We start from the raw sequence: 132521 nt of genomic DNA, 5'->3' as shown, positions 1-132521 counted from the left end.
GTTGTGTGTAAAGATCAGGGGATCTGCAATCTGCATAGTTACCAACCTCTCTGGTTTTCTGAGACTTAGTGTGTGTTGTTTTTCTCCTCAGTGACCCATTCATAACACTGCATTCTGAAGAAACACAGCTTATGAGACCTGTGTCACAACTGATAGAGCTGTATCGTAAGTACCACTATGAACTGAGGAGAAGGGCTGTGACATGAGAATAAATAAAGCCTTTCGATTGAGCACAAGTATTTTTTCTCCAGCCTCAGTCCTCTGAGTGTACACAGCCAAGAAGATTTAATTCTTCTCCTATCACATCCCTTCTCTTGTACTTTAGATCCAATAGGTGTGCTTAAAATACAACCTCTGTCATTTGAGACACCTCTCTCGGGAGTTGCATTTCTTCATACTACAGTCCATCCTGAGACGTGAGTAGGACGGGCAGCAATTTGAATGACATGACCGGGCATTTCATTAAATTATTGGAGAACCTCTTTAAGAAACGGAGCCAAATGAACTAAGTGTAAGCTGTTAAAGAGTATACAACAGCTGCAGGATTATACCACAAGGGACTTTGTGTATAGCAGATGGTGCTGTATTCATTGTTAGAGCATGTCAATACTGTAGTTTATGATTTGTTTAGTTTCTTTCTGCTATCATCCAACTTGATGATGTGTGTCCTAAGTAAAACAGTTCATTCTGACACAGAATGCTGATAAATCTGCTGAAATCTGCAACAAAAGATACATAAAAAGCTGATTGTTTCTAACATACTATCATAATCAGTAGTCAAGAACACATGGCCCAATGTGATGATCTGTTTTTATAGTCCAATGTCCCCGCCATGCTAATTGAATACCCATGGTTCCTTCTAATTGACCCCTACAGTACTAACTGTTTAAAGCTTAAGGGATCAGAGAGAGATTAGTGTACCTTTTAAAAGCCTGGATCAAAGAGCGGGTCTGTCCTGCAGAACAGGATGTTCCTAGCAGTGTGAATATCCTAAGAATGTCCACAAAATACTATAACAATGCACTGCTTGGGAAGTGTCTAGCAATTGCCTAGGGACACCTTTTCACAGAATTCTCTGTTTTTGGAATATGTTTGATAACATAGATTAAAATTCAGAAAATATTTGATGAGTGCACCAAAGTGACATATAATTAGTTCATGGCTGATTGTCTAGAAAACATGTCTAACATATCTGTGCATGTGGCCTAAAAAGACCTAACCTTTCAGAAATGTGCTATGTTCTAAATTCTTTTCAGAAAGGCTGAAACTGTTCTAATGTGCCCTCCCTTATAACAGGTGGCTCACCTTAGGGCGTCATTACAAAGAGGGTCGAAGGCTAGTAGTAGTGTTGCCAAAATACTGCATTTCTAAAATCTCTAATAAGTCAGTATCAGTAATAAATCATAGGGACAGTATTTATCAATTTACGTCATCTTACAAAGTGACAGGCCTGTTAACCAGTGATGCAGAATGTTTAGGGCTTCATATGTGATAACCCCTTTAAAGGAAGACTGTTGTCTGTACTACTCATAAAACACTGCAGTCCCTCTGAGTGCAGACTTCTGAGTCCTTATGTTGTGCGCGCCGCACGCTGTCAGGATTCTCCTGTGTTGCTGGTGACAGTGAACGATTTGTGTACATGTAGTCACAAGCCGACTAGACATGCTTTGTCTCATTCAGTACAAATGGATTGAGCAAAGTTGAGAGCACATCTAGTCGGAATGTGGACACCTGCTCTCATTGCTGGCACTGGAGAATCTTGACAGTGTGCAGTGCGCGCAATGTAAGGAATCAGGTCTGCAGTCGCATACAGCAACTGCAGACTTTTATCAGAAGACCGGACAACCCTTTTAAGTGTGGGTTCAGTTTGATGTCCAATTTTCCTACATACAGTTACATTACAATGAACCCTCTTTACGAAGCCCACCGCTTTATCCACACCAGATTCTCTGCTTGACTATACATATTGCGCACACCGGACATGTTCTTCGAAAAGACCCAAACACATTTTTGTTTAGCTTTCTCAAAAGAGGTTTTCTTGCAGTAACTCTAGAAGTGATGCATGTGACTATTTCCCATTGATATTTTAAAAGAACTGAATTTAGCTTTTTTTTTTACGAGACTAAAAAAAGACTAAATAAAAAGAATTCAACGCTGCATACTTCCTGTGCTCTGGTATTTGACATGTCACATCTCAAATGCCAGAGGCGAATCAGACAATTTTCTCACAGCAAGGATTCTGAATCATGGAAACATAGACTCTGTACCTTATAAGATGTGCTAAAGTGGAACTTTTATTATTTTAAAATTAACACACAACTATAACAAATTAGAATCACCAAATGTTTGTTGATGGTTCTAATTTTCTACGGTTGTGTGTTAATTTTGAATAATAAAAGTTACATTTTAGCATATTTTATAAGATACAGAATCTTTGCTGTGAGAAAATTATGTGGCAATATGGCCAGTACAGCAAGATGTCTGAAGTCTTTAGGTAAAAATTACACCTTGAAATGTCTTGTATAGCATTAGAGTGACAGAAATATTCAACCTAATTAAAAAAAACAAGTTAATTCTGCGTAGTACACATGCCTTTGGCCACCCCACAGACATAGGGACCATGAATATTATACCTTCAACAAACAAAAGTTCTGACATTTTTGCATTCAAAAATTGAAGCGCTGAGCCCTTCTGTCTTTCTTTTCAGCTATCAGTGGGTGTCGTAGTAGTTAGATTTTTTTTGTAAAACTATGACATGTCAAAAGATTTTCTTCTTTTAAAAGAAGGCTAGTCTTTATTATAGACTTTTTATTTTTCTATAACATTAATCAGCTTTTCTTTTTTGCTTGAAAAAGAGTTTTGCCCCCCCCCCCATTCACCTCCCTGGTTTTACTAATCTCTGTAAAGGCCCAATTATTAAACAGGCCAACATTCCAAACCATTAGACCACCACTGATCGGCCCATGTACTGGAGTGTTTACACAAGACAACGCAGCAGTGATGGGGACAGAAAGAGCACGAATACAATGGTTCTGTCCCTAAACAGTGTCATATTAGCAGCACGTACACTGCTTACACTGGCTGATGTGCTGCTGCTGATAATGATGATGTTTTTTGCATGCGTATCACAGCCAAGAAGCAAGTATTTGTCTTTTTGTCGGGTTTATGCCAGCCTGTGTACACAAGCCGATAATCGTTCTCATGAACACTCGTTCTCTAATTATTGGCCCATCTAAATTAGTCATTAATGTATACTGAAATATTCTTGTTGCCTGTTACTTATGACTTATGCATCTCCTGAGTTAGAAGTCATGTGAACTTCGAAACGCGTTGAGGGATTAGTGAATAAAATACCATCTTTTTTATCCATATACTGGGATTGTTATTCTACAGCAGCACGGTCAATATCCACGTCTCCTTTAATCTGCTACTTGTTGCCTGTTATTAATATAGTTACTAAGTCAGTGTTAATAATTGCAGACTGTGCATATCTAATTATCGTTGTTATGGATGAGTCACCGTAGGAGGCAAAAGCAGAAATACAAGCTAAGTCCAGAAAATCAGAGAAGTTGGCAACTATCAGATTGCAGACCCCTGAACCTATCAACACAACTAGCAGTAGCCGTGGGGGGTTCCTACGATGCCCTAGACCCCTCGATCACAGCCGGAGAAATACATAGGCCTAAAGAAAGAAAGGGGAAATCTAAACTGCCCCAGAGCAGACCCCAAAGCAATAGGCAGCCCCCAACATATAATGACGGTGAAGCAAGATGAAAATACTAACACAGACAGAAAAATAGACTGAGCAAAGACGGGGCCCCAAAACTACCTAGATAGGAAAGGACAGGAAGGCTGCTGTCTGCAATCTGCCAAAACCCTATCAAAGACATAAGCCAACCAGCTGATATGAAAAAGGCCCTGAAGCAGCTAGGCTTCAAAAACTGAATCAGCACTCAGGTATTTTCAGAAGGCAGAGCTAAATGAATTCAGCACACCCCAGCAGGGAATGGCAGAAATCCAGAAAAACAAAGCAAAAACAAAGTCAAAGCACAAAAGCAAAAGGCCGAGCAGCAAACTTAGCTTTGGAGAAGCAGGAATTCAGACTGGTCTCCAAGGATCCCACAGAGAAGTCACCCGCAGGGCAGAAGGGCGTCAGCAGCACTACATCCAGTCCGCAACTCCACCCAGCCAGTCACAATCATCAGCCTCAGGTGTTTGACAATCAGGCTCACTACCTTTCTTTACCAGAAGAGGGAGTTCCTCGGGCCTCAGTAATGAAGGGGAAAATGAACTCACAACAGTACCTCCCCCTTGAGGAGGGGTCACCGAACCCTCAACTATGCCACCAGGGCGATCAGGGTGAGCCCGATGAAAGGCACGCACCAATCGTTTGGCATGAATATCAGAGGCGGAGACCCAGGAATTATCCTCCTGACCATAACCCTTCCACTTAACCAAATACTGGAGTCTCCATCTAGCTAGACGGGAATCCAGTACTTTCTCTACCTCATACTCCATGTTACCTTCAACCAATACAGGGTCTGGAGGTGCCACCCCCGGAACAACAGGTTCAACAAACCTCTTCAACAAAGATTTATGGAACACATTATGGATTTTAAATGTGACAGGAAGAGCCAAACAAAAAGAGACCGGATTAATAATCTCCACAATCTTGTAAGGTCCAATAAATCTAGGCTTAAACTTAGGAGAAGCCACCCTCATAGCAATATTTTTTGATGATAACCACACCATATCACCAAACTTAAACTGGGGACCTATGGTCCTATGTCGGTTGGAAAACCGCTGGGCCTTCTCCTGGGAGAGAGATAACTTATCCACCACTTGGTCCCAGATCTGGTGCATTCTCTCCACCACAGTGTCAACACCTGGGCAGGCAGAGGGCTCCACCTGCCCTGAAGAAAATCGAGGATGAAACCCAAAGTTACAAAAAAAAGGTGACATCAAAGTGGCAGAACTAGCTCTATTATTCAAAGCAAATTCGGCCAATGGCAAAAATTAAACCCAATCATCCTGATCAGCAGAAATAAAACATCTCAAATATGACTCCAAGGTCTGGTTTGTTCTCTCTGTCTGCCCATTGGTCTGAGGGTGAAAAGCAGAGGAGAAGGACAACTGAATTCCCAGCCTGGAACAGAAAGTTCTGCAAAATCTAGACACAAACTGCACTCCTCTGTCAGATACAATGTTCTCAGGAATCCCGTGCAAACGAACCACCTGTTGTAAAAACAGGGGCACCAACTCAGAGGAAGACGGCAACTTAGGGAGTGGATTCCTCTACCTGGATTATGAATCTGTAACCAGGGAAACCCCAAAACAACAGTATCATGCAGATTATGCAACACCAGAAATCTGCAATTTTCTTGATGGTCTGGGGCGACCCGCATCACCACCTGGGTCCAAAACTGGGGTTTATTTTTAGCCAAAGGAGTAGCATCAATTCCCCTCAAAGGGATAGGCATCTGCAGAGGTGTCATCGGAAATCCACAACGTTTAGCTAAATCCAAGTCCATTAGGTTTAGGGCTGCTCCCGAATCCACAAACGCCTTGGCGGAAAATGTGGACAGGGAGCAGATCAGAGTAATAGCCAGAAGAAACTTAGGTTGAACACCCCTAACAGAAAACGTGTGTGCAAAGCGTTTCTCTCGTTTGGGACAGACAGAAATAATATGCGAGGCATCTCCACAGAAAAAACACAACTTATTACGCCTTCTGAACTCCTGACGCTGCTCTCTGGAAAAAACTCTATCACATTGCATAGGTTCAGACATTTGTTCAACAGGTGGCAACACCTCTCGTGCAGCTTTGCGTTCGCGCAAACGCCAATCAACCTGAATGGCTAATGACATAGAATCGTCAAGACCAGAGGGAACAGGAAATCCCACCATAGTATCTTTTATGGCTTCTGACAACCCCTTCCGAAAGAGAGCAGCCAAGGCATTATCATTCCAGGTAGTAAGTACTGCCCACTTTCGGAATTTTTGACCGTACAATTCTGCAGAATCACGACCCTGGCTCAATGCCAGCAGGGTCTTTTCAGCCTGATCAATGGCATTAGGTTCGTCATACAACAACCCCAAAGCTTGAAAGCATGCGTTCACATTAGTCAGAATAGGATCATCTGGTTTCAAAGAAAACGCCCAATCCTGGGGATCGCCACGCAGCAAAGAGATGACAATTTTAACCTGCTGCGCGGAGCTCCCTGACGAGTTAGGCTTCAAGGCACAAAATAATTTACAATTATTTTTGAAATTCAAAAATTTAGACCGATCCCCAAAAAATACATCAGGTGTAGGAATCTTTGGTTCAGCAGCATGTGAATGAGCAAGGTAGGCGGAAATTCCCCGCACTTCCGCAGCGAGCTGCTCCACACGATCAGACAATTGCTTTATCTCCATTGAGAGAAAAAAAATTCCCCCTACGGCCTCAGAGATATAGAGGAAAAAATATACACACTTTTTTTTTTTTTTACAATTCTTTCCTGCTATTGAGTACCCTAGAATCTGCGGTATGGCGGGTGATTCTGTTATGAATTAGTCACCGTAGGAGGCAAAAGCAGAAATACAAGCTAAGTCCAGAAAATCAGAGAAGTTGGCAACTATCAGATTGCAGACCCCTGAACCTATCAACACAACTAGCAGTAGCCGTGAGGGGTTCATACGATGCCCTAGACCCCTCGATCACAGCCGGAGAAATACATAGGCCTAAAGAAAGAAAGGGGAAATCTAAACTGCCCCAGAGCAGACCCCAAAGCAATAGGCAGCCCCCAACATATAATGACGGTGAAGCAAGATGAAAATACTAACACAGACAGAAAGATAGACTGACCAAAGACGGGGCCCCAAAACTACCTAGATAGGAAAGGACAGGAAGGCTGCTGTCTGCAATCTGCCAAAACCCTATCAAAGACATAAGCCAACCAGCTGATATGAAAAAGGCCCTGAAGCAGCTAGGCTTCAAAAACTGAATCAGCACTCAGGTATTTTCAGAAGACAGAGCTAAATGAATTCAGCACACCCCAGCAGGGAATGGCAGAAATCCAGAAAAACAAAGCAAAAACAAAGTCAAAGCACAAAAGCAAAAGGCCGAGCAGCAAACTTAGCTTTGGAGGAGCAGGAATTCAGACTGGTCTCCAAGGATCCCACAGAGAAGTCACCCGCAGGGCAGAAGGGCGTCAGCAGCACTACATCCAGTCCGCAACTCCACCCAGCCAGTCACAATCATCAGCCTCAGGTGTTTGACAATCAGGCTCACTACCTTTCTTTACCAGAAGAGGGAGTTCCTCGGGCCTCTTTAATGAAGGGGAAAATGAACTCACAACATATCGTGTATTGATCAAATGCTCTGTAAATCATTCGAGATCCATGAGCTTCCATTGTAACTATCACTTTAATTTTATTTCATAAATAGTCCACATAAATTTAATATGAAATCTTGTAATATATTTCATCAGAGAAGTCTGCTTCTTTCTCCTCCTGAACTGATCCATTCATTCTCGGTTCAAAGGTAAATTCTGCAATCGGTAAAGACACATTCCCATTACTGACATAGGAGATGACAGTTAGTGCTGATAAGATTCTCTGTAGAGGGAGGAGCTAGGAGAAGGGAGGAGCTCTGCCTCTAGCTCCTCCCTCATCCACCCACTTAGGAAATCACAGTTGGTGCTCATTAGATTCTATCTCAGTAATGTAACAATCTGTCTTCACTGAACACAGATTTTACCTGTGAATTGAGAATTTTGAGAATGAAAGATCAGTTCTGGGAAGTAATTTGCCAACTTTCTTTCATGTGTATTATTGGTTTATGAAGTACAAATTTAAACAATAGTTACTCTTTAAACCGCATTGATTCCCAAACTAAAATGACAACACTGTACAGAAAGTTCTTACCTTTTCAGGCCACCATCACAATCTACTTCATGACATCATATAGCACATGCATCTGGCAGCTCGATGTCTGACAGTGGCCACCGTCTATATGGGTGCTGTGGCATTCATCTACCATAGGGACCTTTTACTCCAAAGTAATGCTTCCACACTTTCTTTTTTTTATCTTTGCAGATGGCCAAAAGGATGCTAATTGGGCCTTGGTTTAGTGAAAGCGGGCCTATGGGAGTGTTAACGTATATGGCAGTGTATACGATGGGCTAAGTGCAGGAACCCAGGGGCCATCTGGGCCTCTCATTGTTTTGCTGGAACAAACTAAACCATGTACAGTCATGGCCAAAAGTATTGACACCCCTGCAATTCTGTCAGATAATATTCAGTTTCTTCCTGAAAATGATTGCAAACACAAATTCTTTGGAATTATTATCTTCATTTAATTTGTCTTAAATGAAAAAACACAAAAGAGATTGAAGCAAAAAGCAAAACATTGATCATTTCACACAAAACTCCAAAAATGGGCCGGACAAAAGTATTGGCACCCTCAGCCTAATACTTGGTTGCACAACCTTTAGCCAAAATAACTGCGACCAACCGCTTCCGGTAACCATCAATGAGTTTCTTACAATGCTCTGCTGGAATTTTAGACCATTCTTCTTTGGCAAACAACTCCAGGTCCCTGATATTTGAAGGGTGCCTTCTCCAAACTGCCATTTTTAGATCTCTCCACAGGTGTTCTATGGGATTCAGGTCTGGACTCATTCAGCTTCGGATTGGAACACCTTGGGCCCACCAGAGAAAATCATTCTTGGGGCCCACTATGTAGCTGCATAGAGTTAAATACCAGACCACCAATTATGCGGTAAAACACGCTAATATCCGGGTATAATATAAGGTTGTACATGTCTTAATTATGTAGCAGGAGTTGGGGTAGCCCCCTCATAGAATATAAAGCAGCCCCCTCACATAGTATAATGCAGCCATCTCATAGAATATAATGCAGCCATCTCATAGAATATAATACTGCCCCCCTCATAGGGTATAATACTGCCCCCCTCATAGGGAATAATGCACCCCCTCATAGGGTATAATGCACCCCCTCATAGGGTATAATGCACCCCCTCATAGGGTATAATACTGCCCCCCTCATAGGGTATATTACTGCCCCCCTCATAGGTCATAGGGTATAATGCACCCCCTCATAGGGAATAATGCACCCCCTCATAGGGAATAATGCTTCCCCCTCATAGGGTATAATGCTGCCCCCCTCATAGGGTATAATACTGCCCCCCTCATAGGGAATAATGCACCCCCTCATAGGGAATAATGCTGCCCTCCTCATAGGGTATAATGCTGCCTCCTCATAGGGTATAATGCTGCCCCCTCATAGGGTATAATGCTGCCCTCCTCATAGGGTATAATGCTGCCCACCTCATAGGGTATAATGCTGCCCCCTCATAGGGTATAATGCTGCCCTCCTCATAGGGTATAATGCTGCCCTCCTCATAGGGTATAATGCTGCCCTCCTCATAGGGTATAATGCTGCCCTCCTCATAGGGTATAATGCTGCCCCCTCATAGGGTATAATGCTGCCCCCTCATAGGGTATAATACTGCCCCCCTCATAGGGTATAACGCTGCCCCCCTCATAGGGTATAACGCTGCCCCATCATAGGGTATAATGCTATATAGATATATAGATATAGAGTTAGATAGATATAGATAGAAAGATAGATGTAGAAATAGATAGATATAGAGATAGATAGTAGATAATGGATAGAAAGTAGATAATGGATAGATATAGATAGATAGAGATAGATATAAAGATAGATATAGAAAGAAATATAGATAGATAGATAGATAGATCGATAGGTAGATAGATATAGAGATAGATAGAAAATAGATAATGGATAGATAGATAGATATAGAGATAGATAGCTATAGATAGAAAGATATAGAGATAGATATATATATAGATAGAGATAGATAATAGATAGAGATATACAGATATAATAATAATAATAATAATAATAATAATAATAATAATAATAATAATAATATAGACATATAGATAGATAGAGATAAATATATATAGATAGATGGCTATAAATAAAAATAGATATAGAGATATATATAGAGATAGATAGATATAGAGATAATAGATATAGAGATAGATAGATATAGAGATAGATATAGAGACAGATAGATATAGAAAGATAGATATAGAGATAGATATAGAGATAATAGCTAGATATAGAGATATGTATAGAGATAGATATAGAGTTAGAAAGATAGATAGATAGAGATAGCTAGATAGATAGATAGATGGATAGATAGATATAGATAATAGATTATAGAGTTAATAGATAGATATGATAGATATAGAGATAGATGGATAGATCAATAGATAGATAGATAAAGAGAGAGAGATGGAGATAGAGATAGAGATAGATAATGAGATATAGAGATAGATATAGAGATATAGTGTTAGATAGAAAGATAGATATAGAGATAGATAGATATATAGATAGATATGGATATAGAGATAACAGATATAGAGATAGATAGATAGATATAGAGATAATATATAGATAGATAGATATAGAGATAATATATAGATAGCTATAGAGAGAGAGATATATAGAGATAGATATAGAGAGAAACAGATATAGATATAGAGATAGATATAGAGATAGATAGGTAGATATAGAGATAATAGATAGATATAGAGATAGATAGATATAGATATAAAGATAGATAGAGACAGAGAGAGCGGTAGATAGAGAGAGATAGATACAGAGATCGATAAATAGATAGAGAGATAGATATAGATAATAGATAGAGATAGATAGATAAAGATAGATAATAAATATAGAGATAACAGATAGATATAGAGATAGAGTAAGATAGACAGATATAGAGATAGGTAGATATAGATAATAGAGATAGCTAGATAGATAGACATAATAGATAGATATAGATAGATATAGAGATAGATAGAAAGATAGATGTAGAGATAGAAAGATAGATATAGAGATAGAGCGATAGATAGATAGAGATAGATATATATAATAGATAGAGATAAATAGATAGATAAAGATAGATAGATATAGAGATAGAAAGATAGATATACAGAGAGATAGAGATAGAGATAAATAGATAGATAGATATAGAGAGAGATATAGAGAGAAATAGATATAGAGATAATAGATATATATAGAGATAGATAGATATAGATATAGAGAGAGATAGATACAGAGAAAAGATATAGAGATAAATAGATAGAGAAAGATAGATAGATATATAGATATAGAGCTAGAAAGATAGATAGATATACAGAGAGATAGATATAGAGATAGATAGAGATATATAGATAGATAGCTATAGAGATAGATATAGAGAGAAATAGATATAGATATAGAGATAGAGATAGATATATAGATATAGATATAAAGATAGATATAGAGATAGATATAGATATAGAGATAGAGCGATAGATAGCGAGATATATAGATATAGAGATAGATAGATACAGAGAAAAGATATAGATATAGATAACGGATAGATAAATCGATAGATAGGTATAGAGATAGATAGATATAGATATTAGATAGAGATATATATAGATAAAGATAGATAGATATAGATGGTAGCTAGATAGATAATAAATATAGAGATAATAGATATAGAGATAGATAAAGATAGATAGACATAATAGATAGATAGAGATACTGTATATATAGAAAGATATAGATAGATAGATATAGAGATAGATGTAGAGATAGAAAGATAGATATAAAGATAGAGCGATAGATAGAGATAGATATAGAAATAGATAGATATAGATAATAGATAGAGATAGATATAGAGATAGATATAGATAATAGATAGAGATAGAAAGATAGATATGAGAGATAGAGAGAGAGATATATAGAGATATATAGAGACAGATAGAGAGAGCGAGAGAGATATAAAAAAGAAACAAAACACAATACTCACCTCTCCTCCTCGCTCCCACGCTGATCCCGGCTTCAGTGTCAGGAGCTGCCCCCTCTGCCAGACACACAGCGGGTGCGCGATGTAGTGACGTCATCGCGCACTGGCTGTGAGCCAGGAGCAGAGAGGACTGAGGGCGGCGCCGGCCCTGATTTACAGCTGTAGTCTGCAGAGCAGCTTACTGGGCTGGGGGCGGGGCCTCTGGGGGTGTGGAGACCTGAAATGATATTCACTGCTTCGCAGTGAATATTCATTTCTCTTTAGCAGCGGGGACAGGGGCTCCTGCCTCCTGACACCCGCTGCTGCTCCGCTGGCAGGGGCCCCCATAGCAGCTGCATGGTGTGCGACCCACCACTGGCTGGGGGCCCCTGGAGCAGCGGGGGCCCTAGGCAACTGCTGGCCCTGTATGCCAGCAGGTGCCAGGGCCCACCAGATGCCAGGGCCCACCGGAGAATCCACCGGTTCTCCGGTGGGCCAGTCAGACGCTGGACTCATTGCTGGCCACCTTAGAAGTCTCCAGTGCTTTCTCTCAAACCATTTTCTAGTGCTTTTTGAAGTGTGTTTTGGGTTATTGTCCTGCTGGAAGACCCATGACCTCTGAGGTAGACCCAGCTTTCTCACACTGGGCCCTAAATTATGCTGCAAAATTTGTTGGTAGTCTTCTGACTTCATAATGCCATGCACACGGTCAAGCAGTCCAGTGCCAGAGGCAGCAAAGCAACCCCAAAACATCAGGGAACCTCCACCATGTTTGACTGTAGGGACCGTGTACTTTTCTTTGAATACCTCTTTTTTCTCCTGTAAACTCTATGTTGATGCTTTTGCCCTAAAAGCTCTACTTTTGTCTCATCTGACCAGAGAACATTCTTCCAAAATGATTTAGGCTTTTTCAGGTAAGTTTTGACAAACTCCAGCCTGGCTTTTTTGTCTCGGGGTAAGAAGTGGAGTCTTCCTGGGTCTGCTACCATACAGTCCCTTTTCATTCAGACACCGACGGATAGTACGGGTTGACACCGTTGTACCCTCGGACTGCAGGGCTGCTTGAACTTGTTTGGATGTTAGTGGAGGTTCTTTAGCCAACATCCGCACAATCTTGCGTTGAAATCTCTTGTCTTTTTCTTTTCCGGCCACATCTAGGGAGGTTAGCCACATTGCCATGGGCTTTAAACTTCTTGATGACACTGTGCACGGTAGACACAGGAACATTCAGGTCTTTGGAGATGGACTTGTAGCCTTGAGATTGCTCATGCTTCCTCACAATTTGGTTTCTCAAGTCCTCAGACAGTTCTTTGGTCTTCTTTCTTTTCTCCATGCTCAATGTGGTACACACAAGGACACAGGACAGAGGTTGAGTCAACTTTAATCCATGTCAACTGGCTGCAAGTGTGATTTAGTTATTGCCAACACCTGTTAGGTGCCACAGGTAAGTTATAGGTGCTGTTAATTACACAAATTAGAGAAGCATCACATGATTTTTCGAACAGTGCCAATACTTTTGTCCACCCTCTTTTTTATGTTTGGTGTGGAATTATATCCAATTTGGCTTTAGGACAATTCTTTTTGTGTTTTTTCATTTAAGACAAATTAAATGAAGATAATAATACCAAAGAATTTGTGTTTGCAATCATTTTCAGGAAGAAACTGAGTATTATCTGACAGAATTGCAGGGGTGTCAATACTTTTGGCCATGACTGTATGTGAACCCAGCCTTGAGGTATAATCTTAGGTTGAGGTCATATTATGGTTTTTGCGGATATAGTTAGGCAGGGACTAGTCTGAATATGTTGTTGCATGATCCATAGGGTGTGTGCCCTGAATTTGGAAAAATTTAAAGACAACATTTTGCTAAATCCGCTCCTTCATTTGGCTTAAAAAAACGAATGTGTGAATCAGGTCTTGTTGTGACAGTCCTCGCCAGAATGTTCTTTGAGAACATTGTAGATCTTTACAACCTTTTTTTTTAAAAAAAAAAAAAAAAAGGAGTCAGCACTGAAAGTTCAAAGGTTGGCCATTTTCTCTGTAGATATTGTTAGGAATCTGGGTTCTATGCTGCCTATGCGGGAATCCAGGTTCTCACATTTTGTCTCCAGAGGCTGTCCTTTTTTCCAACTTCTGAGCATGCCCACGGGACGAGCTCCAATTGGAGTTCAGGAGTCAGGTGCTCAGGTCCTGCTCCTGATTCCATTGGCTTAGCTCAGGGCTCTGGAGATTTCTGGCAGGTCCCGTATGCTATAAAAAGTGCGCATGGCCGCTATGCCATGCGCTAGTATTTTCATACTGCTGCTGTATGTATGGTGACGGATGCTTGGACTGGTGACTGACTTATTAAGAAACCCCTTCCCTCTGATAATACGATTGTGTGAGTGATTGGGCAGCCGCCAGTAGCAGCGCGCTCCAGCTATTTCTGTCTCAGCAGCTAGCGTCCTGCATCGCGCCAGCAATATCGCGGTGTCTCTGCTGAGGCTCCGTTCACACCGCGCTGCGATTGCAGTTCCTCGAGCATTCGCAGTTGCGACGTCTCGCACCTCTTTTCACGGTAGGTCTTGTCGGAGTAGTTCTGACATTTAAGGCTGCTCCAGTGACCCTTTATTACCGTGTCGCTGTTGTTCTGTGGCTTAAACACACACAGCGTTTTTGTGTACTTTAAGGTTGCGGCTCTGTGTCCTTAACAGAGCTTGCTTCAGTGCACTCCGGGTGCAGTTAACCCCGTGCACTTTAATGCCATAGTGCTCTGCCTCTCTAGCAGCGGTCATATCACCTGCCGCACGGTGGACCCCGAGTGGCGAAGGCACTTTAATTATTTTTTTTTTTTTAGTGCCTTCCGCCACTCCTAACAGATATATACAGAATATTTCGAAATAATCCTGGAAAACTGACACTTGTTAGATGAGATGCATGAAAAAAGGAACTTACTTACTGGAAATGCATTAATTAGAACTACTTCATTTACAGCATTGTATGTGGAATTTGGATCCGTGAACGCTACCAAGAGGAGGCATATGCAGTGAGCTGGATGATCTGTTGTGAAGGATGGGTTAGGTGCCGCCCTCACGTGTAGGGGACATGTGTCTATTGAAAAGGGAGCAAAGGTTTCTCCATTCCTTATAGGTATGGTGCTTGTGATGACTGTTTAACCTCTTAAGAAACTTAGTGACCTGCTCCTCGCCCTTGAGGCCAGGAATCCATCTTGGGTATGTACATCTGATCTGATCAGCATAGAGGGTGGCCCTCAATTTAGGAAGCCCCGCTAGTGTTCTTAATGAAAATTGCCCTAAGTATATGTAAGAAGATGTACATACTGCCCACGTTCCCCCTTGAAGAAAATGTGAATTCTTATATTGAGTAATGTGAACTGTGATGTACAATGCTTGACAGTAGGGAGAGCTATGGTTAGTGGTTGGGACTAGCCCAGAGATGGGGTATAAACTGAAGGGACAGAGGTTATTTCCTATCAGAATGGGTGAAAGGGCTCAGCGCGCATAGTAAACAGACCTAAGGTCTAAGGAAAGCAGTGCAGCATGACGTGGTTGTCCATAACAAGAGGGAAGAAACAAAGGAAGAGGCAAACAGTCAAAAAGTCCCATAAAATTAGTACTTTATTAATAATTTATATAATAAACAGACATTAGGTACAAGGAAAAAGGGAGAGAAAATGGACAGGCGTGTACAATGGCAAGAATAGGCCGAATATGCCGTCTACATAGTCCAGGATGTAGACCCTATATAATGATATAGTATAATCAATATAGGGAGTCCAAAAACACATGTCAGTCACCGCACAATTTATATGAAGCCAATGCGTATTATCATAAGCGGGGACCAACGGGACTCCCTAGTAGGTGAGTAATCAAAGAACAAGTGTTCATAACGAATCCAGCATTTAAAGGGTCTGTAACATTACCTGAAGAGAGTGGAGGCAAGCACACAACGGCCTGACCCTGACGCGCGTTTCGGAGCGTACCGCTCCTTCCTCAGGGAGCGTGGCTAACAGCGCTACTAGGAAGCATTTATATCGCGCCAGCCAGAAAGCTATTGGGCGCACAATCTGCCCGTCATACCCGAGGGAGGCGGTACCTCCCCCAAGACTAGCCGGAAACATACGGGCCCCACGTGATCCGACACATCTGAAGGAGAAAACAACCATCGGGCCGGCTGGGCAGCGCTCTTGCGCATGACAGGAAGTACACTATCCACCATCTTGGAATGGGGCAAATTTAAGGGAAACATACACATATTCAAAAGAAAGGATCATGGTATTGTATTATATCTGGTCAAGTGCGCCTCATATCCAGAGATATACATAATACTACCCACAATACCTTCATAAAAATAGAACATATAAACGAAAAAAAATCACATCCAACCAAATGGACCCAAATGACATATAGATCAGCATGTTAAAATCAATAATGATAACATTAAGAATGGATAGTTATATCCAAAAGGATGGAACCCAAAACCGACATCAGTATACAGACATCAATAATGAAAACATTATAAATGAAAATTATCATGCAAAGAATCACTATATCAGAATTGGTGAACACCGTATTCAATAATCATGTGCCCATGCATACCATCCACACATAAATGGCATCATATGCACATAACTCAACATGCATAAATGCACCCACGTAAAATGCATAGGGGAGAATGAAGCATGATCAATGAAATAGGTATAGGATCACAATCACCCTATGCAAACATATATACAGCCAGAGATAAATATACCAAAACATACATAAAGGTACATATTCTCCGCAGCACAAATGCATGCAGTATGCATGACCATACATGATCATGCACAAATACATACATATGCGCATTTACATAATACACTAATGTCCTGGCCATATAATAAACACTAGTGGGTGCAAAAGTCTATTGCGACAAAATATATTTGTCGAACAACAAAAGGGCAAATTTGGCAAAACCAGCGTGAATCCAAACATATCTGAAGTCCTGGCCTTGTAGAGATGGACGCTAGTGGATACAAAAGCCATGAGGCTAGCTTCATTAATTCTTCTTCCAGCAGTTTCAAGAACATGTTCATATTACAGTATCCAATGGTTCACAGATCATACGCAAATACTACAAAAATAAAAGGTTAAAAATGAATATAAAATATATAAATAGCATAATAAGCCATAGTGATATCGCCAGTGTTCAGCAGGTGGGGACTACAAAAATGGGGCATATGATATATTCTCATTTAACCTGTCTGGAAACATTGTACCCAGCACCCATATCCACCTAGTTTCAAGTTGAGCCAGGCGGCCAGAAAGTTTACCACCTCTTATGTTTATATTGAGGGCATCAATGCCCCGAACTCTAAGTAGTGCAGCATTACATTGATGGAATTCCTTAAAATGTCTGGGCAGAGTTTTAAGGAGATAATCATCCGTGCAGGTAGATGCGGCCTGTATTCCTAGAACATGTTCCCTTGTGCGATCTTTCAACTGTCTCGTGGTCATACCCACGTAAATTAGACCACAGGGACATGTAGCGTGGTATATCATGTACCGAGTGGTACAGGATATCCGGTGCTTGATTTCAAATGCTTTAGTACCATCCTGGTTCGTAAACGAGGTACAGCGCTCAATGTTAGGACAGGCCACACATCTGCCGCGCGGTGCACATCCATGCCTGGCCGGAATGCCATCCAAAAAAGTTGGTACAGGACGGTTAACATAAAGACTGGCCACCAGCTGATCTCGTAAATTTCTGGCCCGCCTGAACGTGATGGAAGGGTAATCCGGGAGGAGTTTACTTAGAATTGGATCAACCTTGAGAATAGGCCAAGCCTTCCTCATTGCCCTGCGCATCATCTCATGTAACGGATGGAAAGAGGTAATAAACCTCACAGTATTTTCCTTTTTAGATTTATTCAATGTGGAATTCCTGTAGAGAAGGTCATTGCGGGCTGAATATTTAGCATGTTGGTAAGCTTTTTTGATACAGCACTTGCTGTAACCCCGTGCCAAAAAGCGTGCTTGTAGTTCTTTAGCTCTAATATGAAAGTCGGTATCTGTGGAACAAATTCGGTGTAACCGCAGAGACTGACCCACAGGAATAGCCTTAATGAGGTGATGCGGATGGCAAGAGGAGGCATGGAGTAGGGTATTGGTGGCTGTTTCCTTGCGGTAAATATCTGTCTGAATTACCCCATCAATATCTTTCTTGATGGTGACATCAAGAAAGTTGATCTTCAACGGATCCCATGCCAGGGTAAGTTTGATGTTGAGGTCATTGGTGTTCAAGGTAGACACAAATTGCAGAAGGTCGGTGGGACTCCGGTCTTTGGAGATGGACTTGTAGCCTTGAGATTGCTCATGCTTCCTCACAATTTGGTTTCTCAAGTCCTCAGACAGTTCTTTGGTCTTCTTTCTCCATGCTCAATGTGGTACACACAAGGACACAGGACAGAGGTTGAGTCAACTTTAATCCATGTCAATTGGCTGCAATTGTGATTTAGTTATTGCCAACACCTGTTAGGTGCCACAGGTAAGTTAGCGGTGCTGTTAATTACACAAATTAGAGAAGCATCACATGATTTTTCAAACAGTGCCAATACTTTTGTCCACCCTCTTTTTTATGTTTGGTGTGGAATTATATCCAATTTGGCTTTAGGACAATTCTTTTTGTGTTTTTTCATTTAAGACAAATTAAATGAAGATAATAATACCAAAGAATTTGTGTTTGCAATCTTTTTCAGGAAGAAACTGAGTATTATCTGACAGAATTGCAGGGGTGTCAATACTTTTGGCCACAACTGTATAGATGCGGGGTTGCGTTATAAAGGCCTATAGTTGGCCATACATGCGAAATAACTATTTCTCCCCGACTCCACCATAAACATCTGCACTTGGCTGGGGATGCATTTTTATTTTAAAGGCAAATAAGCAGCCACCAGAGCTCTCTGGGAACAGGTTATCTCCTGCGGTACAAGGATTGGGCATGTGAGAACAGATTTCAGTCTCAGGACACAATGTCACAGTACAGAGAGACTTGACAGCTGAATCTAGCGCCCATCATTATCACTGTGCAGATGCTGTATGCCTTGGTCTGGATTGTGTTGGTGTGTATATATGGTGCGCCTTATGCAACTGCCTGTAATAACAACCCAGAGCCACCAGGCGAAGCATAAATGTCTGACTTACATATTCTTGCGTGCACCCCTCGAAAGCTAAACCTTGATGTAGGTCAATTCTTTTGCATGGCCTACATTTATCTGGCGTTCTAAAACAGGTCTGCATGTACAGCCACAGCACATGTGCCCTGCGTGCAATTAACATATAGAGGGCAGTGATAAAGCAATGATAGGGAAGTTATGTGGGCCCCAATGCAGCATCGTCAAAGATCTCCGAACTATTACTACACTTTAAAGGGGATATCTGGTTTGTATGGGGCTCAGGACTTACTGGCAGGTAGTTGCTAACCTGCTTCCTTTCACCTAACGTGAACAGAGCAGCTCTTTCTCCTTCAGAGTTCTCTGTTGACGGGGCGTCACTGCTGACGTCATGTTGATGGATAGCTGGCTCTCCGCAGTTAGGCAGCGGGGAACGGAATGTCAATCAGCTTAACATCTGCAGGGACACCCCAGCAACAGAGCTGAACAGAGAAGAAGGAGCTGCTATTTCAATCTGATGTCACCCAAAGCAGGAAAATCGCTGGCAGAAGTGATCCGTGCCTGCTCTGAACCGGCGTAGATTGTTGCCGGACAGAACAGGCAGGTTGTTGGAAAACAACTTAGCCCCACAGAGAAAAATAAGCAAAGTTCCGGATAACCGCTTTAACCCCTTAACGACCAGGGGTATTTTTGGTTTTGCATTTTCAATTTTCGCTCCCCATAACTTTTTTATTTTTCCGTCAATATGGCCATGTGAGGGCTTATTTTTTGTGGGACGAGTTGTATTTTTGAACGACACCATTGGTTTTACCATGTCGTGTACTACAAAACGGGAAAAAAATTCCAAGTGCGGTGAAATTGCAAAAAAAAAAGTGCAATCCCACACTGTTATTTTGCTTGGCTTTTTTGCTAGATTCACTAAATGCTAAAAGTGACCTGCCATTATGATTCTCCAGGTCATTACGAGTTCATAGACACCAAACATGTCTAGGTTCTTTTTTATCTAAGGGGTGAAAAAAATTTCCAAAGTTTGTTAAAAAAAAAAATAAAATTGCACCATTTTCTGAGACCCGTAGCGTCTCCATTTTTCGTGATCTGGGGTTTGGTTGAGGGCTTATTTTTTGCGCACAGAGCTGTTGTTTTTAATGATACCATTTATGTGCAGATCCGATCTTTTGATCGCCCATTATTGCATTTTTTTCTCGCCACGCCGTTTAGCGATCAGGTTAATCCTTTTGTTATTGATAGATCTGGTGATTCTGAACGCGGCGATACCTAATATATGTATGTGGGATTTTTTTATTGTTTTATGTTGAATGGGGTGAAAGGGGGGTGATTTAAAAAATATGAAAAAAATATAAACGTTTAAAACTTTTTTTTAAAATTTTGGCACGCTTCAATAGCATCCATGGGAGCCTAGAAGCATCCCATACTTGATTGGCTCTGCTACATATAGGCGATGAGCAGATCGCCTATATGTAGCTAAATTACTGCATTGCTGTGAGCGCTGTCCACCGGGTGGCGCTTATAGCAATGCGGCATCAACAACCATAGAGGTCTCCAGGAGACCTCTGGTTGCTATGCAAACGCATCACTGCCCCCGATCACATGACGGGGGTCAGTGATGCGCGCATTTCCGGCCGCGCGTCAGGAAGCGCCAGTTAAATGCCGCTGTCAGCGTTTGACAGCGGCATTTAACTAGTTAATAGGTGCAGGTGCATCGCGATTCCATCTGCGCCTATTGCGGGCACATGTCAGCTGTTCAAAACAGACTATATTCGTCATTGGACGTTAAAGGGTTTATAATTTTGGTCTTTCATATGGGCTCAAGTACACGTCAAACTCTGGCCCACGGGACAAATCAGGATGCCAAAACAGTTGATCATGATGGAAGCAGGAGTCGTTTGCTTATGCTCTCTCTGCCATCATTCTTCCTCTGCGTTTGACATGTCAGTGCAGTGTGGTCGATTGCGTCACCACAACGCGCTTGCTGTGTTGGACAGTGCAGAGGTTCAGTGCGCTCACTGCTGGGACTTTAGCAGTGGGGGAATGGAAAGAGGTATTTATTCTTATTAATGTAGGGCCATTATACTGTATGGAGTGTGGTATTTGCAGGTACGTAGGATGCAGTGACGAGTCGCGAGACAATTTGGTGCTTTCTAGAATAAAGACCCCGTCACACATAGCGATCTCGCTAGCGAGATCGCTGCTGAGTCACAAGTTTTGTGACACAACAGCGATCTCACCAGTGAGATCGCTGTGTGTGACAGCGATCAGCGACCGGCCCCCCTGCCGGTATCGCTGATCGCTCTTGGAAACCTCTGGACATTTCTTCCTTCGCTGGTCTCCCGCTGGCCAGCACGCATCGCTGCGTGTGACAGGCGGGAGACCAGCGATCAGCTGGTAACTAATGTACACATCGGGTATCCAAGGGATGTGCGTCTCTAAACCGATATGTACGTTAGTTACCAGCGCGCTGATGCAGGGAGCCGGTAACTAACGTACACATCAGGTATCTAAGAGACACACGTCCCTTGGATACCCGATGTGTACGTTAGTTACCAGCTCCCTGCATCAGGGCGCTGGTAACTAACGTACACAGCGACGCCACGCGCTCGGCGTCGCTGTGCTGATCGCTGGTGAAGCTGCCTGTTTGACAGCTCACCAGCGATCATGTAGCGACTCACCAGCGATCCTGACACATTGATATCGTTCTCGGGATCGCTGGTGAGTCGCTATGTGTGACTCCAGCTTAACATTTATAAGGCTAGAGGGAACTTTCCTCAGTCACGTCCTGATCAACAAAAGGGGCAACAAGGGTTGCCCTCGCAGGGGCTCTATACAAGCAAACACAAACGGGTAGAACACGACTACTTCCGGCAATAGCCGGTCACTATAGGGCCGCGGTATGGCCGACTACGGGTCCTTAATTATATAGCCAACTTAGCCGTCCAGACGTCCATCGCCATTTGGGCTGGTGGTCTTTCAGCGTAGTAGTCGCTGGACCCAGTTGCTGAGACGTTGGCGAAGTCTTCGCACGCTCCGATGACACTGGAGCCTCACAGGCCCCGGCAGAGTCCTTGGATGGATGGGCCGCAACCCCCGGACTGAGGCAAGCAGCAGCGATGTGGGGTGGTGGATGACAGGCCACCTGCGCAGCTAACGACTTGGCCCCTGCTGCGGACCGGAGTGGCACAGTGGTGGCCGCCGACGGCACTGTACTTGCCGCGGCCACTGGTGAGAGCTAGGCGGCTGCTGGTGGCGAGGAGCGGGCCACAGCCGCGAGCTGGAATGAGACCGCAGTGGCCGTGGGCGACCGCGGGTAGGCCGCAGACGCGGGCTGAGGTGAGTCGGCAGCGGCCGCGGGTCGACCTGGGGCCACAGTGGCCGCGAGCTGGAGCGGGGCAGCAAGTCTCGGAGGATCACCTTGGCGCCGTCCCTCTGGAGTCCTCAGTGAGCGTCTTCCCTGGCACTGGTAAGTCGCTCTAGCTTTAAATCGCTCCCGCAGTCTCCTGCTGCCTCTGTCTCGGTCTGCTGACTCATCGTCCCGGGAATTCCCTGCCTCCTTTATACTGGTCCCTCCCCCAGCCCATCTGTGTGTCACAACGGTCCGTCCCCGAACTCTGTCCCCCGAGGACAGTTCCCCCCGGAACCCAGATGACGGCTCCCTTGGTTCCGGCCCGGACACTCGACAGGGGCCGTGCCTCCCACACTACCCCGCCCTGTATGCTCGCCAGTCCTCGGGCGAGGGTTTTCGTAGACTCGGGTTAGTTTTTTGGGACAACAGTCCTTGTCGCCATACGAACTGGTCCTGTTCATAACGTTCAGGGGGTTGGCCAGCTGTTGCCCGCTTGGAGCGTCGAAGCTCGGGTGTAGTGGAGTCTTCTGGGGTGGTGGAAGGTGGTCGAATAGTTGGTTCTGGTGGGATCCCCGAGTCTACTGTAGGGCCACTATTGGGGCTACTCGCAGATGCGACGGGGAAGTCCTCTTCTTCATCCAGGTCCCAGACCGTGGGTAGGGGGCCGGGTACCTGGAGGGTCGGCTCGAGCCACAGGGGATCGGTAGACGTACAAGGCATGTTACGGTGCACAACCCGAGTGAGAGGTGCGTTGTTTCCATCAGATTGTATTTCGTACACCGACCCGTCGGGGCTTATTCGACGCAGCACTTGGTACGGGCTCAGCTCCCACCGTGGTTCTAACTTGTTTTGGGGACGTTGATCAAGTATGAGTACCCGATCCCCTGTCTGAAAGTCAATGGGTAGGGGCAGGGTTCCCCCCTGGTGTTCTAGATCCTGGAGCTTCGTATGGACGACATGGTGGAGGGTCTACAGCCGATGCCAGTGGTTTCGGACCCACGAGGATACCCCGGTCCAGGGTTGGGGTTCCTCCCGGGTTCAATTCCACCTCCGTAATTCCTTTGCCATCCCGTCCGAACAGCAATGAGTAGGGGGTGTAACCAGTCACTCGATGCACCCGATTGTTATATACCCACACCAGCTCGGGGACATATTCAGGCCAGCGGGCCTTGCGTTCGCTCTCCAGGGTGCGCAGCATTTGGATTAGCGTACGATTGAATCGTTCACAGGCTTCGTTTCCTTGCGGGTGGTATGGCGTAGTCCGCGATTTATTGATACCGTAAAGATGATGTAGCTCTTCCATGACTTTTCCTAGGAAGCACGCTCCTTGATCCAAATGTATTCGTTGCGGACAGCCGTACACTTGAATAAAGTTCTTACAAATCGCATAGGCAGCCGACTCTGCAGTTTGGTCTCGGGTGGGGGTGACCACGGCGAACTTGGTGAAATGGTCCACCATAACGAGACAATGTTCATACCCCTGATTGACCGTAGGTCCGGCCTGATAGTCCACCGTAAGAAGCTCCAGAGGGGCTGATGTTACAATAGTTTGCACTGGGGCTCGTTGCGCGGGGGGGGGGGTTTAGCGAGCTCGCACGAGCGGCAGGTTCGACAAACTTCTTCTACAGCAGCGTGCAAACGTGGGTGGTACATTATCTGCTGCAACCATTGTAAAGTCTTTTGAGCACCAAAATGATCCCCCTTCTCATGGGCTTCCCAGGCCAGTTGGTTGAGATGGGCTCCGGGCACGATTACCTGCCATATCTTCGCTGACGTGGTTCGTGACATGGCTTTTCGATATAAAAGTCCCTTTTTGATGACTAGTTTTTCCCATTGGTGCAACATCAGCAACATATCTTGGGTCAAAGTCTGTCTCTGTGAGCCCGTGGGCAATTTACCGGTGGCCACCCATCGGCGCAGGAGCCCAATCTCTGTATCTTCCTGTTGCTGCTGAATTCAGTTGTCACGAGGCTATTCCAGCATCCCTCCTAGGAGTCCCAGATGAGGTGCTTCTTGCATGTTGACTGTAGGCGCGGTGGTGGTAAGGGCGAACGGCGTCTCATCTGCTTCTAATTCATCGTCTCGACTTCTTCCTGGGGTGGTGTGTCGGATTCTGGAGAGTGCGTCGGCGTGCACATTTTCAGCTCCCCGTTTGTAGATGATCTTATAATTGAATTTGGCCATCCGAGCCACCCACCGCTGCTCTAGGGCCCCCAGTTTGGCATTCTCCAAATGGGCTAACGGGTTGTTATCGGTCCGCACTACTACAAAGCCCGCCAGGTACTCTGCGAATCGCTCCATCATTGCCCACACTACCGCGAGGAGCTCAAGCTTAAAGGAGCTGTAATTGTCCGGGTTGCGTTCTGAGTCGTGCAGCGACCGGCTATCGTAGGCGATCACTTTCTCCCAGCCGTCCTGCACCTGTGACAACATAGCTCCTAGTCCCTGGAGGCTCCCGTCGGTATGCAGGATGAACGGTTGCGAAAAATCCGCATATGCCAATACCGGGGCGTCCGAGAGAGCAGCTTTGAGATCTTGAAACGCATCCTCTTGCGGTTGCTGCCACTGGATCTTCCGTCCATTCGCCCCGGCGGGAGCCCCCTTCAGCAGGTCTTGCAGGGCTCAAGCTCGGCGTGCAAAATTCTTCACGAACCGACGGTAGTAGCCGGTCAACCCCAGGAAGGCCCGCACGTCCTTCACCGTCTCAGGGGTAGGCCACCCCTGGATGGCAGCAACCTTTTCCAGGGATGGTCAGACGCCCTCTGACAAGACGGTATGCCCCAGGTATTCGATCTGGGTGCGGAACAGGTGGCATTTCTGGGGCTTCACCTTTAACCCGTACTTCTGCGGCCGGCCGAGCACCTGCCCCAACCGCCTCAGGTGGTCCTCGAACGTTGTGGAATAGATGATAATATCATCCAGGTATATCAACGTGGCTTCAAAGTTAAGGTCGCCTAGACACCGCTCCATCAACCGCTGAAAAGTTCCTGGGGCGTTGGCCAGCCCAAACGGCATCCGATTGAACTCGAACAGTCCCATGGGAAGGATGAATGCCATCTTGGCTTTGTCTTCCTCCGACAACGGCACCTGCCAGGACCCACTGGCCAGGTCCAGGGTTGAAAAGTACGTCGCGTTCCCCAGAGCGGACAGAGACTCCTCTATGCGGGGCAACGGATACGAATCCTTGATGGTGCAGGCGTTCAACTTCCGATAATCCACGCAAAAACGCAGAGTGCCATCTTTTTTCCGAACCATAGAATCATAGAATCGTAGAGTTGGAAGGGACCTCCTGGGCCATCTGGTCCAACCCCCTGCTCAAAGCAGGATTCGCTAAATCATCCCAGTCAGATGTCTGTCCAGCCTCTGTTTGAAGACTTCCATTGAAGGAGAACTCACCACTTCTCGTGGCAGCCTGTTCCACTCATTGATCACTCTAACTGTCAAAAAGTTTTTTCTAATATCTAATCTGTGTCTCCTCCCATTCAGTTTCATCCCATCCCAACCAGGACAATAGGGGCCGCCCAAGGGCTCTGGCTTTCTCGTATGACCCCCTTCCGGAGCATTTGGGCTAATAGAGTTTTCACTTCCTGGTATAGCTGCGGTGGTATTTGCAGATATCGCCGGGGGGATCCCATGCGTAATGGCCGTGGTACATCCGAAGTCGTTCTCGTGGCTGGCGAAGATATTGTAAAATTGTCCAAGAAGTGTCTCTACCTGGAGAAGCTGGGCTGGCGCTAGACTGGAAAGTTCAGCCCGCATTTTCTCCAGGATGACTTGCCCTTTTTCTTGAGCCGAGGGTGCGACAGTCTGTTGGGTTCGTACCGTTACGGCCCAGGGATCTTCGGGTTGCACACTCAACTGGACTGGTCCGGCAGCATCATCTCCAAGGGCCTTACTAGTTTGGCCATTTCGGCTCGGGGCTTCAGGGCGATATCCTAATCTTCCAGGTTGACACATCGTACCATGATGGTCCCTTCCCGCACTGTGGCCAGGGAGCGGGCCACCAGGATGCCAGGATGCAGGCGCTCCGAGTAACAGGGTTCCACCTGCACCTCCATGCCCTCCAGTGGCAACCAACGGGGCGCGAATTGGCAGAGCCACCACCGTCTGCCCCGGAGGAAGCATGAGTGGGGGGGCCACCGGCGCGATGACCTTGCCCAGCGCCACACCTTCCTGACACTCCTGGAGCACTCGCGCCTCCCGCACCAACCACTGGAAGACCTGCCCCTGGGCCATGAGAGAACCCCACTGACTTAAGGTCTCCTGCGTGGAATCGTTGAGGAGTAGATTGCCGAACTCTCGCAGTATGTTCATGCCCAAAATGATCAGATGATGGTCGTTAGTCTCTCCTTGGGTTAAGACCACTCCCCGGCGGCCGAGGGATTTACCACACAATGTCATCTGAAGCCACACCACTCCGGCGACAGGCACCGGCAGTTGGTTTGCGGCCACTAGTCGTATCATGGGCCCCCACTGGGGCCTTGCCACTTCCGGGAAATGCTGCCGGAAGTACGTTGCCAGCATGGTCGTTACCTGCGACCCTGTATCCGCTAGACACCACACAGCACGACCCTCGACTTCAGCCCATACTATTGGGCACTTAGCGACCAGTTCTTCGTGACTTCCACCACCCCTTGTTGTGGCTTCCAGCTCCAAGCGGCATCCCCCATGCCCGGAGACCTCTAGTTTAATGTCCACCGGGGTGGGTATTTCCCACGCAGCGGACACTCCCGTGAGAAGTGGCCCAGTTCTCCACACTCATAACACCAGGGCGGTGAGGCCCAGCCACCCCGGGTATTGCGAGGCCCCCAGGGCCCGGAATTGTGGCCAGGTCGGCCAGGCGCGGGCTCCGTTCTCTTCTTCACTTCAGCCAGCTCGCCCCAGATACTCTTCAGTTCTTGTCTCATTTCCTCAATCCATTGAAGCTCTTTGACAACGCTTACAGAAGACTCCATGCTCCGGGCCTTCCCCACAGGAGCCGTCATCCCCTGCTCTTGCACCCGGGCCTGACTCCCCACTTCGGAGAAGGCTAAACGTGAGTTCACTCGGACCTGTTCCCGCAATGCCTGCTTGATTAGCGGTTCCCGGAGTCCAGTCACTAGCAGGTCACGCAGGGTAACGTCGATGGGCACCACCCCTATTCCATCCTTCCTTTCTATGGCGGTGTATAGCTCCTGGAGGGCGTTCATATACTGGGTGATGGTCTCCCCCTCCCCCTGCATCCAGCTGAACAACCGGGTTCTCAACTCCCCCACGTCTGTTGGATCCCCGTGGGTCTCTTCCAGGATCTGCAAGACCCGGGCGAAGGTGTTGCGACGCCCTGGGGGTCTCAACATTACCGATTTCCGAGCTTCCCCATCTAGCGCCATAAGGGCCACCTCAGCCTCTAAATCGGGGGTCATGGGGTGCATACGGAAAAGGCCCCACATACGTTCTGTCCAGCTCCACAACAGCGTATCAGAGCCAGAAAACCGGGGCAAGTTACTTAGCATAGCCCCCAAGGAAATGCTGGAGCGGGGGCCCATACTCATCAGGCGCACTGCTGTCTGCGCTCAGAGACTGCATCCTGCCGACTACGCCAAATGTGGTATTTGCAGGTACGCAGGATGCAGTGACGAGTCGCGAGACAATTTGGTGCTTTCTAGAATAACGTTTATAAGACTAGAGGGAACTTTGCTCAGTCACGGCCTGATCAACAAAAGGGGTAACATGGGTTGCCCTCGCAGAGGCTCTATACAAACACAAACGGGTAGAACACAACTACTTCAATAGCCGGTCACTATAGGGCCGCGGTATGGCCGACTACGGGTGCTTAATTATATAGTCAACATAGCCGTCCAGACGTCCCTCGCCATTCGGGTTGGTGGTCTTTCGGCGTAGTAGTCGCTGGGCCCAGTTGCTTCCTTCCACTCAACTTTCCATTAATATGCTTGGAAACAGCACTCTGTGAACAGCCAGCTTCTTTAGCAATGATCTTTTGCCTCTTACCCTCCTTTTGGAGTGTGTCAGTGACTGCCTTCTGGACATCTGTCAAGTCAGCAGTCTTCCCCATGATTGGGGACCCTACTGAAACAGACTAACGGACCTTTTTAAATGCTTAGGAAGCCTTTACAGGTGTTTTTTGTTAATTTTTAACTTACTGAGATAATGACTTTTAGGTTTTCATTGGCTGTAAGCCATAATCATGAACATTAACAGAAATAAACACTTGAAATAGATCAATCTGTGTGTAATGACTCTATATAATATATGAGTTTCACTTTTTGTATTGAAGAATTGAAATAAATTAACTTTTTGATGATATTCTAATTTAGTGAGAAACACGTGTACAAGTAAATGGTAATATTACGTGAGACACTTGGGAGCTACCCAAAATCCTATAATGCATTTCTCAGCTATCCTAGGCGGTGTTCACATTTAGCATAAATAGTGTTTTTTTCTGCTTCTTTTTATCTGCATATTTTCTGCAAGTGACCACGCCAAAATACACAACAAAGATCTGTTCTCATTATTGCGTTGCTTCTGCATTTTATGCGATTTTGGTGCCGATTTAAAACAGTGATGTTAATGGGTATATTTTAGCACAGAAAAGCTTTCATTCTGCACTTAAAAACACAATTGCATTTTTTAACATGTGTTTTTCAGGCTCTCAGTAAAAGAATACAGAGAAAAAAAATGCACCAAAAATTCAGCGTTAAAAAGTGCATTTAGATGAGTTTTCATGAAATCACATCCACTTTCTTTGGACAGGAAAAAGCAAATTTTCTGTGCAAAAAAAACCCAAGAAATTTGACCACCGAACTTGTCCAGCACACGGGTGCGTCTGTGCTCGCACTTTGCGCTTTCTCACTCTTAGCTAACAGATCCCTTTCCGCCTCCTCAGTGCCTCGCACCTCTCCCGCCCAGTCACAGCTATTGGAGAATCATTGACTGGAATAGCCAAGGGCTCTCTCCTCCCTTCAGACTGTTATCCTGGAAATCCCAGGCAAGTGACACAGACTGGTCACTAGCTATTACTGCTGCTATCCGGCAACAATGTCCAAAAGTGAAATCATCCAAGGATTTTTGGATATTCCAGAAATGTTAAAATCCCTCTTGGAATACACACTCCCACATCAGAGCACAGGTAAGTGGTTTTTTTTTTTTTTTTGTTACTTTTGCATTTAAATGTATCTGTATGTTTCTATGCTTTTCACTACTCCACCACCAATACGTAATGGTAAAGATCTGCATGAATGGCCAAATAAATTGTTATTATAAGAACTGCAATTTTTAAGGGCGACATGGCAGAGCAATATTTCAGCCGCATTGATCAGGAGGAATTTTAAGATTTGTCCTTAGAGCTAAGCTGTCAATCAAGTCTTTGCACATAAATGATTTTATAGCCAAATGTGTACTCGATCCTGATGGTTAGGCTATGTTCACATATTGCGTTTTTTATGCATTTTTTTCCCCGCAGACAAAACCTGCTCTCTTGGCAGTAAGAAGCTTGCTGCAAAAAAAAAAAAAAAAAAAAAAGCAGGTTAGGCTGGTTTCACATTTGCATTTTTTTGCGCTGGAAAAAAACGCATACGTGCGCATGCGTTTTTTCCCCTATATTTAACATGGGTGCGCATACCTGCGCGCTGGTAAGCGCACGTATGCGATTTTCATGCGCTGCTTTTTTTGGGGTGTGCGTTTGTATTTTCCAGACGCAGCATGTTGCATTTTTTGGCCCTGCAAAAAAGCGCATGCGCACGTATGCGCACGTTTTGCGCTAAAAATGGCCATTATAGCCTATGGATGCGCATACATGCGCACTGGCATGCTCATGTATGCGTTTTTTTGCACATGCGTTTTTTTTTGTTAACCATGGAATTTAGGGGTTTGGGTTAGAGTTATGGTTAGGGTCAGGGTTAGGGTTGGGGTTAGGGTCAGGGTTAGGGTTAAGTATGGTTTGGTTAAGGGTTAGGGTCAGGGTTAGGGTTAAGTATGGTTTGGTTAAGGGTTAGGGTCAGGGTTAGGGTTAGGGTTAAGGTTAGTTAGGGTTTGGGTTAAGTATGGTTTGGTTAAGGGTTAGGGTCAGGGTTAGGGTTAGGGTTAAGTATGGTTTGGTTAAGGGTTAGGGTCAGGGTTAGGGTTAGGGTCAGGGTTAGTAAAATCATGGTTTGGGTTAGTGTGAGGGGCCACCTAATGTTGGAAAAAAAAACAAACGCGGTAAAAACGCACTAAAAACGCATACAAACGCATAAAAACGCTGCGTTTTTTTCATGCATGCTCATAAAAATGCTTGAAAAAAACGCAGCAGTTGTATGCTTTTGTATGCGTTTTTTCAATGCGTTTTTTTGCGGGAAAAACGCGCTGCAAAAAAAAGCAAGTGTGAAACTAGCCTAATGCTTAGTTTTTGTTGCTTTTTATGTGTTTTGGTGAATTTTTACATGGTATATTTGTCTCTTGTGCATGCTGATAAAGTTTAGTGCAAAAAAAAAAAAAATTCTACTTACTTCGTCAGCATAAAAAAAAAAAAAAAAAAAAAACAGCAAAAACTGATACCTGCAGGGATTTTTTTTTAGCATTTTTTGCATCACCCATTCATTGCTTTCAATGGGTGACAAAATGCTGAAAGAAGTGACATGCTCTAATCTGCAGAACCCAAGGTATTGCACAAAATACTGAGGACAAAAAAAAAAAAAAACACAAGCTGTGTGCATCAATCAGATTCCTGAAATCTCATAGACTTTGCTGGTACTGTAAAACATGGAGAAAAGTTGCATAAAAAAAAGTAGAAAAAGTGCAACGTGTGAACATTGCCTTACACAGTGTATATAGTTTGGGCAATATGGAAGTCATAGACAAATCCAATAATTGCATTAATGATCACTTGTTCCCATACAGTTTCTAGTGCCAAGTGCAAAAGGTGCCATAATCAGTTGGCACTCGTGGGCAGAAATCTACCTTTATAGACCAACTTTTAGTCCAACCCTGCGCCAGTGGCGTTGGTAGACAGTAGAAGCCTCATCTCCTCTATCGGTTGTATAACCCATGGCCTATAGACCCCCGTGCCGCGGTCTGTGTTTTTCCCAAGTTATGACTCTTTTACGTGGAGTTATTGTTAGTGACTTATATTTTGTTTGTACGTGCACAATTTCTCTCGTTCATCTGTGATTGTTTTACTCGTTGAAATAGACATATTATGAGAAGTATCTGGTTAATTTGCCGCTGAATATTTTTATTTACTGCCAACAGCTTTGACTTACTCCGAGACTGCACAAAACGTGGTAGTGTTTTTTTTGTTAGAGATTGCAGGTTTTTGCCCTTTTTTGCTGTACCCAGTGTGACTTGCATTTGTAAATGAGTTTCCCTCTTGCTTTGCAGTTTTCAGAAAGTTTTCATTCCTCTTTAAGTTACAAAGCAGTATTCTCTATGATGGTGGTCTATGTACTTACTAATTATTGGTATGATTGTTAAAGAGGATATGTCACCAGGTCAAAAGTGACCATTTTATGTTCTTATTATTCCCGCTGTTCTCCTGAGTTTTCCTTTTTTTTCTGCCAATACGGTTTCGGAGACATGGGCTTTTCATTTATTGCTAATTTTTATGGCCTTTATAAGTGGGCATGGCTCACAGGATCCTCTGGGGCGTGTCTTTAGGCTGCTCTGTATTATAACCCTATTATAAAAACCATAAAAACAGCGCTAAATAAAAAAGCCTATATCTATGGAACTGTATGGCGGATTTAATAAAAAGAAACAACTCAGTTGAGCGGTGGGAATAAAATATGAGCAGAAAAAATGGCCATTTTGACCCAGTGACAGATCCTCATTAAAGAGACCCCTCACATTAAGTTAATTCAATTAAAGGGAATCTGTCACCCTTTTTTTCGGCTTGCAGCTGCCAGCATAGACATCGGGGGCTTATCTACAGCATTCTGTAATGCTGTAGATAAACCTCCGATGTAACCTGAAAGAAAAACACGTTATATTATACTCACCAGCGTGGGCGGTCCGGTGGGTGTTGCGGTTCGGCACCTCCCTTCTTCATGCGATGACGTCCTCTTCTTCCCGTCCTGTAATGGCTGCGGTGCAAGCGCACTGCTCTGCCCTGTTGAAAATAAGCACGTGTTCTGCTCTGAAAGGCCCTGTCTAATATGCACCATACCCTTCAAGTGAAAGCTGCCATTTTCTTTTGTACCTGCAACATTTAAAGGGACCCTCTACCCTGGGACTGAAAGGTGACTATACAATTCTCATGTATAGTCGCCCTTCCTAGTATTCCTCTGCGTCCCTCTGCCTGATCTCCACAGATCGGCATTCCTCTCCTCCTGCTTCCAAGATGGCCACCACAGTGCCAATGGGAAGTCTAAACCATGCCTCCTCTGCCTTTCCAATCCCGCACTACTGGGAGTAGTGGCTTCGGTTTAGATTTACAGTTGCCACTGCACCCATTTCGGAAGCAGAAGGTATGGACCGCCGTTCTGAATGGAGGAAGCAGCTGGAGGCCAACGGAGCCAACCAGGTAGGGTGACTATACATGAGACGTGTATAGTCTTTAATCATCATTTTAGGGATTTATTAAACTCTAAATGAGGGCAATAGCCACTTGCATCATGGAGGCTGTGCGCTCGGTATTACTTTGTATGAAATTGGGGTCATATAGAGGCACATCTGGGCCCCGTAAAAGTCGTAATACAGCAATATGCACCAGGTCTATGGCGCTACTAAGACGATGCCCAGATTTCTATGGGAAAGGTGATGGTAATCATGTCTCAACAGTGAAATGCTATAAAACAATATTAATAATAGCCCTGACACCATAAAAGGGTTGTGTGAGGATATCTGGCACTGACAAACATTCACAATGTGTTCTACCATTTTATAATCCTCTGTTGATGCCAAGCGCTGCCAGTTTCCTAATGCCGTTGGTAAGCACCAGCCTATCCAGGTCACTGGCATAACAGAAATTTTCCTTCAACTTGTAGTTGTTCCAGTTCCATATATTTGACCTAGTTTATGGAGTAGCGGCAGTGTTTCCAGGTATGAAATCGTAAACTGCAAAGAGCTGTGTTTGCAGGGCATTGTGATTACCGGTAATGCAATGCCGACCGGTCTGCGCAGCGCACTTAGCTGCTCTGTTCTGCACTACGGTGAACAGATGGCCATGTCTCAGGGAGAAGGACTTAATCCAATGGATTAGCTGCCATTGTTCTGTCTCTAAATAACTGTACAAATTCTATTAAGTATATAAACAGCGACCTGCAGATAAAAATCTGTAAAAACACAAGGTATGCACTGTGCAGGTAAGAGAAAGGTATCAAAGCTAAATTCACCCTTACTGTACTGACAGTGCAGTGAGATAACTACAGATGTCACAAGAAGGACAATCCGGACTATTACAGAGCTCAGTAATATCAGCGTGACTGCAGACTTATCGCTTTGGACCAAATAACCCCTTTAATGGAAAAGAAAAAAAATTATCTGTGTAGAAGGTAAAATGAGCAATAGTAAGTACACAGTGTCATATAATATGATGACTGCAGTATATTAAGAGGATAACAATTTTGGTGGGAGGAGGAGTGCTTCTTTAACTCGGTTGTAGATTCTCTCTGCGCCATACTCACAGGTATCAGGACATTTCCAACAGCTCTAAAAATGTGTATTTCAGTTCACATTAATAATAGTGACTGTCAGATCAGTGTGGGCCTGACTGCTAGGACCTTCAACAATCACTAGAATGGGGGATCTGTGTACTTTCCCTTCCCAGTCACCACACTGTGTCCAGGAAGAGTTGAGTGGCGCAGCTGCTGCTCCATTCACTGCCTATGGCACAAATGAAGATAGCTGAGCAGTGTACTCGCTTATCTTCGTCAGTACTATAGGCTTTGAATAGAGCAGCAGGGTGCCTGTGCCACCAGCTGCTCCACTCAACTTCTCCTGACTGTCTGTGGATGGGGGGGCAAATGGAGGACATGGATCTAACAATTATCACCTATACAGCGGTTAGGTTATAATTTATAGAAACTGGTATACCTCTTTAAGGACTTCAGCTTCAGGCCCAGGTGTCTATGCTCCGCAGCCCTGTTCACAAGACATGTATCTGCCATTTACGTCCGATGCCCTCAGCATTGTCACTGGCTGTAGCACTTTTCGCAAACCTCACCAGCACCCTGAGGGGCTTATCAACCATGCCACTTCCACTTTTCACATTCAAAACCACCTTCCTCTAAAAACTCTAAGTATGGGAGACATGGTGCCACGAATGGGATCGTGATCAGCAGCTATGGTATTTGGCTCACCAGGCGTGGTTTCGTCTCATCACTGAGCTAGAAAAAGTCTACATATCTTCCCAACTGTAGAGTAGATGTTACCTACTGCATGTATGTTCAGAGACAATTTATTTTCTTAAATAATGCCCACTTATTTTTCTTGAAAGTACCATAAGAAGCCATATTTAATCTGATTTTCCCCATTAATAATAAATGAAGCCAGAAAACAAAAATAATCTTTCATTGACTAGGATCACATGCACTGATCACACTTCCTGCAGTCGAGCGCGGGTGTACATTAACTCTTTCCTTGCAATATATGCCAGCGAACAAGTTAGTACAAAAGCCTATTTAATTCCATAGAATCATGGGACAGGGCGGCAGAAAGGGAACAGTTTGGGCTCGCTACGTTCATGTAGAACGTGACAATCTGATAGGAATCATCATAGTATTGGCAAATCATATGACCGGAGAGTAATTTTTGTGTAGTCACCAAGGCCATAGAGGCATGTCATGTAATCCAAGGTACCAAGTATATAATTCAAGAGGTGCACCAGACGATTATAGGGCGATCACCCGAAAATATAAAGGGTCTTCTAAAAAAAAAAAAAAAAAAAACACTCTCTGAAGACAATAAAACTCGTTAAAGAGAACCTGTCAGCAGCATTTTACTAAGTAAAGTACAGACAGGGCCATATTGGCACTGTCATACTGATATACTGATTAAAATGATACCCCAGATGAAGAAATCTGTTTTGTAGATTTTCTTTAATCCTTGTTAGAAGTTTCCTTGTATTCATATCTTCGTGCATCGTGGCCGGGTGTTGGTGGGACTATGGGTAGGGTTTCAGCTTTGTTCTGTCCCCTTTGCTGTATCTGGGTGTATTTTCTTCTATTTTATTTAAAATTTCCCATCAGAGCTGTCCAATTCGTGGGTGGTCTATGTGCAGATTGATCTAATGGTGGGCTTCAGTAAAATGGCGCACTGAGCAATCTACACATGAGCAGCTGACGACGCCATTTTCCTGAAGACCTCCAAGAGCTCAATCTGTGCAAGTGCTGCCTGCGGCTAGAACGGCATCAGCGTGAAATTTTACATAAATTAGAAAAAAAATACACCACAGCGGAGAGGACAGAATAAAGCTGAAGACCCTTCACACAGGTCACCACACACAGCGGAGAGGACAGAATAAAGCTGAAGACCCTTCACACAGGTCACCACACACAGCGGAGAGGACAGAATAAAGCTGAAGACCCTTAATAATAAATAAGAAATAATAAATCTTTATTTTTATATAGCGCTAACATATTCCGCAGCGCTTTACAGTTTGCACACATTTTCATCACTGTCCCGGGTGGGGCTCACAATCTATATTCCCTATCAGTATGTCTTTGGAGTGTGGGAGGAAACCGGAGTGCCCGGAGGAAACCCACGCAAACACGGGGAGAACATACAAACCACACACAGCGGAGAGGACAGAATAAAGCTGAAGACCCTTCACACAGGTCACCACACACAGCGGAGAGGACAGAATAAAGCTGAAGACCCTTCACACAGGTCACCACACACAGCGGAGAGGACAGAATAAAGCTGAAGACCCTTAATAATAAATAAGAAATAATAAATCTTTATTTTTATATAGCGCTAACATATTCCGCAGCGCTTTACAGTTTGCACACATTTTCATCACTGTCCCGGGTGGGGCTCACAATCTATATTCCCTATCAGTATGTCTTTGGAGTGTGGGAGGAAACCGGAGTGCCCGGAGGAAACCCACGCAAACACGGGGAGAACATACAAACCACACACAGCGGAGAGGACAGAATAAAGCTGAAGACCCTTCACACAGGTCACCACACACAGCGGAGAGGACAGAATAAAGCTGAAGACCCTTCACACAGGTCACCACACACAGCGGAGAGGACAGAATAAAGCTGAAGACCCTTAATAATAAATAAGAAATAATAAATCTTTATTTTTATATAGCGCTAACATATTCCGCAGCGCTTTACAGTTTGCACACATTTTCATCACTGTCCCGGGTGGGGCTCACAATCTATATTCCCTATCAGTATGTCTTTGGAGTGTGGGAGGAAACCGGAGTGCCCGGAGGAAACCCACGCAAACACGGGGAGAACATACAAACCACACACAGCGGAGAGGACAGAATAAAGCTGAAGACCCTTCACACAGGTCACCACACACAGCGGAGAGGACAGAATAAAGCTGAAGACTCTTCACACAGGTCACCACACACAGCGGAGAGGACAGAATAAAGCTGAAGACCCTTAATAATAAATAAGAAATAATAAATCTTTATTTTTATATAGCGCTAACATATTCCGCAGCGCTTTACAGATTGCACACATTTTCATCACTGTCCCGGGTGGGGCTCACAATCTATATTCCCTATCAGTATGTCTTTGGAGTGTGGGAGGAAACCGGAGTGCCCGGAGGAAACCCACGCAAACACGGGGAGAACATACAAACCACACACAGCGGAGAGGACAGAATAAAGCTGAAGACCCTTCACACAGGTCACCACACACAGCGGAGAGGACAGAATAAAGCTGAAGACCCTTCACACAGGTCACCACACACAGCGGAGAGGACAGAATAAAGCTGAAGACCCTTAATAATAAATAAGAAATAATAAATCTTTATTTTTATATAGCGCTAACATATTCCGCAGCGCTTTACAGTTTGCACACATTTTCATCACTGTCCCGGGTGGGGCTCACAATCTATATTCCCTATCAGTATGTCTTTGGAGTGTGGGAGGAAACCGGAGTGCCCGGAGGAAACCCACGCAAACACGGGGAGAACATACAAACCACACACAGCGGAGAGGACAGAATAAAGCTGAAGACCCTTCACACAGGTCACCACACACAGCGGAGAGGACAGAATAAAGCTGAAGACTCTTCACACAGGTCACCACACACAGCGGAGAGGACAGAATAAAGCTGAAGACCCTTCACACAGGTCACCACACACAGCGGAGAGGACAGAATAAAGCTGAAGACCCTTCACACAGGTCACCACACACAGCGGAGAGGACAGAATAAAGCTGAAGACCCTTCACACAGGTCACCACACACAGCGGAGAGGACAGAATAAAGCTGAAGACCCTTCACACAGGTCACCACACACAGCGGAGAGGACAGAATAAAGCTGAAGACCCTTAATAATAAATAAGAAATAATAAATCTTTATTTTTATATAGCGCTAACATATTCCGCAGCGCTTTACAGTTTGCACACATTTTCATCACTGTCCCGGGTGGGGCTCACAATCTATATTCCCTATCAGTATGTCTTTGGAGTGTGGGAGGAAACCGGAGTGCCCGGAGGAAACCCACGCAAACACGGGGAGAACATACAAACCACACACAGCGGAGAGGACAGAATAAAGCTGAAGACCCTTCACACAGGTCACCACACACAGCGGAGAGGACAGAATAAAGCTGAAGACTCTTCACACAGGTCACCACACACAGCGGAGAGGACAGAATAAAGCTGAAGACCCTTCACACAGGTCACCACACACAGCGGAGAGGACAGAATAAAGCTGAAGACCCTTCACACAGGTCACCACACACAGCGGAGAGGACAGAATAAAGCTGAAGACCCTTCACACAGGTCACCACACACAGCGGAGAGGACAGAATAAAGCTGAAGACCCTTCACACAGGTCACCACACACAGCGGAGAGGACAGAATAAAGCTGAAGACTCTTCACACAGGTCCCTCAAGATGCACCAAAATAACAAGCAAACTGCAAAGAAGGACTAAAGAAAATTTACAAGATGGATTTCTTCACCTGAGGTATCATTTTAATCAGTATGACAGCGCCAACCTGACACTGTCTGTACTTTACTTAGTAAAACGCATCATAAAAAAAATCTATGAACTGGTCCAATGTTTATATTTATGTTTCTCCCTCTCCCATATTGATAGTTCTGCTTCACGTCACTTGTCTTATCTATTGCATTTTTTCTAGGCTGTATTGTGCATAAATATGTGACTTCAGATTTTGTATTAGTCTAGCCTGATGAAGAGACCTGAGTAGTCTCGAAAGCTTGCAATGTATTACCATCTTTTCAGTTAGCCATTAAAAGGTATCAACTACTGAGGACTCTCAATCCTGAATATTTTTCATAAAAAAAACAACCTCGACAAATGCACTAGCAGGATGCAGCAGGGCCCCACTGATAAAGGCTGGAGCAGCACAGGTGCCTGCTACTGATGAGAACAACCACCCACTCACCTAAATAGCGGAGGGGTTGGGTGCACACAGATAGGGCTTGCATACAATGCTAGTCACACAGGTGTGATGCAAAGTGTCTGGATAACAGCCTACTGATCACGCCCATAGTATTAGCAGGCGGGCTGTCCAGCACTATATATGCACCACACAGAAAACCAAAGCAAAAAATGATAAAAAGTGCAATAAGAAGATGAAAAAATAATGCATATGATAAATACATTATATCAGGTATTGGTTACTATATTGGCCAAAACAAATAAGCTCGCAACCCAACGCCAAGGGTCCCCATAAGTTGTGGGATCAATAGGCTGTTATCTAGACACTTTGCATCACACTTACATGTGTGACTAGCGTCCTATGCAAGCCCTATCTGTGTGAATTTTTTTTTTACTAGGCAACCAACCCCTCCATTATTTAGGTGAGTGGGTGGTTGTTCTCATCACTAGTTTGCACCTGTGCTGCTCCAGCTTTTATCAGTGGGGGCCTGCTGCATCCTGCTATTGCATTTGTCAAGGTTTTGGTGAGGCTATTTTTTTATGATGTGTTTTTTTTTTTTTTAGTTTCTCTATGTTAGCTACTTTACTTAGTAACATGCTGCTGACAGGTTCTCTTTACCCATAGAAATCAGTCCGATCATTGATGCCCAATTCAGACCTTTTTCAAAAGAAGGAAATCAGTATTGTATTCTGGGTTCTTGTTGCCACTAGTGCAGACATGAGTAATAATCCCGAAAAGAAAAATGTGCTTGGACCAACAATTCATAAAAATACATATAGAAATTTAATTAGATACAAAATACACACAACGTAATAAAAACCTCCAAGAATTAGAGACACATAAAAGAAAAACCTGGTAGGTGAGAGCGTCCAATGAAATTGTGGGTACCCAGAAAATGTAACAAATATAGCATTATTAGGTGACACAGGTATAAACAGTAGGGAGACTATCTCCAAAGAGTAATTTAAAGGTCACCTTACAAAAGTATCAAGATGGTAAAAACCCACATTCTTACATATTGTGAAAGAGTCTAACACATCAATGAGTACATGCAATAATTATATATTATCATTTGAAAGGGTATAGAAAATCCCTGTGTAAAATGTGGCAAAGTACATCAGATATATGGTATGGACATAATTGAGATACTCACCGACCAGGTACCTGACGCGCGTTTCACAGTTACTTCGTCATGGTCTTGTGTATGAGCCCTCACTCACTCTGAAACATTACGGTGTTTTAGAGACAACATATTTTGGAAACTCGGACGGGCCCTATGCATCTTAGATGACTAATCCGAGTCAGATCCCCCGGTGTTTCCTCTCTACCCCGCTCCCCCTGCTCCCCTGTCTCTCCTTATGTCTGTGTACAGGCGGAGTAGGACAGAGACAAGACACTGCTGCTCGGTGTTTGGGCATGTATCTATTTACAGGTCCTCTTTACATGGATTCTCCAACCTTTTAAAGTTGATGCGTTTTCTTTGGCATAAGCCATCACTGGAGTCTGACTGTCGGAGCCCCCTCTGGCTACAGCACTTGTGCTTCAGTCAAAAAAATAAAAATAATGGTGGAACATTCCATCACGTGGTGAAGATCGCAGGCTTCATTCACCCAGCTAGCCACTGAGATAAAACTGTCACCAAGTAGTTTTTTTTTATTCATATGGACACTTGTGAAATTATTAAAATGTTTTACATTCTTGCAAATTTATGAAACTTTTTCTTAAACTTTAAAAGGATTTTCCAGTACTAGGTTTTCATGTTGATCACCTTGGTGATGATGAAAATAATAAACTCAGTTGTTACTCTGCCTTCTGTGCTGCCGCTACTCTGCTCTGTGGTGACACGATGCAGCAGTGACCTCCCAAGTGACTGCTGCAGCCAATCACTGAGCTCAGCTGAATGGCACAGCTTACCACAGACTCTGGGATCACACAGTGGGGAGTAAAATCCGCTATCCCTGAAGTTTTAAAAATCTTAGTATGTTCCTATGTTTTATGATTTACATGGTTGTCACTATTGGCCAAACATTGTTATCACTTCTCGGATAGTGCTGTCGTTTATAAGACTTTGTTCACACTAAGATTTTTTGAAATGTTTAAAAATCACAAGTTTCTTAAGCAGAAACTGCATTTTTTTTCCTTAAGTTTTTTTCTAAGCATTTTGATTGGACGGTGCCTGGTTTGAGAGGTTTCCTTCAGGATCCGCTTCATAAAAGATAAAGCCACTTTTCTTTTCCCACTAGACGTTTTCCAAAATGTCTTCAAGGCAAAAAACAAAGCTAAAAAAACCCTACTCATATGAAAAGTAAAGAGGATTTTCCATAATTTTTGGTGAGGATTTTGTGTGAACGTAACCGAAGGGTGTGTTCACATTGTTTGTTTTTTTCTTCTGAGTTTTTGGAGCACCAGATAAGGGATATCACACAGGATGTCTTTTACGCCACGTTCAGTATTTGGTCAGTATTTTACCTCAGTAAATAAGCCAAAACCAGGAGCGGAACAATCAGTGGAAAAGTATAAAAGAAACCCATCACCACTTCTGGATTTATCACCCACTGCTTGTTTTGGCTTACAAATACTGAGGTAAAAAACTCACCAAATACTGACTGTGTGAACATGGCCTTCGACGCTGGCGTATCTGCCTAGTTTTTTAAGCAGAAGACACTTCAGCAAAAGGCTGCCATTGACTTTCCTTAAACTTCTTCTTTAGCATCTTCGCATTCATTTTTCAGGTGACTATGCCACGATCTTGTTTTTGCTTGCGTATAACAAATAGTGAAGGCCAGAATAGTCAGGCCACTTCTTTTTTAAACTGCTTTTAATCATTTTAAATGTGGTACAAAAAAGCTAAAACTCTGACCATGTGCACCTCAAGTTGTTTTCACTTTGCACTGCCCTATATTCATTATTTTTAACGTTTCTTTAGCCAGGTTACAGAGCATACGTGCCTGAAAAAGACATCAGGTGCGCATATGGGTCGCCCTCCCAGGGCTGTGGGGTACGCGGTACCGGGCCGGTCTCTCAGAAGGGAATGTCACAGCAGTGGCTCCCGGTCCGTGGCCCTGGGCGCCCAAATAAAAGGGGAATTGCGATGGTGGAATGTGATGGATTAAATGAATAGTTCGTGACTCCACCTGTGGTGTTCGGCAAGTGAGATGATAAGCCGACGCTGCATGCAGATCCACTGGGACTGGTGGTGTGTTGCAGCCAAGATGGTGAAGCTCCCCACAGGTGGAGCTGTAGTCCCAGGGCAGTGTAGATGTAGGGGTAGAGGAGAGGCGCAGGCAGTGTAAAAGCTGGTACCCAGATGTAGCAGTACCAGGTGTGTTGGCGCAGGAATGAATGGAGGACACCAGGGCTTGTAGTTCCAAAACTTTACTCACAGTCTGTAGTACACACAGGTGCCTGCCTCCGTGCTGTGTCCTCCGGGTCAGGGACTCAGTCGACCTCCAGGCAAGATAGGATGCTCCCTTCCAACACTCCGCCAACATGTGCCTTTCTGAACATCTCCTCTATAGTGCCTTTAAGTGTGAAGTACTCCTAGTACTGAGTTACACTGGAGTTCCTACTGACAAATGTTCTTATGAACTTTCCTTTTACGGCAGACAGCTGTAGCCTGCTTCGGGGACTCCTTGCTCCTAAGTCCCGGCTCACTATCAATGTTGCTGTTGTGCCCCCAAGTCTGAGATGGAAGTAATGCATTTACAGCCCACTACTCCACCGGTGTCTGCTGCAGGATCATTAGCATCCATACAACCTCGGGGACCGGGCCCCGGCCTTAGAACTTCTTGGCAGGGTTCTCTCCTAACCCACGTCCTCTGTTCCCTTTACTCCTACGTTCCGTACTAGTCTTTCCTTCTTATGGAAGATCAGGTTTCTGTTCAATGTCTTTCTCCTTCTTTCCTTTCCCGTGCCAGCAGACCCAGGTCACTGAGATCTGCTGCAGCACCTCCTTCCTCCATCTCTCTCCCAGGGATCTTCTCTCTCCACTCCTCACTGACTGACTGACCTCAACTTCTAAACCTTCCCACTCTTTTATGTATTCTAACTCCACCCGCCTCCCAGCACGTTTCATGTTCCAAGCAGGGAATCACCAAAGGTGCTCTGCTACACTCCAAGCAGGGAGCCGCAATGTGGCTTTGCTGAACTACTGTGTTGTGTGGGGTGCGAGTGTTGGAGCGTGGTCAGGAGCCTCCAACTTACCTGGAAGGTGGGGCACCACACCTCAGGAGGAGGTGCAGTACCTCTGTGGCAACTGAACCCTCAGGGGCGCCACACATACACTTATGCTGTAGTCACACTGAGTCTTTGGAGCTGAAACTGAGTAGGAACTCTCAAAAATCTTCCTCACAAACTTGGCATTTATCCTCCATAATACTCAGCAAAAAGACTTAAGGCCCCATTACACATAACGATGTCCCAGCGATCCCACCAATGATCCGACATCGTTAGACAGCTCCTCCAGCGATCATGACCAGCAATGCGTGCTGGCCAGCGGGAGACCAGCGATCCAGAAATGGCCCAGGAAGATCGAGCACGATCAGCGATACCCAGCAGTGGGGCCAGTCGCTGATTCCCGTCACACAGCGATCTCGCTGGCGATCTTGCTGAGTGTGATGGGGCCTTTAGTGTGGACATACCTCAAGGCTATGTTCACAGTGAGTTTTTTTTTTCTTTTTTATCAAGAGTATTCATTGGAGAGTTTCTCCTTCAAAAAGTCTTGAAAAGGAAAACCCTGTGAATGTAGCCCAACACCTGGTTTTTATAGCGTTTTTGCTCCGAAAATTCACGTAAAGTGCACACAGGCATTTATTGCTAACATGATCATGACAGTGGACATTTTGCTGCCTCTGTCATGGCCCTCTCTGATTCTCCGCACCTCTACTACCTGATTAGAATCATTTTTATGGCCGCTGATTGCATAATGAAAACTATGCAAAAAATGACGACTGATAACAATTTGTGAGAACACAGTTGTGCTGCTCTGACTTATTTAACCCTGGATTTACAAAGTATAGGTCCTGTTCACATGCTCAGTATTTGGTCAGTATTTTACCTCAGTATTTGTAAGCCAAAACCAGGAGTGGGTTATAAATCCAGAAGTGGTGACGGGTTTCTATTATACTTTTCCTCTGATTGTTCCACTCCTGGGTTTGGATTCCAAATACTGAGGTGAAATACTCACCAAATACTGGTCGTGTGAACATGGCCTAACCTCCAAGTCCTAGAATATGAAAACATGAATCTCAGCCTCTTATGTCTTACCACTTTCTGACCTGTAAGTGTGTGACGTCCCCATTCATTAAGGCAATTCATCAAACTTTTTGCATTATGTGGGTTGTATCAAATATTTTGCAACTTTAGACGTTTTTACACCAGTTTTGTGGTGCTCTGCAAAAATGGATGGGTCTGCGGTGCGATGGAGCATGGTGACGTCTGCTCATCTAGTTCATGACGAACGGTGACATGCCTTACACCACAAATCTTACTCCAGTCCCTGACCGGCATGATTTTTTGCAAGGCGCACACCAATTTTCAGAAGCGCCTGATTCATTAAGAGACCTTAGGTGCCTCTGACTTCAGCCCAACCATCATTGAACTCTTGTGAATAACGCCGTTCTTTATGAATCAGGGTCTGAGTCTTTGTTCAGATTTTTGACCAGAAACTTGCCAAAACCCTCCTAAAAAAACATGGGTGTTTCAACTCCAGAAACTGACCAAAATGACTATAACGATATGTTCTCATGAGTTTTTAATATTAGTAACAACAAACTAAAAACCTGGCACTTCCAAATCAGAAAACTGCTGTGTACAGGTGCAAACTAGGAGCAGCCAACACTATATAAATAAAAGACAACGTAAATATGTAATATATGAAATATGAACAGCAATACTGCTATTTGTAATAAGAAAAAAAGGAGATACTTAGCACATAATTTGGCCAATTCATGCATGTCCAGCAACCAAAGACAAGGCGATTTCCAGTTTGCTGGGAACCTACGTGTGTAGTGTGAATACCGCTCTTAGGGCTCATTCCCACTTGCGATGAAATCAGACGACTGCAATCTGATAAAAAATCGGATTAAATTTGGACCAATGGTATTCTATGATTATGTGTTCACATGCGGGTTTTTTTTCCAGCTGGATCGGATCACGAATGCACTGGAAAAAAAATCGCAGCATTCTGCGATTGTAATCAGTATTCGGATCGCATCCCGCAATAGAAGTCAATGGGTGTGAGGAAAAAAAAAAAAAAAAAAAAAAATCACACAGCACTCGGTCCATGCGAGTGCTGTCCAATTTTTACACACCGATCGCATTTGAAAAGCCGGCAATTCATATGCGGCTACAGTAAAATCACACTGACAGGTTACAATAGAATAGATATATACACATAGAATACATATATATGTCAGTGACACACACATATACACTCACTGGCCACTTTATTAGGTACACCTGTCCAACTGTGTTTTAAGACTTAATTTCTAATCAGCCAATCACATGGCGGCAACTCAGTGCATTTAGGCATGTAGACATGGTCAAGACAATCTCCTGCAGTTCAAACCGAGCATCAGTATGGGGAAGAAAGGTGATTTGAGTGCCTTTGAACGTGGCATGATTGTTGGTGCCAGAAGGGCTGGTCTGAGTATTTCAGAAACTGCTGATCTACTGGGATTTTCACGCACAACCATCTCTAGGGTTTACAGAGAATGGTCCGAAAAAGAAAAAAAATCCAGTGAGCGGCAGTTCTGTGGCCGGAAATGCCTTGTTGATGCCAGAGGTCAGAGGAGAATGGGCAGACTGGTTCGAGCTGATAGAAAGGCAACAGTGACTCAAATTGCCACCCGTTACAACCAAGGTAGGCAGAAGAGCATCTCTGAACGCACAGTGCGTCGAACTTTGAGGCAGATGGGCTACAGCAGCAGAAGACCACACCGGGTACCACTCCTCTCAGCTAAGAACAGGAAACTGAGGCTACAATTTGCACAAGCTCATCGAAATTGGACAGTAGAAGATTGGAAAAACGTAGCCTGGTCTGATGAGTCTCGATTTCTGCTGCGACATTCGGATGGTAGGGTCAGAATTTGGCGTAAACAACATGAAAGCATGGATCCATCCTGCCTTGTATCAACAGTTCAGGCTGGTGGTGGTGGTGTCATGGTGTGGGGAATTTTTTCTTGGCACTCTTTGGGCCCCTTGGTACCAATTGAGCATCGTTGCAACGCCACAGCCTACCTGAGTATTGTTGCTGACCATGTCCATCCCTTTATGACCACAATGTACCCAACATCTGATGGCTACTTTCAGCAGGATAATGCGCCATGTCATAAAGCTCGAATCATCTCAGATTGGTTTCTTGAACATGACAATGAGTTCACTGTACTCAAATGGCCTCCTCAGTCACCAGATCTCAATCCAATAGAGCATCTTTGGGATGTGGTGGAACGGGAGATTCGCATCAGGGATGTGCAGCCGACAAATCTGCGCCAACTGTGTGATGCCATCATGTCAATATGGTCCAAAATCTCTGAGGAATGCTTCCAGCACCTTGTTGAATCTCTGCCACGAAGAATTGAGGCAGTTCTGAAGGCAAAAGGGGGTCCAACCCGTTACTAGCATGGTGTACCTAATAAAGTGGCCAGTGAGTGTATATGTATTTATATTACATAGAGATAGAAGAAAATTCGGTAATTTAGCAGCCGCGGTAGTGTAAAATCACAGCAGGAGCAGCCGACAAGATAGGAGAGATGGATTACATACAGTAAATAAGCACAATAGGCAGATATATAGATGTCAGTGAAAAATACAATTACTACAGCGTGTGTAGCTTACTGAATATGTATTTAATAAAAAATTATCTTTTGGGGAAAAAAATGGCGTGGGCTCCCGTGCCATTTTCGTAACCAGCAGAGGGAAAGCCGGCAACTGGGGGCAAATGTTTAATATCTATTAATATCAGCTCACAACTGTATACTTAGCCTTTGCTGGCTATTAAAATGGGGAACCCCCAAAAAATAATATGGGGTCCCCCTATAATTAATAACCAGCAGAGGCTATGCAAACAGCTGCGGGCTGATATTAATAGCCTAGGAAGGGACCATGGATACTGGCTTCGCCCTGGCTAAAAACATCAGCTCTCAGCCGCACCAGAAAAGGCGCATCTCTAAGATACACCAGTTCTGGCACTTAGCCTCGCTCTTCCCACTTGCCCTGTAGTGGTGGCAAGTGGGGTAATAGTTGGGGAAGTTGATGTTAATTTTTCACGGTGATCTGCTGTGAAGACACTAAGCTTGAACTGCAGTCACCTCATCACTGGTATTTTCCCACGGTCCAGAGGTCAACACAGTTCAGGCCGGCTGGGAGGGCAGCCCCAGTGATGTCACCGCTAGTCACTGAAGCTGCGCTCCCAGCAGCTCATACAACAGTGGTTTTGAGTCGGGACAGTCACATCTTGGCACCGTCAAGGTTGAAAACTGTACATCTCCCAAACATGGATAACGGCGTGGGACACAACAACGGACAGGAATGGTATATTGTTGTTTTTTTATTTTACTTGTATTACAGGAGATCGAGGACTTCGCAGGAATTAGGTGAGGTCATAAGTTGTTAGGGACTGCGGAACGCACCAAATAATATGAAAGGAAATATGAGGTGCGTTTGCAGCCTGTGGTCCACCGTGCAGAGATGGAACCTGCTGCTGAGTAATGGCGGAACTAGATGGTGGCTAAACGCTTGCTTACACGTGGGTTAACTTCACCCAGTGTGAATAGAGGCGAACTCTGTTACTCCATAGAGCTGCTGAAACAAACGCCAGAGCCTGTTGAACTCACAGAGCTTGGCTGAGTGAGCGCTAATTAGGGTCACAGAGCCCTGTCCTACAGCTCCTCTAGACCATCAGCGCTTGACGCCGCGGCTGCGGTGCCAGCAAAAGGTAGTAATATATTTAATCTCACGAAGTGCACACAGTGCCGCTTCGGCTGACGCCACTAACCACCCAGGACAGGGAGGAAAGCGCTAGAGGTGGGCACGGCGGTCACAGCTACCTGGTGCGGTACGACAGTGCCCGTAGCAGGGAGGCACAGTCAGACGCTAGTGTGCGTAGACTACTGGGAGCACAGTCGCTTGAGAATAGCCACCCATTGGCGCTGACTCTCACTCTGAACCCCTAACCAACATACGTATCAAAGGGAGGGGAGTCTTAATGAGTCAGTCACCAGATACATGCATCCATCATCATACACACAAATTAGCATAAGAGTCTCTACTAGCCTGCGGCCATACCTCCCCACATATGTTCAACCCTAAGGGGGTGGACACATGACATACAGTGAACTCTGGACAGGGCATCTGCATTCCCCTGTAGTCTGCCTGCGTGATGTTCCACTGAAAACTAAACTAAAATTTTGCAGGGACAGGAACCACCTGGTGACTCGGGCATTGCTCTCCTTAGCTTGACTCATCCACGTAAGAGGGGAATGATCTGTCACCAACCGAAATGTTCTCCCCAGCAATTAGTAGCGCAATGACTCCAGTGCCCACTTGATGGCCAGGCACTCTCTCTCCACAATACTGTTTCGGGTTTCAGCTGGGGTAAGCTTCCGGCTTAGGAAACTAATGGGATGCTCTTCCCAGTTAACTTCCTGAGACAGCACGGCACTGAGCCCTATCTCAGAGGCATCAGTCTGCACAACAAACTCTTTTTTGAAATTTGGAGTGATCAGGACTGGTGTACCACACAGTGCCCATTTTAACTTTGTAAAGGCCTCCTCTAACTGATCATTCCAGTCGACCATCACAGGTTTTTTCCCTTTTAAGCCATCTGTTAAAGGCGCGGACAGGGTTGCAAAGTTGGGAATGAACTGCCTATAATATCCCACCAAACATAAAATGGCTTTTACCTGTTTTGTTGTGAGGGGACGGGGCCAGTTCTGGATTGCCTCTACTTTGTTAACTTGGGGCTTGAGAACTCCTCTCCCAATGACATAACCCAAGTAGCGAGCTTCTTCCAACCCTATGGAACACTTCTTTGGGTTGGCAGTTAGCCCTGCTTGTCGCAGAGAGTCTATCATTGCCTGTACTTTTGCTAAGTGGCTTTCCCAGTCGGTGCTGTACACAATGATATGGTCTAGCTAGGCTGAGGCATAGCGGCGATGGGGACGGAGCACAATATCCATTAACCGCTGGAACGTTGCTGGTGCGCCATGCAACCCAAAGGGTAACACCTTATACTGGAACAGCCCCTCAGGTGTTACAAAAGCCGTTTTTTCCTTCACCGCCTCTGTTAGGGGTACCTGCCAATAACCTTTTGTGAGGTCCAGAGTTGTAAAATACCATGCTTGCCCAACTCGTCAACCCGAGGCATGGGGTAAGCGTCAAATTTTGAAATGTCATTGAGTTTTCTAAAATCATTACAGAATCTTAGAGACCCATCAGGCTTGGGTATTAGGACTATTGGGCTGGCCCACTCACTTTGAGACTCTTCTATGACCCCTAACTGTAGCATAGCTTTTACCTCTTCCGAGATGGCTTGTCGCTGGGCCTCAGGCACCCGATAAGGCTTTAGTCGGACCTTGGCCTGTGGCTCTGTGACAATGTCATGTTGGATTAGGGAGGTGCGTCCAGGGAGCTCCGAAAAAACATCTGTATTTCGGCTAATGAACTCCCGGACCTCCTGAACCTGTCTAGGAGACAAAGTATCTGCAATTTTGACCGCGGGTTGGGCTTCTCCTGCCTCGCCCCGAGGTAATAGAGCCTTTTCCATCTGAAACGCTGGCAGCGGACTATCCCCACCAAGGTGCTCTCTATCTTTCCAGGGTTTAAGCAAATTAATATGGTAAACCTGCTCTGGCTTTCTCTGTCCTGGCTGGTGTACCTTGTAGTCTACTGGCCCCACCTTCTCCATGACCTCGTAGGGTCCCTGCCACCTTGCGAGAAATTTTCTATCTACAGTAGGCACAAGCACCAACACCCGATCCCCAGGGCTAAAGGTTCTTACCCGAGCCTCCCGGTTATAGATCCGACTCTGACCGTTGTGCTGCCTCCATATGTTCCCGGACCAAGGGTAGGACTGTCTCCATTCTCTCTTGCATTTTTGCAACATGTTCTATCACACTTTTGTGGGGGGGGGGGGGGGGGTAGGTTGGTTCTCCCAGGCCTCTTTAGCTATATCGAGTAAGCCCCGTGGATGTCTGCCGTACAATAGTTCAAAGGGCGAGAACCCCGTAGATGCCTGAGGCACCTCCCGTACAGCAAACAACAAATATGGCAATAAGAGATCCCAGTCCTTCTCATCTTTAGAAACTGCTTTTTTTAACATGCTCTTCAGCGTCTTATTGAAGCTTTCTACCAGACCATCTGTTTGGGGATGATAGACCGATGTGCGCAACTGTTTAACATTTAACAACCGGCAGAGTTCCTTCATAATTTTTGACATAAAGGGGGTTCCCTCATCTTGCGGAATGCCCACCCGTGAAAACTTTCCCATGAGTTCCTTTGCTATAAGCTTAGCTGATGTGTTGGGCAGAGGAATGGCCTCAGGATATCGGGTAGCATAATCTAGAACTACAAGAATGTGTTTGTGTCCCCTTGTCGACTTATTGAGAGGCCCCACCAGGTCCATGGCCACTCTCTCGAAGGGCACCTCTATAATTGGCAAATGCACCAAAGGGCTCCGAAACTGAGGCTGGGGACCGGTTACCTGGCATACTGGACAGGAGCTACAGTAACGTTTAACTTCTTCATGGACCCCTGGCCAGTAAAATCGCTGAGAATTCGGTCGAGGGTTTTCTTTTGGCCCAAATGCCCCCCAAGTACATGCGCTAAATCCATTACCAGCCTCCGATACCTCTGAGGTACCAGTAATTGTTCTACCATTTCCCCCCGTATTTTCTCCACTCGGTACAACAAATCCTGGCTCAGCTCAAAGCGTGGCAACACCGTATCTGCCCCAGGTTGTTGGGGTTCCCCATTGACAAACAGTACATTTTCTCTGGCCCGGGCTAAAGTAAGGTCTCGGAGTTGCGCTGTACCAAAATTGTCACCCGATACGTTCGAGTCTGACAACTCAGGTCCCGGCGGCAAGTCTTCCACCTCTCCAGCCAATACTTTCCTGGGAGAATTCTCCCCCACCGAAGGGAAGGTTATTCCTACAGCCAGCACTTCTTCCTCCGGGCCACCAGGTTCATGCCCCACTTCTGGAGAATGTAACCTGGTTGCCTCTGGTGTCGGCAGTTGCTCAGTGGGTGGGACAACAGACGGCCACAGCATAGAACACAAGCGGAAAGTCTCCTCCAATTATCACTTCATAATGTAAATTAGTCACAACCCCCACCTTGTGGCACCGCCTCCCCGCTGGCGTGCTGATTACCACTAGTGCAGTGGGATAGTCTTTTAAGTCTCCATGTATACACAACACCCCAATTTTCCGACCCGTATACTCGCTGGTGTGTATCCAGCTGGCTCGTACCAGGGTTACAAAACTCCCTGAGTCCAATAGGGCCACAGCCGGGGTGCCTGGTGACCTGGTTCCGATGTGTGCAATGGGTACCCCGAAAGGTCCTAATATGGAACATTTATGTCGGGTTGAAATGGATTTCAACCCGACATAAATGTTCCATATTAGGACCTTTCGGGGTACCCATTGCACACATCGGTTCGGCATAGTTGGACTGGCGGTACCCAAAATTTGTGTCCATAGGCTCAGTCAGGTGGGGGCAGTCAGCTCTCCTATGACCTGGTTCCTGGCACTGCCAGCAGATTATGGGGCTCCTTACTTCCCCAGATAAGTCCTGAGCGGCCTTCCTGGGCTCCGCTCGCCGAACCAGGGGTGGGGACTTAGGGAACCTTCCTGTTACCTTCCGGGGGGGTCCCTCCCTGTAACTCTTTGGTAGCCCCATACCTTTCTATGAGGTCTGTCATCTGCATGGCATTAGTAGGGGATGCCTGTCCGACCCATGTCTGGAGGGAGTGGGGCAAAGCCCTCCAAAATTTATCAGTCACTATGCGGTCCAGCATGGCCGTGGGGCACAACACCTCAGGCTGCAACCACTTTTGTAACAGGTGCAACAGGTCGTAATATTGGGACCGGGCCGGCTTGGAGGGGGTAAACTCCCAATGGTGTACCCGCTGGGCCTGCACTAACACATTTACCCCAAGACGTGCCAGTATCTCACCCTTAATGACCGTGTAGTCCACCCTTTGCTCTGTGGGTAGGTCCTGATACGCCTTCAAAGGTCCTGGGGTCAGAAACGGAGCGAGGACATCCGCCCAATGGTCCCAGGGTAGCTTCTCTCTCTCAGCGACTCCTTCGAACATCTCCAGGTACGCCTCCACATCGTCTGATTTCTCCATCTTGGGAATCGCTATACGAACCTCATGGATTCCCCAGTCAGCTCCTTTTGTCTGCGCTGTCGTGATATGCTGTATCAATTGGTTTCCTGCTGCTGCTGCATAGCCTGCTGTCGCATGGCCTCCTGTTGCTGCTGCATAGCCTGCTGTGTAGCCTGCTGCATAGCCTGCTGCTGCTGTCGCATGGCCTCTATGAGCGTTTTTACCGTGGCCTCCATTTCTGGAAAGTTCCCCGCCTGGGTCTCTGCCACTCGTTTCACCCAGGACATAGGCTGTGGTACAAATAAAAAAATAAAAACAGCCTGGCCTCACTCCTTCTGCCCGCATTCAGTCCACCAATTGTAGGGATTCGCTCTGGTAGGTAATGGCAGGGTGGCAGTAACGAGGCAACACACAGGCATAAAGTCCAGTTTCAGTGTTTTAATGTCACTTAGTAACCAGCAGGTTAACAGAACATAAGGAAAAAACCATACACATACTCCAGCTTGGAGAACCACTGGTCCCAGACTCACCCCTTGCACAGAACGGGCTTAACTAAGCGGCTGCCAGGTCCGCGGCATCCGCAAAGTGCCATTCCCGGGGTTCTTCCGAGTCTTGCTGCTATAGTCCTGCAGCATGGGGATCCTGTATACAAGTTTCAGGCTGAGTCCAGCCAAGTTCCTGTAGCTTCCAGAAACACACACTCTGTGGCAATTACCAACCTCCATTATATAGGGCCCAACCTCTCCCACCAGTGGGATAGACATCACATGGGCTGATCACGTGACCCTGACATCATCGCAGGTCCTGTCTTTAGGGAAAAACCCGGCCAAACATTAATCTGCTGGGAGAAACATATCTCCCATCCAGTAAAACACCCTTTACTGTACCACACTATATACAGTATAATGTAATACAAATGCATGGGCCATGCACATTGTGAATAAGTCGGTAGGACAGTATTCACACCACCAAGAGACTAAAACACAGTACAACAAACGTGAAAAAATACTCTGCTGTAAAAAAACATCTAGCAATAAATGGCAAGTGCTGGTAAAAAGATGATAACAAAACAGGGTTTTTAGTTGATACGTTTTTTTGCAAAAACTATATACGAAGCCGCTCTATCAGACGCCAAGGTATACCCATCAGAGCAGTCCTATCTAATGTATTTAAAACCTGACCATGTGAACAGTACCTATATGAGCAGGGTTCAGAAAGGTAATGTCTGAGGGGACACGCTGTGTGAGACGGCTATATATGTGCATGGCCCACAGCAGAGTATTTTTTCACGTTTGTTGTACTGTGTCTCTTTGTATCTATATATAATGTGTGTGTGTGTGCATATATATATATATATATATATTTTGAAGAATATTTTGTTTGAAAACTATGTGTAAATGACAGAGAAATGCTCTATGTTAAAGCTCATGTTAAAATCGCATTGCAGTCTGATAGCAATCGCACTGCACTCGGATGTAAATCAGATGCTAGGTGTGAAAAATTGGATTGTACTCGCATAAAAAACGCATGACACTTGCATTACACTCGTCTGACTCTCCTGCATCAAAATCGGACCGATTTTAAAATCGCTAGTGTGTCTCCAGCCTTAGGCCGAGGTCCCTTTAGCGTATAACATGCGATGATTCTCTCATATGAGTGCATCGGGTGCGATATGCTAATGACATTCGGCTCCTGCTCTGCTGCAAGCGTGATCCCAGAGTCAGTGTGATCCTCTCCCATCACAGGATCAGAGCACAGCTGCATAGGAGACGGAGAAAGTAATTTCTCTATCTCCTCTGTTGCCGGCATCGGGGGGAATCGCACCGCACACTGGTGATATCCCCATAGATTTACATTAGATTAAATTGCAGGTAAAAAAAAACACATGTAAGCCACACATGGTTGTATTGATAAAGTTTTGTCAAATCCAAATACCAAGAAGTATCAAAAACAAAGTAGCTTTATTTAACCCCTTCATGACCAAGCCTAGTTTGACCTTAATGACCTGGCCATTTTTTGCAATTCTGACCAGTGTTCCTTTATGAGGTAACTCAGGAACGCTTCAACGGATCCTAGCGATTCTGAGACTGTTTTTTCGTGACATATTGGGCTTCATGTTAGTGGTAAATTTAGGTCGATAATTTTTGCGTTTATTTGTGAAAAAAAACAGAAATTTGGCAAAAATTTCACAATTTTCAAATTTTGAATTTTTATTCTGTTAAACCAGAGTTATGTGACACAAAATAGTTACTAAATAACATTTCCCACATGTCTACTTTACATCAGCACAATTTTGGAAACAAAATATTTTTTTCTTAGGAAGTTATAAGGGTTAAAAGTTGACCAGCAATTTCTCATTTTTACAACAAAATTTACAAAACCATTTTTTTAGGGACCACCTCACATTTGAAGTCACTTTGAGGGGTCTATATGGCAGAAAATAGCCAAAAGTGACACCATTCTAAAAACTGCACCGCTCAAGCTACTCAAAACTACATTCAAGAAGATTATTAACCCTTCAGGTGTTTCACAGGAACTAAAGCAACGTGGAAAGAAAAAATGGACTTTTTAATTTTTTCAACAAAAATTTTCTTTTAGCATCAATTTTTTCATTTTCACATGGGCAACAGGCTAAAATGCATTCTAAAATGTGTTGGGCAATTTCTCCTGAGTACACCGATACCTCATATGTGGTCATAAACCACTGTTTGGGCGCACGGCAGGGCTCAGAAAGGAAGGAGCGCCATTTGACTTTTTGAATGGAAAATATGCTGGAATATTTAGCGGTTGCCATGTCGCGTTTAGAGAGCTCCTGTGCGCCTAAACATTGGAGCTCCCCCACAAGTGACCCCATTTTGGAAACTAGACCCCCCAAGGAACTTATCTAGATGCATAGTGATGACTTTGAACACCCAGGTGCTTCACAAATTGATCTGTAAAAAAAAAAAAAGTACTTTTTCTTTCACAAAAATTTTCTTTTTGCCTCAGTTTTTTCATTTTCACATGGGCAACAGGATAAAATGGATCCTAAAATTTGTTGAGCAATTGCTCCTGAGTACACCGATACCTCATATGTGGTCATAAACCACTGTTTGGGCGTACGGCAGGGTCCGGAAGGGAAGGAGCACCTTTTGACTTTTTGAATGGAAAATTAGCTCCAATCGTTATCGGACACCATGTCGCGTTTGGAGAGCCCCTGTGCACCTAAACATTGGAGCTCCCCCACAAGTGACCCCATTTTGGAAACTAGACCCCTTATGGAACTTATCTAGATGTGTAGTGAACACTTTGAACCCCCAAGTGCTTCACAAAATTTATAACACAGAGCAGTGAAAATAAAAAATAATTTTTTTTCCTCAAAAATGATTTTTTAGCACGCTATTTTTAATATTCACAAGGCTAACAGGAGAAATTGGACCACAAAAGTTGTTGTCCAGTTTGTCCTGAGTACGCTGGTACCCCATAAGTGGGGGGGAACCACTGTTTGGGCACACGGCAGGGCTCAGAAGGGAAGGAGCGCCATTTGACTTTTTGAAATGCAAATTACTTCTAATCGTTAGCGGACACCATGTCGTGTTTGGAGAGCCCCTGTGTACCTAAACATTGGAGCTCCCCCACAAATGACCCCATTTTGGAAACTAGACCCTCTAAGGAACTTATCTAGATGCATAATAAGCACTTTGATCCCCCAAGTACTTCACAAAAGTTTATAACGCAGAGCCGTGAAAATAAAAAATATTTTTTTTTCCTCAAAAAATTATTTTTTAGTGCGCAATTTTTTATTTTCACAAGGGTACCAGGATAAATTGGACCCCAAAAGTTGTTGTTCATTTTGTCCTGAGTACGTTGGTACCCCATATGTGGGGGGGAACCACTGTTTGGGCACACGTCAGGGCTCGGAAGGGAAGTAGTGACATTTTGAAATGCTGACTTTGATGGAATGGTCTGCGGGCATCATGTAACATTTGCAGAGCCTCTGATGTACCTAAACTGTGGAACCCCCCCCCGCAAGTGACCCTATTTTGGAAACTAGACCCCCCAAGGAACTTATCTAGATGTGTGGTGAGCACCTTGAACCCCAAAGCGCTTCACAGAAGTTTATAACGCAGAGCTGTGAAAATAAAAAATAATTTTTTTTCCTCAAAAAAATGATTTTTAGCCAGCAATTTTTTTTCACAAGGGTAGAAGGATAAATTGGACCCCAAAAGTTGTTGTCCAGTTTGTCCTGAGTACGCTGGTACCCCATATGTGGAGGGAGACCACTGTTTGGGCACATGTCGGGGCTCGGAAGGGAAGTAGTGACATTATGAAATGCTGACTTTGATGGAATGGTCTGCGGGCATCATGTTACATTTGCAGAGCCCCTGATGTACCTAAACTGTGGAACCCCCCCACAAGTGACCCCATTTTGGAAACTAGACCCCCGAAGGAACTTATCTAGATGTGTGGTGAGCACCTTGAACCCCCAAGTGCTTCACAGAAGTTTATAACGCAGAGCTGTGAAAATAAAAAATATTTTTTTTTTCCTCAAAAAAATGATTTTTAGCCAGCAATTTTTTTTTCACAAGGGTAACAGGATAAATTGGACCCAAAAAGTTGTCCAGTTTGTCCTGAGTACGCTGATACCCCATATATGGGGGGAACCATTGTTCGGGCACACGTAAGGGCTCGGAATGGAAGTAGTGACGTTTTGAAATGCAGACTGATGGAATGGTCTGCGGTCGTCGTTACGTTTGCAGAGCCCCTGATGTGCCTAAACAATAGAAACCCCCACAAGTGACCCCATTTTGAAAACTAGACCCCCCAAGGAACTTATCTAGATGTGTGGTGAGCACTTTGAACCCCCAAGTGCTTCACAGAAGTTTATAACGCAGAGACGTGAAAATTAAAAAAAATTTTTTCCCACAAAAATAATTTTTTAGCCCCCAATTTTTTATTTTCCCAAGGGTACCAGGAGAAATTAGACCCCCAAAGTTGTTGTGCAATTTTTTCTGAGTATGCTGATATGTTGGGGTAAACCACTGTTTGGGCACACGTCGGGGCTTGGAAGGGAGGGAGCACCGTTTGACTTTTTGAACGCAATATTGGCTGGAATCAATGGTTGCACCATGTCGCGTTTGGAGACCCGCTGATGTGCCTAAACAGTGGAAACCCCACAATTCTAACTTCAGCCCTAACCCCAACACATCCCAAACCACATCCCTAACCCTAATCCCAACCCTAAACATAACCCTAACCCCAACACACCCCTAATCCCAACCCTAACTACAACCCTAACCCTAATTCCAACCCTAACCCTAATGGAAAAATAAAAATAATTTCTTTATTTTATTAGTTGATCCTGCCTATGGGGGTGATAAACGGGGGGTTTATTTACTTTTCCTTCTATTTTGATCACTGTGAGAGCTTATCACAGTGATCAAAATGAATGAAAGGAAATTGCAGCCGGCGGGTGCACTGCGCATGCGCCCGCCATTATCCAATATGGCGGTGCCCATGGTCCGGGACCGCGGGACACCGGGAGCCATAGCGGCACTCGGTGAGTACTGGGGGTGGGAGGGGGGTAATCGGAAGGCGGGGGGCAGCGGAGGGATGGTGGGGGGAGCAGATAATGACAGCGGCGGCGCATCGCCGCTGTCATTCAGTGGCAGGGGACAGATCGCCCCGTTAACAGGTGGGGGGGGGGGGTCGGATCGGTGTCACCAGCCATGTCCGATGCTACAGCAGCGTTGGACATGGCTGGATTGTAACATTTCATCAATTTTCATCGCGCTACTGTAGCTATTATGACAGGGCAGATTTTTCTGCCCCCAGAGATCCACATGGAAAATCTGCTACAATGGCGACCTAATTGCACATGATCACTAAGTTACACAGCAAAACATGCATTCTACGTTCACATGCAGCACATTTGCTGCAGGAAAATCCTGCTCTCGCAGCAATAAAACCACAGCATTTAAAACGCCCATTTTGCGGCATTTTTTTTCAGAGGTTTTTGAGCGCAGATCACGTGTGACATAGTGATATTGTGACTTGCACGGTAATGCGGACTGTGAATGGCTGCGCTGATGGGGAGTGTGGGAGGAAACCCACGCAAACACGGGGACAAATAAAGACGCTGTCCTTGGTGGGATTTGGACCCAGGACCCCAGCTCTGCAAGGCTGCAGTGCCGACCACTGAGCCACCGCGCTGCCCCGAGTGAAAAAATAGTAAAAAAGTGACACGCTGCAGGCCTCATATTCAGCTGGGAAATAAAACCTGCAAGTGATTTCTGAAATCTCACAGCTTTTGCTGATACTGTAAAAAAAAAGCTTATAATTTTCATTAAAAACGCTGCATGTGAACATAGCCTTATACTGAGGTGAGTCACAGTTTATGCACCAGGAGGTAATCCGTGCCCGGCCTCCAGATGTAGCGGTTACAGACCAAACACTTGGCAGATGTCCTTATCCTGAGTGGGAAGATAAAGCCACCAGTGTGCAGGCACCGAGCCTCCCCCTGAGAAGCCCACGTGGGCCGCCAGTCACATGACAATCCTGGGAGGCGCACGTGCTAGAGCCCTGTGACAGCTCGGCGCGGTAAACAAGGGGCAAGGCCGGATCCTAGCGAACGACCAATCAAAACCAAAGAATGTATACACGCCCCTTCGACCTGACAGTTCAAACGGCCCATTGGCAGCAGAAAGAGATGGGAGGAATTATCGCCTTCTGTCTAAACGTGACTTTGCCGCGGACATCTCGTGACTGGGAGGCGTGACCAGTTATGTAAGATGCCCACTTGAGCCAATCAGCTCCCAATCTATACATTATGCAAATTCCAGACAGACGCAGAGCCAATGAGTCCGATGTATAGCAATGTAATGTCAGAACGTTCGTCACTGCGGTGCGTTTATTGGCTCGTGATAGGACAAGATAGAAATCACGCCCATTACGTGCGTCATCACCGCATGCCCTATGGCCATTGGTGGATACGGAGGTTATTTGCATGTAGTCAACGTTCTAACCAATCAGCCTCGGAGGCGCATGAATAATGCCGTGAGCGTGGAATCCGCTGGTTGCTAGTGATCGCGTTCGGTAGTGACTCGGTGACACCGTGCCCGTAATGTCTGCCCCGCAGCCTTCAGCCCAGGCCTCTCCGGCGGCGGCACCGGGCTCGCTGCTCGGCGACTCCTTCCCGCTGGTGCTGAAGAGGCTTATTGAGAACCCTCCGAGTTGCTGCCTGGATCCAGGAGACGTCGGTGAGGCGCTGCTCCCCGCCATGGCGCCTCCTCCCTCCGTGCGGCCATGAGCGGTGCCCACAATCCCGCCAACAGTGTGCGGAGGGAGCGCGCGGCCTGCGCGGGGGCTGACTACCTGCACGGGGCCGTGTACCCGCCCGCACCCTGCACCGGCCCCGCATGTAGAGGACGACCCCACTGTACCGCGCGGTGCTATGGCGCCACCTGTGCACGTGTGTGCTGTACCTGCAGGGAAGCGTCCGTGTGTGGCCGCAGCGCCCCCCTGAGGCTATGTGCACACGGTCAGAATCACCTACGGGTTTTTCCTCGCGGAACCGCAGGTAAAGTGACCTGCGGTTTCGTTTGCGGTTTTGCACCTCTACTATGTTAAGGCTGTGTGCACACGCTAGCGTTTTTAAACGCTCAGGAAAAGGATCCCCTTCCCAGAAATCGCGAGTCTTTTTCCGCGCGATTTTCGACTCGATTTTGACGTGTTTTTGATGCGTTTTTTGACACGCGATTTCTGGGAACATTGGGGATGGCTAAAAACGCTCAGCAATGCGGAAATTAATGAGCATGCTGCGTTTTTAGCCGCTAAGCGATTCCTGAGCAGTTAAAAACGCATGCATTGGCACAAAAAGCCAAAAACGCATGCTAATTAATTTGATGCATCTTTTAAGCGTTTCTGCAGCGTCTGAGCCGGCACAAACACTGCGGAAACGCTTAAAAAAACGCATCGTGTGCACACAGCCTAAAGGTGTGAAACCGCTGTGGAATCCGCCCAAACAATTGACATGCTGCGGATTGTAAACCGCAGAAAAAACAGCACCGTGAGCACAGCGTCTTTGAAAAGCCATAGGGTTTCATTGTACTGGACTTGGTCTGCAGAACTGCTGCGTTTCCACAGGGGCAAAACCGCTGCGGAAACCGCACCGTGTGCACATAGCCTAAGCCAAAACCAGGAGCGGAACAATCAGAGGGAAAGTATAATAGAAACCCGTCACCACTTCTGGATTTATCACCCACTCCTGGTTTTGGCTTACACATACTGAGGTAAAATACTGACCGTGCCCTACTTGTGGTCACCGCAGCGGTCTCGTCACATCTGAGATAACGGGCGCATTATTAGACTTTGATCAGTGCGACATCGATTTTTCTTGGAGGTTGGGAGAAAAAGAACCCTTCATGCAGTCAGTCCGCAACAGCGTCCCTGTGCAGCCCGTATATAGAGATTTCTTTCTCAGACACAGAGACTCGCTGCAGATTTTCATCCAAATCAACTGAATCCAGATCACACATATATATATGATTTTTCATTCCTTAATTCCTGTGGATCACTGGGGTCTATAGAAAAAACTGAGTGTTATGTGGGGAAACCATGGAGAGCTCCCGCACAAGAAAAGGCACAAGCCTATAGAGTATTATGTACAGGTGTCTGTGTTACCCCCTGCAGTAATACGTATAGATCTCATCACCTCCTGTAGAATATGCACGAGTGACGGTCGTGTCTGTTTAGCTCCCCCTATATGGTAATATTTTGTGTTCTGCCTCCTTCAGTACAGTAATGTGTACTCTTGTCTCCCATACGGTAATATGTACGTGTGTTCTCTCTCCTCCAGTACAGTAACATGTATTCTCTGCGTCTCCTATACGGTAATATGTACGTGTGTACTCTCTGCGTCTTCTATACGGTAATATGTACGTGTGTTCTGTCTCCTCCAGTACAATAACGTGTACTCTCTGCGTCTTCTATACGGTAATATGTACGTGTGTTCTCTCCAGTAGCGTAACGTGTACTCTCTGCGTCCCCTATACGGTAATATGTACGTGTGTTCTCCTCCAGTAGAGTAACGTGTTCTCTCTGCGTCTCCTATACGGTAATATGTACGTGTGTTCTCCTCCAGTAGAGTAATGTGTACTCTGTGCGTCCCCTATTCGGTAATATGTACGTGTGTTCTCTCTCCTCCAGTAGAGTAATGTGTACTCTGTGCGTCCCCTATACAGTAATATGTACGTGTGTTCTCCTCCAGTAGAGTAACGTGTACTCTCTGCGTCTCCTATACGGTAATATGTACGTGTGTTCTCCTCCAGTAGAGTAATGTGTACTCTGTGCGTCCCCTATATGGTAATATGTACGTGTGTTCTGTCTTTTCCAGTACAGTAACGTGTACTCTCTGCGTCTCCAATATTGTAATGTACATGTGTTCTCTCTCCTCCAGTAGAGTAACGTGTACTCTGTGCGTCTCCTATACTAACATGTACGTGTGTGCTGTCTCCTCCCCATAGAATCACATGCACATCTATGTCCTGCATCTCTCCCCTATAGAGTCACACATGCACTGAATGTGTTGTTACATGATTTCCTGCTCTAGGACGTTCCCCCACACGGTCCACTATGTGCACGGTGGACCGGGGCTGGAGGTGCACCACTTTATCAGGGGGATGACGCCTGTGCCATACGTCAGTCTGGGATGCCAGGAGTGTTTCCTTTCAGGTGATGTACACCCAGCCTTTGCTTTCTCTTCTCTCCAGTCACGGCTGCAGGAATCCATCTAATACTAGAGAAGAGAGAGAGAGGATTCAAAAAGATTTAAATAAACTGGAGAAGTGGGCAGCAACTAACAGAATGGTTTTTAACAGGGAGAAATGCAAAGTACTACATCTGGGCAATAAAAATGAAAAAAGCATATACAGAATGGGAGGAATAGGGCTAAGTGACAGCACATGTGAAAAAGACTTGGGTATACTAATAGATCACAGACTGAATATGAGTCAACAGTGTGATGCAGCAGCAAAAAAGGCAAATGCAATTCTAGGATGTATTAACAGAAGCATACAGTCTAGATCACGTGAAGTCATTATTTCCCTCTACTCCTCTTTGGTGAGACCTCATCTGGAATATTGTGTCCAGTTTTGGGCACCACATTTTAAAAAAGACATCAACAAACTGGAGCAAGTTCAGAAAAGAGCGACCAGAATGGTGACCGGTCTGCAAACCCTGTCTTATGAGGAAAGGTTGCAGGATTTGGGAATGTTTAGTTTGCAGAAGGGAAGACTGAGAGGAGACTTAATAGCTGTCTACAAATATCTAAAGGGCTGTCACATTGTAGAAGGATCAACTTTATTCTCATTTGCACAAGGAAAGACTAGCAGCAATGGGATGAAACTGAATGGGAGGAGACACAGATTAGATATTAGAAAAAACTTTTTGACAGAGTGATCAATGAGTGGAACAGGCTGCCACGAGAAGTGGTGAGTTCTCCTTCAATGGAAGTCTTCAAACAGGCTGGACAGACATCTGACTGGGATGATTTAGCGAATCCTGCTTTGAGCAGGGGGTTGGACCAGATGGCCCAGGAGGTCCCTTCCAACTCTACGATTCTATGATTCATCCATACTGCCTGTAATGCTCCATTATAGGTCGTCCATCATCCGCCCAACACATCCAAAATCTATTCTTCAAAAGATTCGTTGCAAAAACAAAAGTCTTGCTTAGCTGGAACTTGTAGTTCTAAAAACATACGTATTCTGATCTCACATAGAGATTACTCGCTGTTGTGAAGTATGTGTGTTTTGAGGGTTTTACTGTTTGGACGCCCTCAGTCCTCTGATCAGTGTTACTGAAAGCTTACGGGCTCTACTGGGTGCAATTCTTTTGTTCTTGAATGCATTTATCATTTTTAGCTAAAAATATTTATTTTTTTTGTAATTGGGTGTCATTAAAAATTATTGCCCTTTTAGTCTTGTGTTGCATTGTCTATTGCTAGCTGTAGAATGAGCTAACTAAGAATCTGTCAGTGAGCTCCTTCTGGTAGGGAGTTTGTAACTATCTCTTCTTAGCTGATTGACCATGTGGAAGTTCTGCTCTCCTTTGATGTGGTTTGTGATCCTAAAAATGCAGGGAGGAGCTTTGTAGAAGACAGATGAAAGCTTACAAATTCCCTGCCTGATTTCTAATTTTACTCCTGTGAGGGTTACCCTGCACTTTTTAATTTCGGCCTCGCTATGGATTATATTTCCTTTGGAGTCGGGAACCGTTGTCAGTGATGACCATTAGTGTACAGCGCTGCGGCGTATATCGGCGCTACGTAACCAATATGCACAAATGATAAATAATTGTTTGTTTTTTTCCAGACAAAGACAAGATTAAGTTGGAGAAAAATGACGACCTTGATGGGAGCTCGCTTGCTGTGTCGGCTGCGCTCATGCCCCCCATTTGGGATAAGACCATTCCATACGATGGAGAATCTTTTCATCTGGAATATATGGACCTTGATGAGTTTCTGTTCGAGAATGGGATCCCATCCAGCCCCACACAGCTGGCTCAGGCGATACAGAATCCACTGATGCCAGTGTCTAAGCTGGAGGATGAAGAGGAGTCTGCGTCCACCTCTTCCACATCCCCGGTGTCGCCGTCTGTTTTGCTGCAGAATACAGAAGGTGCTCTTCCAGTAATTTGTCTTCTAGTTTACACTCCGCCATGTGCTACACATGCACGTCCCACATTTTGACTTGCAGTCCTGTTTTGGAGATCTTCAATAATTCCACTTAACCCCTTAGATGCCACATTCAGTAGCAACTGGGGCATTTAAAGGGTTTGAAGCAGAAGCCTAATGTATCTGTCTATTATTTGTAATAAGCTGAAGCATTTTATATAGAAAAACAAAACAAAAAAACAAACTGTCATGTACAGAGCCTATTTGGTCCCTCTAGGGTCAAATACCTACAGGTGGGATTAATAGATTACTGCATAAGAATAGTGCATTTTTTGTAAAAGATCATGTGTATGAAAGCACATGGTTTGATGAAATCCAGCAGTGGGAAACCTGCTTTAATCATATCTTTATTATTTAATCAATAAAACATCTTGGAAACCCCATGAAGAATCACAAACGTGTTTCAGAGCTATGTTCTTAACCAGTGCTTATGCTTGAGGAAGTAGGTCTGAAACACATTTCTGTTTTTTTTTTTTTTTTTTCTTTCCCCCTGCAGGTTATTCCAAGAGTGTGTATGTGTGTGTGTGTGTGTGTGTGTATATATATATTGCACTGTACAGACCAAAAGTATGGCCACACCTTCTCATTCAAAGAGTTTTCTTGACTATGAAAATTGTAGATTCACTCTGAAGGCATCAAAAGTATGAATTAACACATGTGGAATTATATAATTAACAAAAAAGTGTTAAACAACTGAAAATGTCTTATATTCTAAGGTTCTTCAAAGTAGCCACCTTTTGCTTTGATTACTGCTTTGCACACTCTTGGCATTCTCTTGATGAGCTTCAAGAGGTAGTCACCGGAAATGGTTTTCACTTCACAGGTGTGCCCTGTCAGGTTTAATAAGTGGGATTTCTTGCCTTATAAATGGGGTTGGGACCATCAGTTGTGTTGTGCAGAAGTCTGGTGGATACACAGCTGATAGTCCTACTGAATAGACTGTTAGCTGCTTTTTTCTTGCCATAATACAAATTCTAAGTAAAGAAAAACGAGTGGCCATCATTACTTTAAGAAATGAAGGTCAGTCAGTCTGAAAAATTGGGAAAACTTTGAAAGTGTCCCCAAGTGCATGGGCAAAAACCATCAAGCGCTACAAAGAAACTGGCTCACATGAGGACCGCCCCAGGAAAGGACCAAGAGTCACCTCTGCTGCGGAGGATAAGTTCATCCGAGTCACCAGCGTCAGAAATCGCAGGTTAACAGCAGCTCAGATTAGAGACAAGGTCAATGCCACACAGAGTTCTAGCAGCAGACACATCTCTACAACAGCTGTTAAGAGGAGACTTTGTGCAGTAGGCCTTCATGATAAAATATCTGCTAGGAAACCACTGCTAAGGACAGGCAACAAGCAGAAGAGACTTGTTTGGGCTAAAGAACACAAGGAATGGACATTAGACCAGTGGAAATCTGTGCTTTGGTCTGATGAGTCCAAATTTGAGACCTTTGGTTCCAACCACCCTGTCTTTGTGCGACGCAGAAAAGGTGAACGGATGGACTCTACATGCCTAGTTCCTACCGTGAAGCATGGAGGAGAAGGTGTGATGGTGTGGGGGTGCTTTACTGGTGACAGTTGGGGATTTATTCAAAATTGAAGGCATACTGAACCAGCATGGCTACCACAGCATCTTGCAGCGGCATGCTATTCCATCCGGTTTGTGTTTAGTTGGACCATAATTTATTTTTCAACAGGACAATGACCCCAAACAGACCTCCAGGCTGTGTAAGGGCTATTTGACCAAGAAGGACAGTGATGGGGTGCTACGCCAGATGACCTGGCCTCCACAGTCACCAGACCTGAACCCAATAGAGCTGGACCGCAGAGTGAAGGCAAAAGGGCCAACAAGTGCTAAGCATCTCTGGGAACTCCTTCAAGACTGTTGGAAGACCATTTCCGGTGACTACCTCTTGAAGCTCATCAAGAGAATGCCAAGAGTGTGCAAAGCAGTCATCAAAGCAAAAGGTGGCTACTTTGAAGAACCTAGAATATAAGACATATTTTCAGTTGTTTCACACTTTTTTGCTAATTATATAATTCCACATGTGTTAATTCATAGTTTTGATGCCTTCAGAGTGAATCTACAATTTTCATAGTCATGAAAATAAAGAAAACTCTTTGAATGAGAAGGTGTGTCCAAACTTTTGGTCTGTACTGTATGTATTAGTGGTTTTACCTTTTTTTAAAGGGGTTTTCCTGTGAAAACAAGTTATTACAACCTATTGATCAGTGGGGTCTAGTGGCTGTATCTGCACCCATCCTCAAAAGTGGACACATTTCTTCCCATTAGAATTATTCCCTATGGAGCTACTGTGCTCCACATTTTATGACAGCTGAATGAGGGGTTCTGTGGGGGGTATAATGCTGTCTCAGATTCGCATCTCACAGGATCCTTTTACCCCAGCGATCAGCTCAGGAAAGGATTACCGTATATGATGTGTGACGATTGATTATAGACTAGGTCACTTTTAGACCTGCTTTCATGTACACTTTTAAATGTATCTGAGAATTCTCAACAAGACCAACTTTTTTACAAACAAAACCAAACCAGTTGGAGTCTGCTTCACCTTTTTCTGCAAGAAACATTTAGTCCACACAGAACAATTTCTACAGCAAAAACTCCATAGCGAATCTGCAGAGGCCGAATCCAGGGCTTTTTGTGCAGGTTTCACTGCAGTTTTTTTTTTTTCTGCATTTGGGTGAAATCTGAATCATAAACTGACATTTATTTGGATTTCAAATTCGGAGCGCCAATTTCCACTACCAATTTTGTAAAATCTCATCCACAACTCAGGGTAATATACAGGGATCTTCCTTTCTGTATATCCTGATGGAAAATCTGCCATATATGACCCATGTGCTCAAGACCCAAAAATCTAATGGTAACTGGTGAAATTAATCGAAAATCGCTTTTAACTTTTTTTATGGAAGTCCCTGAACAGTCCACCATTTATAGTTACTGATTGCATTTATCTGTTGAGTAAACCCTTATGTGCAAAGACCTCTGGATTTATAATGTAGTGACAAATCTTCCTCTTTATTCATGCAATGTAGAAATCTCTGTAAAAGAAGAATCCGATCCGCCAAGTCCTATAGATCCAGAAAAAGTAGAAGTGGAAGTAAACTTCAATCCAGATCCCAGTGATCTGGTGCTCTCCACCGTGCCGGGAGGAGAACTTTTCGATCCGAGAAAACACAAATTTGCAGAAGAAGAGTTGAAGCCACAACCCATGATCAAGAAAGCCAAGAAAGTTTATGTCCCAGAGGTTTTGAAGGTGTCTTGCATAAATTGTGCTGCTTCTTCTGTGTCTATAATCTTTAAAATATTATATAGTGTAAAATACTACTAAAGTAGCACAACAACATAGAAAATGTTTCATAGATTTGATGAATTCCTGTGTTTATATTGTGGTGTAGGACAACGAGTTGATGTTATCTGTGTAATCATTGATGATATTTCACCCAGGATGAAAAATACTGGAACAGACGGAAGAAGAATAATGTGGCGGCTAAGCGATCCCGAGACGCCCGGCGACTCAAAGAGAACCAGATCACTGTCCGAGCCGCTTTCCTGGAAAAGGAGAACACTGCTCTACGTACAGAAGTGGCAGAGTTACGAAAAGAGCTGGGCAAATGCAGAAACATAGTTACCAAATATGAGAGCCAATATGGAGAGTTGTAAGCATCCTCTTAACATGTTGCCAAATGTCCTTCCCACCCTGTAGGAATACTGCCGATTGTAATGACGGTCACTCTTAAAATCCATTACCCTTCTGCTATACTATGTTCAGTAGAGACGTGCTGAGGATCAGATGGCACACTTAGGATCTGATGGGTATCGTACAGAGCAATCTTACTGGTAGTGATGGTGGATGTGAGGCTGAGGCCATAGACTAGGTTACTATTTCATTAGTGTTTTTTTTTTTTTTTTTTTTTTTTTTTTTTATAACCACACTTTATGGCCTGCAATCTTGTGGAGGTTTCAGTCTCCTGAGGTTTTGGGTATCAAAAGTAGGCAAAAGCCCATCTGTAAAATCCTAAAGTGTATGGTCATCACTAATTTTGGCCATCGTAGCCTTTATAAGAAGTCTCGTAATAATTCAGACATTTAGAAGAACTTGCAGAAGAGTGGAATGTCTTTGGATGATGGCGGCCGTGGAGCCTTCTGTAGAGTTCTTGAGGGCATGTAAGGCTGAAGAGTAGCGAGTGTTTGGGGAAAGTCTTAGGGAGCTGTCCACTCATGGCATTTTGTTTCGATTCGTCAGACGAATATGGAATCTATATAAGTGAGTGAGATAATGGACCTTAACCTGGCCATATACGTTAGTGGGCACATCTGTGCCAATATATATCTATCTATTCTATAAGAGGGCATCCTGAACCGTGATGGAAAATTAAAAATCTGGCAAGTTCAATCCTTTTGTTCTCCGAAAGAAAGGTGGCTTACTCCCTCCAATACTCCTGCTGAGAATGCATGCACATTTGTCCAAGCTGAGTGTGCATGGAAGGGTCAAATAAAACGCCTGCCTGCCGATCACTTGGTAGACTGCTACCTAAAAAGGCCCCGTCACACTAAGCGATATCGCTAGCAATATCACTGTAGCGTCACTGGTTTTGTGACGCAGCAGCGATATTACTAGCGATATCGCTATCTGTGATACTTGCCACCGATCGGCTCCCCCGCTGATTATCACTGATTGCGCGAGAACAGCCTTTGCCGTTTCTCGTCGTCAGCTTCCTGTGGCGACTATGAGCGATGCGGGCGGGAGGATGTCAGGATCGCCTCGTCTGACAGGTAAGTAGCGACCCCCGACCGCTGCTATGTCGCTGGTGAGATCTGCCTGTGTGGCAGCCCACTAGCGACCACTTAGCGATGCACCAGCGATCCATATCGTCGGGATCGCTGGTGCATCGCTTAGTGTGGCAGTACCTTAATGTGTGTGGCCACTGATTTTTCCTGAAGTGCGGCTGCAGGTTAATGCAGCTTTACGGATAATATTTGCAGTGATGGTGTGTATGGGAAGGGGTTATACAGATTTAACCCTGCTAAATTTGGGGAAGAGAAAAGGTCACCAGGTATATGCATCACATGGGATAATGACTTCTGCAGTTTGTGGAGCAGCATGTCCTATGAAAATCAGAATATTGCATGAAGCTCTGATTGTAATGTATCTGCCATACATGTGATTTTTAGTTTTTTAGACCAGAATTTTTTTTTACTCTGTCGCCTCATTGGGGTACACAGAACCATGGGTGTTATGCTGCTGTCCACTAGGAGGTGACACTATGCATAATCTGAAAAAGATTAACTTTGGCTCCTCCTCTGCAGTATACACCCCTGGACGGCGTCGGCCTTCTCCAGTTTTTGCTTAGTGTCGCAAGGAGGCACACCTTTTTTTCCGTTCTCTTTTTTCGTCAGGAACAGATGAAGAAAAGTGGGTCTCCAGCGAGACTCACGACATGGCTCCTTCCTTGGCCCCCTTTTTAGGGGTGCCCGGTTGAAGTTGAGATGGCTATTCCCCATGTCGCTCCTTCCCCAGTCCTGCGGGTACTGGTCCGAAGTTGTCCCCCCCCCCCCTCCTTCCCCAACCCCTTTGGGGTCTGGGTTGAGGTTGAGGCGAGGATGAAGACCCCCTGACGGTGACAGACGCACCCTCCCTAATCCCCCGCAGGGGGCATTAGGTTGAGACGCCTCAGGTAGGGTTGGAGAATAGGCACCATTCCGCAGCTTCCAGGGACCCCAGACCAGCTGAGGGATCCTGTTGGGGCCAGGGGAGGGTGCGGACTGGCATGGCACAGCAGAGACGGGGCTTTTCTGAGTCCCTGTCTCCGCAGCGGCTCCAGGGGCCCCCCATACAAGAACCGCTTCCCCTGCTAACCCCACCGCTATCCAGTCGACCATTCTGGGGGGGGGTCTGGTACAAATCCGACCCCCCCCCCCGGACTACCGCGCCGCTCTGGAGCCCTCCTGGGCATCAGGCCTCTAATTTAGACCCCCGGTTGACTAAAATGACACGCTGGAGTGTCATAGAAGGGGCGGTTTGAGGCAGAAAGGGCGCATTATTACACAGCCCAGCGCGCCCTTTTCAGCTCTCCGCCCCCTCTTCCCTCTTCTCAGCGTCCCGGTGGCCATTTTTTTTTTTTTTTTCTTTTTTGGATGAGATCCAGGAGAAGAGCATCACAGCGGTCTCCGGGGGGCACAGAACTGGGATCTGTCGGCGCTGGACCTAGGGGCACACCGGTGGGGTAAGCTCACAGCTGGGTTCTCATTACTCAGCTGTGAATCCATACTTCATATAAGGCTCTCTGTGGGTTCCCTCTGCGTAGCCACCCCTGTACCATCCCTGATAGCCAGCCTCTGTGCACTATGCCGGGCTCAAGGAAGAGAACCAGGCAGGAATGTTTCTATGCATTCTGCACAGCCTGCAAAGCCACGCTCCCTAGTGGCAGCACGTATCCGCACTGCCGGGACTGCATCCAGAACTCTGGGTCAGAACCCCAGGGAGTCCCTACTGACGCTTCAGTGTCAGAGGCCACGCCGGAATGGGCAACTCAGATGTCACAGTCTATGACACAGTCCATAGACAACTTTAACTGCCACATTGCTGCAAGCTCTGCAGAGTCGGGCCCCGGCTATGGACGTTACACAGCAAACGGACAGCTTGTCTCAGGAACATGCTGCTTCCGACTCTCACAGACGTAAGCGGACCCACAGGTCTCGATCACCTGAGTCGTCCTATAGCACAAGGTCGTCGTCGTCGTCGTCGTCCACCGTCATTCCAGGTCTCCTAGGCAGTCCCCTGTCACAGACATTGCAATTTACCACAGAGATCCCCCGCCCCAGGTCGCCCTCCAGGGATCACCTTAGCGAGGCACAGGATTCGGAGGGCATCTGTGACTCCGACTCAGATAACGAAACGGAGTGGTCCGTGGTACCTTCTCCCACTAGCAATACAGCGCTAGTTGAGGACATAATCTCTGCCATTCATCGGGTGCTAAAAATTCCAGAGTCGGCCTCGGAAGTCCCAGAACATAGGATTTGCTTCAAAAGTGTTCAGAAACCACCTAAGGTCTTCCCTAATCACCATGAGTTTGAGGAAATACTTACCAAACAGTTTGCGCAGCCTGAGAAAAGATTTGCTAATCGCAAATATTTGGAAGCGAAGTACCCCTTCCCACAGACACCAAACAATGGACAGATCCACCTGAAGTGGACCCCCCGGTTTCTAGGCTAGCAGCGCAGACCTTACTCTCTCTGCCAGATAGCTAAACCCTCAGGGACGCAGCAGACCGGCAAGTAGAACGCATGGCTCGTTCTATTTTCGAAGCGGCAGGTGCCTCTCTGGGCCCTGCGTTTGCTTCAGTTTGGGCGGCCAAGGCCATCCTGGCTTGGGCCAAAAAACTACAGGAGGGTCTTCAAGCTTCAAATCCCGAGCTCTCGGACCAAGCGGTCCAGATACCAGTGGTAGCAGACTACATGCTTCATGCAGCCCTGGATTCCGCAAGAGGTGTAGCGGGAATAGCATCAAACGCCATCACGATCCGACGCATCCTCTGGCTGCGAGAATGGAAAGCGGATGCGGCCTCAAAGAAGTCCCTCACGCGACTTCCGTATCTTACTGGAAGACTTTTCGGCGAAAAGTTGTACACAATGATAGCCAATGCCACTGGGGGTAAGAGTACCTCTCTCCCTCAACTAAAACCGAAACGCACGTTTAAACGAAGAAACCAGATGCGATTCCGATCCTTTCGGAATTCCTCGGGTTGGTCCGTCTCGCGCCCAGCGCAAAACCGTAACCGCTCTCCACGCAGGGACAACCCATGGACGCAGCAGCGACCGGACAGGTCTTGGCAGTCGAAAGCAGGCCAAGCGAAACCCAAGGGAGGAAAACCTCAGAACTTCGCTTCATTATGACTCACGAACTCTGGAAGACACCCCACCAGTAGGCGGCCGACTTTTACTCTTCCAGCAAGTCTGGCTGCCTATTACAGAAGACAGGTGGGTCAGGGAAATAGTGTCTTCCGCTCCACCGAACCGGTTCTTCCTTTCTATTCCTCCAATACCACCACACAAGGCTCGTGCTTTCCACCAAGCGGTCTCCTCTCAACTTCAAGCAGGAGTTGTGGTGCCGGTTCCCGCGAACGAGGGATTCCGAGGGTTCTACTCAAATCTGTGCGTAGTCCCCAAGAAAGGAGGCAGCGTCCGACCCATACTGGACCTAAAACAGCTCAACAGCTACGTACGGGTGCGTCATTTCCGCATGGAGTCCCTCCGGTCCATCATTGCATCCATGGAGCAGGGAGAATACCTTTTCTCCATAGACATACAGGATGCGTATCTGCACACAGAGGCGTATCTAGGCTTTCTGGCACCCGGGGCAAGAATTCGGTTCGGCGCCCCCCCCCGCCCAAGTACATATGCGACTTGCACACTTAGCCATGTACCTGCGAGCTGCTCTTCCTAATGCTCTCAGTGTTCAGTAAAAAACTGAGAGAAGCAGGAAGAGAAGCTCGTTGTCACAGGACCATACCTATGAAAATCGCATATGAGTGAAGTGTCCGTGTGATGACTGCTGGAACCTGCAGCGCTGAATCCTGACATTGCAGCTTCTGAATTCTCACAACGAATGCACTGCACACTTTTAGGATTCTCCCTGGCCGATGTACAGTTATGTCAGCACAAGTATGTGATTTATATACTTCTGGCCACATTCCGACTAGACGTGCCCGGCCTCGCTCTGTTCATTTTCATTGAGTGAGGCCACACATGTCTAGTCAGCATGTGACCGCATGTATGTAAATTACCGGCACGAGAGAATCCTGACAGTGTTCAGTGAGCACTGTGAGAATTCAGAAGTCTGCAGTCACATAGAATGACTGCAGACTCAGCAGAAACCTGGACAAACCCTTTAATGTTCCTAACAAATAAAAACATGAGAATAAGTCAGTAGCACAAATAACATTTACATCCAGGTACCTTATAGATGACGTCGTCTCTGCAGTCAGTCACCTTTTCTTCTAGACCCCATGATGAGTTTTCTCATCCACATCTCGTCTCTGTAGACTTCAATCTTCTCCGGTCTTCTGCAGCAAATCTCCACACGATCCCCTTAAAGATAGAAATGTCATTATAATGCCCCTAAATAAAAATATCTGCAATATACTGTCGCCTCACACTATTCCCCTCTAGCATCCCACCTGTTCACCGTACTGTCTCCTCATATATTTACCCCCTCACTCTCTCTACTGTCTGCTCACACATATCCCTGACTCCCCATACCGTGTCCACTTACATTAACCCATTCGCTCCCCATACTGTCTGCACCAATCCCCTATACTGTTTCCTCATACATACTCTTTATTTTGTGTCCTCAAATCTCCCCACACATTAAATAACCCACCACCCCACTCCAAATCCCTCCACACATTAACCCCAACCCCACTCATTAACGCCCCCACACATTAACCCTCATCCCCATTCATTAACCCCCGCACACATTAACCCAATCCCCACTCCAAATCCCCCCACACATTAAATAACCATCTCCACTCCAAATACCCCCACACACATTAACCCCCATCCCCATTCATTAACCCCCACACACATTAACCCCCATCCCCACTCATTAACCCCCATCCCCACTCATTAACGCCCCCACACATTAACCCCCATCCCCATTCATTAACCCCCCGCACACATTAACCCAATCCCCACTCATTAACCCCCATCACATTAAATAACCCCCATCTCCACTCCAAATCCCCCCACACTTTAACCCCATGGCATCCCCACTCATTAACCCCCACACACATTAACCCCCATCCCCACTATAAATACCCCCACACATTAACGCCATCCCCTCTACAAATCCCCCCCCATCTCCACTCATTAACTCCCCCTCATCGCCCATCTTCGGTGGTTCTTCAGCTCCACAGTGGAGCACACTTACCACCAGCATTTGCTTTGGGCGCCGGGGAGTGACGTCAGCAGCGTGATCACATGACCTGATCACGCTGCTGACATCGCTCTGGCCCGGCGGTCAGAGCTTCATTTGTACTGGCGTCTGTATAGACGCCAGTACAATTGTTCCCTGGGAGCCGGCACGCGCTCCTTCTCTGCGCCGGCTGTCAGCTTGACAGCTGACACAGAACCGCCGACTCTCAGGCCGGGGGGGCGGCAGAACGCAGCTGCCAAGGAGGACACTGGACCGCTGCATTAGGCGGCCCGACTGCGCCCCCCTGCTGGCTGCGCCCGGGGCAACTGCCCCGGCTGCCCCCCCCCCAGATACGCCGCTGTCTGCACATACCAATTGCTCCCACCCACCAAAGGTTTCTCAGGTTCGCGGTCAACCAAAACCACTACCAGTTTGTCGCCCTTCCGTTCGGATTCGCCACGGCTCCAAGAACGTTCACCAAAGTCATGGCGGCCACCATGGACGTTCTGCACTCGAGGCATTCTAGTCGTCCCGTACCTGGACGACCTCCTCAGCAAGTCTCCCACTTTCAAAGACTGCGAGGTCAGTGTCTAAATCACAATAGACACAGAGTCGCCTGGGATGGCTAGTCAACCTACAGAAATCGTCGACTATCCCAAGTCAGACTCTAACATTCCTGGGAATGTTATTCAACACCTTCAGGGGCCTGGTGCTCCTTCCCAAGGACAAGACAGTGGCCATCCGTCTGGGAGTTCGTACACTCCTTCGCAGTCCTCCTCGATCTCTCCGATTTGCCATGAGAGTCCTCGGCCGGATGGCAGCAGCAATAGAGGCAGTGCCATTTGCCCAGTTTCACCTCAGGGTCCTTCAACTAGCCATACTCAGATCTTGGGACAGGAATCCCTTCTCCCTCGACAGGGAGTTCAGGTTGACGTCGTCAACCAGGAGGTCCCTGCATTGGTGGCTCAAACCAACCTCGCTTACACGAGGGAAGCCCTTTCTCTCAGGACAATGGAAGATCCTGACTACCGATGCAAGCCTGACAGGTTGGGGGGAGGTGCACCTACATCACAGGGCACAAGGCAAGTGGTCACCGAGGGAAGTGACATTGCCCATCAATATTCTGGAAATCAGGGCCATCCTCTTGGCACTGAGAGCCTTTCATCACTTGCTTGCAGCCTTGCACATACGGATACAGTCGGACAATGCCACGGCTGTGGCATACGTGAACCACCAAGGCGGGACCCGCAGCGCCCAGGCGATGAGAGAAGTGGCACATATCCTCCGCTGGGCGGAAGACACGAGGTCGGTACTTTCTACGGTCCACATTCCGGGTGTAGAAAACTGGGAAGCCGACTTCCTCAGCAGGCAAGGAATGGACTCGGGGGAATGGTCTCTCCATCCCGAGATTTTTTTACCAGATCTGTCAACGCTGAGGAACCCCGGAGGTGGACCTATTGGCATCCCATCTCAATACCAAGGTCCCCAATTTCATGGCCAGGACACACGACCCGCGGTCGCTCGGAGCGGATGCCCTGGTCCAGGACTGGTCCCAGTTCCGACTTCTGTACATTTTTCCACCCCTCCCCCTAATCTCCAGGGTCATGAGGAAGATCAAGCAAGAGGGAGTTCCAACCATCCTCATCGCACCAGACTGGCCCAGACGTACATGGTACGCCGACATCGTTCAACTTACAGCAGACGCCCCCTGGCGTCTACCCGACCGTCACGACCTTCTGTCTCAAGGTCCGTTCTTCCATCAGAATTCAGGGGCTCTCAATTTGACGGCATGGCCCTTGAAACCTGGATTCTAACCCAGGCAGGTTTTTCACCGGCAGTCATTGCAACTATGATCAGGGCAAGGAAGCCTGCCTCTGCCAAGATCTATTATCGTACCTGGAGAGCTTTCTTTTCTTGGTGCGAATCTCATGGACAAGTCCCACTCCCTTATTCCCTCTCGAAGGTACTAGGTTTTCTTCAATCGGGCCTAGACGCCAAGCTATCCTTAGGCTCGCTTAAGAGTCAGGTGTCGGCGCTTTCAGTCCTTTTTCAAAAGCGCATTGCTATTAAACCGCAAGTAAGGACTTTCATCCAGGGAGTTTCCCGATTTGGTTCCTCCCTACAAACGTCCGCTGGATACGTGGGACCTCAATCTGGTCCTGACAGCATTGCAAGCTCCACCCTTCGAACTCTTAGAGGAGTTCCACTCTCCATTCTGTCTCAGAAAGTGGTTTTTCTAGTGGTGATCACCTCGTTACGCAGTGTCGGAATTGTCAGCACTTTCCTGCAGAAGGCCTTTCCTAGCCTTTCACCAGGACAAGTTGGTTCTCCGCACGGTACCATCCTTCCTTCCGAAGGTTGTGTCCAACTTTCACCTCAATGAGGAGATTTCACTGCCATCCCTTTGCCCGGTTCATAGAGTGGAGAAGGCTCTGCATATGCTTGACCTCGTCAGAGCATTGCGGATTTACGTGTCCAGGACTGCACCTTTCTGGAAGTCTGATTCCCTCTTCTTCATTCTTCCAGAAGGTAGTCGCAAGGGACTGCCGGCTTCCAAGGCTACCCTTGCCAGGTGGATCAAGTCCACCATACATGAGGCCTACCGACTTAACAGTTCCCCTCTTCCGGCCGGTATCATGGCACACTCTACACGGGCAGTAGGGGCCTCCTGGGCCATTCGGCATCAAGCTTCGGCACAAGTGTGTAAGGCGGCCACTTGGACTAGCCTACACACGTTTACGAAACACTACAGTGTTCATACCCAGTCCTCAGCGGATGCGAGCCTGGGTAGACGGGTTCTGCAGGCGGCAGTGCCCCAAATTTTGGGACCTGCTAGCACAATATTCGTCCATTGCTTCCCACCCAGGGACTGCTTTGGGACATCCCATGGTTCTGTGTCCCCCAATGAGGCGACAGAGTAAAGGAGATTTTTGTGTACTCACCGTAAAATCTTTCTCTTAGCCTCTAATTGGGGGACACAGCTCCCACCCTGTTGCCCTTATGGGCCGTTGTTTACGGTTGAGTTCTCATATTGTTCTTTGAGCTCGTACATAGTAGCCTTCTTACAGGCATGGTTATGTTATTTGGTTACGTTCCTCCTAATGCTTTTGCACAAAACTGGAAAAGGCTGACGCCGTCCAGGGGTGTATACTGCAGAGGAGGAGCCAAAGTTAATCTTTTTCAGATTATGCATAGTGTCGCCTCCTAGTGGACAGCAGCATAACACCCATGGTTCTGTGTCCCCCAATTAGAGGCTAAGAGAGATTTTACGGTGAGCACACAAAAATCTCCTTATTTGTGTAATTTTTATGAGACGCCTAACCTTTGCACAAATCTCAGCAGATGTATTCTAGTTTTTGGGGTTATTCACTATTAGGACAACACCTTCTCAATCTGGATGTTTGCCGACATTGAATGAGAGACCTGCACTCGTGCTCCCCGGGCTCACGCGAGGTTATTGCGTCTTGCATGCCCTGCAGCGGCGTCACTGTCTCCGCTTTTGGACAAATTGAACATCAAGAGGAAGTCTGAGATCAGCTGGAATGCTCACTTCCTGTTGATGATCGATACATCTGAAGACTGGGATAGTGACTCCAGCGCTAATTGGACGGAGGGCTTGTGTGATGTAACAGCCTCCCGTGAGCCCTGGGAATGCGAGTGCCGACACCGCTGTAACAGCATCGGAACCAGAGCCGAGTATAGATGGTTTTTATAGTAACGGGGGCAAATACTCAGATTGAGATGGGGTTGCCTGTCCTAGCAGTGGACAACCCATTTAATTATAGTTTTTATTGCAATTAGTACATGATGGCATATGTTTTATAGATTGTTTTGGGTAAATCCACTCAAATTTGCATTTTAGGCAAGTTACTTTCTGTAGTCATATAATGTACAAATAAGGAACCACAAAAATAGCAGTGGGACGTGTATTTACAATGTTCTGCTGTAATGGCCAATAAGGCTGGAAAAAATAGATTTCGGTTAAAATCTTCTGTCTGTCATCACAGGAAATAAATGTGATTTTTTTTTTTTTTTTTTTTTACTTTTTACCATTTTTATTTGTTCGCACAGTGTTTTTTTTCTTAATATGTAAGCTCATTACAGATTTTCCTATATGAGGATGTTCATGTAATATTGCCATTTAATGCATTTTCTGTATTTCTCACACTTTTCTTCTTTTATTTCAAGTGACTTCAGTGATTCAGAGTGATCCTTCTTTCAATATTTTTTTTTTTCCCCTCAAAATCCAATTTTTCAACAATTGATTCCCATTCTGGATCCCAGTGGATTTTACATCATTTCTACAGGTTTCCAACTGCTTCTAAGGATTCTAAGACTCTAAAGACATTTTCTCTATGAAAATATATATTTTTTTCCTGAATGGCTGAAAAAAACCATATCTGGATCTTTCTGTGAATTTTTGTTTTCCCCCTTCCTTTTGCCGGGCAGGAGGGTTTCGCTATAGTGATAAACTAGCACTGATGTTGAACACATTACAGAGGAAGCTAATGTTAGTCTTCAAGAGGAATTTTTGTACCAAAGCTCGATGTCTGGTTTTCATGGTTATTATAATGGTTTGTGGATTAAGGGCATTGCAGGGGAAGTTGCTACTACAGAGTAGAAACTTACTCGTGGTATTGGATGATGATGGAAACTTATCTTTTGGTGACTCCATAATAATACAAAAATATTAAAAGACCACATTCAGACCGCCATGATGCTGACGCATTTTTAGCATCTGTATTAGTCTCGCCCACATGAGCATATGGCATGGCTGAGTTCTATGCGATAAAACATGACCTAGCACTCAGAAGAGTGTTATTCTATGCAGGGCTGTGGAGTCGGAGTAGGAGCCCATTTTGGTGGAGTCTGTGTCATGGAAATTGAGGAGTCGGAGGTTTGGCTTACTGACTCCACAGCCCTGATTCTATGGGGTAGATCAGATCTGTGATTGCATCCGACTATCGGATCACAAGCACCTATACAAGTCTATGGGTGTGTGGGGAAACATCTGACTGCACTCCAATGTTATCTGAGTGCAGCCCAATTACCATGGATGGTGGCAATGGAGAAATTACTCACGAGACAACATACTCTCCTGTGACTCCGGCCTTACAACTGCAAGTTAGTTTGGGTCATTGGACCTGTGATCGCCACAAAACTTTTTCATCTGTAATATGGACTTTAAGGAGGTCTAACATAGGGTTTAATAGAAAAATTGAAGGCATTATATATATATATATATATATATATATATAGTACTGTATATTGGAAACTATTTTTTTTGCCACAATCTTTGTAAGAGGTGAAGTAGTTTAGTGTTAGTTGGTAACACTTTTTTTTTTTAAGTGTGAAACAGCAGTGGACATGTATTGCTGAATTTCTAAATTATGTGGTAAAATGAGGCCCCTAAACTTGGAGCTATAACCTCAGAATGTGAGGATGTACATGTGGAGTTAAACCAAAGGAACTCCTTTTATATAAACTGTTTTTTAAGGGAAGCAATCATCTGAAAATGACCTATTTTTAAATCAGGTTTTTGTGTCGCATTATTTTTTTTTAAGGATTTTTATGAAAAAAAAAAATTGCTTTGGCCACGGGGCTTTTTTTTTTTTTTTATATAGATCTGTCCTTTTCAGGAAGACTTTTCAGAAGTTTTCTTATCAGAGACAGGATTATAATGAGGGATGCCAACACATAAGAATAGCTGTAACAGCTGACCTTGCTCCCTGTGCCTTCACAATGACTCATTAGCCACTTCATTACAAAAGATATGATTGGGGTCTGTTTCATTGTGGCCATGTTTCCTTATAGGGAAGTTAGAGTATTAAAAAAAAAATAACAAACCCTAGTGGTCAATGTGAAAATTGCGAGATTTTTTTTTTCCCCTTTTCATTGTTACCACAATCCGTACTATGTTTAAAAACTAAAAAAAAAAAAAAAAAAAAAAAAGTTTTACACACGCCCTAATTTATTCAATAGGTAATTTTCTGATAATGGCTTTCCTTTAAAGAAAACTGTTCTCAGTTGCAGTTGGCATTCACATAGTATAAGATGAAAGCACTGCATGTACCCAGATACTACACACATAAGGAATAGTGACCTGACTGTCCCTATTAATGACTATAACAATGTAAATGCTTTGTTACTACATTGCTGAGATGCATGTGGTTTATATTCAGACTCGTCTTGTATAAAACTGTACAAAATAACTTGATCCTGCACATCTGCATTTAATAATGTAGGGCATCTACCTATTTTGTATATAAACTTTGTAAATCTGTTTTCAAACCTGGCTTCCCGTTTGATTAATTAAATTGATCAGGTAAGTTGCGGCTGGATCTTGCTCATGCATATTATGGTCACAACTGGATATAGGTCTTTCATGCGTTCCTGTTACACCTTTGAAACTTACAGTACGTTCCCCAAGATCTTACTTTAATTTAAAATATATACGGTATGTAAAAAAATTAAAGCAGGAATTTGATTGGATCTTATAGTCAACATAATTGTTACCTCTTTTAACCCCGAATTACTTACCGTATAAGCCAATATTTTCAGCCCATTTTTTAAGGCTGAAAGTCCCCCTCCCGGCTTATACTAGAGTCATATACGCCAGGGGGTTGGTGGGGGGAGGGGGAGCAGGGGTGTCGGATCATACTTACCCCCCCCCCCTCCTGGCACGGTCTCTGCAGCCCCTGCATCTCCCATGGTCTCCGGTGCCTGTGTTTAGCGGTCACGTGGTACTGCTCATGAAAGTAGCGAATATGCACATATTCATGACTTTAATGAGCGGTACCACGTCAACGCTGAACACTGGAAGAGTGGCAGCGCCAAAGACCGTGCCAGGAAGGGGGTTGAGTATGACGGTGAGGACCGGGGGGAGCCATGCTATATTCACCTGTCCCCGTTCCACTGCCGCGTGCCACTCTGTCCTCCACGTCCTCTGGCTGTGCTATTCCGGTCAGAGGGCGCGATGACGTGGTTAGTGGATATATGGATATTCAAAACCATTTAACCTACTGATGTCTCAATTAATTTTACTTTTACTGGTGTCTATTTTAATTTTTGAAATTTACCAGCAGCTGCTGCATTTTCCACCCTAGGCTTATACGTGAGTCAATAAGTTTTCCCAGTTTTTGTGGCAAAATTAGTGGGGTCGGCTTATACTAGAGTATATAAGGTATGTAGTATATTTTGGGTATGTGGCTCTTGCCGTCGTGATGAAACCTAATAAAACATAGTTTGATAGACTGCCTCCATTAATGCAGTTTGATATATTTTGCTCTGAAACACTTCCCTCGATTTTCAAAGAACACATACTATTAAAGGGAATCTGTCAGCAGGTTTTATACCTCATCTGATGTCGGCAAAGAGACCCTGATTCCAGCGATTTATCACTTAGATTACCGGGTGCAGCCTTTCAGACAGTTTTGACAGGTCTCTCACCAGTCATAGGGGCTTGGCTTCAGCATTAGAGCCAGCTCTCAGCATCGGAGCATGGCTACAGCTACTGCTCACAAAGTACGGAGTGGTGACTGAAAGCAAAAGGCTGCCAGGAGGAATAAAGTTAATTTCCTCCCGGCAGTGGGGCTTTCGGTGCTGGCACACTGTTACGATTTTAAAAATAAATTGCGTAGGGGACAAAAAGGTTCCGCTTATATTGTGCTGTGCTCTATTATTGGCTTCGGCCATAATTTAGGGTTCTAATCTATTGCAGGCAGCACGGTGGCTCAGTGGTTAGCACTGTCGCTTTGCAGCACTGGGGTCCTGGACAACATCTGCACGGAGTTTGTATGTTCTCGTGTTTGCATGGGTTCTCCGGTTTCCTCCCACACTCTAAAGGCATGGTGATAGGGAATGTAGATTGTTGGCCCCATTGAGGAAAGTGCTGATAATATCTGTAAAGTGCTCTGGAATTAATGCTGGAACTATGACAACTCCAATGTCTGTCACAAACTCTGCATATAAGCAACGTAGATGCACAGCCATTATATCACTAGAGGGTGCCCCATAATGTATCAAAATTGAATACCAGACGAGAACAGAAATACACTAGATAAAATAGTTTAATTGGAAAAGGACTATAAGTAGCATAATAAAATCACCCAACACCAGACTGTGTTCACACTGAATACAGGTATCAGGCTAAGCAGGTATATGATACAGGTGATCAGTTGGTATATTGCACCGTACCCAATCACAATGGAAAATTCACTGGAACACCATCAACCTGTGTAGGGTAAAAGTTAATGTGGCTTGTAAGATACAGGCATATGCTAAGCCATACAAATATGGCAGTTACAGGGTGGTCCAAAAGTAGGTGGACAGTATGTGTAATAGGGTTATGAAGGGGAAGGTTTATCAAACATGGTGTAAAGTGAAACTGACCCCAGTGGATTTTTTCTTTTGGGGAGTACTCAAGGACAAAGTTTAAATTCGAAAACCAAAAAGTGTCAGTGATTTGAAAAATTACATAAGACATGCATTGCAAAAATATTTGTCGAAGCGTAGGGCTGACTTCAAAGTTGTGCAAATTGTGATGGAAAACAGTTTGAGCACCTGCGTTGATAACATTTAAGGGCTTTTGTATTAGTGTTCAGAATGAAATTTAGTTGTCATTTATGCTTGTGTTAGTAAATATAATTTTATATATAAATCAAAATAAATGTTATTTTCTGTCCACCTACTTTTGGACCACACTGTATATAAATTATACACATACTCAAGAAATCAGACACTACTGCGTACAATAACCAGATGTCCCCAATACATTATCCCTGGCATATACTGTATATCTTACAGTCTGTCCAATGGTCATCATAAACCCCTGTCTTGTTGATAAACTAGGTCAGCGAGCAGTATAGATCAATCCCCCAGTACGAGCAAACAAGGCAGAGAAAATAGTAGAACACTAGAGCTCAAAGTGTAGATTCAAAAGTAAGCCGAATAAAGCCTACACGAAGGCCAAACATAAGATGGATAAGGTACCATGGAAATAATGACGAGATCACCCATAAGCCCAGGTTCGGAGTCCGCACGCGTTTCACTGCTGCCTACAGCTTCAGCAGGGACAGTGGTATAAACTTGACACGTTCCCTGACGCAGCTGTAGGCAGCAGCGATATTGGTTATTACCCACCAGTCTGCAGCCATTGTATGGCGGTATATAAACTCCCCAACATTGATATTGCAGCACCAAGAAGGAAAAGTCATGGAATGATCAAAATCACATGATGTATGGACATGTTACTGATATGTAAATGACAGAACCCTAGATGGTAACAAAATGAGCATATACCCTGCTGTAAGTAAATAGTAATAGTGCATATAAAGAACATAAGGTATTTAGTGAACATTTATTTGATCGTAAAAGCGTAAAGCCATCCCACCCTGACAAGGTTCACCCAATCAGGACTGTCCTATCTTCTGATATTGAAGCTGTACCTTGTGTCAGACAACCCTGATGTGCTTGGCGGGAGGCAAATCTGTTGACACCCCCCCCCCCATCTACAATACAGCCCATAAATCTTTGGAGTGCTTACCTTGCCCTCCGGCACAGCAGTGACCCCAGCAGTGTGATGAGGCCACCAGGTCTGGACGTGGAGCTTATTAGTAGTCCTCTGCTCCTTTCATGGCTCTCATGTCTTCAAATGAAAGACACAAGTACAATGGAACATAGAAGGGAACCGGCCTTCTAAAGGGTTCTCCGAGCCGGCTGTCAGTTTAACACTAGCCTAGAGAATTGGACAAATCCCACCCTGGGGGAAGGCAAAATGGCAAACCCCTCAAACCGCCACCTGAGGCAAGATGCTCATCTGACCTCATGGCAGAAGCAGCCCTGAGAACCTGCGACAATACGGTCAATGACAACAGAAGACAATGAAGGCGCATCAGATATACAAGGCTGCATTTGCCAGGACTTGTAAGTATGTGTGAAGCTTTTTCATCATCTTGGACCATCCCTGTGAGACCGTGACAACAAGAAGGCTGTGTTCACATGTTGCGTTTGTGTGTTTTTTTGTTTTTTTTTTATAGTGCAAAATTTCAGCTGCATTTCACAGTATCAGCAAAGTCTGAGTGTTCAGAAATCTCAGGGTTTTTTTCTGTTTTGTCAGAAAGCTTTGTTTTTGCCAAATGTAGCATGTCAATTATTTTACAATTTATTCACCATTTTGCAGCGTTTTTCACCCATTGAAAGCAATAGATGGTGATAAACATGCTGCAAAAAGGCAGATATCAGAAATCAGATTTTTTTTTAACGCACTAATCTTTATGAGCATGTTCAAGAAACAAACGTACCCGTACAAAAACGTGGCAAACACTTAGCAAAACCTGCTTTTTTAAAGATGCTTCTTTACTGCCTAGAGAGCAGGTTTTGCTTGCGGAGAAAAATGCCTAAAAATGCAACATGTGAACATAGCCTAAGGCTCTGTGCACACGCTAAGTATTTGGTGCAGAAATTTCTGCTCTATTTCTGTATCTCTTGGCATGAAAAATGAAGCGGTAAAAACATTTTTACCATGTTTTTGCTGCGATTTTGATGCATTAGTATGAGTGAAATCTGCAGCAAAAAAAACACTGAAAGAATTGAAATACTGCAGATGTAAATCTACACCAAATGTGGGCAACGTGTGCATGAAACTTCAGGACTGTCATTCACTTTGCTGGAGTCTGTAAACCCTTTAGGTTATGTGACAAATCTACACTGAAGAAACAGCAAAACTGCAACATGTGCACACAGCCTAAGGTCCCCTTCGCACATCCGTATTTCTGGTACGTGTGGCATACGTGTTTACATGTACTGAAGACACATACAAACGCATACCCATTCTAATCTTTGGGGCTGCGTACATGTCCATGTTTCCCTGGCAGCACGGATTTCAAGTCATACCGCATCAGTGTGCATGGATGACATGAAGTGTGACAGCCGTGTGCCACGCATCGGAATAGAATGCAGAATGTGTTTAGGTGTTAAAATATAGTTGGATAAAGTATTTTTTTTGTGTTTTTATTACTGGGTTAGTAATGGGGATGTCTGATATATCCCTCTCCATTACTAACACCACCACACAGGGCCGGACTGGGACAAAAAAAGCAGCCCTGCCACATACTATAGCACTCATCAGCCCTGATCAGTGAATTTTTGCTATACTTTGTTGTCCCCTCATCACTCTATTAAAGGGGTTATTTGAAGAGCCACATATTAATGGCGTCACAGTGCGTATGATTGACCACAGCTCCATTTACATGGTGCTCTTCAAAGCTACATTTCCCAGGATCATGGGGGTCCCAGCGGTCAGATCCACAACAAACAGAAAGTCATACCCTATCCAAAAGATAGGGGAGAACTTCCAAATTTGGATAACCATCCATACAGTATTATGGGCACCACATAGTCCTCCATACATTGTTATTGGTACGACATAGTCCTCTTTACAGTATTATGGGCACCATATAGTCCTCTATACAGTATTATGGGCACCATATAGTCCTCTATACAGTATAGGCACCATATAGTCCTCCATACAGTATTATGGACCCCACATTGTCCTCCATACAGTATTATGGGCACAACATAGTCCTACATACAGTATTATAGGCATCACATAGTCCTCCATACAGTATTATGGGCAACACAATGCTCCATACAGTATAATGGCCCCATATATTCTTCCATATGGTACAATGAGCCCACAAAATGCTCCATACAGTATTACGGGCCCCATACATTACTGCATACAGTTTTATGGGCCCCATATAATTCTCCATACAGTATAATGGGCCCTCATACTGTTTATTACTTCAAACCGTATAATGGGCCCCATATATTACTCTATACAGTATAATGGGCCCCATATATTACTTCATACAGTATAATGGACCCCATATAATACTTCTCCCTGTCCCCACTGCTCTGGTCTCCTCAGTGTATTCTGCTTGGCACAGAGGATGCGCTGTAGTGATGTCATTGTGCCCCCTGCACTAAGATGTCACAGAGCTCAGACGCAGAGGGGGAATGATGGGAGAGGGAGCATCAGCAGCTGGCTCCCTCACTCATCATTGTTTTCAACTGTGTCGGCGCTGGCACCGGAGCCCCACTGCTTACAAGCCCCATAGCATGCCAAGTCCCCGACGGCACTTGCCCGCTTTCGCCAGGTAGTGATGTCAGCCCTGATATGTGTCATAATTGAGCACCACCACATATTAACCAGTAGGTGAAATGCTTTTAGGACACACACTCTTAAATCAAAGGAATTTATAAAAAAAAATAATCAGCACACCGATTAAATAAGAGAAAAGTGGAGGACTCTTTATTAGCCCATGTGGTAATATTTCCATTCCATAGCAGAGAAATGATCTGTTATAGATCCAAACTTTGTCACATGGGCTAATAAAGAGTCCGCCACTTTGCACAATTCATCGGAGCGCTTTTTATTTTCATAGATACATACACTTAGAGCAGATACTTATATTTACACCATGTATACAGGACAGGAGGAGTATACACAAAGTACACAGCTCTACACTATATACTGTGGTAAGGAATATAGACAGACGTCAGCTTTGACACGATAAGGTTATTACTACTACACAGTGTAGGACCGCCCCGACCACAGAGTCACCTTGTCGATGATGGGATGGCTTTTATGCTATGTTTGATCAAATACAGTATTGCTAAGAACTCTGTATGATTTAAATGCACTTTTGCTTTTTACTTATTTAATTATAGCAGGGTTTTTTTCATTTTGTCTTTTGTAGGTTTGGTACTGCGCAAGGGCCTGGTACCACCAGCGGGTGACATATTGGAATACCCTGCAGTGCGGGCTGCGGGAAAGAAAAATCCTGCAACGGTCAGGAGCTATAGGCCGGCGGCATGAGGATCAGGCCAGTGGCCGCACCAGATGAGCAGGCGCTGGCAGCCCGCGGCCCACATGACAGCAGCCCAGCGGGAAAATGCCCGGTTGGGTACATTATCAATCCGGGCCTGCCACCACAGCTTGATGCCATCTGTGATTTTTGACAAATGATAGCTAACATCAACCCCAAACCCCATTGCCACTAGGGCAATCTGGAAGAGCCAAGGCAAAATGTCAGAATTGGCACATCTCGGGGCAGCTGCGGGCTGGTATTTGTTGGCCGGGAAGGGCTCAATAACAAGGGACCTTCTCAGCCTGATAATATCAGCTGTCTGCTTTACTTTGGCTGGTTATCAAAAAGCCAATGACTTTTGGATTTTCATTGACTGTAAGCCATAATCATCAACATTTACAGAAATAAACACTTGAAATAGATCACTCTGTTTGTAATGACTCTATATAATATGAAACTCAAATTATAAATATATATCAGGGCCTTAATACATTATCATGAAAAAATACCCTAAAAAGATCCTTTATTGATTAAAAAACCAAAAAATTGGTTATACACCAAAAAAGTGTGACAAAAACGTGTTCAACCTTACCCCATAAAGGGAATAACTAGGAATCCCTGGTGTATCGCCTAAGCTTACACCTGCCTGACAGCGGAGGTTGGCACCCTAGGCGGGAACATTGTGGCGCCCCTGGTCAACGATGGCTTACCCTAGGGGCCCTGATATACCCAGCCAATAGGGAGACCCTCTACCCGATGTCTAAAGGGACCCCTAGCACTAGACATAGATAATCCTACTCTAAAGAGGGCCCTAGATCCCTTTAAGATTAAAATCAACAGAACACAAATAGCATAAGGTGGCACACCGGGTGACCAAGTGCAGTCAGAAGCCCATCAGATATTATAAATAACTGATAACCGAGTAGAGGATGCAATACACAGCTATCAAATTAAAGAAGGCTCATAAATTGACTGAACATATTTACCCCCTTTGGTTCTAATTTTAGAATAAATGAGGGGTTTTATGCCTATTTGGAAGTTTATTGGGGTCATGAAATATAGGATTGCATCTTATGTATGATCTCTGTGTTTGTTAGGCATCATCTCCCTCCCCCCATCTCCTGCCCATTTGCATGAACATCTATAATGGAAGTGCGCTCCACCTTGAGCCTGCTCCTTGAGGCTTACCGTGAGAACCTAGTACGCTTGTGCATTAGAATATCAAACCGGACATGATATCGGCATCCGGAGCATGCGCAGTATCGAAGCGCGAATAAGCGCTGCACTCGAAACCCGGAAGCTAAAGGTAGCTTCAGCAAGACAGTAATGAGTGCAGCGCTGCGCTCCATATGGGGGCTTTTTATTCGCTGTGTATCAGGTGCGTTCCAGTTAGGACATGTGCCCTGAGTATGAGGGAGGGGCTTGTATGACGCTACGTCTCAGCATGGTGAGTGGGCGGTCCAGGATATGATGATGGCGGTAGTTTTATAAGGGAGGTTTTTTTTAGCATCATTCAGCTACTGCACCTATTTTGGGACACATACTATCATGACATCAGGCCTCCTGATGAGCCTAAGCAGGCGAAACGCGTTGAGGCGCTAATTACCACATGGCAGGTGGCGGGGTAACACAGATGAGTATCGCTATATTGCAAGCCTGTGACATGTATCTTATATCTGATTTCCATATTTGTCTGAACATTATGTTATATGAGCTGGCAACACTGCACTAGTAGGATTTCTATACTATCTTTGTGGCACTAATGATATTGTTTTGTTTTGGCTTTTTTTGTTGCCATTAGCTCTGACAAAGGGTGTTGTAGTATAAAGGCTTTTTTATCGCCACTTGACACTAGAAATCCGGCAATATGTTCAGTCAATTTATGAGCCTTCTTTAATTTGATAGCTGCGTATTGCATCCTCTACCCGGTTATCAGTGATTTATAATATCTGATGGGCTTCTGTCTGCACTTGGTCACCCGGTGTGCCACCTTATGCTATTTGTGTTCTGTTGATTTTAATCTTAAAGGGATCTAGGGCCCTCTTTAGAGTAGGATTATCTATGTCTAGTGCTAGGGGTCCCTTTAGACATCGGATAGAGGGTCTCCCTATTGGCTGTAGGGTATATCAGGGTCCCTAGGGTAAGCCATCGTTGAGCGGGGGCGCCACAACATTCCCCCCTAGGGTGCCAACCTCCGCTACCAGGCAGGTGTAAGCTTAGGCGATGCACCAGGGATACCTAGTTATTCCCTTTATGGGGTAAGGTTGAACACGTTTTTGTTTTTGTCACGGTTTTTTGGTGTATAACCAATTTTAGGGTTTTTTAATGAATAAAGGATCTTTTTAGGATATTTTTTCATGATAATCTATATAATATGAATTTCACTTTTTTTTAAATTGAAGAACTGAAATAAATTAACTTTTTGATGATATTCTAATTCTGTGAGAAGCACCTGTATCTATCATCTATCTATCTTGGCAAATATTTACTACCTAAACATCTGTAATTTCTATTCTGCATTCTATTCCCATTCATGGCACACGGACGGCACATAGACACAGATATAACACTGATACTATTTTTTCCAGTACCTGACACATTCAGGACGTGTGCACTTACCCTAATACAATAAAAGCCTGCAGAATAACACTGGTCAATACTGCCACCTGCTGGCCATACTTGTTTTCTATCTAGGTAACAAGTGCAGCATGGTAATGCAGACGTGTTTTTGATTTTCTTCTCAGCACTATAAAGCAGACATGGTCAAAGTGCAGCCTTCGGCCTTTTGGTTGTTCCTTCCTATCGGCCCACGGACGAGGTCTGCAAATAGCTGGAAACAGTGGAGTACCGCAGTATGTGGCCCCCTCCCTAGCCCACATCTTCTCTTTTTCACGTTTATTAATTATTCCTGCTCTAATCTATTGTGCGGGCCTGGAAATGACGTCATATTGTATAACCTTATTAACTTTCACGGTGCTGTACTTTTGGTGCAGACAAGTCCCAGACAAGTCCCATGTGAATATGGCTTAAAAGACCCTTATAGTTTACATAAAGGATTATTTTTTTTTTTTAATATTAGAAAGTGTTTTTCTCTTTACAGAAACATCCCTCATCCACACTTGTATTTGGCTGTATAGTGGTGAGTAGTTTTCATAGAAAAGTCAAAAGAAAAAAAAAGTGGGTGCAAGACACGAAAGGTAGAAATCCTCCCATTAGATTTGTTTTCTGCTTATGTCCTGTTCTTACAGATAGGTTGGCACTTTTTGCTTTAGTATCATTAGTATCATCATGAGCTTGAACTCCCAGACTCATGATGACCTTTGACACTCTCAATGCTGGAATGAATGTGTCGCATGGAATTATGTCATTTTTACATCAATTAAGGAATTTGCTCCTAAGACCTTGTGGGGGCATCACAACACATTAGGAGACCCCAATCAGAGGACAATAAAACATCCAGACTCCTTATCTATGAACTGGTCCAATATTTATGTTTCTCCCTCTCCCATAATGACAATTCTGCTTCACGTCACTTATCTTATCTATTGCATTTTTTCTGTGCTGTGTTGTGCATAAATATGTGACTCTTCAGCTTTTGTATTAGTCAATGCCTGTTGAAAAGACCTGAGTAGCCTCGAAAGCTTGCAATGTGTTACCATCTTTTCAGTTAGCCATTAAAAGTTATCAACCACTGAGGACTCTCAATTCTGAATATTTTTCTATCTACTGGCTAACACGGTACAAAGATATACATCTGTTCTATAAAATAGTTTTCATTGTGTAAAAGCGCCAAAACAAAAAAAAGGGATATATATGTGGTATCGCTGTTAGCGTACTGACTAGAGGAATAAAGCAGCCTTATCAATTTTACCACACGCGGAACAGGATAAAAAAAGCTCTAGAAACAATTTCTGAATTGCTGGTTTTCGTTCATTTTGCCTCCCAAAAATCGAAATAGAAAGCAAAAAAAAAAAGTTATGAGTCTGAAAATAGTACCAATAAAAACGTCAACTCATTCCACAAAAAGCAAAACTAGTTTTTGAAAACAAAAAGTGTCTTTTAGTGTGTGACAGCAGCCAAACATAAAAACCCTATATAAATCTGGTATCGCTGTAATTGTGAAGAATAAATTCACCTAATCACTTATACCGCACAAGGAAAAAATAAATAAAACCAATTCTTCACCTGCTGTTGATTTGTTCATTCTGCCCCCCAAATTTGCAGTAATGCTTGGCGTACATTTATCCTGTGCTCTGCACTGAGCAATTACACTGAGGTTTCCATGTAATTCTCTAAAATACAGGATTCAGAATGAACCCCCAGCTGACGATTCCCTATAGTGAGGCAGATAGAGGTACTGTGGATGCCGTAGGACCTGTGATCCGGCGGTGTCCATCTTCTTATTAGGCATGCATAAAAGTGCCATCGGCCACAGTTTTCAGCACCTCTCAAAAGAAGGACACCACTGACCAGAGGCCAGATGGAGTCCAGAGTAACACTTCTGCCTCATTTATAGTGAATGGATCCCTCGGGGTTTTAATCTGAATTACATCACTTAAAGATTAAAAGGGAAACCCCAATGTGAATGCTCAGTGTAGAGCACCGGATAACTGTGATCCCTAACATTATGTAAAATGTTCCCAATAAAAGCTTCAACTCAATCCACAAAAAGCAAGTCCCCACTCAGGTCTGTCATCTGGTAATGGAAATTTAGGGGGTTTCCTCGTTACTAGTAGCACAAAGACTCTGGAAAAGCTAAATGGCCCTTTCCCTCCAAAAAGAAATTCAGCAAATTCTCCGCTCCCAAATCTAAATGCCCCCCTCCCTTCTGAGCCCCAGTGTGCTTAATCCACATTTAGTGCCCATTTATTTGGCATTTCTGTGGTAATAAGAGCCCGCCAATTTACAGGTACATGAGCTGGGCACAGCGTACTGGCCACTACAATGGCTGTTTGCAATTTTCACTCAGCAGCATCCACATCTGCCTGTTTCTGGAAAACTCCCATGGAGTCAAAATCGCCACTACATCTGTAGATAAATTCCTAAAGGGGTATAATTTCCAAAATTGGGTCATTTGAGGGGGAATTCTGCTCTTCTATCACTTATGTGCTCTGTATATGCAGTCTGCAAGCTATTATAGAAAGCTGCAGTCCAGGATGCCTCCTGTATAACAGTACTGCTTAGATATATGGCAAGACTCGGGAGGGACGGAGCGCTATTTGCCAACAGCGCTTCGTCTCTCCCGAGTCTCGACATATGGCTAAGAAAGCAGTACTGTACAACCACATATAGGCAAATACTTTGAGCAGAAATTGTGGAACAAATTTTTGTTCCATTTTTATCCATTTCCCCATGTAAAAATGTAAAATCTGGGATGAAAACAAATTATTGGTGGTAGAAATATACTAATTATTTTTTTCTTCATTGCTCAATAATATAAAATTCTGTGACGCACCTGTGGTATCAACATGATCAGTGCACCCCTACATGAATTCATTGAGAGGTTTAATTTGTAAAATGGGGTCTCTTATGGGGGTTCTTCTATTCTGGCACCTCAGTGGCACTGCCCATGTGACATGTCACCATCAAACTAGTCCAGCAAAATGTGAACTTAAATATGGCATTTCTTCCCTTCTCAGCTTTGCACTGTGCCTCAGAAGTAGTTTTCGACCACATATGGGGTATCGACATACTCAGGTTGGGATGTTTAAAGTTTTGGAAATCATTTTGTATCCAAATCCGGCTTTAAACTTCTTCACAACAGTATCACGGACCTGCCTGTTGTGTTCCTTGGTCTTCATTATGCTCTCTGTGCATCAAACAGAACCCTGAGACTATCACAGAGCAGGTGCATTTATACGGAGACTTGATTACACACAGGTGGATTATATTTATCATCATTAGTCATTTAGGACAACATTGGATCATTCAGAGATTCACAATGAAATTCTGGAGTGAGTTTGCTGCACTGAAAGTAAAGGGGCCATATAATATTGCACACCCCACTTTTCAGTTTTTGACTTTCCACAAAAATTTAAAATAACCAATAAATTTCGTTCAACTTCACAATTGTGTCCCATTTGTTGTTGATTCTTCACCAAAAATTTACATTTGGTATCTTTATGTTTGAAGCATGATATGTGGGAAAGGGTTGGAAAGTTCCAGGGGCCGAATAATTTCGTAAGGCACTGTATCTGCGCACTCAGGAGAAATTGCACAACAAATTGTATGGTGCAATTTTTCCTGTCACCCTTCTGAAAATGCAAAATTTGGGACTAAAAACATTTTTGTTGGGGAAAATGTGTTTTTTTTTTTTCTTTATTTTCACTGCTCAATCTTATAAACTTCTGTGAAGCACCTGGGGGTTCAAGGTACTCACCACACATTCCCTGAGGGGTCTAGTTTCCAAAATGGTGTCACTTTTGAGTGGTTTCCACTGTTTAGGCACATCAGAGTCTCCAAACGTGACATGGCGTCCTCTAATTAATCCAGCAAATTTTACTTTCAAAAAGTCAAGTTGCGCTCCTTCCCTTCCGAGCCCTGCTATGTGCTCAAACAGTGGTTTTCCCCCACATATGGCGTATCGGTATGCTCAGTAGAAATTGCACAATAAATTGTATGGTCCATGTTTTCCTGTTAGCCTTGTGAAAATAAAAATGTTGGGGTCTAAATTAAATTTTTTGTGACTAAAAGTTAAATGTTAATTTTTTCCTTCCACATTCCAAAAATTCCTATGAAGCACCCGAAAGGTTAATAAACTTTTTTAATGTGGTTTTGAGCACCTTGAGGGGTGCAGTTTTTAGAATGGTGTCACTTTCGGGCATTTCAGTCAGTCATATAGGCTCCTCAAAATCACTTCAAATGGTTTCGTAAATTTTGATGGAAAAATGAGAAATCGCTGGTCAACTTTTAACCCTTATAACTTCCTAACAAAAAAAAAAAATTATGTTTGAAAAATTGTGGTGATGTAAAGATGACATGCAGGAAATGTTATTTATTAACTATTTTGTTAATTATTTAACTCTCTGATTTAAAGGCATAAGAATTTAAAATGTGAAAATTGCTACATATTCAAAATTTTTGCCAAATTTCCATTTATTTCTCAAATAAACGCAAGCCATATCTATCAAATTTTACCACTATCATGAAGTAAAATATGTCATGAAAAAAACAGTCTCAGTATCAGTTGAAGCATTCCAGAGTTATTACCTTAAAAAAATGACAGTGGGAAGAATTGTAAAATTTGTCCCGGTCATGAAGGTGAAAACTGTCTTGGGGGTGAAGGGGTTGCATGGATTGCATGGATTGTATAGTTTAGGGTTCAGTGGATCAGAAGGCTGAAAAGATTCCTGCATGGAAATATGGTTTCACCCTAATAAAATCTACAACAAGGGTTATAATAATACAGTTTGGTAAGTAGAAAGTGCCTGATTACTTTTTATAATTCTAGAATGGCAGAAGGACAGAACCTTGGCACTTCGATTACCTTTGTCTGTTATAGATTGATGACAGAATCTAGTTGCCCATAACAAACAATATTCTTTTTTTTTTTTTTTTTACATCTGATACAATTGTATTTGCCAATGAGTCACTGAGCCTCTGTCCGCACTGTCTCACATACTGAATTGTTGCACCAGCAGTTAAAACCATTCAACAATCTCAATGAACGCTGGAGAAACCAATTGCCAAAGACAGATGTAGCAACAGCTTGGAGAAGCCGCTGTGGAAATGATAAATGAATGCAGTACCTGCCAGGTAGCTAAGATTAATCTGAGTGAGACTGGCTCTGAATCTATGTCTGATCGCATTCAATAAATTGTACCCGCAGCTGGTAATATCAATAATAGTTACATATACATGGTTTATTTTTTAACCCCTTAACTCCGTCTTCCATTTTTGCATTTTCGCTTATTGTTCCCCTTCTTCCCAGAGCCATAACATTTTTATTTTTCTGTCAATATGGCCATGTGAGGACTTTTTTTTTTGTGGAACAAGTTGTACTTTTGAACGACACCATTGATTTTAACATATCATGTACTGGAAAACGGGGAAAAAATTCCAGGTGGGGTGAAATAGCAAAAAAAAGTGCAATTCCACAGTTGATTTTTGTTTTTTACCATATTCACTAAATGCTAAAATTGACCTGCCATCAGGGCTGCCACTAGGAGTTTCGGGACCTCATACTGGCAAAATTTTCAGGGCCCCCTTGAGAGTCCGCACAGACCCCACCCCAGCCCCGCCTCCACCCCTAACCATGCACAGTGCCACCGCCCTCTCTTGGAAAAACTCCACTTCTGCACCACATCCTCACCAATCACACATTTACAATTCCCATCACCACATACATAACCAGCAGCTTTTATTTTTGCAAAAAGATTATTTAAAGGGAACCTGTCACTCCCCCTGGGCGTTTTTAACTAAAAGAGCCACCTTCAGCAGCACTAAGGCTGCATTCTGTGAAGGTGGCGCTTCCGTTTCTGTTTCCCAGTAACGCCAAAATATTAACTTTTATAAATAGGTCCTCATACCTGTATTCAGTCCCATAGGTATGGAGTCTCCCCATGATGCAGCCACCTCCCCGCCGTCAATCATGTCTCTGTAGCGTCTGGGTACCACCTCCCATAGCAGTCCATCATGCCCTTGTGCTGCCGTCTGTGCCCCGCCTCCCATAGCCATCCATCATGCCCCTGCTCTGCTGTCTGTGCCCTGCCTCCCATAGCTGTCCATCATGCCCCTGCTCTGCTTCTGTCTCCCGCCTCCTTCTGTCTCCTATGCCGGCGCCTGCACTGTGAAAACAGTTCTCGGGCATGCGCAGTGCGCGCTGCCCGTGAACTGACATCAGGCGATCACGCCTGTGTGTTGTGGAGGCCCCAGATCCTGCCCCGCTGAATGTCTGTGTTATGATGTATTCACACTGCGGGGCTGGGAATCTGGGGCTCAAAAATACTACAGACCACATGTCCAGACCACATATTGCCACCACAGTGACAGAATAATAGCACATACAAGGAACAAATACCACGACACCATGACCAGATCACATATTACCACAACATAGTGACTGAATACTACAATACCAATCATTAATAAAAAATCAATACTAATATCACCATAAGTGCCATTATACACAGGAGATATGCACTTCGTATACAGTGTCTGTGTACAGTGATCACCAGTGACATTATACACAGGAACTCTGTATATAGTGTCAGTGTACAGGTAATGCAGTGATCACCAGTGACATTATACACAGGAGCTCTGTATATAGTGTCAGTGTACAGGTAATGCAGTGATCACCAGTGACATTATACACAGGAGCTCTGTATATAGTGTCCGTGTACAGGTAATACAGTGATTAACGGTGATATTATACACAGGAGCTCTGTATATAGTGTCCGTATACAGGTAATACAGTGATCACCAGTGACATTATACACAGTAGATCTGTAGATAATGTCAGTGTACAGGTAATACAATGATCACCAGTGACATTATACACAGGAGCCCTGTATATAGTGTCAGTGTACAGCTAATACAGGGATCCCCAATGACACTATACACAGGAGCTCTGTATATAGTATACAGTGCATAGTGTCAGTGTACAGGTAACACACTGACTCACCTGTGACGTCGCTAGTTGAAGTCAAACTCTGACAGCGGCATTTAACTCGCTCTTCCAGCAAGCGTGCCGGAAATCCCGCCCATCACCGCTAGTCACCGATGGGTTGGCATGACAACCAGAGGTCTCTAGCAGACCTCTATGGTTGTCACTGCCGGATTGCTATGATTGCCGTCCGGTGGTCGGCGCTCATAGCAAGAGACCAATTCTACATCCAGGTGATCTGATCAGCACCTGTATGTATAAATACTATAGGAACAAGAAAAGCGCAATAGGGTCTTATCTGGGTTGAAAATGAAAGAAAATCACAGAAATGCACTCACCCTTTCTAGGAGAGAAATAGGCATGTAAGATCCGTAGTCAGCTTGCTGCACGTCCAAAGGTCAACTCGGTGACCGCCAGAGTATCAAACTTTTTGTGGAACTAGTTTATGGACTGTAGTGCGCTGCTTGACATAATACCGAATCCAAACTATGTTGAAAGATTGATCATTTATTTCCCAACGCGTTTCGAAGTAGATATTACTTCTTCCTCAGGGGAAGCAATATCTACTTCGAAATGCGTTGGAAAATAAATGATCAATCTTTCAACATAGTTTGGATTCGGTATTATGTCAAGCAGCGCACTACAGTCCATAAACTAGTTCCACAAAAAGTTCAGCACCTGTATGTAGCAGAGCCAATCGGGTTATGGCATCTTCTAGTCTCCCATGGAGACCATTAAAGCATGCCAAAAGTAAAAAAAAAAGTTTTTTAAAATATTTAAAAAATAAAAAAAATAGAAAAATTCAATCACCCCCTGTCACGGTCACGTGTGTCTGGACGCAGGTGTTACAGCAAGGCGAACCCATAACACACGTGACCCTGGAAACACCACCTCCAGTGGGGCGCATTTAAATAATAAAACGTGCAGGTGGATACGCCGCCTCCACCTGGCGAATTTAGGTATTACACGTTATACAATAATTCTGGAAACCCCGCCTCCAGTAAGGCGAATTTAAATAATAAGGGGGAACCTGGGAAACATTAACAATGGTGGGCCCTGCGATAGGGAATGGGGAGATGGAGACCACCTAAGCTCCCCTGAGCCAGTGTCCCTGCACTCCTAACATTCCCTATACAGGCTCCGCGCCTGTCGCCGCACGCGAACCTTAACCCCTTGCTCGCCCTGACCCTAAACCCTCATTAGGGAATGGGTCGGTGCGGAGACTAATCCCACCACTGCACTAATAACACACATGAGGAAAGAGACAATACAGGGGGAACACCACTTAGCTTTGCTCTGTTGCGTGCGCTCCTAGCAACAGAGCCCACCACCTGCGTGCATCTTCTCCTCCACCTGGATCCATCACCATAACAGGATCCTTCACCTTAGTGCAGCCTTGGAGCAGAGTCCACCACCAGTTGCTGCTGCTCAGTAACAGAGTCCCCAAGATGAGTCCAGCTTCTGCCACGAAGTCGAGCATGCTTGAGTCCAGCTCAGCAGCCAAGTCCCACATGGTGAGTGCCACTCTCCATAGTCGCCACTCCACCAGTCAATGCAGACACTTCCCGCCGACACCATCACTGCGACCCCACCATGCCATGCCAGCCCTTCGTCCAGACACCATAGCTGAAACACGTTCCCCCTGGCTAAGCTGCGCAGGACTCCTCTCCAGCTCCATCCTTCCACCAGGCTCTCAAACTCAGAGTGAACACAATCTCACAATGTCACAGGCCGTGATTGCACACCCCTAGCACACCTTTATAGGGTGTCACACCTGATACATAATTAAGTGCACAAAAACCTAAAGTGCAATACCACTAACCACCACCGGGGACAGTCAAAACACCTTGGAACTTTACAAAGTAAAAAAAGTTCACTTTGTCCATTTTAAAACTGTCAGATCATGACACGCCCCTTTCGCTCCATTCAAAATAAAATAATTAAAAAAAAAACATATTTGCTATCACCGCGTTCAGAATCGCCAGCTCTATCAATATAAAAAAAATTAACGCAATCGCTAAATGGTGTAATGAGAAAAAAAGTCAAAACGCCAGTCAAAAGATCATATGTGCACCATAATGGCATGATTAAAAATGTCAGCTCGGCACGCAAAAAATAAGCCCTCACCCAACCCGAGATCACAAAAAATGGAGACGCTACAGGTCTCAGAAAATGACGCAATTTCTTTTTTTTAAACAAACTTTGGAATTTTTTTTCACCACTTACCGTAAATTAAAAAGAACCTAGACATGTTTGGTGTCTATGAACTTGTAATGTGAAAAATGAGGATGAATGAACTCATGGAGATCAACATCCAACACTGCGGAGACACCATCACATGTTTCTCAACGCAGTGATTCTAGAGCAATGCCCCCATCCCTTATGGGAAATATGTAAAAATATGCAAAACACAAGCCGCGGAGACACCATCACATGTTTCTCAACGCAAGCAATGACTAGCCAGGTCTTTCCCCGGGAAGGAACAACCACGGGAAGGGCAGTCTCCAATGAAGGAAACCACCTATGCCAAAACATGGTATCCATCCACAGACAGCTGTTTCGGGGTATTGCCCCTCATCAGTGTGGAGTAGGAAACTGGCCAGTAGGAGCAATGCCTAGTAGAAGACTGTGAAAAATGAGGATGAATGAACTCATGGAGATCAACATCCAACACTGCGGAGACACCATCACATGTTTCTCAACGCAGTGACTCTAGAGCAATGCCCCCATCCCTTATGGGAAATATGTAAAAAAATGCAAAACACAAGCCGTGGAGACACCATCACGTTTCTCAACGCAAGCAATGACTGTAATTGTTGGTGACAGTGTGTATAGTGCATCTTTCAGCACAACTGCAAGGAGCCACATGAGAGTACAATGCAGGAATAGCCTCCTTCAGAAATTAATGATGACGTGGTATATTCCATCAAGGCTAAGGACATGGCATGCGTCTCTATGTGCTGATGGAAAGCCGTAGTTCACAGTCGATTAGTGCCGGGACACTAAGGCTACTTTCACACATCAGGTTTTCGGCGTCAGGCGCGATCCGGAACGCCGGATCTGGCAAATGTTTAGTAAAACCGGATGTGACGGATCCGGTTTTCTGCCGGATCCGTCTTTTTCTTGACAGACAAAACCGGATCCGTCTCATCCGGTTCATCCGTTTTTCTATCCGTTTTTCGACGGATTACGCCGGATCCGGTTTTTAAAATTGACCCTTGTGGCCTTCCGAACGGGATTGGCTACTGGAAAACTAGATATAGCATGTTCCTACAGCCCTTCTTTGACAGGTTGTAGAGAAGAAAGTGCAGGTTGGAGAGAAGAGCAAGTTACTGGCGAAGATGGATGTTGTCATTGGAAATATTACCACTAGAAGTTCTGTGACGGTTTCAGGGACAATTTTGCACTATACTTTATGTCACCTCAAGGCAGAGTACACTGGGATGACAGAGTGTGAGAGATTTTTGCCCTACACTTGTGTACCTTCTGGACCAACAGTATATACCTTTGCCAACCAAAGTTGGCTATCTTGTCATGGTCTTACTATTTTTACCTTTAGGCCACAGGTGTGTACCTGGTTGTGTTTTATGCAAAGTATTTCACCTTTTAACAAAAGGTGTGTACATTGGTAGGAAATCACCAACAATAAACACAACTTTTTAAGTGAAATACTTTGCTTCAAACACAACCAGGAACACAACTGTGGCAAAAAGCTAAAATTTACCCACAGTTATACCTGGTTTTGAATACCTTTTTACCTTTGAAATACCCTGTATTTAACCTTTTTTTAAAACATAGTTCGCCGCAGAAAGAAATGACAGACAACCATTGTGAAACGATAATTTAACTTTTATTTAAATTTTTTTTTTTTTTGTAAAATGTTTTTAAAGTGCAAAAAAACTTTTAGGTTTTAAACCCAATGGGCATTTTTATTACAAAAAACACACATTACAATTCTGTGTACTGTGGGGTGGAAATACTGCTGGAGGGGCTGCGGGACACTTCGACACTGGGTGTGTGGAGAGAGGACTGGGATCTTGGTGGGGAAGGAACAGTTAGAGGTGAAGGTGTGGAAAAAACTACAGAATGGGTGGACATGTGGGAAGCAGAAGAGGTGGTGGGTGGTGGAGTGGAGGGTTGGGCAGGGACTGTAGGAGCAGATGATGTTGATGGAAAGTTGTATGGGGAAGGAGTTTGGTACGGGGAAGGAGTTTGGTACGGGGAAGGAGTTTGGTACGGGGCAGGTTGCTGGAAGTGGGGAGATGACTGGTACTGGGGAGGTTGCTGGTACTGGGGAGGTTGCTGGTACTGGGCAGGTTGCTGGTATGTAGTAGGAGGGGGAGGATGAAAAGTGGCTGGAGGGGGTGCAGATGTAATAGGAGGGGGAGGATGGAAAGTGGCTGGAGGGGGTGCAGGTGGAGGAACTACAGTGGTGGGAGGTGGAGTTTGGGAGGTAACCTGCTGTAGAGCACCGTGGCACGAATGCATTACATGCATCTGCTGGGCAGGAGAGAGCGTTTCCATGCGCTCCACAACAGACCTGAAAAAGGTGTGGTTTGGCGAAGATCTTGCTTCTGAATGCATGGTTTGCAGAAGTGTCTTCACCTCCAGAATGCTGGAGTTGATCTGCTGAAAGCCTGCGGAGATTTGCTCTGACAAGACTTTGAGACAGTTCTGGAAAGATGCATTCAGATGCAATAACTCTTGCGCATAACTCTTTTCCTGACCCCTCTGCCGCTGTCGCCCAGTACCCGCAGGTGTACTAGAGGCGGCAGGGGCAGAAGGGTGGGGTAAAGGGAAAGCGATCTCCTCACCAGCAGCTTCATGTAATGTAGGCGGCCACGATGCTCCTGTGCTGGTGGATGGGACAGATGGGTCGAATGTGTGGGAAGGCAGGGAAGGTGCAGATGTACCGGGGCGGTCGAAGTGTCCCTCGGTGCCGGTCTCCTCAGGGATCGCCTCAGAAGGGTCCAATCGTGCAGGCTCCCGTGTGCTGCTCACCGTGCTGTGGAATAAAGAGAAAAAAAAACAATTAAAATACTGACATGGTATGGCCCTAGCTGAAAAAAAAAAGTTACATCTAACATTTTTTTCACATGTGGTGTGTAATATTTACCTTCTGGTGAGCATTGTTTCCCGGAGGAACGACAGGGCTTGTGCGTACTTGTACTTGCTCCTGCGTCCTCCAGATCCACTCGGGGCCCGCATCTCTTTATTGAACTCCTTCTTGAAACGATACCTCACAGACCGCCACCGATTCACAATTCTGTTCCCTGAAACGAGAAAGGAGTGGTTAGTATACAACATCAGTGTTTCACAAACTCCAGTCCTCATGGTCCCCAGGGGTCATGTTTTCAGGATTTCAATAGTAAATAGAAATCCTGAACACATGATCCGTGGGGACCACGAGGACTGGAGTTCGGGAAACACTGGTTTACATCAAGCAACCGTTACTGTATATACTTACGCTCTTTAATCTGGTCCCGAGCTTCGAGGTCCTCCCAGCGGCCCACAAGGAGAGAACAGATTTCCTCCCAGAGTCGTCGGGTAATGATCAGGTCAGCGTGGCGGCGGTCAGCCATATTCCAGAGCGGCTCCCTTTCTCTGACGAGATCGATGAGGCGGTCCACATCAATCCCTCCATCCTCACCGTCAGAGTCGGGAGCACGCTGTGAAGGCTGTTAAAGAAAAAGACAAAAATAACATAATTAGCCTCCACAAAAGAAATGAAATAAAAAGTGCAAAAAAACAAAGCAAAAATATTTATACTTACACGCTGGTGACCGCCGCGTTGCTGTCGCCGACGACCCTGGGAGGCACTGCGAGGACCTCTTGGCCGAGCACCAGATTGGGAAGACTAGAGAAGAAAACAAAAAATGTTATGAGTTTGGATGTAGGCATTTGTTTGCTGTGTGTGGTCTGCAGAACATTGTTTTCTATGTGTTGTGTGTAGTGTGATGTTGTGTTTCTGCGTTTGATGCAAAAAACTTACGAATTGTGAGCCCACTCCAAGCGTCTGTCCACCCCTTCCTTCTTCTTCTGGGAGCTCCTCTTCATCTTGTGATTCCTGTTTTGAAATAAAAGGCAATGAATAGACATATATTACAGAGATGATGGATTTTGGAAATAAAAACTTACCGTCAAACGCTGACGATGCGAGGGAGGGCTCCCAGAAGAAGATGTGCTGTCCTGTTGATGGCCAGACTCCATGGCTGTGGGTATTGCTGCTGCCAGTGATGCCATTTCTGCTGCTGCTGCTGCTGCTGCATCTCTTTGGCAGCTGTTGAATAAAGAGAAACAAAGGGCCAATGAATATCTTGATATTCCATGGCCCTAGTTTGGAGGAATGGGGGATTTGATAATTACCGTCTCTCATCTGCTTCTGGACTCCCCTCCCGTTCAGCATGCTGCTCCATTTGGGGTGGTGCTGATGGTGCTGCTGCTGCATCTCTTTGGCGGCTGTTGAATAAAGAGAAACAAAGGGCCAATGAATATCTTGATATTCCATGGCCCTAGTTTGGAGGAATGGGGGATTTGATAATTACCGTCTCTCATCTGCTGCTGGCCTCCCCTCCTCAGCATGTTCTATTTGCTGCTCCATTTGGGGTGGTGGTGGTGCTGATGGTGCTGCAGTGGTCTCCTGCCTTCTCCTGCTTCGCTTGGTTGCTTTCTTGGGTGGCATGTTGGGTGTGGCTGTGGGTCCCACTGTCTTGCTTTTATATATGTCTTGTGGGCAGAGCTACTGAGCATGCTCAGACCAAAAAACCAGATCCGGCTTTCGCCGGATCCGGCGCATTGCGGCGCTCATAGGCTTTCATTGTGTGAAAAAGCCGGACGCGCCGGATCCGGCGTGTCCGGCTTTTTCGCCGGAGACAAAAAACGTTACAGTAGACGTTTTTTCCAGACGCCGGATCGCGACACATTGCGACACATTGCCGGATCCGGCGAAAACCGGATGAAACGCATGGCCATCCGGCGCGATCCGGCGCAAATGCAAGTCAATGTGGGTGAAACCGGATCCGGCATTGCATTTCGCCGGATCCGGTTTCTGTCAAAAGCGCTGGATCGCGCCTGACGGCGAAAACCTGATGTGTGAAAGAGGCCTAATTCTACTTGCTCCTCAAGGTAGTGATCACACTGAGGACACTAATGCATGACATACAGATACTCACATGGCTAAAAATGACAGACTTATGAAGGGGTAAATCCCTTATTAGGACACATCCTTTTTTCAGATTTTTTTCATTTTACCCAACCCTCACCCCTTTCTAGTTTTTAATATAATTTGAAATGTATAAGAATTTTCAGAGGCGGCTTCGGAAAAGTTAATAAAATTAATTTAGATATGATACATGGCTGGTCAAGCTTTCACTTCCCAATTCTGAATTTGCTCCCAATTGCAGTTAAGATTGAGTTGTCGAGCAATAGGAAAAGTTTTCTGGTCTGACAATTTACTTGTTATACCATGCATGTGTAAGGGTGTGACAGGAGCTGTCATACGCATCTTCCCGCAAAGTCCATGAGTGTACGATTGAATTAAAGTATTGTGAACGGGGTAGCTGTTGAATAGGATAGTATTAGGTATAGTTTAGTGTGGCACAACAGAGATAGGAAATAAGAGTGCCAGTATAAGCATAGCTAAAATAAGGGGTTTTCCAGGTTGGGAGGAGCTAGAGATGGGTGCAGTGCAGAGTAGTGAGATATAGTGGTGAGACTTCCTGATTAGGGGAGAACGAGTGATGTAACAATAGGAGAGGGAAGACAGATAGCCATGGGGCTGGAGATTGCCGAGGCAATGAGGGACCCCAGGATAATCAGTGTGGAGGCGGCCACCATTTAATGCAGTAATCATTCCGAGATGATTGACAGTTAGAGTGATCAATGAGTGGAACAGGCTGCCACGAGAAGTGGTGAGTTCTCCTTCAATGGAAGTCTTCAAACAGAGGCTGGACAGACATCTGACTGGGATGATTTAGCGAATCCTGCTTTGAGCAGGGGGTTGGACCAGATGGCCCAGGAGGTCCCTTCCAACTCTACGATTCTATGATTCTATGATTCTATGATTCTATGATCCGGGCCCTACGGCCGAGACTAGGCAGAGCTGTGCACCCTTTTTACCTTTTCCAAGGGAAACCAGACAGGCGAATGAAGGAAGAAGTGAAAGGAGCATCTTCAGGATAGAAGTTGTCAGAAAAGGCAGGGAGAGCTCACAGAAAGCAAATGGATGTGAATAGTGTTGAGCATTCCGATACCGCAAGTATCGGGTATCGGCCGATATTAGCTGTATCGGAATTCCGATACTGACTTCCGATACTTTTTTCATATCGGATACCGGAATCGGAAGTACCCATAATGCTAGGAGCCCGCTCGATTTGATTCAGCCAATGGGAATCCTCAGAAGTGTGGGCACATCCTGTTAGGCATGTAGGCATGTTAACTATTGGCATGGCTGTGATTGGCGTCTGAAATGATGTCATGATGCACTATAAAAGCCGCCGCCGCCGCCATTTCTGGTCACTCTGCTGTGAATTCAGTTAGGGACAGGCTGCTGTTGAAGACTGTGAGGGACAGTTAGGAATAGCGATTCTACAAAACATATTGCGCTTTAACCAGGCTCCATAAACCACCACTGTAGCTTTCTTTTCCCTAGCAGCAGTGTTCACAGCTGTCTGCAAGGGCTGTGTGAGTGCAGCTCACGCTGTGGAGTGGGTCCTGCAGCCACGTCTGGTTGTAGGCCGCCCAGCGTGCCTCACTGCTGCCTCATACATATTTTTCTTTTTGAGCTGCTTATTTTTCAAAAATTCTATCTAGTGTGCTTCCATCCGTATCCATATACGTTGGTTGCAAACACTAGTAGTAGACAGCGGAGCCTTTCTGCAGCCTTTCAGTGCAAGTGCCCACTTAGCTGCACTGTTCACGGCTGTCTGAGAGGTATCTGACTGTGTGAGTGCAGCTCATGCTGAGTAGTGTGTCCTGCAGCTACGTCTGGTTGTAGGCCGCTCAGCGTGCGTCACTGCCTCACACATATTTTTCTTTAATTGCAGCTCATTTTTTCTTATCCTATTAGTGTGCATCCATCCATATCCATCTACATTTGTTGGTTGCAAACACTATATAGGAGTAGATAGAGGAGCCTTTTTTCTGGCTTGTGCCCTTCATCTGCAGCCAGATTAGTATTACCCAATTTTTTTGCAGCCTCATCTTTTGCATTGTAGGTTACCTGCCTGCATTGTAATAGCTCCAAAAAGTTGTTGATACTATCACTTTCAAATCTTTGGTCACATCCTTTTAGTTTTTTTTCACAAAAAAAAACCAATAAAGTTTACCAAACACTACATTTGAAAGTTGTGTTGGCTACATTAGCTCCTATTAAAGTGTAGTCCACACACACACTTCATAAAATTAGTGTTTCTTCTACCTGTAGCCAGCTGTTCAGGAATAAGCACACTAAGCCCCCCCTTTGTACTTTTCTGCCTATCTTTATCAGTCTAGCAAGATGAAGAAGGCAGGGAGTAAGGCACGTGGGCGTGGAGTTTCAGCAGGGAGAGGACGTGGGGATTCTGCAGGGAGAGGATGTGGGGATTCTGCAGGGAGAGGACGTGGGGATTCTGTGCCTGCTGCGGGCACCAGTGAGTCAGCATCCCCCAGTTTTATCAGGCAACAGTCCTTTATTGCCAGCTTTGTAGGACGTCGCCGTACCCCACTGCTGCGGGAGGAACAAATTGAAGCCGTTGTTGGATGGATGGCAGCTAACGCATCGACTTCAATGACTTCCACATCCTCTCAGGGCCAGAGCACCGAAGAGCAACCATCTGTCTCTTCACCACCTGCTAAAGTGCCCAGGCAGTCAGAGAGCCCTGGACAGGAGCCATCACAGTCTCTACTTCTGTTCTCTGAATCTGTTGGCTTGGAAAGAGGGGGCCAGCCAAGCAGCATTCCAGAATGTGAAGAAGAGGGAGTATGCAGTGATGCGCAACTTCTTTGTCCCTCTGAATCTGAAGAGGCGGGTGGGCCAGTGCCTATGGTCAGCACACCTCAGTACGCATCAGATGATGACGAGACACAGGTGCCACTTTCTGGTGCGTATGGTGCTGGCGAGACAACCCAGGAGAAGCAGGTGTTTGAAGAGGGGAGTGTAGATGATGAGGTCCTTGACCCATCATGGCGTGAGGAACAGGAAGGTGGTGGGAGCCGAACGGCCAAAACAGGAGGGAGAGGGAGGAGGCAGACTTGGTTGCCTGTATTCTCCACTTCGGCACCCGTTAGGAGCATTCCTCTTTCAAAAGCCAAAACGGGCGCTCCCAAGACTTGCAGTGCGTGGTCCTTTTTTGACACAGTTGCAGATGACATTTGCTTTGTCAAATGCAAGCTGTGTCATCAGAGAGTCAAAAGAGGGAAAAATGTCAGCAACCTCAATACCACTAATATGTGGAGTTACACAGACACACTGAAGACGTAGGCCAACGTACAGCACCACCTACCACCTCTTCAGCTCGTGTTGGGGCCTCTTCCTCCAGCTCACACACAGCTGGTTCGGCTTCCTCACAGGATAGCCAAGGAAGAACCTCTGGCACTGTTGTCCGGAGACCCTGTGACATTCCACCCACAGCACCACGTTCCCAGTCATCCTCACACTCCCAGGCCACTCGACAGCCATCGGTAGCACAGGCATGGGATAAAAGGCGGCCATACTCGGCAAACCATCCCCGAGCACAGGCTCTGAATGCTGGCATTGCCAAACTACTGGCACTTGAAATGCTCTCATTCAGGCTGGTGGAGACTGACACCTTCCGGGACTTCATGGCATTGGCAGTCCCACAATACACCGTGCCCAGCCGCTTTTATTTCAGCAGGCGAGCCGTCCCTGTCCTGCAGAAACGTGTAGGGAAAAATAAAACATGCACTATTAAACGCCGTTAGTAGCAAGGTCCACCTGACCACCGATGCGTGGACCAGTAACCATGGACAGGGACGATACCTTTCCCTCACTGCCCATTGGGTCAATGTTGTGGAGCCAGGTACAGATCTGGAGAGTGGCGCTCTACATGTTCTGCCAACTCCACGGATTGCAGGAATCCAGTCTGTACACATAGACTCCTCCTCCTACTCAAGTTCCTCAGAAACAGCGCAGCAGGAGCCTGTTACGACCGATATGAGCACAGCCGTGGCCAAACGTCAACAGGCCGTACTCAAATTAATTTCTTTGGGGAATTGAAGCCACACAGCGCAGGAGCTCTGGAATGCCATCAAGCAGGAGAGCGACGTGTGGTTTGTGCCAGCGAATCTCGAGCCGGGCTTGGTAGTGTGTGACAATGGCCAAAATCTGGTGGCAGCTCTTGGCCTAGGCAACCTCACTCACATCCCATGTCTGTCACATGTGCTGAACTTGGTCGTGCAGAGCTTTCTGAGGGACTATCCGGATCTTGATGCACTGCTGCACAAGGTCCGCATAGAGTGCGCTCACTTGTGGTGTTCCAGCACGGCAAGATCGCGCCTTGCGGCTCTGCAGCGCCGATTACGCCTTCCGGAACATCGCATCATATGTGACCTACCCACCAGGTGGAATTCAACGTTACATATGTTGGAGCGGTTGTGTGAGCAGCAGGCAGCAGTCATGGAGTACCAGCTGCATCAGGCGCAAACAAGTCGCACTGTGCGCCGGTCACACTTCAGCGCCACTGAGTGGGCCTCTATGAAGGACATCTGCCTCGTTTTGCTTGCCTTCAATGATTCCACGCGGATGGCAAGTGCAGATGATGCACTAGTCAGCATGACTGTCCCCCTTATCTGCCTGCTTCAAAAAACACTGCAAGCACTAAGGGATGAGGTTTTGGAAGAGGTGGAGGATGAGGAGTCCCAAATGCCATCTGCTTCTGGACAGTCTGCGCTACGTGGTTCCTCACAAAGGCCTAGGCAGGGGACACTTTGTGAGAAGGATGAGGAGGAGTCGATGGAGGAGGAAGACATCTCTCCAGAGAAGGGAGGTACACAAAGCTCTAGTCAGTATGTACAGCGAGGGTGGGGTGATGCAGAGCAGGCAGAGATCACGCCTCAAGCAGGGGACAGAGGTTCTTTGGCAGTGGGGAGTCTGCAGCACACGGTTGATTTCATGCTGCAGTGCCTGAAAAACGACCGCCGCATCGCCCACATTCTCCACACGGCTGATTATTGGGTGTACACCCTCCTAGATCCTCGCTACCGGGACAACTTACAAAGCCTCATACCAACATTGAACCGGGAGCGTAAACTGTGGGAGTACCAAGACACACTGGTGCAGTCCATCATGTTTTCCATTCCACCCGACAGCAGTGGTGCTAGTGCTTTACAAAGCAGCTCTGTGCGTCGAGGCAGTGGAGGAAACTCGGCACAAAGAGGGAGCAGAGGCAGCGCCTCAGCACAAGGCAAGACCGCTATGGCCCAAATGTGGCAAAGTTTTGTGTGTCCGCCACAATTGTCTACACCATCACAGACGGCTCCAGTCAGCAGGAGGCAACTGTTGTGAGTTCATTTTCCCCTTCACCATTGAGGTCTGATGAACTCCCTCTTCTGGTGAAGGTAGGTAGTGAGGCTGATTACAAAGCACCTGAGCAGAATGATGATGACTGGGTGACTGGGATTGCTGACTGGATATAAGGCAGCCGACGCCCTTCTGCCTTGCGGGTGAATACTCTGAGGGATTCTTGGAGACCAGTATGATTCCTGCTCCTCAAAAGCTAAGTTTTCTGCTCTACTTTTTGCATTTGTGTTTTGGTTTTGTTTTGCCTTGTTTTTCTGGATTTCTGCCTTTCCCTGCTGGGTGAGCTGAATTCCTTTTTGCTCTGTCTTCAGATAATGCCTGAGTACTGATATAGTCTTTTTGAAGCCTAGCGTCTTCAGGGCTTTTTTCCCTATCAGTCTGTTGGCTCTTGTTTTTGAGAGGGTTTTGGCGGATTGCAGACAGCAGCTTTTCTATTCTGTCCTATTTATTTAGCTTGGGCCCCATCATTTGCTCAGCCTATCTTTCTATCTGTGTGAGTGTTTTTTCATCTTGCTTCACCGTCATTATATGTTGGGTGCTGCCTATTGCTTTGGGGTCTGCTCTGGGGCAGTTTAGATTTCCCTTTCTGTCTTTAGGCTATGTAGTTCTCCGGCTGTGATTGAGGGGTCTAGGGCACCGTAGGAACCCCCCACGACTACTGCTATTTGTTGTTGTTAGGTTCAGGGGTCTGCAATCCAATAGCTGCCAACTTCTCTGGTTTTCTGGACTTAGCTAGTATTTCTGTTTTGCCTCCTACGGTGACTCATTCATAACAGAATCACCTGCCATACCGCAGATCCTAGGGTACTCAATAGCAGGAAAGAATTGTAAAAAAAAAAAAAAAAAAAAAAAAGTGTGTATATTTTTTCCTCTATATCTCTGAGGCAGTAGGGGGAATTTTTTTTTCTCTCAATGGAGATAAAGCAATTGTCTGATCAAGTGGAGCAGCTCGCTGTGGAAGTGCGGGGAATTTCCGCCTACCTTGCTCATTCACATGCTGCTGAACCAAAGATCCCTACTCCTGATGTGTTTTTTGGGGATCGGTCTAAATTTTTGAATTTCAAAAATAAGTGTAAATTATTTTTTGCCTTGAAGCCTAACTCGTCAGGGAGCTCCACGCAGCAGGTTAAAATTGTCATCTCTTTGCTGCGTGGTGATCCCCAGGATTGGGCGTTTTCTTTGAAACCAGATGATCCTATTCTGACTAATGTGAATGCATTTTTTCAAGCCTTGGGGTTGTTGTATGACAAACCTAATGCTATTGATCAGGCTGAAAAGACCCTGTTGGCATTGAGCCAGGGTCGAGATTCTGCAGAATTGTAGTGTCAAAAATTCAGAAAGTGGGCGGTCCTTACTACCTGGAATGATAATGCCTTGGCAGCTCTCTTTCGGAAGGGTTTGTCAGAAGCCGTAAAAGATACTATGGTGGGATTTCCTGTTCCCTCTGGTCTTGACGATTCTATGTCATTAGCCATTCAGGCTGATCGGCGTTTACGTGAACGCAGGACTGCACGAGAGGTGTTGCCACCTGTTGAACAAGTGTCTGAACCTATGCAATGTGATAGAGTTTTGTCCAGGGAGCAACGTCAGCAGTTCAGAAGGCGTAATAAGCTGTGTTTTTTTTGTGGAGATGCCTCGCATATTATTTCTGTCTGTCCTAAACGAGAGAAACGTTTTGCACACACGTTTTCTGTGGGTGGTGTTCAACCTAAGTTTCTTCTGGCAATTACTCTGATCTGCTCCCTGTCCACATTTTCCGCCAAGGCTTTTGTGGATTCGGGAGCAGCCCTGAATCTAATGGACTTGGATTTTGCTAAACGTTGTGGATTTCCGATGACACCTCTGCGGACGCCTATCCCTTTGAGGGGGATTGATGCTACTCCTTTGGCGAAAAATAAACCTCAGTTTTGGACCCAGGTGGTAATACGGGTCGCCCCAGACCATCAAGAAAATTGCAGATTTTTGGTGTTGCATAATTTGCATGATACCATTGTTCTTGGGTTTCCCTGGTTGCAAATTCATAATCCAGTTTTGGATTGGAAATCTGTGTCTGTGGTGAGTTGGGGTTGTCGGTGTGCCCTTAGTGAGGCTCCGTTTTTTTCCACCTCTCCTCAGTCTCATGATGTTCCTGACTATTTGGTGGACTTTTATGATGTATTTAGTGAGAATGAGTCTGCGTCTTTGCCTCCTCATAGGAGTTATGGCTGTGCAATTGAACTGAGCCCGGGGTGTAAATTTCCTAAGGGTCGGCTCTTCAATTTATCTGTACCCGAGCACGAGGCTATGCGATCCTATATTAAGGAGGCGTTGGAGAAGGGTCATATTAGACCATCCTCTTCACCCTTAGGTGCCGGTTTTTTTTTCGTGGCCAAAAAGGATGGGTCATTAAGGCCTTGTATTGATTATCGTGCCCTCAACAAAATTACTATTAAATATCAGTATCCGTTACCCCTGATTTCGGATCTATTCTCCAGAGTTAAAGGTGCTTGCTGGTTTACCAAGCTTGACCTCAGGGGGGCGTATAATCTTATCCGCATTAAGCATGGGGATGAATGGAAGACGGCGTTTAATACTCCGGAGGGACATTTTGAGTACCTGGTGATGCCTTTTGGGCTCACTAATGCCCCTTCTGTCTTCCAGTGCTTCATGAACGACATTTTCCGAGACTTTGTGGATAAATTTTTGATTATCTATCTGGATCATATTTTGATCTTCTCCAAGGATTGGGATTCTCATGTGGAACATGTTCGGACTGTGTTCCGGATCTTGAGAGAGAATTCCCTGTATGTCAAAGGATCGAGATGCCTTTTTGGGGTACAGAGGATTTCATTTTTGGGATTTATTTTGTCTCCGTCAACTATTGAAATGGACCTGGCCAAGGTACAGGCCATTTATGATTGGGTTCAGCCCACTTCTTTGAAGGCCCTCCAGAAGTTTTTGGGTTTTGCTAATTTTTATCGGAAATTTATAGCAAAATTTTCTAGTATTGCCAAGCCATTGACTGATCTGACTAAAAAGGGTGCTGATGTGTTGAATTGGTCTCCGGAGGCTGTTTCTTCCTTTCAGGAGCTGAAGTGAAGATTCACTTCTGCCCCGGTTTTGTGGCAACCTGATGTCTCACTCCCGTTCCAGGTAGAGGTGGACGCTTCTGAGATTGGTGCAGGAGCTGTTTTGTCCCAAAAGGATCCTGTAACATCTAAAATGAATCCCTGTGCTTTCTTTTCCCGAAAGTTCTCTCCATCTGAACGTAACTATGATGTGGGGAATCGGGAACTGTTAGCCATGAAATGGGCATTTGAGGAGTGGAGACATTGGTTGGAGGGAGCTAAACACCAAGTCGTGGTCCTCACTGACCACAAGAATTTGATTTACCTGGAGTCGGCCAAACGCTTGAACCCTAGACAGGCTAGGTGGGCCTTGTTTTTTACACGTTTTGATTTTGTGGTCTCTTTTCTTCCTGGCACTAAAAATGTCAAGGCAGACGCCCTCTCTAGGAGCTTCTTTGCTGATTCTCCTGTGGTGACCAAGCCTGCTACCATCTTAGGCGAAGGGGTAGTTCTTTCTGCCATCTCGCCCGATTTGAGACGTGCTCTGGAAGAGTTCCAGGAGGACAAACCTGAGCGTTGTCCCAGTGGAAAGTTGTATGTTCCTGACCAGTGGAAGAAGAGAGTGATGTCTGAAGTTCATTGCTCTGCATTAGCTGGTCATCCAGGTATTTTTGGTACTAGAGATCTGGTGAGTCGGTCTTTTTGGTGGCCCGCCTTGTCTCGTGATGTTAGGAATTTTGTGCAGTCCTGTGGGACTTGCTCCCGGTCTAAACCTTGTTCTCACTCTAGTGGGTTGTTGATGCCTTTGCCGGTCCCCAGGAGGCCATGGACCCATATTTCAATGGATTTCATCTCTGATATGCCTGTCTCTCAGAGAATGACTGTTATTTGGGTGATTTGTGATAGGTTCTCTAAGATGGTCCATCTTGTACCACTCCCTAAGTTGCTATCTTCCTCTGAGTTGGTGCCCCTGTTTTTGCAACAGGTGGTTCGCTTGCACGGGATTCCTGAGAACATTGTATCTGACAGAGGAGTTCAATTTGTGTCTAGATTTTGGAGGACTTTCTGTTCCAAGCTGGGAATTCAGTTGTCCTTCTCCTCTGCTTTTCACCCTCAGACCAATGGGCAGACGGAGAGAACAAACCAGACCTTGGAGTCGTATTTGAGATGTTTTATTTCCGCCGATCAGGATGATTGGGTTTCATTTTTGCCCTTGGCCGAATTTGCTTTAAATAATAGAGCTAGTTCTGCCACTTTGATGTCACCTTTTTTTGTAACTTTGGGTTTCATCCTCGATTTTCTTCAGGGCAGGTGGAGCCTTCTGCCTGCCCAGGTGTTGACACTGTGGTGGAGAGAATGCACCAGATCTGGGACCAAGTGGTGGATAAGTTATCTCTCTCCCAGGAAAAGGCCCAGCGGTTTTCCAACCGACATAGGACTATTGGTCCCCAGTTTAAGGTTGGTGATATGGTTTGGTTATCATCAAAAAATATCGCTATGAAGGTGGCTTCTCCTAAGTTTAAGCCTAGATTTATTGGACCTTACAAGATTTTGGAGATTATTAATCCGGTCTCTTTTCGTTTGGCTCTTCCTGTCACATTTAAAATTCATAATGTGTTTCATAATTCCTTGTTGAAGAGGTTTGTTGAACCAGTTGTTCCTGGGGTGGCACTTCCAGACCCTGTATTAGTTGAAGGTAACATGGAATATGAGGTAGAGAAGATACTGGATTCCCGTCTGGCTAGACAGAGACTCCAGTATTTGGTTAAGTGGAAGGGTTATGGTCAGGAGGATAATTCCTGGGTCTCTGCCTCTGATATTCATGCCGAAAGATTGGTGCATGCCTTTCATCGGGCTCACCCTGATCGCCCTGGTGGCGTAGATGATGGTTTGGTGACCCCTCCTCAAGGAGGAGGTACTGTTGTGAGTTCATTTTCCCCTTCACCATTGAGGTCTGATGAACTCCCTCTTCTGGTGAAGGTAGGTAGTGAGGCTGATTACAAAGCACCTGAGCAGAATGATGATGACTGGGTGACTGGGATTGCTGACTGGATATAAGGCAGCCGACGCCCTTCTGCCTTGCGGGTGAATACTCTGAGGGATTCTTGGAGACCAGTATGATTCCTGCTCCTCAAAAGCTAAGTTTTCTGCTCTACTTTTTGCATTTGTGTTTTGGTTTTGTTTTGCCTTGTTTTTCTGGATTTCTGCCTTTCCCTGCTGGGTGAGCTGAATTCCTTTTTGCTCTGTCTTCAGATAATACCTGAGTACTGATATAGTCTTTTTGAAGCCTAGCGTCTTCAGGGCTTTTTTCCCTATCAGTCTGTTGGCTCTTGTTTTTGAGAGGGTTTTGGCGGATTGCAGACAGCAGCTTTTCTATTCTGTCCTATTTAGTTAGCTTGGGCCCCATCATTTGCTCAGCCTATCTTTCTATCGGTGTGAGTGTTTTTTCATCTTGCTTCACCGTCATTATATGTTGGGGGCTGCCTATTGCTTTGGGGTCTGCTCTGGGGCAGTTTAGATTTCCCTTTCTGTCTTTAGGCTATGTAGTTCTCCGGCTGTGATCGAGGGGTCTAGGGCACCGTAGGAACCCCCCACGACTACTGCTATTTGTTGTTGTTAGGTTCAGGGGTCTGCAATCCAATAGCTGCCAACTTCTCTGGTTTTCTGGACTTAGCTAGTATTTCTGTTTTGCCTCCTACGGTGACTCATTCATAACAGAATCACCTGCCATACCGCAGATCCTAGGGTACTCAATAGCAGGAAAGAATTGTAAAAAAAAAAAAAAAAAAAAAAGTGTGTATATTTTTTCCTCTATATCTCTGAGGCAGTAGGGGGAATTTTTTTTTCTCTCAATGGAGATAAAGCAATTGTCTGATCAAGTGGAGCAGCTCGCTGTGGAAGTGCGGGGAATTTCCGCCTACCTTGCTCATTCACATGCTGCTGAACCAAAGATCCCTACTCCTGATGTGTTTTTTGGGGATCGGTCTAAATTTTTGAATTTCAAAAATAATTGTAAATTATTTTTTGCCTTGAAGCCTAACTCGTCAGGGAGCTCCACGCAGCAGGTTAAAATTGTCATCTCTTTGCTGCGTGGTGATCCCCAGGATTGGGCGTTTTCTTTGAAACCAGATGATCCTATTCTGACTAATGTGAACGCATTTTTTCAAGCCTTGGGGTTGTTGTATGACGAACCTAATGCTATTGATCAGGCTGAAAAGACCCTGTTGGCATTGAGCCAGGGTCGAGATTCTGCAGAATTGTAGTGTCAAAAATTCAGAAAGTGGGCGGTCCTTACTACCTGGAATGATAATGCCTTGGCAGCTCTCTTTCGGAAGGGTTTGTCAGAAGCCGTAAAAGATACTATGGTGGGATTTCCTGTTCCCTCTGGTCTTGACGATTCTATGTCATTAGCCATTCAGGCTGATCGGCGTTTACGTGAACGCAGGACTGCACGAGAGGTGTTGCCACCTGTTGAACAAGTGTCTGAACCTATGCAATGTGATAGAGTTTTGTCCAGGGAGCAACTTCAGCAGTTCAGAAGGCGTAATAAGCTGTGTTTTTTTTGTGGAGATGCCTCGCATATTATTTCTGTCTGTCCTAAACGAGAGAAACGTTTTGCACACACGTTTTCTGTGGGTGGTGTTCAACCTAAGTTTCTTCTGGCAATTACTCTGATCTGCTCCCTGTCCACATTTTCCGCCAAGGCTTTTGTGGATTCGGGAGCAGCCCTGAATCTAATGGACTTGGATTTTGCTAAACGTTGTGGATTTCCGATGACACCTCTGCGGACGCCTATCCCTTTGAGGGGGATTGATGCTACTCCTTTGGCGAAAAATAAACCTCAGTTTTGGACCCAGGTGGTAATACGGGTCGCCCCAGACCATCAAGAAAATTGCAGATTTTTGGTGTTGCATAATTTGCATGATACCATTGTTCTTGGGTTTCCCTGGTTGCAAATTCATAATCCAGTTTTGGATTGGAAATCTGTGTCTGTGGTGAGTTGGGGTTGTCGGTGTGCCCTTAGTGAGGCTCCGTTTTTTTCCACCTCTCCTCAGTCTCATGATGTTCCTGACTATTTGGTGGACTTTTATGATGTATTTAGTGAGAATGAGTCTGCGTCTTTGCCTCCTCATAGGAGTTATGACTGTGCAATTGAACTGAGCCCGGGGTGTAAATTTCCTAAGGGTCGGCTCTTCAATTTATCTGCACCCGAGCACGAGGCTATGCGATCCTATATTAAGGAGGCGTTGGAGAAGGGTCATATTAGACCATCCTCTTCACCCTTAGGTGCCGGTTTTTTTTTCGTGGCCAAAAAGGATGGGTCATTAAGGCCTTGTATTGATTATCGTGCCCTCAACAAAATTACTATTAAATATCAGTATCCGTTACCCCTGATTTCGGATCTATTCTCCAGAGTTAAAGGTGCTTGCTGGTTTACCAAGCTTGACCTCAGGGGGGCGTATAATCTTATCCGCATTAAGCATGGGGATGAATGGAAGACGGCGTTTAATACTCCGGAGGGACATTTTGAGTACCTGGTGATGCCTTTTGGGTTCACTAATGCCCCTTCTGTCTTCCAGTGCTTCATGAACGACATTTTCCGAGACTTTGTGGATAAATTTTTGATTATCTATCTGGATCATATTTTGATCTTCTCCAAGGATTGGGATTCTCATGTGGAACATGTTCGGACTGTGTTCCGGATCTTGAGAGAGAATTCCCTGTATGTCAAAGGATCGAGATGCCTTTTTGGGGTACAGAGGATTTCATTTTTGGGATTTATTTTGTCTCCGTCAACTATTGAAATGGACCTGGCCAAGGTACAGGCCATTTATGATTGGGTTCAGCCCACTTCTTTGAAGGCCCTCCAGAAGTTTTTGGGTTTTGCTAATTTTTATCGGAAATTTATAGCAAAATTTTCTAGTATTGCCAAGCCATTGACTGATCTGACTAAAAAGGGTGCTGATGTGTTGAATTGGTCTCCGGAGGCTGTTTCTTCCTTTCAGGAGCTGAAGTGAAGATTCACTTCTGCCCCGGTTTTGTGGCAACCTGATGTCTCACTCCCGTTCCAGGTAGAGGTGGACGCTTCTGAGATTGGTGCAGGAGCTGTTTTGTCCCAAAAGGATCCTGTAACATCTAAAATGAATCCCTGTGCTTTCTTTTCCCGAAAGTTCTCTCCATCTGAACGTAACTATGATGTGGGGAATCGGGAACTGTTAGCCATGAAATTGGCATTTGAGGAGTGGAGACATTGGTTGGAGGGAGCTAAACACCAAGTCGTGGTCCTCACTGACCACAAGAATTTGATTTACCTGGAGTCGGCCAAACGCTTGAACCCTAGACAGGCTAGGTGGGCCTTGTTTTTTACACGTTTTGATTTTGTGGTCTCTTTTCTTCCTGGCACTAAAAATGTCAAGGCAGACGCCCTCTCTAGGAGCTTCTTTGCTGATTCTCCTGTGGTGACCAAGCCTGCTACCATCTTAGGCGAAGGGGTAGTTCTTTCTGCCATCTCGCCCGATTTGAGACGTGCTCTGGAAGAGTTCCAGGAGGACAAACCTGAGCGTTGTCCCAGTGGAAAGTTGTATGTTCCTGACCAGTGGAAGAAGAGAGTGATGTCTGAAGTTCATTGCTCTGCATTAGCTGGTCATCCAGGTATTTTTGGTACTAGAGATCTGGTGAGTCGGTCTTTTTGGTGGCCCGCCTTGTCTCGTGATGTTAGGAATTTTGTGCAGTCCTGTGGGACTTGCTCCCGGTCTAAACCTTGTTCTCGCTCTAGTGGGTTGTTGATGCCTTTGCCGGTCCCCAGGAGGCCATGGACCCATATTTCAATGGATTTCATCTCTGATATGCCTGTCTCTCAGAGAATGACTGTTATTTGGGTGATTTGTGATAGGTTCTCTAAGATGGTCCATCTTGTACCACTCCCTAAGTTGCTATCTTCCTCTGAGTTGGTGCCCCTGTTTTTGCAACAGGTGGTTCGCTTGCACGGGATTCCTGAGAACATTGTATCTGACAGAGGAGTTCAATTTGTGTCTAGATTTTGGAGGACTTTCTGTTCCAAGCTGGGAATTCAGTTGTCCTTCTCCTCTGCTTTTCACCCTCAGACCAATGGGCAGACGGAGAGAACAAACCAGACCTTGGAGTCGTATTTGAGATGTTTTATTTCCGCCGATCAGGATGATTGGGTTTCATTTTTGCCCTTGGCCGAATTTGCTTTAAATAATAGAGCTAGTTCTGCCACTTTGATGTCACCTTTTTTTGTAACTTTGGGTTTCATCCTCGATTTTCTTCAGGGCAGGTGGAGCCTTCTGCCTGCCCAGGTGTTGACACTGTGGTGGAGAGAATGCACCAGATCTGGGACCAAGTGGTGGATAAGTTATCTCTCTCCCAGGAAAAGGCCCAGCGGTTTTCCAACCGACATAGGACTATTGGTCCCCAGTTTAAGGTTGGTGATATGGTTTGGTTATCATCAAAAAATATCGCTATGAAGGTGGCTTCTCCTAAGTTTAAGCCTAGATTTATTGGACCTTACAAGATTTTGGAGATTATTAATCCGGTCTCTTTTCGTTTGGCTCTTCCTGTCACATTTAAAATTCATAATGTGTTTCATAAGTCCTTGTTGAAGAGGTTTGTTGAACCAGTTGTTCCTGGGGTGGCACTTCCGGACCCTGTATTAGTTGAAGGTAACATGGAATATGAGGTAGAGAAGATACTGGATTCCCGTCTGGCTAGACAGAGACTCCAGTATTTGGTTAAGTGGAAGGGTTATGGTCAGGAGGATAATTCCTGGGTCTCTGCCTCTGATATTCATGCCGAAAGATTGGTGCATGCCTTTCATCGGGCTCACCCTGATCGCCCTGGTGGCGTAGATGATGGTTTGGTGACCCCTCCTCAAGGAGGAGGTACTGTTGTGAGTTCATTTTCCCCTTCACCATTGAGGTCTGATGAACTCCCTCTTCTGGTGAAGGAAGGTAGTGAGGCTGATTACAAAGCACCTGAGCAGAATGATGATGACTGGGTGACTGGGATTGCTGACTGGATATAAGGCAGCCGACGCCCTTCTGCCTTGCGGGTGAATACTCTGAGGGATTCTTGGAGACCAGTCGGATTCCTGCTCCTCAAAAGCTAAGTTTTCTGCTCTACTTTTTGCATTTGTGTTTTGGTTTTGTTTTGCCTTGTTTTTCTGGATTTCTGCCTTTCCCTGCTGGGTGAGCTGAATTCCTTTTTGCTCTGTCTTCAGATAATACCTGAGTACTGATATAGTCTTTTTGAAGCCTAGCGTCTTCAGGGCTTTTTTCCCTATCAGTCTGTTGGCTCTTGTTTTTGAGAGGGTTTAGGCGGATTGCAGACAGCAGCTTTTCTATTCTGTCCTATTTAGTTAGCTTGGGCCCCATCATTTGCTCAGCCTATCTTTCTATCTGTGTGAGTGTTTTTTCATCTTGCTTCACCGTCTTTATATGTTGGGGCTGCCTATTGCTTTGGGGTCTGCTCTGGGGCAGTTTAGATTTCCCTTTCTGTCTTTAGGCTATGTAGTTCTCCGGCTGTGATTGAGGGGTCTAGGGCACCGTAGGAACCCCCCACGACTACTGCTAGTTGTTGTTGGTAGGTTCAGGGGTCTGCAATCTGATAGTTGCCAACTTCTCTGGTTTTCTGGACTTAGCTAGTATTTCTGTTTTTGCCTCCTACGGTGACTCATTCATAACAGGCAACGTTTCCGTCAGATGGTGACAGACTACATGTCTTGCCCTGTCAGTGTACTCCCAGATGGCTCTTCCCCCTTCAAGTTTTGCGTCTCTAAGCTGGATACATGGCCAGAGCTTAGCCAGTATGCATTGGAGGTGCTGGCTTGCCCTGCTGCCAGTGTATTATCAGAACACGTCTTTAGTGCCGCAGGTGGTGTACTAACAGACCGTCGCACGCGACTATCTTCCGATAACGTCGACCGGCTTACTTTTCTGAAAATGAACAAGGCCTGGGTCTCTCCAGAATTTGCCAGTCCTCTTCCCGACTAAATAATTGGTTGGCAACTGTATCCAGGTCTCCTGTTGTGTTCATGTTTCTACCACCTGAACTATAATCTCTGGGCTTCAACACAGCCAGTTGTCGCTCAGATGTGTCGTCTGCACAGAGAAAAACACACTAGCTCCTGTGTTAGTGGGGTTCAGTAACGCCAGCTGCTCCCCTGCTGTGTGGACGGCAAAGTCTCCTGCTCCATCCACATTCAAACTCCTACTGATTTTTAACCGTGCTCCACTTAGGCCTCTGGCTCCACTGTCTCTAGTATTTCCCCTGGCCTCCAACCCCGCCTGTTACAGCTCTGAAGTGGCGTCTGCACAATCCACACTTGTTCCTGTGTTACTTGGGCTCAGCCACATCAGTTGATCCCCTGATGTGTGTCCGGCAAGGTCTCCTGCTCTGTCCACATTCCCATTACTAGTAGTGTAAATGAGGACAGAGCAGGAGACCTTGCCGGACACACATCAGGGGATCAACTGACGGGACTGAGCCCCAGTGACACAGGAACAAGTGTGGATTGTGCTGACACCACTTCAGAGCTGTAACTGGTGGGGTTGGAGGCCAGGGGAAATACTAGAGACAGTGGAGCCAGAGGCCTAAGTGGAGCACGGTTACAATCAGTTGTAGTCTACAACCTCTATAAAACCAGCTGCAAGTTGGCCTACGCCTGCTGCATGCCTCATCCTGGGCTCCAACAACGCCAGTTGGTGTTCAGAAGTGCCATCTTCACAGAGAAAAACACACTAGCTCCTGTGTTAGTGGGGTTCAGTAACGCCAGCTGTTCCCCTGCTGTGTAGACGGCAATGTCTCCTGCTGACTCCACATGCCCAAAACATCAGGCCTCAGCCTGCTCCATGCCTCAACCTGGGCTCCAACAACGCCAGATGGTGTTCAGAAGTGTCGTCTTCCCAGAGAAAAACACACTAGCTCCTGTGTTAGTGGGGTTCAGTAATGCCAGCTGTTCCCCTGCTGTGTAGACGTCAAAGTCTCCTGCTGCCTCCACATGCCAACATCAAGCCTCAGCCTGCTCCATGCCTCATCCTGGGCTCCAACAACGCCAGTTGGTGTTCAGAAGTGTCGTCTTCCCAGAGAAAAACACACTAGCTCCTGTGTTAGTGGGGTTCAGTAACGCCAGCTGTTCCCCTGCTGTGTAGACGTCAATGTCTCCTGCTGACTCCACATGCCCAAAACATCAGGCCTCAGCCTGCTCCATGCCTCAACCTGGGCTCCAACAACGCCAGTTGGTGTTCAGAAGTGCCGTCTTCACAGAGAAAAACACACTAGCTCCTGTGTTAGTGGGGTTCAGTAATGCCAGCTGTTCCCCTGCTGTGTAGACGGCAAAGTCTCCTGCTGCCTCCATATGCCAACAACATCAGGCCTCAGCCTGCTCCATGCCTCATCCTGGGCTCCAACAACGCCAGTTGGTGTTCAGAAGTGCCGTCTTCACAGAGAAAAACACACTAGCTCCTGTGTTAGTGGGGTTCAGTAATGCCAGCTGTTCCCCTGCTGTGTAGATGGCAAAGTCTCCTGCTGCCTCCACATGCCAACAACATCAGGCCTCAGCCTGCTCCATGCCTCATCCTGGGCTCCAACAACGTCAGTTGGTGTTCAGAAGTGCCATCTTCCCAGAGAAGAACACACTAGCTCCTGTGTTAGTGGGGTTCAGAAACGCCAGCTGTTCCCCTGCTGTGTAGATGGCAAAGTCTCCTGCTCCATCCACATTCAAACTACTACTGATTTTTAACCGTGCTCCACTTAGGCCTCTGGCTCCACTGTCTCTAGTTTTTCCCCTGGCCTCCAACCCCGCCAGTTGCTGCTCTGAAGTGGCATCTGCACAATCCACACTTGTTCCTGAGTTACTGGGGCTCAGTCACGTCAGTTGATCCCCTGATGTGTGTCCGGCAATGTCTCCTGCTCTGTCCACATTCCCATTACTAGTAGTGTGAATGAGGACTGAGCAGGAAACCTTGCCAGACACACATCAGGGGATCAACTGATGTGACTGAGCCACAGTAACACAGGAACAAGTGTGGATTGTGCAGACGCCACTTCAGAGCTGTAACTGGCGGGGTTGGAGGCCAGGGGAAATACTAGAGACATTGGAGCCGGAGGCCATAGTGGAGCAAGGTTACAATCAGTAGCAGTCTACAACCTCTATAAAACCTCCTGCAAGTTGGCAACCGCCTACTGCATGCTTCATCCTGGGCTCCAACACAGCCAGTTGTAGCTTGGAAGTGCCGTCTGCACAGATAGAAACACTCGCTCCTGTGTCTGTGGGGTTCAGTAACGCCAGCTGTTCCCCTGCTGTGCGGATGGCAAAGTCTCCTGCTGCCTCCAAAATCACACAACATCTTATTTTCTACTTGCTCCAAGTAGGCCTCAGCCTGCTCGGAGCATTGATTCTGGGCTCCAACACAGCTAGTTGTAGCTTGGAAGTGCCGTCCGCACAGATAGAAACACTCGCTCCTGTGTCTGTGGGGTTCAGTAACGCCAGCTGCTCCCCTGCTGTGTGAATGGCAAAGTCTCCTGCTGCCTACTCCGTCACACTACTACGGATTTTTAACCGTGGTCCACTTCGGCCTCTGGCTCTACTGTCTCTAGTATTTCCCCTGGCCTCCAACCCCGCCAGTCGCTGCTCTGAAGTGTCGTCTGCACAATCCACACTTGTTCCTGAGTTACTGGGGCTCAGTCACGTCAGTTGATCCCCTGATGTGTGTCCGGCAATGTCTCCTGCTCTGTCCACATTCCCATTACTAGTAGTGTGAATGAGGACTGAGCTTGCGGCCTTGCAACTTTGTTGATTATGGGTACCTTCTGCTACCCATCCGGGTTCCAGCACCGTCAGCTGTTTATCGGCAGAGCCTTTGGCCTAGGTGCCTCCTTCTCGGTATCCAAGTTCCAGCAACATCTGCTGGTCCTTGGTAGTGCTTTGTAGCACCGGTACCTCCTGCTTAGTAACCGTGTTCCAGCACCGTCAACTGGTCCACGGTTGTCCCATTGGCTCTTCTTCCTTCTGCTGCCGTCTGGAATTGTTTGTGTGAACTCTGACTCCAGTACTGGGAATACAAAATCAGATGGAGCTCCAGATCCTAATGTGAGTGTCCTACTTTGCACATATTACATACAACAGATGGGACATTATGTTTCTTTTTGAGGGTCCCAGGGTGTCGGAACACAAAAGCTCCTCGCCACGACTACCACCTTGGCCACCTCACACATGTGCTATTAATCATCTCTCTTTTTCCTCCAAACTCATACCAGTATTAAGCTGCCTGGTGTCATCACAACATTCATTTTAAGGCTCACATGTTCCTGGTTTGGTTAATATTGCTGCTATCCATCTCTTATTTCCAGGTTTTTTGGACATTTGGTCCACAGGTGGATTCAAAATATTGCCTGAATTCCCTGTGGATCATGCTAAAAGTCAGCGGTTCCCATTCGTGAGAGATTTCTAGCCTCCTTCAACCTCATCAGCTCACAGCAAAGCGTGAAAAGAGAGACTAAGTACTTGACTAGGTGTTGTAGACATTAGGGCAGGTAGTGAGCGTAAGCAAAACCACCTTACATTACCCGAATATTGGCAATCATTGTACAAGAGAGGGGTTTCAGCAGAGATGTATCTAGGGGGCAACCCAGGCAGAGCATGTCTTCCCCGACAGCTGCAATTTGCTGCCCCTCCCCCAGACTGGGAGTCTTCTGTTCTGAGCCGGCTGTCAAGCTGACAGCCTGCTCACATAATGTGCAGTGTGCCGGCTCCCAGTGAACAATTGAAGCTCTGATTGCCAAGTCAGAGCTATGTCAGCAGCATGATCAGGTCATGTGATCATGTTGCTGATGTCACTCGCCGGCACACAGAGTGTGAATAAATGTAACGGAGGGTGGGGAGATGGGAAGATTTACTGTGGTAGGGGAATTTATTGTGGGGTAGAATTACTGTGTGTTGGAGATTTTGTGTAATGGGCGGGAAAGATTTGAGGACACAAGTTTGGGGAGCAAGGAATGCACAGGTTCAAACACAATATGGGGAGTGGGAGAAATGTAAAGACACAATATGAGGAGCAAGCGTGGAGATGGGGGCATGTATGAGAAAACACTCTGGGGTGATGGGTGCAGACACAGTATGGTGAGTGGGGGAATGGGTGCAGACACAGTATGGTGAGTGGGGATGGCTGTGGACACAGTATTTTGAGTGGGGGATGGGTGCAGACACAGTATAATGAGTGGGGGGATGGTTGCAGGCACAGTATGATGAGCCAGGGGAAAATTTATGGGGGCACAGTATGGGTAGCGAGGGTGATGGGATGGGTGCAGACAGAGTATGGAGAGTTGAGATGTGTGAGGAGGCAGTATGGAGAGTGACAAGGTAAATGAAGGAGGAGAGAAGTGGAAACATGTGAGGAGACTATTGAAGGGAATAGTGTGAGGATACTGTATGGGGGAGAAAAGTGTGAGTTGGCAGAGAATAAAGACTGAGTAGTGTGGAGGAGAGGAGCATAGGGGAAAGTGTAAAGGCACAGCCAGGATGGGATAGTAAGCCAAGGAGGGGGAATGTGGTAGGGGCACAGTGAAGAGACTGGGCTCTATAGGGGGGACACAGTGTAAGTTGGGCCCAGTATGAAAAGGAGAGGCAAGTGTGAAGAGCATGTGCTATAAGAGGGACAGTGTGGGGGTCATATTTTGTGCAGAGAATATAGTGAGAGGCAATTGTTACAGAACCACTTAGCCCCCAGAATATGTTGTGCTGTTATATGGATGTATAATAGGTTCTATGAGAGATGCATGTCCCTAATGTAGAGAAAACCAAAAGCAAAACACAAAACAAATATCCTGGAATAAAAAAGTAAAAAAATATATTGCAAAAATTGCATGAAGGTAGTAATAATAGTAATAATAAGGGTATTTAGTTAACATAATTTTGATCAAAATAATGTAGAAGCCATCCCGCCACGTCACGTTACTTTTTCTGCTCAGACCCAGTTTCTCATTTGTTTTATTGTGCATTCTGTGCATATAAGGGTGTGACCGCCCTGTTTCTGAGTTGGAAAATCCATCCTGTCTGGCCTATACTATTACTGGTGGTTCAGTCCCTCTGTCCTTGTTCACATTTACGTCACTTGGCAAGTGGAAAGGTTTTAAATACAAGAGTTAGGACTGTCCCACAAGGGTTGCCGTGACGTGGCGGGATGGCTTCTACATTATTTTGATCAAAATTATGTTAACTAAATACCCTTATTATTACTATTATTACTACCTTCATGCAATTTTTGCAATATATTTTTTTACTTTTTTATTCCAGGATATTTATTTTGTGTTTTGCTTTTGGTTTTCTCTGTGTAAAGGTCATGTGTTCATATGCAATTACATTTTGCATGCACATTAATTTACTTTTTCTGCTCAGACCCAGTTTCTCATTTGTTTCATTGTGCATTCTGTGCATATAAGGGTGTGACCGCCCTGTTTCTGAGTTGGAAAATCCATCCTGTCTGGCCTATACTATTACTGGTGGTTCAGTCCCTCTGTCCTTGTTCACATTTACGTCACTTGGCAAGTGGAAAGGTTTTAAATACAAGAGTTAGGACTGTCCCACAAGGGTTGCCGTGACGTGGCGGGATGGCTTCTACATTATTTTGATCAAAATTATGTTAACTAAATACCCTTATTATTACTATTATTACTACCTTCATGCAATTTTTGCAATATATTTTTTTACTTTTTTATTCCAGGATATTTGTTTTGTGTTTTGCTTTTGGTTTTCTCTGTGTAAAGGTCATGTGTTCATATGCAATTACATTTTGCATGCACATTAATTTACTTTTTCTGCTCAGACCCAGTTTCTCATTTGTTTCATTGTGCATTCTGTGCATATAAGGGTGTGACCGCCCTGTTTCTGAGTTGGAAAATCCATCCTGTCTGGCCTATACTATTACTGGTGGTTCAGTCCCTCTGTCCTTGTTCACATTTACGTCACTTGGCAAGTGGAAAGGTTTTAAATACAAGAGTTAGGACTGTCCCACATGGGTTGCCGTGATGTGGCGGGATGGCTTCTACATTATTTTGATCAAAATTATGTTAACTAAATACCCTTATTATTACTATTATTACTACCTTCATGCAATTTTTGCAATATATTTTTTTACTTTTTTATTCCAGGATATTTGTTTTGTGTTTTGCTTTTGGTTTTCTCTGTGTAAAAGTCATGTGTTCATATGCAATTACATTTTGCATGCACATTAATTTACTTTTTCTGCTCAGACCCAGTTTCTCATTTGTTTCATTGTGCATTCTGTGCATATAAGGGTGTGACCGCCCTGTTTCTGAGTTGGAAAATCCATCCTGTCTGGCCTATACTATTACTGGTGGTTCAGTCCCTCTGTCCTTGTTCACATTTACGTCACTTGGCAAGTGGAAAGGTTTTAAATACAAGAGTTAGGACTGTCCCACAAGAGTTGCCGTGACGTGGCGGGATGGCTTCTACATTATTTTGATCAAAATTATGTTAACTAGACAAATCCACTTTATTTGGCCCAGACGAAAGTGGCAAAAACGATTTTTGAAGTACCCCGGGCTTGGAGGAGAAGGTGAGGGGCGGTGGGGAGAAGAGAGGGGCTGCTGATCTCTGCCGTGACACCGGAGCGCAGAGCGGCCTCGTGGGGGGTGCTGCAGCGCTGGAGAGAGACGGGCGCCATCTTTACATACCCCTGAGCACAAGGCCTGGAAACCGGACCGCAGGAGACCCTCGATAGAGACGTGAGACCGCGGAATAAGGAGCGGTCTCGCCCGTTGGAGTAAAAGGCGGTGAGAGGGAGCCCCCGGTGAGCTGTCTGTGGGGCCTGCGGGGATCATTATCGGTACGTGCGGTGGAGGAGGGTGCTGGCTCTGGGCCAGACGGGTTGTTGGCGGCCCCCTACTTTCACTGAGACATTTCCCAGGGACTGAGTTGTTTTTTGAACAGGGGGTATCGCTCTCCCCACATAGAGGAGCTGCTGTCAGCAGATTTATGAGCCATTGGTGAGGAGGACATTGTGTCTTTTCTGAAGCGCCACGGTGGGGAGTTGGTGTTACCTTATCCCTACCGGCTCCAGCAGATCCCCACGGATGTTTCCATATATTAACCCCTCGCCCTCCAAGTTGCATGGGGCTATTTTCATATAGAAAAATGCACTACTAGAATTTTCTTGACGCACGGGTGGTAAATTAAAGGCGCGCTTCAATCAAGCAAAATGGTCAAAACTAACAAAGAGCGTGCAAAACCGTTGGCTGCAGAGGCGTATAGAAGCAAACAGGGTGAAATGGATAAATTTTTGAGAAATAAATCTGCTTCGTCTAAACCTAATGCTAAAAGGCTCCCTGCAGAGGTTGTGGAGGAGGAGCATGTCGAGGACTCAGACTCCAGTGATGATGCTTCAGGCAGCGATGTCACTCAATCAGATTCTGGGAAGCTTTCTAGATCATTTTTTAAAAAATTATTAGCACAAGCTATAAAACCATTAGTTAATGAGATATCTGGTATGAGAACGGACTTGCTACACATTGGTAATAGAGTGGAGTCTTTGGAGTCCTCTCAGTCCTCTATCATTAGCCACTCCAATGCCATGAGAGAGCATCTGGACTACCACAGAACACAACTTAACAACTCTTTTCTGGCTCTCGAGGATCAGGAAAATCAGAGTCGCAGGAAGAACATACGGATAAAAGGCTTACCTGAAAGTGTTTCCACAGAAATATTAGAAAAATCTACGAAAGAGATCTTCGCCCTCTTAATCCCACAAGAAACATGTGATCGAATTATAATAGAAAGGGTGCATAGATTACTTAGACCAAAGCCGAAGCCAGCGGAACCTCCGAGGGATGTGATTTGCGGCCTATTGAGCTATTTGGATACAAATGCTATTTTGTCTGCCTCAAGAGACATTAAAAATCTTTCTTATGAGGGATCTGCTATTCATCTTTATCAGGATGTTGCGCCGTCAACCCTTGCAAAAAGAAGAGTCCTGAGGCCCCTCCTGGAGGTGTTACGCTCACGTAAAATCTTATACAAATGGCTGTTTCCGTTTGGTATATCTATACAAGGAGATGGTAGGCAAATAATGGTTCGGACCCCTGAAGATTTAACCAAAGTATGGGACACTTTGGCATTGCCCCTATGGATATTCCTTCCTGGCTACCTCTGGACATGGATCATCGCACACCTCCCCCTGTCCATGCCTTTACCGGAGGGCAGGGTGATTGGGTCTTGGGAAAGAAACGCTCGACTCCTAAAAGAGGGAAATCTGGAATGGAAAAGGAGATACCCCCCTGAGCTATTTTGTGCTTCTCTCGGTTGCATTTTTCCAATACTGGAGCCAGACCTCTTGGTCCACTCGGACATGATCTATCTTATTTCAGCTTGCTAAGCTTGACATTTACTCATGTGTTGATATCATTCAATTGCCGTATAAGTTATTATGTGCCACTTGTGTGTCGGAAATGTTATTTCCTGCTCTGTTATGGGAGGTATGTATGACCCCCTACCTCTGCTACAGGCAGGTAGTTGGTTCTTGTTATATTTTTCTTGTTTTATCTTAATAATTTTTAAGGTTTTTGTTCTTTTTTTCATCTCTTTATTTTTTTTTAATTTCGGTGGTTTGATGACAGAGGAATCTTTATTATTGCTTCCTTTACCAAACTATGGGTGACAAGGTAACCTTCGCTACTATGACAGTGGCCTCGTATAATGTAAAGGGCTTACGATCCCCAAGTAAGAGAAGCCAAGTAATGAATCTTTTGCATTCAAAGAAGTCTAGTATAGCTTTCCTGCAGGAGACACATTTTAAAAAAGGGAGAGTCCCAGATATGTCTAGATCTCGCTACCCGACCTGGTATCACAGTGCGGGCGGTTCAGCGTCATGTGGAGTGAGTATTGCTATAAAGAAAAATGTTCCCTTTATTTTGAGTGATTGTTTATCGGATTCAGAAGGCAGGTACATTATAATTAAGGGCTTTTTGGCCAACACTAAGATTACCATATGTAATTTATATGCCCCAAATAGGAACCAGATAGGTTGGCTGTGTAAAACATTGAATGTTCTAGAACTTTTTGCTGAGGGTCTGTTGTTGGTGGGAGGGGATTTTAACGTATCTTTAAACCCAACTTTAGATACTTCAACGGGCAGGTCGGCTCTTTCTCAAAGGGCGCTGAGAAGATTACACCTTTCGCTACAAAAATTGCATCTGATAGACCCTTGGAGAACACTTTTTCCTTCGGGCAGAGATTACACTTTTTATTCCCATCCGAACAATAGCTATCACAGAATTGATTACCTATTGATACAAGCAGTTAATCTCCAATTAATTAAAAAAGCTAATATAGATATCATCTCTCTCTCAGACCACGCTCCCATTTTTCTTGACATAGAGATAAAAACTTTACCACGGCCGGCTGGGTCATGGTCACTGAATGAGACACTGTTGGACTCGGATTCAAACATTGAAAAACTGACAAACACTCTTGACTTCTTTTTTCAAAATAATTTGCACTCAGGCCCGCCCTTGCCTATGGTATGGGAATCACATAAAGCAGTAATGAGAGGGGAATTTATAGCCCTAGGCTCCCATTTGAAAAAAGAGCGAACAAAAAAGGTTGTGTCTATTCTACATCAAATTAGTTACTTTGAGAGATTACATAAGAGATCTCAGGTAAATAAAACATTATCTGAACTGACAGATTTGAGAACCTCATTAAAAAACCTTTTAAACATTCAATCAGCGAAAATTTATATGAGGAGTAAGCAGAAGTTTTATCTCCATGGCAATAAAAGTAGTAAGCTTATGACATCCCTACTTAAGAAACAAAAAGAAAAAACGTTTATTAGACAACTCAGAGCTTTGGATGGCTCTTCAATTCTCGGGACTGCAGATATTGCCAGGGAGTTTAAAACCTTTTACGAAAATTTATACAATTTAAATACACTGGATAGCATGCAGGAGCCAGTCACAGCCTTGGCAAAAATAAAAGAATTCTTGACCTCACTACATCTCCCTAAAATAACTCTTGAAGGCCAGTCCTTGCTGACTGCTCCAGTTACCCCCAAAGAAATTTTAGACACTCTTTCTACTATTCCGAACGGAAAGGCACCAGGTCCAGATGGTCTTCCTATTATCTATTATAAAAAGTTTATAAAACCACTGTTGCCTCGCCTGGTGTCTCTGTTTAATTCCTATCTAGAAGGCCAGCTCCCTCCTAGACAATCCTTAGAGGCATACATCACAGTCCTCCCTAAGGAGGGTAAAGACCCCAACCTGTGCGCTAGCTACAGACCAATATCACTGCTTAATGCAGATATTAAGATGTGGGCTAAAATATTAGCGGGCAGATTAAGTAATTTCTTACCTAAGCTAATTCATGCAGATCAAGTTGGTTTTGTAAGAGGCAGGGAAGGGAAGGATAATTCTACTAAAGTCATTCAGTCTATAATGTTTGCTAAGACTCGGGGTATACCTTTGATGCTTCTGTCGACGGATGCTGAGAAGGCTTTCGACAGAGTGAGCTGGAGGTTCATGGAACAAGTAATGATTAGGTTTGGCTTCCCCCCTCAATATATAACAGCGGTTCTCTCGCTTTATTCCCAACCGACGGCCAAGGTTAGAGTCAACGGCACCCTGTCAGATAGTTTTGGGATTAATAACGGGACTAGACAGGGTTGTCCCTTGTCGCCATCTTTGTTCATTTTAGTTGTAGAAACTTTGATACAAAGCATCAGACAAGACCAACGTATAGAGGGGTTGTCGGTGGGTCAAGGGTCACTCAAAACTCTAGCTTTCGCGGATGATCTGCTTTTCCTTATCTCCAATCCATCCCGAGCATTCCCAATTATCCTTCAGGCCTTTCATCATTTTGGTCTCCTTTCTAATTTTAAAATTAATTTGTCAAAGTCTGAAGTGCTGAACGTTGGTCTCCCTCACTCTCAGACCTCCACTATTCGTACGCAGATTCAATTTTCTTGGGCTACTAGTTCTATTAGATATTTGGGAATAACGATAACTAGAGATCCCGCCAACCTATTCCAAAATAACTACATTCCCTTCAAAAGATCAAAGGCCTGATGCAGAAATATAGCATACCCACTTTATCCTGGATGGGTCGTATTAATGTGTTTAAGGCATATATAATGCCTATTATACTATATACCATGAACATGGTTCCGATTCGGATTCCCCTGGCATTTTTTGGAACGTTAAAATCCCTTATTGGAAGATTTATTTGGAAATCTAAAAGGGCTAGGTTACCATATAAGTTTCTCTCTCGCCCTATCTCTTCTGGAGGATTGGGGGTCCCAGACCTTCTTTTATATTATAAGGCTATTCATCTCAGTAGATGGTTAAAGGTGGTGTCCTGTGCTGGAAGAGAGGAGGGGGATAGTGTCGACTGGGCTTTATTGGGCTCGAGGGGTTTGCCATATCTTTGGACTAGGGCTACACCGCCGGCCTCTCTTAGGTTGGATGACATAACTACAACTACGTTGCGCATTAAAAGATTGGTAATGGGAGAGTTCCCGGAAGACACCTTCCCCTCAATATTGACACCGATCGGCTCAATTCCCTATTTGTTAGAGCTAGATTTTCAAGACCCATACAATTTATGGTCCAACCTCCCTAGAGAAACTTTGAATAGTTTTTATGGTAATAGCACCTTGCGGGAGGGGTCTTGGCCACAGGGCGCGTCGACTCAACCAACAAATTTTCTTCAAAAACAACACATCAGACGTACACTTTTACAGTTTAGACGGAGATTCCCGTCTAAATCTAATTGGTCCTGGTTAGATCTTATGGTTAAACGTCCGTCCCCACGGCTAAAAATTATATCTCGCATTTACTCGCATCTCATCTCTCCGACTGTACATTCTAAACCCTCGTTTATACACTCTTGGGAAATGGAACTTAACACCACGTTTACAGAAGACCAAATATCTAGAATGCTGTCAAATGCTCGGGGTTTCTCTAGATGTGTACTTCTGCAGGAGAATTCTTATAAAATATTGACTAGGTGGCATTTAACTCCAGCTAAATTATTCCAGTTAGGCCTCGTGGATAACGATGAATGTTGGCGATGCCTCAATTCTAGAGGACATCATTCACATATATTCTGGGACTGCCCTAGATTGCGGGTTTTTTGGGAGGGAGTTGAACTAGTTCTCAAAAAATTAAAACTAATAAAGGCTGATCTTAGAGCCACAGAGGCTCTCCTTTCATGCCCATCTAAAGATTTTTTACCAAAAAAACATGGGCTTCTTCCACTGATGTTGAGTGCGGCGAGACAGTTGATAGCTGCCCATTGGAAAGATGTAGCTCCTCCCACGTTGGGAGAATGGTATACTAAAATAAATCAAATCTCTCGCTTAGAGGAGCTGTCTAGCTGGGAAATTTATAATCATAGGGCTTACGTGTTGACTTGGGCCCCTTGGAATAGGTATTTAGAAGACAACCCTCTTTAAGGGCATTTTAGAGTTTCTCAAGTTTAAGTTTAACTGAATTAGACGGCTTCTGTTCTGGGGCTCTTAGCCTCATTGCCTCAAACTAGATAGCCCAAATGTAATGTAGTGCGATGCATTATTTTCCAAAA

General features: G+C 45.2%; 1 protein-coding gene across 3 annotated transcripts; it reads left to right on the top strand.

Annotated features, from left to right (window-relative positions):
• Positions 1-29353: 29353 nt before the first annotated feature.
• Positions 29354-80158, top strand: TEF (TEF transcription factor, PAR bZIP family member). Of its 3 annotated transcripts, none has more exons than XM_073549555.1 (5): positions 29355-29509; positions 63576-63881; positions 66987-67207; positions 67399-67610; positions 78056-80158. In XM_073549555.1, the coding sequence occupies exons 1-5, from the start codon at positions 29419-29421 to the stop codon at positions 78075-78077; spliced, it is 852 nt and encodes a 283-aa protein (XP_073405656.1). In that variant the 5' UTR covers positions 29355-29418; the 3' UTR covers positions 78078-80158. The 3 variants fall into 3 exon arrangements, with proteins under 3 accessions (XP_073405657.1, XP_073405656.1, XP_073405655.1); XM_073549554.1 differs by lacking the exon at positions 29355-29509 and adding an exon at positions 59233-59462; XM_073549556.1 differs by lacking the exon at positions 78056-80158 and having other exon boundaries at positions 29354-29509; positions 67399-67614.
• The last annotated feature ends 52363 nt before the right edge of the window (positions 80159-132521 follow it).

This window comes from Dendrobates tinctorius, unplaced genomic scaffold (assembly GCF_039654945.1).
Source record: "Dendrobates tinctorius isolate UK_male_01 unplaced genomic scaffold, ASM3965494v1 ptg000159l, whole genome shotgun sequence".
NCBI classification, from domain to species: domain Eukaryota; kingdom Metazoa; phylum Chordata; class Amphibia; order Anura; family Dendrobatidae; genus Dendrobates; species Dendrobates tinctorius.
The sequence above is the reverse complement of the archived record's forward strand: the minus strand, read 5'-3'. Positions and strand labels throughout refer to the sequence as shown.

Coding starts and splice junctions, on each gene's coding strand:
- TEF (XM_073549554.1), top strand. CDS start 59,327: ATGTCTGCCCCGCAGCCTTCAGCCCAGGCCTCTCCGGCGGCGGCACCG. Junction 63,882..66,986: donor TTTGCTGCAGAATACAGAAG/GTGCTCTTCCAG, acceptor CATGCAATGTAG/AAATCTCTGTAAAAGAAGAA. Junction 67,611..78,055: donor GAGAGCCAATATGGAGAGTT/GTAAGCATCCTC, acceptor TTTTATTTCAAG/TGACTTCAGTGATTCAGAGT.